The sequence below is a fragment of the Calidris pugnax genome, unplaced genomic scaffold, assembly GCF_001431845.1.
Source record: "Calidris pugnax isolate Ruff unplaced genomic scaffold, ASM143184v1 scaffold273, whole genome shotgun sequence".
In the NCBI taxonomy this organism is placed as follows: domain Eukaryota; kingdom Metazoa; phylum Chordata; class Aves; order Charadriiformes; family Scolopacidae; genus Calidris; species Calidris pugnax.
Window position 1 is genome coordinate 2,828,418 of NW_015094508.1, and position 130,078 is coordinate 2,958,495.

At 39.4% G+C, this 130,078-nt stretch overlaps 3 protein-coding genes across 3 annotated transcripts; 1 reads left to right on the top strand and 2 right to left on the bottom strand.

Moving 5' to 3' along the window:
* Positions 1-6,028: 6,028 nt before the first annotated feature.
* KCNV2 (potassium channel, voltage gated modifier subfamily V, member 2) lies at positions 6,029-12,097 on the top strand. The gene is made up of 2 exons (XM_014964838.1): positions 6,029-7,468; positions 11,822-12,097. The coding sequence occupies exons 1-2, from the start codon at positions 6,029-6,031 to the stop codon at positions 12,095-12,097; spliced, it is 1,716 nt and encodes a 571-aa protein (XP_014820324.1).
* Positions 12,098-25,893: 13,796 nt separating this feature from the next.
* PUM3 (pumilio RNA binding family member 3) lies at positions 25,894-51,968 on the bottom strand. The gene is made up of 18 exons (XM_014965131.1): positions 51,907-51,968; positions 51,463-51,563; positions 49,454-49,636; positions 47,761-47,896; positions 46,945-47,020; positions 46,051-46,144; positions 45,767-45,833; positions 45,057-45,231; positions 43,192-43,295; positions 42,598-42,676; positions 40,763-40,861; positions 39,597-39,650; positions 36,428-36,508; positions 34,808-34,950; positions 33,794-34,016; positions 32,612-32,699; positions 30,594-30,684; positions 25,894-26,143 (listed from the first exon to the last, which is right to left on the bottom strand). Exons 2-18 carry the CDS (start codon positions 51,551-51,553, stop codon positions 26,014-26,016), a joined length of 1,914 nt encoding a protein of 637 aa, XP_014820617.1. The 5' UTR covers positions 51,554-51,563; positions 51,907-51,968; the 3' UTR covers positions 25,894-26,013.
* A 5,905-nt stretch (positions 51,969-57,873) lies between these two features.
* On the bottom strand, positions 57,874-113,468 carry LOC106901825 (histone-arginine methyltransferase CARM1-like). The gene is made up of 13 exons (XM_014964839.1): positions 113,459-113,468; positions 109,051-109,176; positions 93,814-93,920; positions 93,514-93,618; positions 84,480-84,590; positions 75,717-75,894; positions 73,183-73,273; positions 69,968-70,049; positions 68,157-68,242; positions 66,673-66,762; positions 64,939-65,076; positions 63,102-63,191; positions 57,874-60,722 (listed from the first exon to the last, which is right to left on the bottom strand). Exons 1-13 carry the CDS (start codon positions 113,466-113,468, stop codon positions 60,713-60,715), a joined length of 1,224 nt encoding a protein of 407 aa, XP_014820325.1. The 3' UTR covers positions 57,874-60,712.
* Between the last annotated feature and the right edge of the window lie 16,610 nt (positions 113,469-130,078).

Below are 130,078 nucleotides of genomic sequence, written 5' to 3' on the forward strand. Positions count from 1 at the left end.
GGGTTTAATATTTTTCCTAGAACTTTTTTTTTTTTTTTTTTTTTTTTTTTTTTTTTTTCGGCAAGAAAGTTGGAAAAAAAAAAAAAAAAAAAAAAAAACAGAAATAGAGAAAACAGCAACAGGGAAGCATTTGTTCAGCAGCAGCATGGCACTCTGAGGACTGAGAAAGTCTGCCAGCGAGGTAGGGTGCAAAGGCGCCTGATATCACAGAGCAGGAAGGATCCTCTTGCTCACTGCTGCTTGCATTTGAGTCTAACTAACTGAGCTGGGTGGAGACAAAGGATAGCATGATGGTTGCTTCAGCTCCGAGCAAATCTAGTATTTTGGCAAAGCTGTAGCTCAGGATTTGGGTTTGTTTTTTTTTTCTGTTTGGGGTTGTTGGTTTTTTTTGACAAGCACTCTTTATAAAGAACTGGTGTGTGGAGAGGCAGACAGAACAGAATCCTAATTCTCCTACTCCCTGAGTCACCCCTCAGAGTTTTAGCAGACAACTGCAGCCAGTCAGTCTGCCTTCAGCCTTATTATGCTTTTTGAGCAACCTAATATGATAAACAGGACATTAATAATTATTACCTTATTAATAATCACCATTAGCAGTACTTCCACATTGTCAACATAGCTTGAGAGGTCACTGGAGGTTAACGAAAGAGCATGGCTGGACCCTTTGAAATAAAGCCTCAGGTAATTTTTCAGTGCAATTCCCTATGGGTAGCTGAGCATGTTATTTCAAGTCTCCAAGATGTTGAAGTAGTTTGAGCCACAGTTGAGCACAATGGCAGAATTACTGAGCAAAGTTCCAGGTTCATTGTTCAAGTAGGTCAGAACAGATGATCTTAGAGGCCTTGCCTGACCTTAAAAAACTACTAATCTATGAACAGTTCCTCTGGTGAGGTAGACACTAATCCACTGAGGACTAACAGAGCCATATAAATTATTTAAGTAATTTTAAATAAAAAGTTCTCTTTTTTTTTAACCAAGACAAAGCATGCATACTTAACTGAGACTGATTTTCTCAGTGAAAAAGCATTGCAGTTATACAGTCCCCTATCCTGGGAAATAACAGCACTTCTTAAGATAAAAACTTGCAAAGACTCATCTTCTCATGATCCTCTTCCATTTTAATTCTAGTTTTCTCCTGTGAAAATACTGTTCTCAGGTAGTTGGTTACCCAGAGCACTGTCTAATTGGTTGGACAGCATTCTTCACTGTTACTCACTGCCAGGTTTTCACGTTTCTTCTTCTACCCTTAAAATCATAGAATATCTCAAGTTGGAACAGACCAGTAAGGATCATCAAGTCCAACTCCCTGCTCCTCGCAGGACTGCCTAAAACTAAACCATGTAGCCAAGCATTGTTCTTGAGCAGATGCTCAAGGACAGATGCTCCTTGAACTCTGACAGGCTTGGTGCCATGACCACTTCCCTGGGAAGCCTATTCCAGTGACCAACCACCTTCTCAGTGAAGAACTTTTCATAATGTCCAATCTGAACTTTCCCTGACATAACTTCATTCTATTTCCTCGTGTCCTATTGCTGGTCACCAGAGAGAGGAGATCAGCACCTCCTCCTCCACTGCACAATTTGAGGAAGTTGTAGGCTGCGATGAAGTCACCACTCAGCCTTCTCTTCTCCAGGCTGGGGAAACCAAGTGACTTCAGCTGCTCCTCCTCATTCTTGCCCTCGAGACCTTTCACCACCTTGGTTGCCCTCCTCTGGACACACTCTAATAGTTTTATGTCCTTCTTATACTGAGACACCCAAACTGCACAGAGTACTTGAGGTGGGGCCACACCAGTGCAGTGTAGAGTAGGATAATCACTTCTCTTTACTTGCCAGCTATGCTATGCTTGATGCACCCCAGGCCATGGTTGGCTCTTTTGGCTGCCAGGGCACACTTTTGACTCATATTCAACTTGCCATCAACATGAACCCCTAGATGTCTTTCCATGGAGCTATTTTCTAGCCTCTCATCCTCCAGTTTGTACATATAACCAGGATTACCTTGTGCCAGGTGGAGAATCCTGCATTTGCTCTTGTTAAATTTCATATGGTTGGTGATTGCAGATTTCTCTGTAAGGCCTCTCTGCCCTTGATGGAGTCCACAGCTCTTCCTAGCTCTTCCTCTTTCCACTGGCAACCATACTTACTGTACATTTGATTCCCACATCCAGATTATTTATAAAAACATTGAAGAGCACTGGTCTTAAAATTGAGCCCTGAAGAGCCCCCCTGGGACTGGCTGCCTGATATAACTCTGTTTAGTATAACTCTTTGAGTCTCACCCATCAGCCAATCGCCAACCCAATGTATTATGGATGTACCTAGCTAAGTGCTGGATATTTTGTCCAGAAGGATACTGTGACAGAGAGTATCAAAAGCTTTGCTAAAATAATAAAAAAAAAATAAAATAAAAAAATAGTAACAATAATAAAAAACCTGTAACTACTGTCTTCCCTTGGCCAACTAGATGAGTGACCTTGTCATAAAAGGAAATCAAATTGGTTAAGCAAGACTTTCTCCTCACGAGCCCATGCTGGCTATCACCAATGACTGCATTGTCTCTCAAGGGTTTTTCAATAACTTCCAGAATAACCTTCTCCATAATTTTACCAGGCACTGAAGTGACAGGCCTGTAATTACCAAGGTCTTCCTTCTTATTCTTCTTGAAAATTGCGACAACATTTCCCAGCTTCCAGTCAGCTGGGACCTCTCCAGAATCCCAAGACCGTTGAAAAATAATGGAAAGAGGTCCTGTGGAAACATCAGGCAACTCTTTCAGCACCCCTGGATGAATCCCACTAGGCCCCATAGATTTATCTGCATCCAGCTGGAGCATCAAGTCTTGAACAAGTTCAGGGTTGGTTGGGAGTCTGTCATTCCCCCAGTCACAGTTTCCCAACCCAGGATTCCTGGGGGTCCCAGGCTCATCATTGGTGTTGAAGACAGAGGCGACGAAGGCATTAATCTTCTCTGCTTTGTCTACACCCCTATTTGTGAGGTAACAGACCAATGTAATCTCTGATCCTCCTTTTGCTGTTAACATATTTTTAAAAGCCTTTTTTGTTGTCCTTCACAGTGCTGGCCAGCTGGAACTCTAATTGCGCCACAAAAATATTCTCCCTAGAGTGGTGAACATCATGTCTGTTGTTCTCCTGTGTTGCCTGTCCTTGCTTCCAATGTCCATACATTTTTCTTTTCCACCTAAGTTCTAGAAGAAGATCCCTGCTCAGCCAAGTCAGCCTTCTGCCCCACTTGCTTGACTTCTAATACTTTGGATTTGCCTGCTGCTGCACTAAGAGATGGCTCTTAAAAAGTGACCAGCATTCATGGACCCTAGTACCTTCAAAACCAGGTTCCTAGGGCACCTTACTAACTAGCTCCTTCAGAAGCCCGAATTCTTTTCCTCTTCATACAGGAAGATGTTATGCAATTCTTATTAATGGCAATTATGAAGATAACCAGCACACTGAATAAGGTAGCTAAGAAAAAAAAAGGGGGGGGGGGCAGGAAAAGACTTTTCTGCTCACTTCATTTTCCTATCTATCTAGGCTGAGGGTTTAGCAGCTCAGAACCAAGTTTCATTCCAAAGTAAAGAACATAAAAATAGCAACTTCACCTATTCTGTCAGTTAGAGGGAAGTTTGAGCAGAGCATACTAGGTGCCTGAGAGCTACATTCCCAAGAATATCTAGGTCAAAGGGGTTAGTCTGAGCAGAAGCAAAGCCAGCAATCTTCCCTGCTTTGCTTAGTAGTGATGTCCAGAATCTTAGTCAAGGTGCATGCAGTGCTGGCATCTGACAGTCATCAAGTTCACCTTGTAGAAGCTCCTGCTACTGCAGCATGGTGTAGTACTCAATGATCTCTGGAGTAGTGAGCAGTAAGCCTTACCAGATACTTCTCTGAAGTGAGACCAGGGAGCATGACAAAAAGAAACATGAAATGCTATGGTGGAGGCTTGCAAGAGGAGTATGATTATAGTCCAGCCTGAATCTTGATTAAGAAACATCCAAGACTTTATGCTAGCAAAACGATGGCACTGCAGACTATTATTTTTCCTATTTCTGAATTGGTTTGCCCAGGAGAAAGAAACAGCCTTGAATTTGGACATTAATTTCCATTAACATTGCTAACAAAGGACTCACCATGGCATGGTTTAATGTTCAAAGCAAACTGCAAAGCAGATTGATATCAGTAATAAGGCACTGACAATCCGTGTTAATAGGGGCTTTGCCTTTTTTGTATCATGAAAGAAAATGGGTAGCAGAATGAAGCAAAACACTTTCAAGTGCAGCTAAATACGAATTGCCAGGCCTTCAACAGTGTGACCTGGGGAAACCTTGTACTATTCAGGGTGATGCACCCAGTGTGATGGAGCCTGAGAACAAAAGTATTGCAAAATGCTGAGCTATGTCTTCCTGTTTGTCAAGAGTTAGCAAATGTAAATATAAAAGCTACAATTTGGGGTAGGAAAAAGGGAAAAAAGATGGGCTGATTCTCATGGCAACAGCAATTGCTTCAGATAGGGCATCACTAAACCAACAGTATTAAGGTTTTCAGGTGAGAGACCATACGATTAATGACACAAGAACAGGAGCCTGAGGACAACAAAGGAAAAATGCTGCTGCAGGGGGTCTGGGATACTCTGTCCCAGCAGCTTGTGTGAAAAAAGGGTAGGGAGCTGCAAGTGGAAGGCAGGCTGCAGGATTACAGATGGAAGGTTTTCTAGACCAGCGAGGGTGTTGCTAAAGCTACCAGCTTTCTAGTGCCTTGTCCTTTCCTGTACCAGCCTGGATACAGGTGGAATAAAGAGCTGGTGTTAAGAAGCTGTAATTCGGGCTAAGAGCATGGCAAAGCAACCATCCCTTTATCGTGTGTAACTTCTACTTTCCAGTAGTTCTAGCTCAGCTGAAGTGCTCCCAGGGACAAAGGGAAGTAACCTGACAATGAGCAAAGGATGCTCATAGTCACTGGAGATGCTTGCACCAGCTCAACCAGAGCTGAGGATGAAACCTCCATCAAAACAAAGAGAAAGCATCTCCTGTCCTGCTTGGTACCTAGTGTGGCTTTATGCTATTAAACATGCCCTGAAAGAGGCTTTATTCTGTTTCTCAGCAGCTCATGAAGAGTTTGAAGTGAGGAAGCATGCTGGAAACCCCTTACGCTATTAAACATGCCCTGAAAGAGGCTTTATTCTGTTTCTCAGCAGCTCATGAAGAGTTTGAAGTGAGGAAGCATGCTGGAAATCCCTTCACACCCCTGCTCTCCACTTCCACTTCCCCAAAGGACCTGCACTCCCATAGCACAGCCAAAGCTTCCTAGACAGACTGCACCTTTTCTCAGCTCTTAACCAGATGGAGGTATTCTAACTGGGAATAAAAAGGGACAACTTCTATTTGCTCACCTTTGGAAAACATTGTAAGAGCAACTGTAGTGAATTCCTACCCATTATCTGCATATATCAATGATTAATTCTTTTCATTAAGGAAAATCAAGACATGCTATACTCAGGTGGATGAAATAAATCTGTAATGTTCTCTCTCTATTTTCCCCTTTCTCTCCCCCCTCTGCCCCTCATAAATTTTCATTTTGAGATTATCCTTTATCCATACATGCTTGAATTAAGAAAATGTATGGATTTTATTAGCAATAAAATTTTAGGGCTTTTTTTTTCCTACTGATTTTTCATAGATTTATGGATCCATAATCATCCACGTCACAGCCTGAGGGACGTGAGGCTGGAACGGGATAATAGCCCTTAAATCCCCTTCTCTAAGCACTCAGATCTTCCCTGTCAGCAAGATTAAAACGGTCAACAGCAGTCTTCATGTGTCTGTATCCCACACGGAGCTTTCGCAACAACTGGAGTGGTGGCTGGCAGGGAGAAAAATGCAGAACTGCTGCTGTGTGTGATGCTACCAAGATAAAGAGAGAAGAAAACTGGATTGTCAGCCTTTGTAGTGTTGGAAAGGACTGGCATTAATTCCTTCATCAGGTGAATGCAAAGGAGGGAGAAGAGTAAGGAAAAATAGTATGTTCCAGTTTAACATGCGGCGACAGTTTCCTTTCCTAAAACATAAAGGCAGAGAGAGGGAAGCACCAAATGTTGTCCCGCAGCCTGACAAGGGGAAGGATAATGAAGGCAGGCATGTAGACAAGCAGAGTGGCTTTTCTGCTACTGCTCGATTGAACTCCCAGCCCCTGCTGCTCCTGGGACCTGAGGGGAATTACAACTATTATGTGGATGATGAAGATGAGGAAGAAGAAGAGAAAGAACAAGGAAAATGGCCAAGCGGAGACACATTTGAGGGTGAAAACAAACCCTTCTCATCTATTCCTTGCTCTCCTGCCCTTTCTTCTGGATCACCGGCCACAGCTTCCACTTCATCTGTGCTGAACATCAACGTGGGTGGCCAAAGCTACCGTCTCACCTACCAGGCAGTGGCCATCTATCCCAAGACCCGCCTGGGCCGCCTGGCTACCTCCACTGACCGCCGCTGCCAGCTGGGCCTGTGTGATGACTACGCTGCCCAGGTAGATGAGTATTTCTTCGACCGGGACCCTGCCGTCTTCCAGCTGGTGTACAACTTCTATGCCTCGGGGGTGCTGCGGGTGCGGGATGAGCTGTGCCCCCGTAGCTTCCTGGAGGAGCTGAGCTACTGGGGCGTGCGGCTCAAATACACACCTCGCTGTTGCCGCATCTGCTTCGAGGAGCGCCGTGACGAGCTGAGCGAGCAGCTGAAGGTCCAGCGGGAGCTGCGCTCCCAGGCAGAGGCTCAGGAGAACGAACAGCTCTTCCACCACATGCGTTACTATGGTCCCCAGCGCTGGCGCCTCTGGAACCTCATGGAGAAGCCCTTCTCTTCTGTCACTGCCAAGGTGATGGCAGTGGCCTCCAGCTTCTTCGTGCTCATCTCCGTGGTGGCCCTGGCACTCAACACTGTGGAGGAAATGCAGCAGGTAGACCGGAAGAGTGGGGAGAGTCGACCTGTCTTGGAGCATATTGAGACCCTGTGCATTGCATTCTTCACACTGGAGTACCTGCTGCGCCTGGTCTCTACCCCAGACCTGCGCCGCTTTGCCAGCAGCGCCCTCAATGCAGTAGACCTCATTGCCATCCTGCCCCTCTACCTGCAGCTGCTGCTGGAATGTTTTGCTGACGACGACCAGCCCCGAGGTCGGGGCTCTCAACACGAGCACGATATCGAGAAGGTGGGACGGGTGGGCAAGGTGGGACAAGTGCTTCGCATCATGCGCCTCATGCGCATCTTCCGCATCCTCAAGCTGGCCCGCCACTCCACAGGGCTGCGTGCCTTCGGCTTTACCTTGCGCCAGTGCTACCAGCAGGTGGGCTGTCTTTTGCTCTTCATTGCCATGGGCATCTTCGCCTTCTCTGCCATGGTCTACACAGTGGAGCACGATGTCTCCAGTACCAACTTCACCAGCATCCCCCATGCTTGGTGGTGGGCTGCCGTAAGTAAACACATCTCACCTTGCTGGGTAGCCAGAGACCTTCCCTCCCTCCTCCTCCCCTTCCTCGCTAGAGTCACTGATAGTCTTGAAAACAGCAGGCTCAGATCAGTGAACATCTGCTCTGAATTCTGAGCTTACAGGACATATGCACTCACTCACGCACACACACACACAAACTCATTCATCTCTGTTGTAAGCTTAAATCAAGGCTTAATCAGGCAGACAGTGTTGAAATTCCCATCTGACCAAATGCAGACAGCACTTGTACTTTTAAAGAAGTGGGCAAAGAGACAGGAGAGAAAACATTTCCCCATTTAATCCTGTTGACAGTGTTAAAAAAAAAAAAAAAAAAAAAAAAAAAAGCTTCCATCAGCCTAGCTGATTGCAGGTGGACACAGGATTTTTTATTCTTGTTCTTTTTGCAGATCTACTGTGATCCATCATACAACTGCAAGATGGGAAGATATAGTTTACTAACTATAGGCTGGTCACTCAAACTTGGCCATTAGCAATGCATTAGGACCAACACAAGTTGTTGTACACAAGAGATTGTGTTCTGTTCTTTAGGTGGCATGTCTAAAGTGCATGTCTGTGCACACACAAAACATTGGCAGTTATTTATACCATGCCAGACTTGCACGAGGAATAAATACAAAAAGAAGCAGAATAGCTCAAGGGGCTGATAATGGGATAAACTGCCTTCTACATCTAGGTCACCGGTTTGAATCCCACATCAGTCAGTACTGAGAGCTGGTTAACGTCACCTTGAATCTTTTTTTGCAACCTCTGCTAGAAAGAGTGTGATCCCAAACACCTGGAGTGAGGGTAACTGGCTGAGTTTCAGCTGAAAAGCCTCAGAAATGAAGAGAGAATGACCTTATTTCTAGAGACTGCCACTGGGTTAGTGTTCTAAGGCATTTGGGCATGTCTCCTTGAGAGGTCTGAACTGTCACTGACCTGTACTATACTGTTATGCGGAGGGGTGTTTTTGAGGCAGTATCTTCCAGGCTGTTGGGTTCACATCTTTCAGGGGTATGACGCTTTCGCCAGGAACACAGAGCTGTGAGAGTTTAAAGTCCTCCACCTTGCTTATATGCTTCCTGGGTCTGGCAATTTCCTGGCAGAACTGTTCCAGCACCCCAAACTTGTAATTCAACCCTAAAAGGTTTGGGAAACAGTTCGGTTCCAGACTTGGATTGCATTAACACCCAAGGATGGACATAAATTCTCTTATAGAAGGCTAACCAATGCTTCTCAAACTATTGCGAGATCAAAATGATAGTTATATCCTTCAAGGTGAGCTGTGAATACAAAGAAACACTTCTGGGGTTGTCACAACAAGCAGGCAATGGATCTGTAGGCTGTAAGCAAATGCTTAACAGACGTTCTTCACGCACAAGTATGGCAGCTTCACAATTATCATTTTTACAATGTTTTGGTAGGGAAGGGGATAGTTTTATCAAGGGCATTGAGGAGAGGGGGAAGTTGATCTCTGCCTTGCTGCTGCCTGCAGCCTTTCACAGCTAGAAAAGAACAGCTCTGTTATGCTGCTGAAGATGTGCCTATCAAATGAGTCTGGATCAAATCAGAGGGTAGCTGGACGTTGCAGGTGCTGAGAGAAAGCAAAGGGCCCATATCTTGGCTGTCCATATCTCTAAGGCTTGTTCCAGTCTGTCATATCGTTCTGCAGCAGGTAATGGTGTCCTCCATAACCCATGTTTATGGCAAGGGCCCAGAAGCACTTTTTGACCCCCTGGGGCTGGCTGCGTCCCAGCTGCTTCCCTGAGGAAGGAAGCCCATGCAAATTGCCTGGAAAGGGGAGGGAAGATCTTCTCATGTTGGTTGATCATCATAGGCATTGGATGCACCCAGCTGCGTATGGGGCCCACAGGACAGCGACCCAAACCCACCTAATGTCACTTCTCCTGGCCAAGGGCCCTGGAAGCCCATGGCCTGCATGTCTGGTTCACCAACGGCTGATGAGATGTGGTGGTTTCCCATAAATGTATTTATAGTGATTTGGTGCATGGCAGAAAATGTGGTCCTGCAGACAGACATAGGCATTTATATATGTACATGCATACACACGTGTCCTGAATATCCTTTAAGCTGGGGCATGGGAAGGAGAGAAAAATCAGTGAATAAAGGAAAGGGTTGTGTAACGTGACCTTGATAGGTCATATTTAAGTGATATACACAGGTTTTGAAAAAAATTGTGCTTCATACATTACTAGAATAAGGACATTAGCCTTATATTTTGTTTTGTGAACATGCAAGATATATGCAAAATCTTTAGGGCTCATTTCTGCAAGCTGGTGACACTGTGATCACTTAGATACTCCTAAGAAACCTAGATTACCATTATTACATGAGAAAGGCCTGTTTAGCTGAGCAAGTATCTCCAAAAGAGGAACTATAGCGTGCACATTGCAATTCCAAGGCATAAAACACTTTTTAGAACTCATTAATTCTTTAAGAGTGAAAATTAAGATCACTTAAATTTCATTAAAATCCAACAGCATTCATGGTCTCACACACACAGGAGGAGAAGTATCCCTCCCAAATGGTCACAGGCGAGGTAGAAGACTATGCCAGTGGAACAGAACCTTATCACAGGATAATGGTTTTGTCCTGGCTGGTAGAGATAAACATCTTGCCTTCATCTCAGTATTTATTTTTGGAGATATTTATCCTGTATTATCATTCAAATCCAGTGACTTAATTTCCATTAAACCAAGTGACTAATCCTTTTTATTCCACAGGAAGCACCAGGTGCATCCTACAAATGTGCTTACCCAGTGCTGTCTCATGTACCCTAATGCTTTCTTCATTTGAAATAACATTTTATTTAGCATGTTAGAGGATGACAGACTGCACACCATGACCTTCCAACGACTTATTTCAGTGCTAGAGCCACAAGGGCATTAGAGTGAAAGTCTTACTCCCTGTGGTTTATTTCTGCCAAAGTTTTAGATTACAGATACACGGTGTGTTGAGATACTGTGAAAAAAAAAAAATAAAATTCATTGGCTGAAAAAGATCCCTTGTACAGACCAGGACGTGACAGATGGCAAAAGTATGCAAGTTTTGCATGCCAGAGAAAAATTAATTATATTTACTAAATGTAAAAATTAATAACAACCAAGACGTGTAAAGTGGAAGCACATACATTAGGAGTTACTTTGTGCTGAATGTTTGGGAGTACATCACTCACATGTAGCATCCCCATAAGCAAACATCCCTGAAACCAAATTTTACAAAGAAAATATTGCAGTACTTGGTATAGTTCTGGGTCTGCATAAAACACAGTGTCTTCATATATCTATAGCCTAAAAAGAAAAAGTGCTGATGGTGGGATAGAAAAAGTCTGTGAAACAATGTAGACAATGTGATGGCAAAATGCACAGATTCATATAAAATGATAAGCTAAACACCATTACTCTCACAAAAAAAACATCTTAATCAACCCCCAAACCCTGCTTCAAAGGGGAATTCAGTCAAAATTTCCCATCTGTGTACCTGTCAGGTAAAACAAGCTGGAATGTTCCTTACTGAAGGCACACATACACCTCATTTTTGTAATCTCTGACATATTTGCTGAGCAGGAAGATTAAATAATTTAGCTCTATAAATATATACATTGCAAGAATACACTGTAAGCAGAAACTTCCAGGCAACGGAGAAAGACTTTTGTTTTTTCCATAGCTCCTTGTAGGTATGTAACCATTAAAGGAGATTTTCTCTAAAAACTTCAAAGTCCTGGGCCACTTCTTCCTATAGCGCAAACATTATAAAAATATATTTCACAATTAGCTGAAGCTCTTCATGTGTTTTTCATTTGTTGATAAAATATGTATGGCAAACGAAAGTAACACTCAAAATACAACGGTCAGAATAAGTCCCCAAATACCGGGTTTTATAAGCACACTGGATTTAGACACAGGGCATCTGCTTCAAGCGACCCGATGAGGGACCAGGGCTGCAGTTACCACTGGATTTGCCGGCCGGTCAGGGAGCCATCTCTATCCGCTCACCACAGCCAAGCAAACACACCTTCTAGACAGGCTGGTGCAGAAATTGTTTGGAAATTCCCTCTGAAGGACAAAGCTCTTAAAAATCCTCCTGAGTTCTGTCTGACTGCGCTGTTGTCTTTCTGTACTGCATGAGAGCAATTTTATTTAATTAGGGATTTTTGCATAAGATGGACAGTAGAGAAAAAAAGGCAGCAGAGCGTATTTCAGATTTATGATGCAAAGTGCAAAGACCCTAACTTCAAAATTGTCCCTGATCCCCGAACATATCTGTTTGCGTGTTTCTTCTCAGCTAATAAGCTGAATGTTGGTTTGCCTGTAGGTCAGCATCTCTACAGTGGGATATGGAGACATGTGTCCAGAAACTCACCTTGGCCGCCTGTTTGCGTTCCTCTGCATTGCATTTGGAATAATCCTGAACGGCATGCCCATCTCCATTCTCTACAACAAATTCTCAGACTATTACAGCAAGCTGAAGGCCTACGAGTACACGGCTCTCAAGAAAGAAAGAGGGAAGGTGGACTTCACACGGAGAGCCATGAAGAAAATATCTGAATGCTGTGCAGAAAGTGCAGCCCACCCTTTACCACAGCACTGATAGAGTTTGTGCTTTGGATACTGGGAGGGAACAGAGAAGCCGAAGGAGAAAGAAGAAAAACAGCCAAGCTAACTGAAGATAAACTGAAAAAGGCCAAAAGTAACAAAAATAGACGGTGAAATCTGTTCTGAAGGGTGTTGTTTCCGAAAGAAAAAAGGTTCAGATTACAACAATTATTTTTTTTTTTTTGGCTTTGCTAGGCTCTGAGCAGTACTTAAGTGCTCATCAACTATCTGAAATGACATTCTTCAGATTAATGATGCAGAAACTCTGAATTAGACCCACATGAAGATGTAACCTTCTGCTACTGATTAGACCCACAATAAAGACCCACCATAATCTAACCAAAGCAAAACAAATTGCTGCCATTAAGAATCAGCCACCTCACTGCTGTCAAGGCAGCCTCAAAAGTTAAACAAGTAGAATACCCAATATACTGACTGCATAGCTGAAATTGGTTTTCAAAACCAGCAAAACAGCCTAGAGCATTTACCTGAATAGCAGCAGCATCTATACTCCTTAAGCTTTCAGCTTCTGTTTCTACTGTCAAGATAGCTATGCTTCACTGTTTCGATTTAATTTTCAAATGCAGCCCTGCAAATGATTCCTGTTTTCATACCTAGGCAAGCAACAAACTGCTTTTAGTATTTCCCACACCACCACCTCCATAATCATCTTTCATTATGCCAAGAATAGTGAAGAAATCTGGAGTCTGAGTTGATAAATGTCTTTGATCAATTTTGAAAAATTTCCAACCCAAAACCTTCTTTAGGTATAGGATTAAGTGGAAAACTACATTTATTTTACAGCATTTAATGTATCTACTTATTGAGTTGTTAGAATAATAATATGCCTGTCACGGAATGCAAGTGTTTAAGCAGCATTTAAAAAAAATCAGATGAAACACGTAATGGATAATTTCCCATAAAGACTTTCATACAAAGGATCTTATCAGTACTTATCTGTAAACAATTTTAAATATAATTTGAAGTCAAAATACTTTGTCTAGTACATACAGTCATTAAGGACACAATTCTTACCTTCTACTTTAGCTCACCCCCAGTAGAACCTTATTCCTAAGATTCCTGAGCCTTCTTGCACAGCTGGATGCATTTTCTCATGCATCAGAAACTCAGCTCACAATGTACACAACAAATAACAAAACAATTAGATGGAATTAGAGTTCCATGTACTAGTTTGCAGCACATCAGGCATGTTCTTTTTATGTAAGAGTAGTCATACCAATTTAGGAATAGTAACCTGAATAACAGATCTCAAAGAATATGGTTTTTATTTATACTCAGATCCAAATAGTGTAAAAAAAAAAAAAAAGCATAACAAAAGGAAGCAATGTTAACAGTCACTGATATGGCCCCTGGCTGTTACTCAGCAGCACTCTCTCTGCAAAACAGCCTGATGACAGAGATGCATTTTAAAATTCTTGAACTCTCATGTTGTGTCTGTGCTGCCCTGCTGAATGCAAATGACTGCATTCAAATCTCAGAACCACACTGAAGACAATGGTGTTAAGCTCACTCTTGGGACAGCTGAGGGTGAAAAAGTTCATTAATTTTGCCACATTCATGCAAATTGTGTCAAGCATAGGGACATTTCTCCTTTCAATAGTGAGAAGGTAATTAGTAACCAAGTTGCTCTTCTCATTCTCTACCTCCAGACAAACGTATCATAAGCCCATCTGTCATTTTGTTCTTTAGGAATGACAGTCAGCACATTGTGTGCTGATCAGTGCTGTTAAAAGCTAAACCATGTCTTTAAGGCACAGCTGAGCCCTGGGAGTTGAATGTGATAGATGTTTGCTGTTCTGGACTGCACACAATGCAGCAGGCACAATCCTGGGACTCACTGAGAAGAATAGCTGCTTTACTTTGGCTCTAGGGATGATATGAATTTGCATGGTCCTTCTGCACAGCAACAACGGGACAAGGAGATTCCTGAAACCGCAGGAAGCCTCCCTCGTTGACCCCCACTTCACTTCAGTGAGATGGCACGTTACAAGCATGCGAAAACACAACTGTGCTTTATTTTCATCTTGCAGCTTGCGTTAGAACCATTAAAAGGACTTAACCGCTGGTGATTACCTAACTTTCCAAGATACAGGACACCCTAAATTAATTTCCTTGTCTGAAGCAGTCAGTATTTGCATATATCATGCAGATGCCCAACCTTGCATGGCAAGCTCAGCAGCTTCTTGTCACCCAGAGGAACCCCGAGCCTGAGAAATTACTCTGCTGAGGTTGGACTTACCCATAGCCTCAGACTTGACACAAATCACCAGCCTCGTTTTCCATCCCCCTTGCCTCACATGCAGGACCCATTCAAGTAGATGTTCTTCAAGACGTGTAAGGGAATAGGCTTGCTTTCCACGCAAAACATGAGCAGTGAGTGAGAATTGAATGTCCTCAGTGACTGCTTTCTTGTCCACGAAGATTTTAAGGCACAGGTTCCATAGTGCTGCCCTAACTGTTCAAATACAGCTTGGAGTGGTTCTTTCCAACCCCTCTAACTGAAGCTGTTCCACTTTACACCGAGTAATAATGACCTATGGGGTGACAGTAAAAGGAAGTCTGTACAGCTCAGTGTTTGCAGCACTCAGCTGGGTGGAAAGGTGTGGGTCACAGGCCCTGCTGCAATAAAGAGCCATGAAAGTACCTTGATCAAGCAGCAAAATGCTCACAAACGCTCACTCCCCTCTGGCCCAAGCAATTTTTGGTTGAAGGATATAGTCGAGAAGGACTCCGGAGTCAGTCCCCTCCCACTGCAGCCACACAAAGGCAAAACTCGTACTTAAAGCACCCTACAGGCTCATGGCCATTGGCCAAAGCACTTCCCAACACACAGGAGACCAATTTCTGTCCCCCCAGGAGAAGAAGGCATTGTAACCAGTATCACCACATACCATCTGGGTGCTCTGAACAATGAAGTCATGACACCTCGGGCGGGCAGCTGGGCTTTCCTAGCAGCTGCCTTGCTCTTCTTTCTCAATGCCCTTCGCCCCCTCATCCCTTCACCACCCAGTCCCACCATCCCACTTCTGCCAGCTTTAGTACCTTTTTGACTCCTCTGTGTGCTGACTCAACACACAAATGTGACAGTTTGGGAGCGCGGGGTAAGATTCTTGATTGATTTGTGACCTCTCTCAATTTATAGAGCTCTGCCAGAAGGTACATGGTAGAACTGTGCAGTCCAGAGGACTGCAATTGCCACATGAAATATTAAGCAGAAGACTACACAAAGTCGTTGGCTTTCTGTTTTCTCTCACCTGCCCTGCTGCATTCAGCAGGTGAGTGGGTCCTTAGCGGAGAGAAGCATTTTTGAGCAAAGTAGAAGTTAGTGTTTGAGGCTGGGGGGCGGAGGGGAGGTGTTCATTTTCTTCTCTGGATTATCTTATGCAGCTTTCTGCTTTGTGGCTTAATAAATCTTATTTTAGGGGTGGCAAGCATAAGCTTATGCATCTCAATAGGAAAGAGTATGCCTAAATTTTAGGTATACCAGCCAGATGTTGCCCTGAGTGCCCAAAGCTCTGTAAGTACCAGCATTTTCTGTGGATGGCTACTAGCAAGGTCCTCCTACAAGGCCCTCTCTCCCTTTGAGAGCCTGTCTGAGGCTCATACCATACAAAGAGGACCTCCAGCTAGCTCAGAGGAAGGAGTGAGTTCATATTCCCACAGAACAAACTTCAGACAACCTGGAGAAGGCTATGCAAACCTGTATTAGCTGGTTTTGAAATAGGATGCGGTGGTTTTGCCATTTTTCTTGTTGAAACAATGGTTCCTTCTGAGAAGGATTCTCAGCTAATTTATTCTGCCATATCCACTAAGACTTTCAGTGGCATCATCACTGTCCCTAGATTACTCAAATGAAACAGGCAAATGATACACGTGATGACATCTGAAAATAAGGCAGGAGAGCTGTGATTGTCTTGCTTACTTGAATGCCACAGGGCTTTGACAATCAAGACTTCAAAATAACCATATCAAGGGAGAATATGCATATATACAGCAAAGATGGGCAATACTATTAAAGCTAAAGTAGATAGAGCTTGGTTTATGGGATGGTAATTTGGCATAGCTAAGGTTTTGGGGAAACGGAGTGGAGGATTCTCAAACCACTGAGAAATTAGAAACCTCTCTGAATGTGGCGATGCTGAAGTCTTCTATTTTAACTAATTGCAGATATTAATGAGCCCCAGAGGGAGAAGTAAAGTATGTTCTATCTAGCGAACAAGTTGTCTCTCGTAGACAAAGAAACATTCAGTTTTTTCTGCATGGCCCGGCTTCATTTTGGGACGACTAAAGGTTGTTTCTTCCACTCATTTTAGGCCTGGGGATTATCAAAAAAAGAAGGAAAAAAAAGAAAAAATAAAAATAAACAAACAGGGGTGGGGCCAGTAGAAATCTAAAGAGCCTGTCCCTACTTGAGACAGTGGAAAGAATTCAAATTAGAATATGCTGTTGCACAAATCCTTGTCTAAGAAGAACATCACTTTTTCAATGCAATTCAGCAGCTGTTTGCTTTTCTCATTCAGAAAGATAGCACTCAAAGGGGTAGCTACAGTAAATCACAGATTAATAGGCATCTGGTGCTATTCCCAGGCTTCTAAGGCAAATAGTAATATTCAGTTTTTAAATATGTATAATTTTAAAGATTATAAACTAAGTACACTTCAAAGTTTTTGGAGAAAAATAATGACTGAAATAAGGCTAGGAAGGATAATTGTCTCCTTGCTTAAAAATAGCTTCAACTGTTTAGAACATTCTGGTTTTGTTATGTAAAAATATTTGATTCATGCTTATCTGCTATTTACAAAGCCTTTATTGACTTCTTTATTCAGTAGTAGAGAAATTACATGGCATTTGACTGTAATCCAGCTCTTTATCTCGGATTGAAAAAGGCAAAGGTCAGAGGTACTAGCTTTTTTAGGTACTTAGGTAATTTAATGGAAATATGCTGAGAAAAATTAAAGCATTCTACAGGTAGCTCCTGAGATAGACATTATCAAGGTTTTTAAATAAAACTTGTCAGAATCTAATTCTACCCTATAAAATGACTCTGTACTGTCATTCTAACTTCTGAAGCAGACTCACACTATTTATAAGTAAAAGCATTTCCCCCCCTACTAATAACAAGTTAAATAACTATCATTCTTAAAAGCCGGTCTTTTGCTACCACTAATAAATGTTCTTCAGGCTACCACATCCTCATGCAACACTATTTCCTTCACTTGTTCTGGCAGAGGAAAGTGCCTGAAAAGCACTTCTTCTACCAGCTGGCAAAGAGAAGGCAGAACCTGCTTTGGCTCCAGAGCTAACGTAGCTTTACATGGGTAAGACCAGCTAGCACTGTCACTGAAAGTGTCTGTCTGCAGAGGAACTTTTCAGCACTCACATAAGAACAGCCTTGTTCAGGACACTTACTTTTTTTTTTTCCTTACCAAAACCTACATATGGAGGTGAAGATGTGGACTAAGGAAATGAGCACAAACTTGAATGTAAGAAGTTCCACCTAAACATGAGGAGAACTTCTTCACATTGAGGGTGGCAAAGCCCTGGAAAAGGCTGCCCAGGGAGGCGGTGGACTCTCCTTCCCTGGAGACATTCAAAACTCACCTGGACACATTCCTATGCAACCAGCTCTAGGTGGACCTGCTTTGGCAGGGGGGTTGGACTAGATGATCTCCAGAGGTGCCTTCTAACCCCATGTGATTCTGTGACTACAGGTGAATGCAACAGCCCACCCATACAGAAAGGCTGGCCTCTGAGGTGACATCTTTGTGACCAAGCCCTGGCGTAAGCCGGATCCACACAGACATCAGAGGGAGCTGGGATTGCTCAGCCTGGAGAAGAGAAGGCTCCAGGGAGACCTTATAGTGGCCTTTCAATACCTGAAGGGCGCCTATCGAAGAGCTGGAGAAGGACTCTTTGCCAGGAAGGGTAATGATAGGACAAGGGGAAATGGTTTTAAATTGGAAGAAAAAAGATTCAGATTAGATCTCAGGAAAAAGTTCTTTACTGTGAGGGTGGTGAGGCACTGGAACAGGTTGCCCAGAGAAGCTGTGGATGCCCCATCCCTGGAGGTGTTCAAGGCCAGGCTGGATGGGGCTTGGAGCAACCTGGTCTGGTGGGAGGTGTCCCTGCCCATGGCAGGGGGGTTGGAACTCGATGATCTTTGAGGTCCCTTCCAACCCAAACCATTCTATGATTCTATGTTCCTCAAGCCTGCTCCAGCCAAGTCTTGAGATCAGGCTGCTCTGACTTCCAAATATCTTAATATCCAAACATTTCATTTGGATAAACAAAAGGGGAGAGAGGAAAAAAAAAAAAAAAAAAAAAAAAAAAAGCAAAGGGAAAAAAGGAAAAAAAAAAAAAAACAACCACTCCAAACCCAAAAAAACCCCTACCAAACAACAAATTGCAGAAATTGGGGAAATCGCAGGCCGGTTGTGACAGCACCCCCCGCTGTGACGGGGCCCAACGCCCCGCCAGGGAGGGGGAGGAGGCGGGAGGAGGCGGGGTCTCGGTGTGGAGAGCGCACGGAAAATTGCTCACTGCTGCCGCCCAGAGGTTACAGGCTGCCAGAGTCCCATTCTCCTTAAGAATAGCCAGTGCCTGCTACCCGCCACATTAGCGACCTCTGCTAGGCCTGCCTCAGGTACAGTGTACCAAAAACCGCGAGTTCTGCCAGCAAGAGCATGTGCAGCAGCATGAAATTTAATCTGTACTGCAAAATCTGCATTATCATCCCTCTGGAGTAAATCAATCTTCACTCTAATGCTGTGTTAATTACACTCAAGATTAATTTCCCCATTCCTTTCGTTCCAACGCCTAAAATGATCCCCAAAAGCCACTACAAAAAAAAAAAAAAAAAAAAAAAAGATTTTAATTACAATCGAAAGATTTGCAAAGAAGGCAGATCTGGATGATGTCAGGATATGTTTAATATTCAGCCTGCGTATTTCTAGAAAAGAGTAGAAGGATTCAACCAGGTTGAATGGACTGTTTTAGATGAACAGGGAGCATTGTCCAGGCTTTCACTGACAGGATTTAACATAAGCCATCGTGACACAGGTCTCAACCAATTGTCATTCCACTTTGAGGCAAGGCAGGCTTAAAATAATGCTGATTTTTGAGGAGTATTTTTCCAGTGTAGTACAAAGGACGTTCCTCTAAATCTCCATGCGCTGAAGGGAGAACAGTGCCATTTTATACAGAAGTTTGAAATAGAAGTTTGATCACGCAGCTCAACCAACCTAAAAGATCAATTTGACCCCCTGCAAAGGGAAGGTGTGCTGCTGGCTAACGCCAGACTCCTCACTGCCTCACCGTGCAGTGTTCCTGCTTAGCTTGTGCTCTGGTGTTCAAGTGGGTTCCCCTTTGTTCAGTGAATCCTATCAGCTCACTAATAGAAATTAGTTCAACACCTCCACACACAAATCTCTAACTGGTTCATGAACTGAATCAGCTTAATGAATAGCCTGACAAATGCCAGAGCCGCCGTGAGGAGAGGGATGCAGCTTCTTCTGCTCGGAGGCAGAAGGAAGAACACTAATGACTCATCTTGCAGCAGGCAAGCTGCTGAATTCAGAATCACACTTGTAGATCAACTGCCAGGCTGGAGGAGAAGAGAGGAAGACACACAAGGTTTAAAGCACACTCTTCCTGCTTTAGCTCTTTCCGCAGGCCTCCACTTCTCTTCCAGAGCTCTAACACCGCTATTACACTTCTATCGTCCCTGTGCAATTTTCTTTGGCGTTGCTTTTCAAAGGCACATTTCCTTCTGCAACAAGTTCTTTTCCCCCCATCCTTGTACCTTCAGAAATCTGCAAATACCTGCTTGAGTCCAGCTGCAGTTTATTAGTGTGGCATGGGAGACCACTTCCTTACACGCCTGCCTTCTCCCCATGTTTCTCTCTGCACAGGCTGCCACCTCCGCTCTTTATTGAAATCCTACCACAAAATTCACCTTCCGAACAAGTTAAGATCCACTTTCTGTCATATCGCTCAATGATATTGCCAATCAATATTGCCAATGCTGGATTCACTGTTAGTGCGTTACCCTAAAGCACCTTGCACACCTCTTTGAAAACAAATTTTCATGTAAAAGTACAGTTTCTGTTCATGTTCATGGTCAATTATGCAGAATCCTGAGTAAAACAGCGGTCAGTCCAGTTCTAACACAATCCTTTCCCCTTGCAAAGATGGGCTTTAGTCTCTATTATTATATTTCTATTATTATTTTAAAAATAATCTAAAAATAAGTTTGCTTCAATGAAACTTACGTTGCTTATCTCGTTTCATTTTCATGAAAAAAATCCTTTACACTTGAAAACAGTTAATAACAGCAGCAATAAAAAAAAAATCGTGCTGGGCCTTGTGACCTGGTGTAAGTTACTTGTTAGAAAGCAAGGTCCACACGTTGCAGCAGCTGCCGTCTGAGCAGCGTCACACTGCCTGACAACGCGTGCACAAATTTTCCACCTTAGTGCACCATACCAAGATTAAAGGAAAAGCACAACCAGCGGCAGACACTCAAAGTGCACCCGAAGCAGAAGAAAACAGGTGATTTGAGATGCAGTGTTAGGGTGCTTATTCCATTTGCTCTGCCAGTAACTCTCTTCATCTCAAGGGCTGGTTCCAAGGCGCTCTTCCTAACACCCAAGCAGCAAACTAATGGGGCAAATGCTCAGAGAGTGCAAAGCTGGACCATCATCTGTGAAAGCACAAGTCCTCCAACTTAGGCATCATGCTGTGCAAAATCAGGAATACAGCATTATGTTTGGTGTCTGTCACTGATGAGGACATTTTAAAGGGAGACCACCAGAGCTGCACGGAGACTGGTGAGCAGCACCAATTCTGGAAGGCAGACCCCACAGCTCCCTCATGATCAGGCCTTGGCTAATAAAATACCTTGAAATTTGACGTGTAAAATTTCAAGTTCAACCATTTTTGATTCTTTTGAAGAGAAATCATTCAGACATTTCTCAAATGTGTCTGTAAATTGGTACTGCCTGTTCTTCTCGCTGACCACTATCAAAAGACTTGGAATTTGAAACAGACTCTAAATATTTTACCTCTTCAGATAAACAGAGAAAAATACAGGAAAAATATTCAAGTGGAAAAACCAGTGGCACCAATTTGTAAAGCAGTGTCCCAAAGCATTTCAACCATAAGAATGATTTTGACTGCCATGAAAACTGGTGCTATCCCCATGCTGTGAAGATGACTCAATAGCTGGTGTTGTGGCACCCAATCTTCTTCATCTAACCACTCACTGGGAGCAGAAACTACTATTTCAATGGATCAATTTGGTTTTGTTTTTCTTAAGTCTTCCGAAAGGTACAGACTTTTATGTTCTAATAAACCAGAAGGATTTGGGTTTGGTTTTTTTTTGGTGTCTTCCTTGTAAGGGGGGAGGATGAATTTACTTCTGCATGGTATCAAATAAATGGCCTATTGATTTCTGCTGCACCCTATTTTGATCTAGAAAAATGAAGCCAATATTTTATTTTCTCATTTTAAGCAAAATAAAAAAAAAAACAAAACCCCAAACTTTCTGGGTAAAGTGCACTGTGGTGGTGTTTAATACCATGCTGATGGACTGATCCAAAGTAAGGAGCAAATTAATTAGATATGCAACTGTAGGAGTTACTCGTTTTCTGTTGCTTAGCCTGATAGGACATAGCTCCATTTTTAATAGCAGTTAGCCATTATTTCTCCTAAGATACAGCTTCCTCTACATAAAGTACTGTGCAACTAATTGGAAGTTGCCAGTGTTAGGTTTCCCTATTTTACATACTTCAAATCAATTTCCTAAACTACTGACTTTATTGTCAGAGGTCATGATGATCCACAACTACTACTAGAGTCCATCGGGAACTGCAGTGCTCAGCACACATGAAAATCAGATTACCCAGTTTGAGACTCAGACTTGCTTGCTTAGCATGAGGTAAAATACTCTGGGTCTAGGGAGCACCTCTGTGCATACGGTTCGGGAATCGTTGAGTACATTTTCTAGATGCATATAGAATCACAGAATTGCCTAGGCTGGCTGGAAGGACCAGGCTGGAAGGACCTTTCAGACCATCTAGTCCAATCACCAACCTGACACTGACAAAAACTATCACTCAACCACATCTCTCAGCACTGTATCTACACGTTTTTTAAATACCACCAGGGATGGTGCCTCAACCCCTTCCCTGGGCAGCCTGTTTCAATGCTTAATAACCCTTTCAGTGTAAAAATTCTTCCTAATATTCAATCTAAACCTCCCCTGGCACAACCTGAGGCCTTTTCCTCTTGTCCTATTGCCTGAGACTTGGGAGAAGAGACCGCCCCCCGCCTCTCCAGACCCTCCTTTCAGGTAGTTGTAGAGAGCAATAAGGTCTCCCCTTGAGCCTGCTTTTCTCCAGGCTGAACAATCCCAGTTCCCTCAGCCGCTCTTTGTAAGACTTGTAAATTTTTAAGTTAACACAAGTCACGAGACTTCTACATTTAAGTACAAATAGTTTATTCAAAGTAATGAATAAATTGTTTCATCTTAATAAATAATCTCTTGCTTTTCAGTGGTCCTGTCAAGGGGGAACATTTCTTAGTATTAAAAAAGAGAAAAGATAGCTGAATAGACAAATTTTAAAAACTAATTATCAACCCAATTGTAATTCATATTTTCCTTAGGTTAATTTAACCAGTAGGTGAATGTTATAGTTAAAGTGTTTCTAACACTATCTGTTGATTTACTGATACTTTGCTGACTGTGCTTCCCTCTAATTCCACCTAGGCTTGTGAGGAATAGTAAATACTTAAAGGTTAATCCCAATTAGACCTGATTGGCACTGGCATTAAGTGTTCATGCTTGTAAACACATCCTCTCAGTTACTGAAGGTTGCAGCTCATTAGTTTCTGTAACAGGATTTTCTTTTGTGACAATAAAACAGATCATTTTAATTAGCAACCGATAATGAATTTAAACTGTAGTGAACTGTTTCTAAAGAAGTTTCAGTTACTGCCAAAAACCCCAGACTGAATAAAATATGCAAGAGATTTGTGACTGAATAATTAGTGGTAGAGTAAAACAGTGGAAGGAAAAAAGTATCTGATACAGCCCTTCTCAGTTTTCAGGTTATTGAGGGGAATAAGCTAATGCTTAGAATCTGGCAAAGACATATTTCCAATCAAGAAAATTAAAGGAGGCAGTGAAAGTAAGTCATAGCTAAAAATAGATATTAATAAACTAAATAGCAAAAAGCTGTGTAAGAATGTCTGCTTACATGAATCTCATTTGATGCTTTGACTGAGTGCTTTAATTCTGGTTGCTTTAACTGAATGTCTACCAGTCAGTTTATTTGCATTGTTGAGACTGTCTATATTATTTCTTTTAAATTATGTGTAGTAATTTGGAGCGACTGACTACTAATTTTCCTTACCACAATTTTAGAAACGCTACAGTTAAAGTTGTGCTAAGAGGTCACCGTTTTTCTACCAGGGATAGAACTTAATACCTCTTGGTTTGAGGCACAAAAGGACCAGCTTTCCCCTCTACTGCTGGCAGCAAGAGCTACCAAGAACAAGCACTGTTTCACTTTCCCACTGACTCTACCAACTTAGCTTGTGTTCAAAAGCAGAAAATGTACACAGTGACTTGAATTTGTTTCTTAGCGCAGAACTGAGAACAAAGAAGGGTCAGCAGAAAATGCAAAATGATTGAAGTAGCTGGAAAGAAGGGAGAATGTGCAGGCAGACTGTGATAATAAGTAACAGTGATATATTCAAATAATCGAGATAATAAATGAGACATAAGCGACATAGTAAATAAATAGTGAGATTTTCTTTCTTACTCCTGTCCATCTTGTCTAGATGACTTGTCAGAATGGACACAAGGCTGTATCCAGGTATGCACACCACTTGGCATTTAAGGGTTTCTAGGTAAGTGTTCTCACTGTTCCTGTGGTATGTCTAAAAAAATTAAAAAGGGTACTAAACAAATATTAAAAGCGGTGTGTGTGTGTGTGTGTGCTATTTCTTACATCTTCAAAGCAGATTCATTTAAGTGCTCATTGCATTAATCAAGACACATTTCCTTCTGACTTCTTGGAAAAAAATCTGTAGTGTCCATTTGAAAGTTCACATTATCAAGTTCAAATTGTTGTCAAAACCAATCCCTTTTGCCTCACTAGTGTGCTCAGCATTCCTCAGCTGCTTTATGAAAATGCAAAAGTTCATTTACTCTAACCATAATGTGGAGTACTTTCAGCACTTTTCTCCTGTTTTCTGTTTGGGGTTTAAAGCTCTTGGATCAAGTCACTTCCTTACATGCTCCATTCTGTAAGTGGGACTTACTTTCACTGGCAATAATTTTTTGGTTTTGTTTAGAGCCCCTTATTTTGTTTTCTCTGTCTTGCTTTGAGACCCTGGACTTTTTCAAGGCGTGTAAATGGTAGATGCTATTGTATTAACCACCTAGTAAAGAGGAACAGGCACTATGGGGAAGGATCACTATTTAAGACATCTAAATCCATCGTACTCTGTGCTCCACCTTTTCTCCAGTCTGTGTAGCTGCAAATTTCAGCAGTGCAAGCTTTACTTGATGTGATTTTTTATCTTAAGTGTATGCAGAGGCCCTAACCCAATTTGCTGTAGTATCCGAAGTAACAAGTAGAGTATCATTTGGGAGCTGTACTAGGAGGAGTGACTGAGGGAAAGGAAAGCCACTGATGGCTGAAAAACTGGAAAATATGCCAGGTGAATTCAGGCTTGGTTATCAGCAGTAATTCCTTACATATGCTCAATTTAACATTATATACCATTGTGATTTTCTCTTGCAACAGTCATGTATTTAAAGTTTTGTTGAGGGCCATACTAGTTGAAGTGGGTCTAGTCATCTTGGCATCTGCTGTCATAGAATATAGTTCCAATTGTTGGATTTTTATGCTCTTTCATTAAGAAGGTGTCTTGCAAGTGTACTTATGCATTACAAAATATAAAAATCTTACAGATTCTCTAATTTGCCCGGTCCTCCCTGCAGCTGCTTCTGCCTGTCATTTCTGTAGTTTGTTAGTCTGTGCTAACTAGAGTGCGTCTACATGGATTACGTCTTTTATTAGGATAGTGGGACAGTCACAAAAATCACATTGGAGGGTGCTGGCAGGAGCTCTGGGTATACAGGTGTATATTAACAGGTGCTAGAAGTATTCATCTAAGAGGTCATCAAGAAGTTTTTCTCTGTTTGTAAAACAGGTGCAAACAAGATACTTGGGGGGCAAAAAAAAATACTGGGACTTCTCATTTTAAAAATGTATTGATTTATAGGCATTCCTGATAAAACATGTTTTGTGGGAAAAGGTAGTAAGGGAATATGAGAACTGGCTCAGTATGTTGCACTGGCCTTCTTTGAAAAAAGTTAGACACTATTTTCAGTCTATTCTTGTTAGTTCCTGAAAGATGAGAGCCCTCAACACTCCTTCACAGGGTAAGAATGGGACTTGAGTTGTTTTTCCGCTTTGTTTTTTTGAGGAAAGGAAGAGGGAAGGGGATTAAGAACAAATGTATTTACCCAGTACATAAGAATATCTCCAGAACAGATGCTTCTGTTTCTATGGTAACTATGACAACATACACACAAATTTTAACAAGACTCAAATCATTTTTGTGCAAGTTATCAGGAAAGATTTAACTTCTTGATTACACGTTCAGAAGCTTCTACTATCTCTTAAATCTTCTTGATATTTCAGTCTCTAAGAACAACCATGTACTGCACACAACAGAAGGAGTACAACAGAAGAGTTGTTTTAGAAATTATTTAATTTACAAACTATATGCTGCTGCTTAAAACAACCACGGTATAAAATCTTACCAACTCTCTTGGTTGCATTGATGTAAATTGTCTTTTTAGCTTCATTTACACTAGGAAGTCAATTTCTCCAGTAATGCTTCTATTCCTTTTACATTTTTATTCAGCTTTAACTTTGGGACAAGCTTTTTCAGTCCTTTTTTGACTGTATTTGCCACTTTTTGATCGGTGCTCCGGAGAAGGCTACAAGAAACAGGAAAAAAAAAACAAGGACTTAAGAGGTCAGCAAGTAGGTCATAGGAAAAGCAGCTGTCCATGTAAGGAAAGAATAACTATTTAGGAAGAATATATGCTGTCCTTTTCACCTCCCATTAGAAACAGACATAAAACTTTCCAGACAGCATGAAACACCAAGCAAGAACACCACCAACAGATGATAAATCAGACCTGAAGGAACTGCAGATCCCTATTCAAAGCAGGTTCAAACACCGGGTCAGACCAGACTGCTCAGGGCTTCTTCACCCAGTCCAGGCTTGAAATCCCAGAATGCAGGAGACAGACCAACCTCCCTAGGCCCTGTCCCTACTGCTGGGCTGTCCTCATGGGCCAAAGGCTTCTCCTTACCTCCAGACTGAACCTCTCATGTTTCAGCTGGTGCTGCTGCCTCTCGGCCTCCCACTGCACAGGCACTGCTGTGAGCAGCTCAGTGCTCCTCCATCCTCTCTGGTGCCAGCAGTGATGTTGAGTGCCTCTAAAGCCACCCCCTCTCCCAGCTGAACCAGCCCCAGTCCCACAGCACGGGATCCAGCCCATGGCTATGCAGGTGACCCTCCATTGAACTCGCTCCAGTTGTCAATACCTTTCTTGTAATGGGGGTCCTAAAACTGGATGCAGTTAAGTACCTCTAATGCACGTGAAGTACTTTCACTACTGTGCTTCTATGCTTCGTTTACCATGGATTACAGAGACTTACTAGCTCTGTTATTTTTTAGATATTACTTTTGGAAAACCGAACAGCTTTCCCAGATAACTTTTCTTCCCCAGAAACAAGGCAATTAATTCATCATAAGCTGTAAAATACTACCAGGAAGAAAAAGCTTCTGCACTGTCCAGATCAACCTAGGCAGTGATTGTTCTCCTCCCCATCCTTTGGGTAATAGTGAAATGTTCTTGCATTATAACACAAAAGCACTAGGCGTAATGGCACACCTAATTTGCTACTCCAAACGGATGAGTGAAGACTGCCTAAAAAACTTCATGTCTTCTACAAGCCAATCTATGCAATTCAGAAGAGAATTACAAGCGGCACTGGCATAAGAAACTAAGACTAGAAACAAATTTTAACACCCATGTACTGGTACCAAGCAGGCTGCATGATGCTGTATGTCATCTATAAGTCTTGAGTTGTTCCAAACGGCTTCCAAATTTGCAGCTTCCTAAAAGGTTGTTTCTTGTTTACTTTTAAAACAACAATTAGACATAGCAAGCTGAACTGAGTAAGACAGAAGAAGGAATTAATGTAGCTTATGGTGAGATTTAAATTTGTCTCCTTAGGACTCCAAATCCCATGCAAGATGGCAAATGGATGCATTAAAACATGGGATGCCCATCTGTCTGACAACACCACTATTTTCACCTACTTTCTTCTGAGATTTCTATGATTATGACCAACATACTTCTAGCAGCAATTTCTGTTACACTTTCAGCTAAGACATCGCTGTTTAATCAAGAAGCCTTCTTTAAAACAGAATTAACAAAGGTGAGGGATGACACTTTTTCAGCTTTTCTGTGAGTCGTGTACCCCTGAAAACAGCAAAAAAGTCAAGAGTACTAACAAAGGATGTGCTGAACACATTGGTATTTAACATGGAGAGATTCACATGGTTCACCACCAGGGACAAGAAGCCCCTCTGGGCTGCATTTTATTTATTTCTAAAAGCGAATTTCATCTGCCAACTGCTATGCATGTAAAACTGCTTTCAAATTCTCAGTATTCACAGGTACTTTGAGACCCTATGTTCTTACTACAGAGTATCTACATGTCTGATAATACAGCCAAAAGACCAACATAGGTTTGAACTGTGGTAGTTTTTTTAAATTATTACTTTGAAAGTTCTTCTAAGATCTGGTAAGCAGTCACCTATGTATTTTGTTGATATAAAATAAAACTTTACAGGTTACAGAAATGACATATGGCAGTCATAAGTCATTTGGTGAAGTATGTTTTTATCCATTTTCTACCCTGATGTAACACATCTTTGACAGTTTAAAAAAAAATAAAAAATACCATGGATGAGTCAGATGCAGAAACATAAATAGAACAGCATCGATGACATTCAAGTACTTAAAACGCTTTATTTACACTAAGCTGGCTTCTAATGTCTGCAAAGAGCCCTGTCATTACCTTAGGACTCTTCACAATTGTACTAGGTCATAGCAAGGCCGCAGTCTTTTTATAAAAATCAAATTAAAAGCAAGTAGGGTAATGAAAGCAGAGGGTGCAGAGGATACCAGATAACTAAAAAATCCAGCATTAAACTAAAAAACTGCTCATAACTGGCAAACAAGGTTAAATTACTAGAAAGCAAAAAAATCTTCAAATGGACTGACTGGGTAATTCTGAGTTTCAGATCTGCCATGTAAGTGACGCATGGCTTCCAAAAGCCAACAATAATATAAAATCAATCATAAATTCAGTGAGAACTGGTAGCATCTGAAAAATACCTCTGTCTGAGGGATCTGAGCTCCTTTAAGACAAAAGAAGTATATGAATATTTTTTTCAAGTTATTTTATGTAAAAAATATTGCAATTATTATCTATACCAGACTAAATTAAATTTATCATTACTGTATGATTTAGGTAACCTTTCGACTTCAATGCACGCAGTTAAACAAAGATGAGATTAATTACTATGTGCTACTGAGGTAAGCAGGTGTCACATGAAATGGAACAAAAGCAGCTGGTTATATTCTGTGTGTTCTCAGCTGCCTAAACAAAAGGGCGTCATGACTAAAGAGTCATCAAGAGAAGTTCAAACTACTAAGGATTCAGATTTAATTAAACTTTAAAAAAACCCTAAAAACAAAATTACGGCAAACAAACACATACTCCTCTCCATACTTTTATCTCTCTTTCCTGTTGATGAGTTTCAGTATTGATGAAAAACATTCAACTGAATCTGGGAGACAAGACTGACATTCCTCAAAGAGTGCTCCAGTGCTTGTTTTTACTAACAAGCAATTACTAGTTTCCTGTTTTTCCTGTAAGTCTTCAAAACCTACTACGGAGCTGCTGTCACAGTGATAGCCAAACCATTATGAAAGTCTTTTACATGGAAAAAAGTCCACGCTGATTTATTTTGCAACTTAATCTGGACACTCCAAATAGCATAGTACATAAACCAGCAACACCACATGTTAAATGAATCTCAGGCTTGAGTTATGGAAAAAAGTCCAAGCATTAATATACTGTCAATGAACAAGCCTTTGTAACAAATCTCTACTGAACATCTGTGCACAGGATCAGATAACTTAAAGGCACTAGAAGCATTTATTGAATTCTGAAGGCTTGTTATGAGAAGCAAAGAAAGTGCTATCATTTTAGCAGCAGAACAATCTTAACAGCCAGTTCCATATGACTATTATGATGTTGCACAAACAGTTTTTTGTAATGGATTGCAATTTTTCTTCTACTACCCATTCTTCTCACTAGTGCTCTGAATGACAATGACTAAACAAAGTTAGAATTAAACTCAGATTAGAACTCTTATTAGCAAAAACAGCTTTTGATTCACTTTGCAAAAGAGCAAGAATGTCACTCTAAATGTCATAAAAAGCAGAGATGGAATGCAAACAGCAAGGAGTAACCTTAGAAGATGGAGAAGCAGGGCGGAAAGAAGGGAGAAGAGGCTTTTACTTTTCAGAATCATGTTGTTTAAATTATTTGCTTATTTTGGCTCCATGCAAGTCTTTATGAGGAGCCAGGAGTGCAATGCTGACGCAGCAATTCCAGAACACAGACCACACACTGCGGGCTGAATATAAAAACTTGGGTTCCTGTCACCTGACACTGACAGGTAGTTACAAAGTAGTCTGATTCCTGTGGGGTCTTTTTGTTCTCACTAGTTGCACAGTTCACGGCTTCAAAGTTGCGAGCCAGTTGGCTCATCATAAGCCTTTGCATGGTCTCTTATTTAGTATGGTCTATTGCAAATACTTTTCTATTTTAGTATGAGACATCCTTAAGCTCCATAATTAAGGCAGCAACAAAAAGCAGTAAGCTACAAAAAAACCCCAATATCTGGGTTCTTGTGTGCCGCCACCAGTCACAGGTATTTCAGAGTTAATTATTTTAATGTAGTTATTTGTGGAGATCTCTTTTGAGAATTTTGTGCTTGTAAAACAAGACATGGTCGACACAATGTCAAATATAAATTTGATTTTTAATCTTAAGATTTTCCAGCATTGAGCTACTTTCTAGCACTGCAAAAGCCTAAGCTCGAGAAACAACCTATGAAAACACTGGTTTGAATTTTTCCAGTACCCTCTTCCATCGCAGACTTACCAGTGGCATGAAAGACAGTACATACTAAGCAGAAAATGGCATTTTGCTGATAGAAATTTCGACTGATGTTTTCTTAGCTGTTCAATAAATTACTGAACCTAATGAGAAATAGCCATGTGCCTTACATACCAACAAAGAATAATGGCACCTCGATTTACTTCTGCCCAGGTCTTCAGATTCTCAATACCAACTCGTTCCACCAATGTTCTTCCAAAGCAAACTGTAAAATGCAGGAAAGGGGTAGGGAGAAGAAAAACATTCAACAGTATCTTTATACAAAAAAGCCTGTTAAAAGTTTTCTGCAGTTGAGATTTAATCAAATAGTTGTTAGCCACCAAATATTCACAAAGTTTTGCTCTCACAAAATAATTGACTATTCTATGCAATGAATACCTTTACAGATGTCTGACTGCTTCCACATATTGCTTAAAATTAGTTAGGCAACAGCAGCACTGTGTGACCGTTTACTAGTATAAAGCAGGCAAACTTGCTGCTCCTTTTTTAAAAGGGCGTCAAAATCTGTTCATGTCTTAAAGAAGGCATCCATTTCAAAGAAAGAACTTGGTAAGAACCAACACAAGATAATTACATGAATGTACTAAAACATACACACTTCTGCTGAAAAGTGTTTTAAACATCTGACTACAACTGAAGAAACAGAATTTGCACGGACGAAGTTACTTACAACTTCAGAGCTAATCCCTTAATTGGTGCATGAAAACCACGAGGAGTCTTTCAGCTGTACTGATGCTACAGGGCTCTAGTTCTTCATTACCTTTGAAAGCTTAAGGTGACTTGCAGAGTGATTACACCATGGCATATGCAAAAGAAAGAACCTAGGCTAAATTTGTCCCAGCTAAATTTGAAGAACTGAACTTCAGGAAAACTGCTCTTACAACTTCCACGTTCAGCAAATTTACCAGTAAGCAACCCAGAATCTAATCCCAAAAACCCTAATCCAAACAAACTCCAACCTCCGAACTCCAAAGCTATTTTTCACTGTCAGTTTAGATCAGAATTCCATCTGAATAACAGGTCAGTTTTTACTCAACTTGTTCCCTATGTGATAATAATGTAGTTGTTTTTTAATGTAAATTCCATTAACTCAGAGCAACAATTCTGAATGGTGCACTCTTCAGAGGAAAACAAAGAAACCAAAGAGAACAGCTTGTGTTCATAATGTGATTTGCACAACATCAGCAGAAATTAATCCAGATAACTATCACCATCTCAGGCTAGCGTCTCAAAGACACTCATATAAAACTTCCCCATTGCACATTTTTAATCATTCCCTTGAGAAATGGCAAAACAGCCTCCTTTCAGAAACATTTAATAAAGCCAAACTAACTCTTATTTGTCAAGGAAACAGTGGATATCCGAATGTATTAAGAAGAAAATAAATTAAAAAAAAAACAACTGCAACTTCAACAAGGTCTGGTATTTCTACAAAGAAAAAGGCCTCCTACAGACAGATAAATTCCCTCCAGATTATACTATGCCACCCCCAGCTCCTTTCATTTTTTGAGGTTTTTGTATGAGAAAAAGTAATCTCTATTAGGATATGGTGATTCACACAACAAGATTTTACAGTTATGTAATAAAATAAGTTGAAAAGCTAAATTAAGATGAGAACATCTGTGCCCAATCTCTGCCTTCTGGGATATAAAATAGCAAAATGTCCTATTTTTGTGCATGAATTATTGTAATAACAGTTATAAAGCATTAACCCAGCAGCACTAATGAACACAGTAAAGATCAGAGTTTGGCTTACAAGCACTAATGAAACAAGTCTTTCTGTTAGAAAGACTTTACCTTTTCATTTATTATCCTTTAAATTGCTATGTAATTCAGCAAAGCTATCAAGACATTTTAAGCACAGAAATGAACCCCGTCCCACATATACAGTAAACCCCTGAGAAACAAAACAGATCAGCTCTTGTTTTGCAGAAAAAGCGTATCTTTGGCATTCTGTTCATACAACAACTCACAGCAACAAAAAAGATAGAAACAATAATCTAAGATGATATGTTAAATTTTCTGTATATCAGTATATTCAAAGAAACAAATGCAGCAATCTTATTTTAGGTCGGAGAACCAATTACTCTGAAGTCATAATTTGATCAAATAAAGCTGAATTTCCAACATACCTTCTTTTCCACTCTCTCTCATTTTTTCATCTTGCTCTATTAACCATTTCAAAACTAGATGGCCTGCTGGATGCTCTGCAATGTGAAGCTTTAAGGGGAAAAAACAAAACAAAACAAAATTATTTAATGATGACGTTTCAAAATGCAGTTACGTTTCTGCCCATAAATATTCCTTCTTGAGTTATCCTTTCTGCCCTTGGACACCACATCACACTGATCCATTTAGTCACCACCTATGCAAATATCAACAAGTTTAGATAAGTATTTAGATACCTGCATCAAACCGACCAGTTTATTTTTTGCCACCTTCGCACCATCTGACTTTCAGTAATATAAACCATACCAATCAATATTTCATCCATCCGTCCCCAAGGCCTTCATGCTTACTAAGCAGAATATCTTGGTCTGGCTGCCTCTACAAGAACTTCCAGACTTCCTACATTTTTCACAGACTTGAAAATTCACTACAGTATGGTTCACAGAAAACTTGAGTACTTCTCATAAAATTCTATAAAATACCCATCCTAAAGAAAGGGAAAGGCAGACCAAATTCAGCACAACCACAGAAATCTGGAAGGCATCTATCTTAAATATAGTGTACACAACATTTTGCATTTTCTAGTCTACAGGCACATCTGACTGAGCTTAACTCAAAAAACAGGGGAGGGGCACACTTTGAAGAGAAGGTCATAATGTAAAGACAAACAGCTATTACTGTAAAAACAAACAGCTGTTATCTAAGAGCTTTTTCCCTGCATGGAGATATGCATACCTGAAAGCTAAAAGACCCTATTATTCTCAGTATAAACAGTAACATGAACTATAAAAATTTACTAACTGCTTGAGTGCATAGCGATAACATTCTAAGAGAGTCTGCAACATGACTGTCAACTACCCCCCAGCAAAGTCTTCAAAGCAGTTCTGAAGATTCGAGATCAAGAAGTACCTTCCCATACAACTCAAACAAAATGCTGAATCAAGCCTTCATTACTCCAAATGCAACAATAATAAACAATGAAAGGAAAATGTCAGGACACACGAGAACAGGTCTAATGTATGAGTGCTATCGAGGCAGTACGTTAATGTCTGACGTAAAGGGAAAACTGAGCAGACTTCAATTTAGTAATACAAAATAAGTAAATGCTTTGCAAGGTCTCAGCACCTTGTCCTCTGCTACATTACCTGCCCATCACGGCCGCCTGGAACCAGCTCTTCTGCTGCTAAATTAGCAATTGCATCTAGCGCAGGCTGGATGTCACCAAGAGCTGTTCTTAAGATGTCAGCAACCAAGACAAAGGTAGCTTTGTCTACAACTACTTCTTGGGTGTGTTCTTGCAAATATTCTAGCAAAGGTGAGGAAATGGCTTCCAGGAGTTCACGGCGGCGAAGCTCGGTATTCTTCTTACTGATGAAAGAGACAGCACGTTACTGTAGAAGACTTGCTCTATATGCACATCAACAAGAAATTCAGAACAGACAACTGTAACTTACTGATGCAGCTATAACTTATTGGAAGATCAAAATAATGCATTATTCTTCGTTCTGTTTCACATACAATTAAACTCACGTTGCACACACATTTTAAGAACACACCGAGTGAGGAAGTGTATAGTGCTTAAAGCTGACTGCCAGCAAACATCAGTTTCTTAACAATGATTTAGCCTCTGTTTATTTTGTATTCATTCTGTTATCTCAATTACTGAGATGTGTTTCTTAAACAGTTCGCTAATCATCTAAAACTGCTCCTTCTTCAAAAGCTTGTAAGCATCAATGTCAGTACCAGAGACTGAATTCAAACTAACAATTTCCATTTTTATTGCTAGATTCTGAGACATACTTTTATGCAATTCAAAACACCAGTAATGCAATTTAAAAATTTTCTGCTACGCCAAATTTGATATACGAGTTTAAACAAAGAACACATCACAATTCTTGCCACTTACAAAGGGGATTAACTGTTGATCACCAATCATAACACATGACCATTAATTGCTGGTCACCAATCCTTACACACGACCATTAACCCAAAGATGCAATAATAAGGACTACAGATGAACATATGTAATAATACTTATATATGATTTATATATATTTACATTACTTTGATTTAATTTCAGCTTTTCTTCATAATATATTATCTATCATGACAGAAAGTTGCATGAACTCAGGGGAAAACAACCTTCCTATCTGAGTTACCTATAGGCATTTCCATCTCCCTGTTGCAGAAGTGTGATGATTTCTGGAACAAAATGTGCAGGGTCTCTTGGACTTAGCAAGTACAACAAGACCTTCTTTCCATATTTGTTGTTTATTATATTGGGCAAAGAAGCATTTATTTCCTGTAAAAGAAACAAACAACAACAAAACATTAATGAAATAATAGTTTTAAGCCATCAGTAATTACTGATTACCTTTCAAATGCAAATTTTAGGAAAGGAAAACTACATACTATGAATAAAATTTATATCTGCTGGTGAAATTAAATAAAAAAAAACCCTGTAATCAGAATAAAAGTTGGGAGAAGTAAAAGAAATTAAAAAAAGAGTTTAAAATGCTTTCATCAGATGTGTCAGTGACACTGATTAGAAAATACTACAAGAGGACAGGATTTTTTCTCACTGATACATTCAAGTACAAAGGACAACACATATCCTTGCATTTGTACGGCGTGTGACATACTATCTCAGTAGAAGTCATAACCTTAGCAGAGCAGACATACAAAGGATGACCTACCACATCACCTAAGAGTAATCAATGACACCATGCTAACTTTCAGGGGAGTGCATGTAAATTCCTGAACAGCAACGACAGTCCATGAGAAGTCTCTTTTATCAGTGTGAAAACATAAAATTCCTGGTAATTTACATATTAAAACATCTTAGAAGTGACAAAATTCACATGTAAAAATAACCTTAAGTATAACCACTTCATGAAACCCCATTAAATAATTTTTGGAAGCAAAGTGGGGAAATGGGACATTCCACGTAGACTAGATCATAGTATCCTTACTGTTCATTCTGCAATTTCATGCAGGTGAAGCAAAACAGCTAGAGTCCTCCCATGCTTCAGACTTTTATCTTCATCCATTTTGGAAGCAATATAAAGGTATTACATGAATTTTATCCAGAATATTAGCTGTCATTTAACTACCAACATAGTAAATGTCAAGTTTTGAGAATTAATGCAAATTAATGGTTTCAGCATCCAAACAAAAGTCTCCAAGTATTTCTTCCTGTTTGAAGTCACAGTATACTATAGTCAGGCGTGTTGCTACGTTCCTGAAAGTTTACTTTAGTTAATCTTGAAGTATCACTTTCCAAGATGCTACTTCTGCAAAAGAAAATAGCTGAATGTGCTAAAGAACCTTTTTTACAATAATAAATTTGCACAATAAAGACATTGTTGAAGTTTGCTTGTGAAACAGATAAGGTGACATCCTCATTCTGAAGTTTTTCACCAATTTAATCGCTTGAAATACCAGCAGAGCTCAAACATCTTTGACAAAGAACTTGACGTTAAAGAGATTCCAGTCATCCACTAGCCAGAATGAACATGTACAAAAAGGGCAATTTGCAGCAAGCACTGAATCTAGCTTAAAAATTAATTCAAATAAATATCTAAAGAGAACATAGAAAAGTGCAGAGGTCTTCTATGAAAAAAAAAAACAATCATGATACACAAATATAATGAAACAGAAAAGGTGGAAAGGAATTAAATGGTCTGAAAAAAGGGGATGGATTCCTACTCTCATCATCCTCTACACTGACAAACACACTACCAGCAGTACACTATTATAGGAAAAATTCGATTACTTACAGATATAATTAACTGTTTCACAAGTTTAGTGTCATCAATGCAATCAAATGCTGCAAGCAAGACCAGATGAGAAAATTCACCCTGCAAAGACGAGACATCAGACACCACATGCAGTCAATATACTGACTTAGAATCAACATTTCTGAGTTTGTCTCAAACATGACACAGTATGAACCACAGCAAATTCTGTCTACTGTCATAGAATGAGATAAGCCAAACATTTAGGCTCCTTCTGAAAGCAGATTGTTAAGAGAAGCATGTTGTTAAGAACAAAGGTAGATTAAGTTGATCTGCCATTGTAAATTGATACACTGCTTTATCACATCCAAGCTATTAAGCTAATCCTATTGTTCAATTATTATGTGAAACCATAGGATTTGCTTTGCAGGAACATTACATGCAGACTTTATTTCTACGGTTGATTTGCTTAAAACTGAGATAAATCACATACTATTATTTTTGGAGATCATGTCTCCGCCATGAGCCATACAGTCTCTACTGCATTGTTGGAAAGCAAGTCTCTAGCATACTCAAAAGCGCACAATCCAATTCACTTGTATGTCCATAAGACTCTACATCAAACTGAATCCAGACCTTCAGTGCTCCAGTGTTGTTTTAGCTATTATGTACCCACTGTCTCATATTTCTATATAACATATATATTAAACTATTTTTTAAATATTTTTAACAACTCTTTTATTGTGGTACTAGAAAATTATGGCAAAAAACACTTCTTAGACCAGTGACACTGAAAGTGGGATGCACAAGACTATCCACTGTGGTGCAGGAAGAAACTATTTTTTGTACCATTGGCAGACGTTATCGCTGGGCCACTCTCTATCATCTTTGAGAAGTTGTGGAGAACAGGAGAGGTGCCTGAGGACTGGAGGAAGGCCAACATCACTCCAGTCTTCAAAAAGGGCAAGGAGGAGGACCCTGGGAACTACAGACCAGTTAGTCTCACTTCTGTCCCTGGGAAGGTAATGGAGAGACTCATTCTAGATGTCATCTCCAAACAAGTTGAAGAGTGGGGGGTTATTGGAAGTGGGCAACACGGGTTTACCAAGGGTAAATCATGTATGACCAATCTGATAGCCTTCTATGATGCCATAACCGGTTGGTTGGATGAGGGGAGGGCAGCAGATGTCATCTACCTTGACTTCAGCAAGGCTTTTGACACTGTCTCCCATAACATCCTCATTGGGAAACTGAGGTAGTATGGGCTGGATGAGGGGACAGTGAGGTGGATTGAGAACTGGCTGTGCGACAGGACTCAAAGGGTAATGATTAATGGAGCAGGTTCAAGTTGGAAGCCTGTAACCAGTGGAGTCCCCCAGGGGTCAATACTTGGACCCGTGCTGTTTAATATATTCATCAGTGACCTGGACGAGGGGACAGAGTGTATCCTCAGCAAGTTTGCTGATGATACCAAACTGGGAGGAGTGGCTGACACCCCGGAGGGCTGTGCTGCCATCCAGCGAGACTTGGACAGGCTGGAGGGCTGGGCAAAGAAGAACCTCATGAGGTTCAACAGGGAAAAGTGTAGGGTCCTGCACCTGGGGAAGAAGAATGTCAGGCACCAATACAGGTTAGGGGTGGACCCGCTAGAGGCAACTACTGAAGAGAAAGATCTAGGGGTCCTGGTGGACAGTAAAATGGCAATGAGTAAACAGTGTGCTCTTGCGGCCAGGAAGGCCAATGGTATCTTGGGTTGTATAGGGAAGAGTGTAGCCAGCAGGTCAAGGGAAGTCATTCTCCCCCTCTACTCTGCACTGGTGAGGCCACAACTGGAATACTGCGTCCAGTTCTGGGCTCCCCAGTTCAAGAGGGACAGGGAACTACTAGAAAGAGTCCAGTGAAGGGCAACAAAGATGATTCAAGGATTGGAGCATCTCCCTTATGAGGAGAGACTGAGAGAGCTGGGACTCTTTAGTCTGGAGAAGAGAAGGCTGAGGGGAGACCTTATCAACGCCTACAAGTATCTCAAGGGAGGGTTGAAGGAGGAGGGAGCCAGACTCTTTTCAGTGGTTCCCAGTGAGAGGACGAGGGGCAACAGGCACAAGTTGGAGCATAAGAGGTTCCACTCAAATATGAGGAGAAACTTTTTCACGGTGAGGGTGACAGAGCCCTGGAACAGGCTGCCCAGGGAGGGTGTGGAGTCCCCTTCCTTGGAGATTTTCAAAACCCGCCTGGATGCAGTCCTGAGTAACATGCTCTAGCTCTAGGCAATCCTGCTTCAGCAGGGGAGTTGGACTAGATGATCTCTATGGTCCCTTCCAACTCTAGAAAATTCAGTGAAATTCAGTGAAATAAATGTACATTAAAGATGTACATAAATTTATCTCATCCCTTTAAAAATTCTATTTCTGTGTGGTTTATAATGTATACAACAGTAGATGCACATAATTTATACATAAATAGACATATAATGGGGATGCATGCTCACGATCACGCGATGAAAAAAGTTCAGAGACCACTGATTGAGACCATATCAACTACTAGTAAACAGAACAATACAGTAACCAGGAAAGGAAGAAGTTTAAAAGGCTTTTCTCCACAGTTGCAGTTTTGCCCAGCACTACACTATCCTGGTGCAACTGCTACTCTGCTGGTGCTGCAGTCTCCAAACATACAAGTTACTCAGAAAAAAATTAAGTACAGGTTTTTCCCACGGTATGCCATTTCAGCATTAACTCATTTTGAAGCTTCCTGACTTAAAAAGTTCTTGAGCATCTTATAAGAAATATGCACATTCAAATGGCCTTTTCAGTGACATCCCCAACACATCTTAATTTTTGTGCCTCTTCTGTATACGTGTTATTTTACTCCCAACCAAGGAGAATTGACCAACAAGCCGAGCCATATGAAGATGCAATATAAAGTTGGGCTCAAAAAAAGAAAAGACATAGAAAAAAAAGTAGGACTTTTAATTAACTCAGCTATTTTAAAGGATAGTACTAGATGTAGTGCCCATAATGAAGCTTCTCAACATAACTCTAAATATTCCACAAAGTTCAATATATCTCATGTTATCTAGTAATCACCACAATCTTAAACCTAGTTTTATTAAGATCTCATAGTTGTTTCCAGTACCAAAGCACACTCAGATTAGCTTCTATCAAATCACTTGATTCAGAGACTATGAAATAAATGGTAAATGAACACTCACCGTTGCTATTTTTTCAATATATGTCTTCATAGTTTTCACGATGACTTTTCTGTCCTATCCAAAAGGAAACAAGAAACCCGAATGAGCCAATAATGCCAGTGATTCTGAATAACTAAATTGTTATTTACACCTTTAAAAGATAACCTCAATTTGCTTAGTAAAGTTTTACATGTGTACTATTAGTCAACACCCGGAAGCAGTGTGAAAACTTAAACCTGAACTGTGAAAGACTTGATCCCAAGGAGGTTTGTGATATATTTTCAAGTCCAGCACATGAACCAGAGATGCCAAAATAAACTTGAAAAAAAAAAAACCCCAAAACCACCAAAAAACAGATCACTACGTATGTTCACCTGTATCTTATTACTTACAAAAAACGAATGCACTTGAACTGGTCATTTGGAAAGAAATATTCAACAGGACCTGAAACTTTAAAGACGCAAGGACTCTAGCCTGTTGCAAAACGCCTCTACTAGCAAGATTTTTTTGGCGGAAAGTTTCAACAGTGTTTGTACTTTTGGCTCTTGAAATCATTGCTCAGTCTTCTTTAGATGCATTACTAGCCCTAGGTCCCAGCAAATTAATATTTTTTTCTAGGGTCTTTAACAAGCAGACTATTTTCTTAAGTTTTCTGGGTTTGTTTGTGGTTTTTTTTATAATAGGAGGCGTTACAGTATTTCCAAGCGATGGTGGTGTACATTACACCTAAAGTATTTTAGGATACTGTATCAGCAGAAGAAACTAAGCCACAGTTCCTATAACATTTTCTAAGTCTTGGCATTTCAAAGTCAACCATCACTCCACATTATGACTTCTTTACTGTCCTCTCCCTGCTGATAATTTCACCTGCACTAAGAAATCTACAGGATGAATGAATGGCCAATAATCTTAAAATTGATAATCTTCACAAGTCATTTCCAAGAACTCTGCTAAAAATAAAAGCAGGCGCTCCCACTATAAAAGTTCTAATGAAAGCATTTGATTCACAAAAAATTACTCCTTATATTTGCAAATTGGTGACGTGGGGTCACTTTTTAACCTTGTTCTCAAATACTTAACTGCATCAAAATGCATGCTGGCAGGAGGACCCATGTAAGAACTCATATTCACAGCCTGAGACTAGACTACTATTAAAGAGGACTGGGTGCACAGAAACCAAACGATACCTTGGGAGTACCATGCCATAAGCAGTGCATCGCTACTCGGGCTCCATCGTGAGTGTGTGCCAGGTAGATGACAGCCTCTCTGATAGCTTCTATCATTTCCTGGGGAACAAAACATGACAAAATAAGAAGGCGAAAGAAAAGGCCTGAGGAATCTCAAGGTGGGTGGGCAAAGGCATAAAAGGATTTTTTTTTGTACACCCACAACTCCACAGACAGCATCACTGGCTCTACAGAACCACTCTTATTGCCCTGACGTACGAAAAACGGCCTCAAAAAGACTTCAAAGGACCGTATATGACATAAGCTTTCTCCCTTCAAAACTATTCATACGTTCATCATATTCATCCTATGAAATTCGACCTGTTTTGAAGCTTGTCAGTTGTCCTATTACAGACAATTGAAAGAAGGGTGCTCCGAACTGAGACCACAATTAGCAGAGACAACCATTCATTTAGGAAGAAAATCTTTGAAGGTGATGCAATTTTTTACACATACAGGGTATAACCCAGAAAGCAAGAAGAAGAAAAAGATCATTTAAGCACTAGGTGATGTAATAAATCAGGCGTAAGATTCAGTCAGAAGTTGGCTTCAGAACCTCATTCCTTTCATATGAAGACTATCTGACAAATAACACCATCAGTCAAAAAAGAAAAACCAAACCAAACAAACCCCTCCCAGATTTCTAGATACTGTTTCTGTTATTATCAGATAAATTTCTTTGACATGAAGGTCCAACCTATCTCCCTTTCTATCCCTACCACCTTCTTGCTCCCTCGTCAAAGGTTCCAAGCATTTTACCATTTATTTAGAAACTGCTCTGTCACAATACGACTGGTGTCACTAGCTGTATGCACAGGCAGAAATGGATTTACAGAAGGGGTTTCCAAACCCCAAAGAGAATATCCATATGCTACTATGTCTGCACAAAAAGCCAAGCAAGGAGGAAGAGATATGCTTTTAGTCCCCCAATTCACACAACACTGTGAATCCAGATGCATTCTCTGACAAAGCACAGAACCATGCACAGGAACCTTTAATTAGGTAAGACCTGGACCCAGAACAGGGAACGAATAGTCCACCTTACTACCCTTAGCTTTGGGTTTGTTAATAGTACTGAAGAAGAGCTCAGGAGTCCAGTCCAGCAGAAGGTAAAAGACAGCAAGTCTGGAAGGCTCCACGTGGCCTGGAGTGAGGTGGTGCTGAACTGCAGATCCAGAGTGATGCTGATGGACAGAGCTTGAAGACAGGTGAAGCCAAGCAGGATACCATCTTATACAATATCACATCATGTAGATGGATTTAGGCCCAGTTTTTGCAAGAATGGCTGGGGTAATACTAAAACTGGAATTTAATACAGACATAGTGATACAAGCCAATGCTTGCTTCGGGAGAAGGCAGAAAAGTTTTGGCTGCTGTCAGACAGACCCAATCTGACTGTATTTTGGTCAAGATTTTTTTTGGACACAAAGGCTGGAAGTGCATAGGAAACTAAACTAAGCTAAAACTAGTGGAAGCAGCGTCCCTGGCTTTAATTACTCTCCAGCTATCGGGGCCATTCAGCATGGAGAGAGAAAACATCAAAATCGTTCCATTAGGTTGTCGATTGTTTGTTGTTTTTTTTTTTTTAATTCAAAAAACACAAACACTACTGCTTTAATGTGAAAGTTCACTGTGACTGTAAATGTCCATTCAACACTATTCCTCAACAATCTACCTAGAATTGCCAGATGTGTAAAACTATATACGTAAGATGTGTATTTTTGTCTAGTTACCTTACAACACTTTCAAGACAAGATTAAAAACATTCCACTGAAAAAAACCAAAAACATACTTACGGATCTTTGTTTTGGAAGAGCGTGAGTGAAAAAGTCCAAAAATACTTTATGTACAAGTGAGTGCTTTATCACGGCCTCTCTGTATTTGGGAAGAGGAAAATAAGCAAAATTGTCCCACAAGCAATGGTTTTAACATAAGCTAGCAATATTTCAATTCTAGTTTTAAAAAAAAAAAAATTTAGACAGTGTGGCAGAAAAAACATAGTCGTTCTGGATTAGATGTTTAGCGTTTACAGTATGTGGAAAATTTTACCAAAACTTACAAATTCTAAAACCTAGCAAAATATTTTTTCCTATATACCACTCGAGAAGCTTATTCAATAATGTGTTATGGAGATACACCAGACTGTGGTATTTCTACCAATTATTTGACTGGGACCACTTTAGTTTATAGCAGGGGACACTTCAGTTTATAGAAGTGGAGTTCAAAACTAAGATAAGATATTCACTAAGACACTTCAGACAAAACCGTAGTTACTACACAACACATCAAAGTTATAGCTTAAAAGAGTATCAGTATCACTGTCTGTTTGTATGACAGAAAAAAGGTTCATGATAGATTGTCACACCTTAAAAATCAATGTTTGTCCTTACTTTTGTGCCATTGGTGTAAGAATCTGTTTCATTTCATCCAAGATGGCCTCTCGCTTTTCAGGTTGAGCTTCTAACACTTTATCCAGCGTTGGGACAACTGGTGTCTGAAACAAATGCACAGAGGTTTCGTCATTCCAGTAAGTATTCAGAATTAATAGAAAATTATACTCTTTAATCCCTTTTCAATCAAAATTCATGAACAATATCACAAACAAAATGAATTTTCTGCAAAACTAACAGTTTTTACAAGTTTTAAAATAAAAAACTTGTCTACTTTGAGTATGTCAGAAACTGTATACATAAGTTTCTACAAACTGAATATTCATTACTAGTAAACAAAAGCTACTTTTGTGGTTTGAACTGCTTTTTGTCAAGTACGGTCAGCTCTTCATGAGACTGTCAGATATGAGGTAAAATACACAAAATTGGCATCGTATTAAGGGATTCCTGAGCTAAGAAGAAAACCTGCACTACAGTATGCATGTCAGGGGGAAACACAGCAACAAGTCAATGAACTGAGAAGTTAATCAAGGCCCAGGAAATTTCAGTTGAAGAACAGCAGAGAGGAGGAATATATACCATATACCTAAGATAAAGAAATACTTGCTGGTATCTCGTCTAAACAATTACACTGGTAGCTCTTGTAAAAGAATCTGTTATTAGAAGAGCAGTCTGACTAGATAGAAAATTAGAATAAATGTATTTCTAACCATCCTTGCTGGGTGGGGAAGTGGGTGGAGAGTTGGAGGCAGGAGGGAGAAAAGTGAACCACCAGACATTTCAAAACTCCAAGAAACTCCATGTCTTGTAAAGGATTACAACATAATGTCTTCTAAGCCCACATACTGTTGAGTCTCAGGTTGGCATCACAGTGTAAGACTACTTGAAGGATTCATGCCAAGAACGCCAGAACGATGGAAGCTAGCACTGCACTTGATTTCACGCGATGTTTTACACCCAGTACAAATTACAGCCCACAAACACAGCAAACATGCCTTTCTATTACAGTGCTGCAAAATGCTATACTAAAACTTATAATAACCCATAAAGAAAAAACAGCAATACAGTTCAGAAGTGAGCTGTTAATTTCTTATACAATTTTAACAGAAATCTTGGGTAAAGAAAGATGTGCTATATTTTACACCAGGGTGCAAAAGACACTCTAGTGTAGTTAATAATTGCGTAGAACAGTTTTGTACTTTGTAGAAAAACAAAACTTAAAACTATTTGTGCCTCAAATGGAAACCAACTTTCCAAATCACCAAGAAAGAAGGAGAAACAGAAGCCAAAAGAAGGGAGGTTGTACTTTTTAAAAAGGTTCCCACTGCCTGATGAGAATCTACATCTAAATGGTTTCAAGAGAGTTTGGACTCAGGTCCTATAGTGTCCATGGGAAAAGAAAACAAAGCCAAAAACTAAGCCTAAATGGCATACTGTAAACAGAAACAGGCACATCGTGCCCACACTCAGGTCTCATAAGGCCTAAGGTAGTTTTGACCCAAAAGCCACCTAGAGCATTAATGTGGAACAAAGCCTGTATCTTATCTCAGCTAGGATGACCACTTCATTCTAGACACTATGGTAACTGCAACCATATGATAGTAGACTGTTTGTGGTAAGCAGAGCAAGCTCATACATGAATATAATATATTTTACATAGTTCAAACTGAAAAATCAGAACAATTTAATCTAGCACAGAAACGTGCAAGTAATTGTAACATTTAAACATGCTAAACTAGACTAAGTTTGGACAGCTGACAGAAAGGAATTTAATCAAAAGAAATAGTAGGTAACATAGGCAAGGTATTATTAACACAATACCTTGGATGCTGAAACACCTTAGATAGAAAGTATTGAAACATCACCTTGTAAACCTGGAAAGTGTTCCCATATAGTTCTTCTGTCAGCATGTTCCTCTGCTCCAGAATGGCTTTGTCATTATATGCATATTCCACTACAGCAGATGCTTCAGCATGACGGAGCATTTTTTTCACATGGCCTTTGAAGCTTTTTATTATTTCTGCAACTTGTGGCTTTGTCCTGTTTCACAGGGGAAGACGGGTAGCAAGAGTTAAAACTTTAGGGATAAGATGACCTACCAATAGTTTTATTTTCGGAAGCACATTTAGGAGGTAAGTTTTAGCACAGAAACCAGGAAATCTGGATCAGCCTTACAGCATTTACATGGAAATACGGAAAGAAAGCAGGAACCTGGAGAAATCAATAGTGCCTTTTGAGGGAAAGAAAAGAATCCAGTGGATACATTCTACAGAATAAAGGATACTCTCCCAAAGCACTACACCGAGAAAATGTTAAAAAGCAATTTTTTTGGAGCATATATTTGAGGGGTTTTTTAGCATTTGTTTTCCTTGATGTGTACAGCTTTAGCTTCACTTTTTACAAAAGGAAAACTGCTGTTAGCAATACCAGACACTCTCCTATCTCGTCAGTATTACAAATATGTTTCCAGGGACATATTTTTTTACTCACGATTGATGCACTATAGATTAAGAGCTGTATTCATACTGGCAATGAAACAATGCAACACAGCTAAGTAAATGCACTTCATACTCACCCATACATAAGAAACTTCTTCACAATATTTCTGGAATATTTTGACTTGCTCAATTCTACTAGGCTATCTAGAAGAAGGGAAAAAATATTCAGCTGGTTTGATTTTTCACATCAAATCTACCAAAAAGTCATTATTTAAATAAAGTCTTAAGAGCTCACTAAGAAAGATGCATCATTTCAACAGAAAGTTAAAAATACTCAAGAGGAAAATAATATGGCTTGGTTTAATGTATCCTAATAACAATACAGAAGCATATAGGTAAAATGTAAATGGTAAGGAAGTACCTTTCAATTCTTCAAATGTCTCTTGCCTTTGCTTCTCACTACCATACTGAATAAAGCATTGGATCACTCGAGTTGAATCATGTGCAAATGCCAGCTACAGGACAAAGACATTTCATTATCCTAGGCTGTTCAAATAGCATTATGCATCAAATATATTTTAATGTACTTGCTCTCTGGTACAGTTTTTATATCACATGTAGCACGTAATGCCAACTATGAAAGTAGTTACCTGTTTTAACAAATTAAGCTTTAAGGTTTTTTACTGCTTTATAAGTACTCTATTGAACAAAATTATAGACAATGCTTGCAATTGTTGACAATTCAGGACATGCATCACAGTTTTAATACTGGAAGAGAACCAGGAAATGCTATCTTGTTTTCTCTTATGTTCTTTGTAATTTCAGAGTGAGTGTGACAACACAGTTCCACTTCGGCATGGAATACCATCACTTTAAAATCCAACACGTATTTCACTGCGATTTTATACATTTCAAGAACTAAGCATCAAGACTGTTCAGCATAGTTAAGTATCAGGACATTAACTTCTCTAAAACAAAGCTGTAAAGCAACAATTGTAATTAATAAAAACTCTGGGAATGGCTGTTTTTGAACTTCAGTTAACGCAGAATTTCACTGGACTGAAGCTGCTTAGCAAAACAGACAGCCTCATAATAGCCAACTGATAGACAAAGCATTCCAGGACTACTGTCCTGGAATTCAGGTGCCAAATGCAGTCTCTCAAGCGCATTTTAGTTCTTTTTTACTTACAGCTTAAATTCCCTGTAGGTTTTAGAAGAACAGGTTAGGACTATATTATTAAAAGTTCATTTATATTGCATCATTTTTTAAAGAAGCTTTTGTGAAATTGTGTGCTATGGCATTAGTTTTTCTTACACTTTTAATTTTTCCATGAAGAAGCTTCTGTAGTTCATTCATTAGCTTTTCTCGTGTCTCCTTAGTGCATTTCTTCCTACAAACAAAAAAAAGTAAAACAATCTGAACTGAGGAAGAAATTTTTTGTAGTATGTTTCACTTATATCTACAAATGAAGCAGCAAGACAGTACAAAATAAAATTAAGTTAGCTCCTGCTAATCCAAATTTACATTGTCATTCATTAAACCTCTATGTAGATGCAATTAAGCAGTTTCAGTTCCTAGAAACGAAACCGTATTTCCACACTTCAGATTTATTTTCTGAGTAACAGTACTATTAAAAGAAGCAAACTCAAATCTGCAGCGAGTTGTTTACAGATGTAAAGATCTGTAAGCATCTAACAGCCAAAGCACAGACACTTAGACCAAGTAAAATTAACTTCTCCTTCTGATGTGGGGCCCCAGTTCTAGAATCATACGTTTCTAGAAAGAGTATACAAACCTCCACAAAAAAACTCATGCAGTGATCCCACTGCAAGATCAGGCTGAATTAGTACATGCTCTGTGCTTCAGGATTCTAAAGGTAAGACAACTCCCTAAGCATTTACTCACAAATTTCAGCCTAAAACACAACTGAGCTCAATTCAGACATTTCTACCACCATGGATCACCACACGCTGCTTGAACCATCTAAAGAATTGCATGTAATGTTATTCACCCATGGAGTTTCACTGTGGAAATAGTTTTATCAAGTTAAAAGAGGAAAAACAGAGTCTTCTTGCAAGTTATGACTAAAAGCCAACTGAATGAAAGAAAAAAAAAAATCATCATTATTACCTTCTCACAGTTTCCCATATTTGCTTTGATTTTACAATTATGTCGTAATTACTTTTATCATTGTGTTGTCTAGTTTGCTTTAACTCCTTTCTTTTCTTTTTGAAGTCATCCCACTTCGGCTTCTTAGAATCTGATCCTGAAGACAAAAACAAATACATTTTATATATTTCTATATTTAAAGCAGCTTAACATGAATATTCTGTTGCTATGAAGTTTCCAGACACCTAGTGTATATTCCATGCGAAGCCATTCTACAAACATGCAGCAAGAGCAACAATAAAATACTCAACACCTCCTACTGTCCTTCCAACAACTAACATTTTTTTGCAGAACTTCAGATTCCCATATGTAAGATTCCACTTCCCATTCTACAGCGCTGTTTAATTGTCACAGCAGAGCTTTGCTCATAGCATAGGAAGGAACATGATGCTCTCATGTACCAGAAATGAAGTTAAAAAAGAAATCCATTTAAACAGTGATAAAACCATGGCTGAGGGGTAGGAACTAGACAATCCTTCCATTTGGAAGTCCCTTTCAACTCTAAACATTCATTCTATGATAAGGCATAAAATGTAAAAAGCAGTGCTAACACAGATGATGACTTGTTAGGACTTTTTTTTTTGTTTGGGTGGTTTTTGTTGTTGTTGGGTTTGGGGGTTTTTTTGGGCTTTTTTTTTTTCAAAAAGAAAAGGTAGTTAGGGCCACAGACAAAAATTATATAAAGGATAATCAACTTTGTTTCATTAATTTATGTGTTCCAAATGTTAAAGCTAGTACTTTTAGAACAAAGAATTAAACTTCCAAAACTGTCTAGGAGAAACTGTATTTTCCAAATTTGTCTGAAAACAGCCAGTTTCAAACTAGCCACTTAATCCTGTCATTAAAATACTCATAGCTTTATGATAGCAGATCAATTATTTAAATTTCCTACTGCATCTTCACTTTTGACTTCCAAGAAAATTTGTAACTGTTGATTCTCATAAATTTGGACTTGGGTGAAATAAATTTTTCCACACAAAGATTAAACATGAAGCAAACTTGGAGTCATTCAGCCAATCTGGAAAGGCGATAACAAGTTAGAGGGAAAGACGAAGACCTAGATGAACAATGTTCCCAAATCCTAGTTCCCATTGATATGCAGGTTTAAAAAGCTGCTCACCTCCCTCTTCACCATCCTGAAGCTTCCTCTTCTTCGCAAACTTTTCTGGTTGCTCAAAAAGAAAAGGTAGTTAGGGCCACAGACAAAAATTATATAAAGGATAATCAACTTTGTTTCATTAATTTATGTGTTCCAAATGTTAAAGCTAGTACTTTTAGAACAAAGAATTAAACTTCCAAAACTGTCTAGGAGAAACTGTATTTTCCAAATTTGTCTGAAAACAGCCAGTTTCAAACTAGCCACTTAATCCTGTCATTAAAATACTCATAGCTTTATGATAGCAGATCAATTATTTAAATTTCCTACTGCATCTTCACTTTTGACTTCCAAGAAAATTTGTAACTGTTGATTCTCATAAATTTGGACTTGGGTGAAATAAATTTTTCCACACAAAGATTAAACATGAAGCAAACTTGGAGTCATTCAGCCAATCTGGAAAGGCGATAACAAGTTAGAGGGAAAGACGAAGACCTAGATGAACAATGTTCCCAAATCCTAGTTCCCATTGATATGCAGGTTTAAAAAGCTGCTCACCTCCCTCTTCACCATCCTGAAGCTTCCTCTTCTTCGCAAACTTTTCTGGTTGCTGTTTATTCTTGAATTGTTTGACACTCCCTTTTCCAGGTCTTAACTGTCCTTTCACAAATTTCTTGGAAATGGATTTAGGCTTTCCCTCCTCATCTCCTTTGTTAAGAAGTTTCTTCGGTGGACCCGAATCTATTAACCAACAAAACAGAAATTAAAATGTTACCCTAGAGCTAATGTTGTTTCAAATAACAAATTATTACTGTAACAATAATTAAACTACTTTGTAATAACAACTATATATATAACAATAACTCTTACACACTTCTCAAAGCCAGTGTTTTTATTGCAGTTCCAGGGTGTCCCAGTTTTCCCTATGGAGCCTTAATTTTCTGGGCAATAGTGTAATGGCCCAGCTGTAAAAATGGTTACTCTAAATTAAGAATTTTACTACCAGTGACATCAAAGTCACTAGTCTCCAAATTATCTCTTCACAGTATGGTCTGAGCTGTTTTGACATCATAAGAAGACAGCAAACACTAACAGGTATTTTCTTAATCCTAACCCACAGCTCTTCACAGACTCGAGTTTCAACTCTCAAATAAACTTCTTAATGTGGGAAATAAAAGTCTAGAATCAAAAAGTTATCAACTTCAAATTTTTAATTAAAAGAGTATTTTAGGTCAATCAAATAGAGCTGAAGGGCTTGCTATGCAATCGATTTAACCTGGAAAAAGTGAAGCTGAAATGCTTTATTTGATCATACAGTTACTACAGTTTTGAATGCAAGATAGAATTACAGAATGATCGAGGTTCGAAGGGACATCTGGATGTCATCTGGTCCTCTGTTCCTGCTCACGCAGGAAGACCCAAAGCTGGTTGCCCAGGAACATGTTCGGGTGGCTTCTGACTATCTCCAAGGTTGGAGAGCCCAACATCTCCCTGGACAACCTGGGCCCCTGCTCAGTCACCCTCACAATAAAGAAGGCTTTCCTGATACTTACAGGGAACCTCCTGTGTTTCATTTTGTGCCCACCGCCTCTGTTCCTGGCACTGGCACCACTGAAAAGAGCCTGCCTCTGTCATGCATTTGTATATATTGACAAGATCCCCCCTGAGCCTTCTCTTCATCATGCTGAACTGTCCTAGCTCTCTCAGCCTTTTCTCATGGAGGAGATACTCCAGACCCTTTATCACACTCATGGCCCTTTTCTGGGACCTCTGTAGTACATCCGTGTCTCGCTTGTACTGAGGAGCCCAGACCTGGACAGAGCACCCTAGGTAGGGCCTCATCAGTGCTGAGAAAAGGGAAAGGATGACCTCCCTCAGCCTGTTGAGAGCATTCCTGCTAACACAGGTCAGCATTCAAACAGCCACCTTTGCCACAAGGGTACATTGCTGGCTTATGTTTCTCAGCTGTTTCTGACCTTTTCTGCAAAGCTGCTCTCCCCCAGCATGTACTAGTGCATGGAGTTGTTCTCTCCATCAGCTGCAGCACTTTGCACTTGTTGTTGAACTTCACGAGGTCCCTTGTCAGCCCATTTCTGCAGCCTGTCAAGGTCCCTCTGAAGGGCTGCACAGCCTCTGGTGTATCAACCACTCCTCCCAATTGTGTCAGCAAACTTGCCAAGGGCATGCTCTGCCACAACATGCAGATCATCAGTGAAACTGCTGAACACGACTACAGCCAGTATTGACTCCTGGGACACGCTACTTGTTACCAGCCTCCAAGTTTTTGCCACTGATCACCACTCTCTGGGCCCAGCCATTCAGCCAGTTTTCAGTCTATCTCACCATCTGCTCAGCCAGCCCGTTATTCATCAGCACCCTTCAAGGATCACATAGGAGACACTGTCCAAAGCCTGACTGTAGTCCATGTAGACAACATCCACTGGTCTTCACCTGTCTACAAAGCTTGCAATTTCACGGCATAAACTTACCAAGATAAAAAATGAACTCTTATGCACAACCATAATCTCTCAGCCAGAATTCCTATTAAGGAGCCTTTGCTCTATTACCTTTTTTAAATTTCCTTTTCCCATGTTGCACTTTCCCACGAGGTGCTTTTCCACTCTTCCCAGCAAACTTCTTCTTACCCTTGGCTTCCATTGCGGCAACACTGCAAAGGGAGGAAGACACAGCATTACCGGAACACCGTGAGGAAAAGAGAGCCTGTACTTCCCTGAACATAGGTTAACGGGCTTGGCGGAGTCAAACCCTTCTCAGCGGCGGTCGCCCATCCCCAGGTGGACCACAACAGATCGTCCACAGGCCGGCCGGCACGGAGGCTCAGCTAGGCAAGCCTGCGGATCAGCGGGCCTGGGAGGCCGCGGCCCCGGCCCCGCTCCCCAGGGATCCCCACACCCGGCAAAGCGACAGCGCCCGAGAGGCCGCATGCGGGCGCGAAGGGCCGGGAGGTGGGGGTGCTCCGTGAAAACCCCCCCGCCACCGCCACTACTCACCGCCGGCCCTGCCACTCGCCTCACACGTGCCGCCCTCGCCCGCGCTTTGCGGCCCCTTCCGGCGGGCGCGGCTTCCCATTGGTCGGCCGCGCCACTCCTGCGCGACAGTGCCGAAGCAGCCTGCCGTAAAGCGCCACACGGAAGGGGACGCGCTTTCCTTCAGCATCCCCGTTCCGGTGGCCGCCGTCCGAGTCGCCTCCGTGCACCCCTCGGGATCCTCCGCAGCAGCTCCCGTTTGTGTAGGCGTACGCCGGGCGGGCCGCTATGAAGAAAACCGCCGTTTTGTTCCCCCTGCTCCTGTCTTTGCCATCCCCCCGCCCCTGCCTGGGCCGGCCGCAGAGCTAGGCCAGCGGGCCTGCCGCCATCTTCTGGAGCGCGGCCTGCCCCGCGCCCGGCCTAAACAGGAGCCTGGTTAAAAAACAAGGTAGCGCACAGGTTAAGTGGCGAGGGTTCTGGGGAACGCTAGGCGGAGCCGTTAGTTCAAAACCATCTGATGAGTTCACGAATTTTTTTTTTATTTTGTTTGGGTGTTTAAGTAAAGTCATCACTTCTGAATGGAAAGGGGATCCATATTCGTAAACGTGGTAATTATTACACTTGTGTGATGACAGTAGCTATAATAGGAAGTCAGAGCATAGTAAGTACTTCTGTGGTACCACCCATAGTATATTTGACTAAAGAAGTGATGTAGAGGGAAATTATTTGGTGGAGGAGGGCTTTTTCTTTGATGTGGCTGGTAATAGTCCTTTTTTGTTATTTGTCTCCAGGAAAGCACTTGGCAGTGACTTGCAAAACAGGCATAGGCAGAATCATGATGTTTAGTTTTCCTACTGCTTGAAATGTTAACATCATGCCTGTCAAAATTATGTGAAAATTGCATGTTTTAAAGGGGACAGGGGAAAGTGTGTATTTTGAGTCTTGGCTTAAGTCAAGGGGCATAAATCACAAGTCTGTGTGCTCCCACAGCCCAAATGCTTTGTTTCAGTGTTTGGAGGAACCTCTGTAGATATTTGACGTAAGTCTAGTCTCTACAGTAATTACATTTCCATTTTTTGGTGGTTTCTTTTCAAGAATTTTCAAAAATTAATACCATGGTCAATTAAAACATTAGAATAGATATAGCTATTTTCAGCTTGGTTTCTATTATGCAAACATCTCCCAGAGAATAAACCAATGAAACTTTTGAATGTCAGCCAGAGATTTCAAGTCAGTCAGCTTACAGGTTCAAGCATCTACATTTCATAAATAATTAAAAGTTCCTTAAAGATCTTCAGGTACCTTAAACAGGCTGTAAAAGTAGAAGATAGTTCTTGACCTAGTCATATTTCCAGGATATTCTCAAGTGTGTTCAGAGTAATGTATCAGCACAGATGTTTTAATGTGTTTTTTTAATGTCTGTTTTATCTGCCTTCTGGACACTGTTTTGATTCCATGGAGGTAAAAATTATTAAAGAAACCAGAAGATAAAAATTCAGAAAAGTTAATTTGTAATTTGTGAATAAGACATGTAATGTTGACATTCAGTGTTACCAGTGTGGCTCTCAAGTGAAAGCCTCATGTCACGATTCAGATTCTTCTAAAGATGTGTCATACTCCTACAGCATACGGTTTCCAACTTGGTATCTCAAGCATGTTTTTGAATACCCTTGAAAATGTGGTTCTACAACGGGCTTTTTAAACAAAAAGAAGGATTATGGTCTTTGGACTGCAAAAACAAGCACTAAGAATGTGAAGAGCAAGAAGCATGTTTCACTGAATAGTCACAGGCTGGATATGGTCATTATGAAGGGTCTACAGCCTTTTATTTTTTCACACAGTGCAGTCACCTCCACTCTGACGTGTCCGTGGAATATATTTGCTATAGTAGTACCAGAAGCAGTGTCAGCATACTTCCGCTTGTGGCCTGTCCCCGATGTGGCACTTTTATGGCATTGGCTTTCCAGCTCAAGGAGAGCTGTGGTGAATTCAGTAGTGCTGAATGCCACTTTGTTTCTTAACAGACTTTGAAGGAATAAGAGCTGTGGAAGTTTAAAAGTGGCTTGTCTCACATTTTACATAAAAATTTACAAAAGTGTGACAATATGTATGCTTACCTGTCCCAGCCAAACAAAGGGCTGGTTTTTATTCATACGTTTGTTAATAGCACATTTATCTAGCCATTTTCACATAAAAAAATAATTCGACTCTGTGACACAATAGATCTGGGCTTAGTATTAAGGCAATTGTAGTGAAGACTGCAACACTGTGGAGTGCTGTCTGCTGCATTGGTCAGGACTGCTCTGCTCACTTTAGTGCATCTCCTTCAACAAGACATCTGAAGGTGCAAAGCTGTAAGAAAAATGGAGTGTAACTACAGCCATAGCCTGACTATTCCTGTTACCAAGGCAGCAGGAGCAGAATAACTACCACAGAAGTCAGGTAAAACTCCGTAATTTCATTTTCATTTGTGAATGCTGCTGGAGGTACTTTCTGAGTTGCTGAAAACAGCTACATGCACCTTGTCCAAGATTATTATTTTGTAGCTTATTTCACAGAATAATATCATGGAATTACTGAGGTTGAAAGGGACCTTTTCAGATCATCTAGTCCAACCACCAACCTAACACTGACAAAACCCATCACTAAACCACATCTCTTAAGCACAGCGTCTGCCCATAATTTAAATACTGCCAGGGATGGTGCCTCAACCACTTCCCTGGGCAGCCTCTTCCAATGCTTAATAACCCTTTCAGTGTAAAAATTTTTCCTAATACCCAATCAAAATCTCCCCTGACGCAGCTTGAGGCATTTCCTCTTGTCCTATTGCCTGTTACTTGGGAGAAGAGACCAAGCCTCATCTCTCTATAGACTCCCTTCAGGTAGTTGTAGAGAGTGATAAGGTCTTCCTTCAGCCTCCTTTTCTCCAGGCCAAACAACCCCAGTTCCCATTCCTGTTTGTGGAGAAGCAGACAGTTCTGCTGACCTTGTAAATGAGTTGATCACCACGCCTGTCAGCTGGTGATCCTCTGGAGAGAGCACTACTCTTGCACAGCATTTCAATTCATTTTCTCCCTCTACACTTCCTACAGAATAGAATACTAAATTATTTAATCTTTCTTGTCATCACAATGCAGATGTCCATTCTACAAACACAACCAAAGCCATTTGTGGCTGCTGCAGTGTGTAAAAGACCCACTTCTCTGTATCGCTTTTTACGCACTGCAGGAAAGGTGGTCATTAAGTTAGTCAACAATGCTATCCATACTTTTCTCTGTCTAAGTATTGCCAACCCTTTCATAATGCAAAGAGAATTTTGTTCTGGGTTTGTTTTTGGGTTTTGTTTTTTTTTGCCAACAGCTGATGTTTAGGCAGAACTGAATTTTGCTGCCCAAAAGGATCCCCAGAGATCCAGATCTATAGACAGCCTGGAACTGGTCTCTCCTGAGTGATGAGCAATGGATAGGCCAGTTGCTGCTGCTGCCATGCTGGAGCTGGAAAGGGTGGTGACAGCACATAAAGTTTTTATGAGTGACCATCCATTTCCTGGGCTACACCGTAGCCAAGGAGGCTGCAGAGCCACAGATATTTCACTGCCCCCCACTGCTTGCTCCCTGTTTTGCTTTTGCCTATAGCTGCCTGCAAGCTTCTTACATTATAATTTTTAACTTTCTGAGTGATACAGAATTCAGTGCAGTATTTGTTAGAAGTCAGCTGAGTTGGAAAAGATGGTGAGATGCAACTGTAAAGAAATGGTGAATTCTTAATAGCAATTACAGCATGTTACTCCAAGATATCTCCTTACTTGAGAACCACAAACTAGTTTGCAGTTATGTTGTTTCATTTCCCCACTTGGACTGTGTGAGAGAGTACTCAACTTCTAGTCATTTTCCAAAGTATAGAGAACCAGTAGAAGTGCCAGAGTAAAATTAATTTAGCCACCTATTCAGAAAAATAGGGGGCAGGCTTCCTGCGCATCTTGATATTGCTCATTTGCTGTTGTTTCTAATTAAGTATACCTGCTAAGAGCTTCATCTGCATGACAACTGAGGTGAATTAAATTTCCCTTTCTCCAAAATTAGCTCAAAACACTCAGCTGCAGAGTCATTTGCTCTTATTTCTCAGCTCATTATTTCAGGGGCAGATGGAGTGTGACAAAGAACTCTTTGCGTTTTATGCGTGTCCCAGGAAAATTTCTGAGATCCTATGAAATCCAGCATTATAGTTAAATGTTGTGAGTGAGCACTGGCCTTTTTCTCTTGTACTGTTTTCCATCTAAGATCATGGGTGTTCTTTGATACACAGGTTTGGCAGACCAAGCCCTGTATTCTTAACAGATCTTGGGAAGGCACTATTCACTTCATATTCTTTGGAAATTCCAACTGAATTCTAGCAAAACTGGATCCATGTTCCTACTTTCAGTATGCATTTACCCGTTGCGATTTTGGGTAGTGATGATTTGTTTTAAAGAAAGTACCATGTTATCATGTTCAGTTAAGTGCTATTTCCTTAATTGTGCTATTTTCTGACTCAAGTGTGTTTCATATCCTGTGGTACCATCCCCTTTTATTACTGCTTACATGAGTGTACACGTACAGTGGATTAATGTACATTTGGGGACCTCTGTCATGTTAGCTGTGTAGCACGTTCCCTGCATAGGAAACCACCCCTAAAAGTAAAAACAAGTTTCTGCTTCCCCTTCCACCACCAAAGAAGTGTTAGTTACCGAAGTGTTAGATTAAAAATCGCTTGGGATTTCTTCACAGATACTCAAAAATGTTCATTGTAGACCAAATTCAAATGAAAGGTGTTTTGAAGTGAAAACTGAACACTGGCTGTTGTTCACAGGCCATTAAATATAAGATTTATTATCATAAGTTCCACTGCTATTGAGCAATGCTTTGTTCACAGTAGTTTTGACTCATGGTCCACTGGATATCTGACTACTGATAGTTAGCTAAGGGACATCTGAAGCCTCTGGTAAATTAGGCTGAAGTCCCAGAAAAATCATGCTGAAGTCTCAGTTCAATGTTGCAAGATGACATGCCTCGCAACTGGCCAACCTTGGGAGGGGCAGCCACTTTGAGAAAGACATTTTTATACTTCCCACTCATTTTTCTTTTGTTTTCTTCACTTTAGATTAGTTTCTTCTGTAAATATGTGCATCTGAATATCATTAAAATCAGCGTGGGTGAAACCTGGTGAGCTGAACCTGAACAGTTCTTGACAGGTAATTGATACCCTCTTGCTTCCAGCAAGAAATTGTTTTTTTCTGCAGTTTCCGGTTGAATTGTTGTCCTCTATTCTACTGACTTTTCAGCTCCATCTTGACAGCGTAGCTTTTCCCAGTTTTAGCTCTGAACTTGGATCAGTGCAGAGTTGTAAATACATGTCTTATCTAATCATGAAGAGTGAAAACCTGTATACCACAAGCTAAGGAAGAAGAAAATGCATATTGTCTGAAGGTTTCTCTTCCAACTTCTAAATGCCTTTCTCCCTGTCCCCTCCTTTTTTTCTTTGTTGCATCTTGAGAAAAAAGCAGAAACTACAGAAACTTAGCTAAGCAAATTAACACCAATTCCATTGTGTTTCACTGCACTTAGATCCAGATGCATCAAGAGTGCTTTTGGATGTCATAGTTGTCGTAAGTATTATAAAGAGTGCTATCACAAAGATTCTGTGGGTCTAGTGCACACAATATGCAGTAAATCACTACTTCTCTTAGCAACCAGCAGAATAATAGTAACCACATTGAATTCCTATACTATTCCTAAGGACAGACTATTCTAATTGTCAGTTCAGATGGGAGAACTCACATAGCTAGACATTCAAAATGAAAGTCATTACTACTGAAAATGCAATTTATCATGAATCACTATTTTATATGACTGCTTACAGAACTTTAAATGCATCTCTCTGGGGTGAAGGTAAAAGAAAATAACCATATGCAGTTGTTGAAAAATAAGCTGCTAAGAGCATTTCTAACTGCTATAATTTCTTGGAGATAAACCTTCTAAATGACCATGGATCCAACAAAGCATGAAAATTTATAGCTCCTTAATACGATATTTAGCGTCTTTCCCATTGTGTTTTTTGAGTCTGTGGGATGCAAGTCAATGTGTCATTTTTCAACAGGATTAATATAGCCTCTTTAACTATAAATGAGGAAATGCTACATTTCCTAATGTGGTCAAATCTGTTCAAGAGTCTTACACTGTAAAACTACATCATCATTGTTTGCTCCAGCAACCCCACAGTTCTGCTTTAGTTTCCCTACATTCTGGAGCATTCATTAATGTTGCCTTGTTGCCTTTACAAAAAATAGAAACAAAACACCAGCATTTTTATCAATAAACTGTTTTCATTCGCATGTTGTTTCAAAAATACTTTACAAATATATTCTCTCATTTATACACAGAAAGTCATGTAAGGTGAAAACAGTACTTTGTAGTTCTTGAAGGCAGGCTCCTGTATACTTCAAAATTACCAATGCTTCAAAGCAGGAAAATGTTAAATGATAAGGAAGTGAGACTGTCCCAGGACTATTTCAGACTGCAAATGGTACAGTAGCCGATGTCAATCTTCTCTTCAGTTTTAGCATTCAATCTGGAGTAAAGTGAATTCCCGAAGTAGAGAGAAAATACAAATACCAGTCCCGGATCATCCAAATCACTTCAGAGTAGCAATTACTGTGAATTATTCTTTGTACTTGTTAGCATGTAAGGCAACAATCTTGTCTATACATACTGAAGATGCAATTATTAGATACATATACCTTCTGTTCTGGAATTAAATAAAGATACACAACCCGACACTGCTCTCTGCTGCTGCTGTTTTTCCTCCCCTTTATTTACTTTCCTCTTTAAAAATAATTGAAGTTGCCATGTCAAATTCAAAATGTAAGATTTTTTGTTATAGAAAGTGGAAGTATTTGTTATACAGATACTTTTTAGAAGAGGTTTGAGACTGAAATTACCATCATAGAATTGTCTAAGTTGGAAGGGACCTTTCAGATCATCTAGTTCAACCATCAACCTAACAAAAACTATCATTAAACTCTATCTCTAAGCACTGTGTGAAATCCAGGCAGACATGCAGGTCAGTAGGAAACATTACAAATCTATATGCTGAATTCAGATCCAAATTTTGTATACTCCTTTCATATTTGCTGAGGAAAACCTGTGAAACTCTAGAAAACTCTGAACTACAGCTGCCTGCTATTTGGATTTGAACATTTCTGGATTTCTTTGCTTCTCTCATATAATCGGAAAAGCACCAACCACTGTGCAGACTAAATTTAAGATGGGTGGGTACCCATCCATCAGATTTTGCATCAGAAATCTCATTACACTGCTTTTACAGGTTTACAATGGTATTTCCTGTTATCATTCTGAGGCAGCAGCCCACATTAAATATTTTAAAATTTGTGTTAAAAAAAAAAAAGTCTTTTATTGTGCAAACTACATTTTCATACTAGAAGTCTCTCATCTGCTGTATTAAAAGCTACTGGACAGAACAAGGCAATCATTGTCTGACACTAAGTTCAATGGTTTCATTGCCTCAGCCATGAAGTTCATGCCACCAGTTTTGCAGTTTTAGGTACTACTGTCCAGTATCTCATAAACTATCTTTAAATACCTGCACATGGTTGTTGACTTGGAGACAAACCACTGAAAGTACAACTTAATTACTCGCAGCAGGGGTCCTTAGCGGGTCTTTTGATCAAATGCTGCACATAACTTCCTGAGAGAAGGGTCAGTTTTGCTGGGGCTTTTCATTCAAACCAGCCTTCCAACAGTGTGTGGAAGGCTAGCAGGTGATTGTATCTTGCTAGAGGTATCACTGGAGTTATGTTTTTGGTAGGAAAATGATGTCTACATTTCTGATTTGACTCCAGCTCATTAATTCAGCCTAAGGCATCTACCTTGAACTACAGAAACACATTGTATAGGAGTCAGTATATGCCATTAATGGATAACATTGTCTGGAGAGAGATCTCAGGAAAATCTGTACTATAACTCTATAGTCCTCCTCGTTTGCTAGGTACACAAGCCAAAAATACATGTTTATATAGCTTTGGCTATCAATACTTCTCATGGAGCTACTGAAAAAGTGAAAGTCACACCTATCTTACCATACAGTTTTGTATCACACTATGCTGGGAGTAGTTTACAAATGTTAATGTTACAAATGTCCTGTTATGTTTCTATAGGCACAGAGAAATCTAAGAGCATTTACAAAATATATGCAAGATGACATTAGGTTCATGTCTCAAAATGAACCACATTAATGAGTCCATTGAGAAAATTGAAGTATTTAACACACTGCCCTGGTGAGCTAGAAGATTTAACACCAAACATTGAAGTAAGTGCTGAATGTTTAAAGCCTGCACACTACATATTACTCAAAGACCTTTTGATATGTTATATATAGAAACATGAGGTAGGTTTTGTTCAAGAACCTAGAATATTGATAAGAATATTAAAAACAAGATCAGTGAACCAATGTGAGCTTATTGTAAAGCAGAAATAAAAACAAACACAGAGAAACAGTTCTTGTTCTATACCAAATGAACTTTCTGGAATAAAATTGAATCCGCTGCAATCCATTTCTTTAAATGTGAGTGCAGGGTAAATTTCAATTAAAAAAAGAAAAAAAGATGGAACTACAGTATCCCCTTCTCATGTGACTCACACACAATTACAGATATATACAGTTACAAATTGATTTTACACAAGCACCAGTAGGCATACTAGAACTGAAGTCTCACTGGTTACTCAGCTTGGTGAGAATCTGACTTCTGTTTTCAGATGCCATATTACAATACATTCTAGGCATACCTAAAAATGGATGAAAGAAAAAATAGTTAAAATATACAATTCTTTGAGAGCTTACAGCACTAGCTGAACTGAGCAAATTTAATAGATTCTAATATAGCTTTTCTTTTACTCTGGAGTAAAAACTTTTTCAAGATTTTTGATATTTAATAAGAACTTTTATGAAATTGAAAGTTTTTTAAGCACAACACTTAGCCAATATATGACAGATAAGTCTCACTGGAATAAAGCTAGAAAATAGTCCCCTATGCTGTTACTGATTTATTACATGCAGAGTGATTTCAAATTTAAATTTTAAGTGGTTTTATCTAGATTTGCAGCTGTGCAAGCAAGTGTAAAATGCTACCTAGTCCACTGTAGGTTATTTTACAAAGGCAGAGGCTTTCTTTTGGTTTTATGTACAGCAGCTCAGGCCGTTGCCTTCACAGAAATTAAAAGCTTCCCAGTCCAGTCTTTATTTTTACCTTATGCTATAGAATTATTATGGAGTTGTTTTAAATGAGCAAAAAATGTCCAGAATTGCCTCTTCCCTACTATCTATCCCTGTGGTATGGAGAAGAGTATTTGTCTCAGGGACACTATGAAGCAGTGAGGAGAAGACAGCTAGTCTGGATGGGTTGGTATCAGGTCCCACCATGCACAGTAATTTGCATGTCCCAGTTTAAAACCTGGATTATATGTTCTTATTCTTTTTAAAAACCTTATGAAGACTTTGAAAGTTTCCTCATGTTTCTAAATAAGCATTTTTTCTTTTGGGAAGTCTTCCTTGCCTTTGTTTTTTTAACTCTTTCAAAGCTCTGGTAATTGCTACGGGAGGGCAGGGACAGAATGGAGAAGGATCAATAAACAAAAAAAACCACTAATGGAGGCTCACAGAGGAAGCTTGTTAAATTAGGTTAGTGTGTTGTGGCAGGATTCCACAACCAAGCACTATAAGAATAAATGTATGAAAGAAGAGCAATCTAAATTATTGAACTCGGTATGGTTAATTAGCTAGCAACCATGAAATCACACGGTAACATTTTTACATTCAATTTTCAAACTAGAATACCGTTCCATATAACTTAACGTCCTTCTATACGTAACACAGAACTTGACCATTTTCCCCCGTTTTCTTTGGTATGAGTGATAGTATCCTGAAAGCGATTTCTACATTTTATGTAAGTTAAAACCTCTTAACAAAAGCTTCTTTTACTTCTAAACAAATAGATTCTATCATCTTTGAAAAGTCACTCACACACAGTGGGTGCTAAGTATGGAGATATTAGAAGACCAGTAAACTTATTCGTAATAATCCTCACAAAAATCTTTTAGATTTGAAACCAGTATTAGCCAAACCAAAAACATGCGCAAGGTAGACACTGCCCATGTCACAGTCAAGTCTGAGAAAATTAATCTTTTCCAGTGCGTGATTTTATTTATAGTCATTGCAAGTCTTCCACAAATAGCCTTTACGAAAATGACATTTTTACAAATTTAATCAAAAGGGTCCCACTCTGAATGCAGAATGTGCTACACATTTGATGTACAGATAAAAATTAACTTTACAGATTAAAATTAATTTTCATCAGACACAATGAATATTTTGTTTTACAGGTTTACTGTGGAATTGTCATATAGGTCTGAGTCAAAAAATAAAAAATGGAAAACACATAATGAAGGAGGGAAGCATTTTCCATGTGTGCTTCTGGAAAAAATCAATTCCACCAGCTGTATTTGCTGATTTTTATGCCAAATACAGCACAAGAATGAGAACAGAACACAGCCAGACTGTTTTTCTCAAAAATCTTTTTTCCTTTGGAAGACTTCAGGCTCCTTCCTCCCGCTTGTTTTGGTCTGTAAATTACAGCTTTTCCCAAAATAAGGTGCCATAGCAACACATAACAAAAGTCCTTGCTCGGATGGGAAGGATTGGAGCAGGTAGATTTTTTTTCCTCCCCTCGTGTATAATACAGAGAGGACAGGTCCTTCATGTCAAATAGTATTATCAATTTATGTACTTAGCTGAGTGCGTCTTGGCATATTCCTGATTCCTCAAGTCACAATGATACACATCACTCCCCAGGAAACAGCGAAAGATTTTAAGTATACATTCACTCAAATCAGTAAATGCCTACTATTTTGTCATAGCACTAAATCATTGCAGACCTTAAATAAAGCTTTTTTCTTTTCCTTTGTCACACAGCCTAGGTAGAATATGCAAGTATTCTTACACAAATGACTACCCTTAAAACAAAACAGTGGTGCCCCTGTACTTGTAGAACTAAAATAAACTGTAAGAGGTCAGAAACTTGTTCTTCCCCAATAGGTGTGCTTTGCTTCCTGTCATACAAGATGGTACCACTCTACAATGGTGATATTTTAGTCAAAAGTATTTCTTACCTAAAAAATGGATTCTTTAAATCAAGAATGTTACCAGATTTCAATCCTGTCTGGTCCACCATAGCCACAATCTGAATATCATAACTTTGCCTGCATCAGAAAGAGAAGTATAAAAAAGAGGTAATGGAACTAAAACACCTATAACGGCTTGAGCGAAAAAAATACCCCTTAGTATAACACAATGGAAACTTATTTGCTGTGGTATCAGTGGAAAGACGTGATTACTTAATCATCTCTAAAGAAGTAAAGTTTAAAAGGCACTGAAGTGATTTTAACATCTGAATAACATAATTTTGCACTGGTAGTATTCAATAGTGAAAGGTCTTTCCCCCCCCCTGTCAGAAATACTATAAATTTCAGCATTAGCAAGTACAATCAGAGGATTTTTTCATGATCAAAAATATCTATCTTGCCAAACAGCATTATGTTCACTCTTCTCATAATCCTGGATTTCACCAGGGAGGATTTTTTTCGCAGGACTTTTTGCAAGAAACTGAGCTTGCCCAGAAAAGTAAGGAGGACCAGCCACGGGCACACCAAAACGCCGAAGCTGACCAAAGCTGCTCCTCCTGCACGGAACAGCAACTGCAGGGTTACACAGAAGTGCCACATGTGTCCTGAAACCAGGTCAGCTTTGTGGCAGGACTTGTTAGCCCGGTGCTAACACATGGTTAAAGTCCTTCTCATTCTCAGTCTGGCGAAGTCAGCTGTCCGGGCATCTCTGAGCCACACTCCATTGTAGATATGCCATAGGTATTGACATATTTACAGCAGTGGCTGTGTGAACACTTCGTGGCCTACAGTGTTTCCTTTTTATATTAAAATACGAATACATTTTGCTTTTGAAAGAGACATATCAAGATTTGTTACTACTTATTTTCTCCATGAGGAGTTTCTAAGCAGAAATTTGACAAGTTCCACATCAAGTATTTATTGCTGATGTAATTAAAGAGCTCTGGAAGTATTACTGACAGCTTTGATGTCACTGGATCACCTTATTTGTCAGCAAAGAAACAAACAAACAATAAAAAGATTCACCTTCCTGCATCAAGGAGGCTTTGTTTTCTGTTAAAACTACACATAGGTGTAAGCAAACCAGGCTGCACCTCATGTGACCCCATCACTGGAGGATTGTTTTCAAAGCCAAGCATTGCAGTGGAGTTACCAAACATCAGACTGACAACAGGAACAGCAGAGAAGTCTGGTGAGGAAATAGGCCCTTCCAAAAGCACCATCATCACTAGCCTCAGTGAAAGGACAAATAACACATGAAGAGCACTGTTCTTAAACAGGGAAGTATGTCCATGTGGATTTTTTATCCAGAATTAAAAACATAATGGATTTGGGATCAACCCCACTTCTCCTTGTCTCTGCACAGGACTTGGTGAGAGACAAGAGATATTGAGTCTTCAGGCAAACAACTAGGCTGCTGACAAAGACATGGCCAGAGGTCACACTACCAGAACAAGGTGTGGAAAATTAACTGGCCGTGACCTGAGAAAACTGCTGTGTGTGAAAGATAGCAGAGTTGGAAACTGACAAAACCTGCAAGTAGCGCTAGGTTGAGGGAAGGCAGGATGTGACAGGTGGTTAAGGAGAAGGTGAGAAGGAACATCACAGGTAACTGGAGTGAAACATGGAGACCTTTTGGTGAGCAGAGTCTCACCATGTTGACCTTGTGAGACTACATAACTGTATCGGTGATACCGTATACATTGGTAATGGTACCAGAAATAACAAATGTGTGCACAAGCATACCCAAAATTAACTGGTGTCTTCTGGGTACCTTTAACAAGAACCAAACTACAAAATCTACTTGGGAAGCTTTTACACTTACCGCTTATTGGCAACAAGTAAGACTTTCCCTGAGAGAGTTTCCCCCTCTTTAGCAAAGAGGGGTGTCTGGAGAAGGCAGCGTACTTGATACCAGTGAGTGAGGGGCTCTGTCGGTGCAGTGGACAACCAAACAGTTACCCTAAAACAAACAAGAAAAACTATCTAGACCTTCTCGCCTGTTTTCTCCTTTTGGAAACAATTTTAAGTAGTTAGACCTTTATGTATGTGAGGTGTCAACTGCTTATAATAATCTTTAAACTGCCTTCAAGTAAACCAGCAGAGTGATATTACCCTATATGGGGACATCAGGAAGTTATACCTCATTTTCTTCCTTCGTCTATACTGTGCCTGTCACCACCAGATCTCTGTGCTTAAGCCAATTATGGAGATTGAAAAAAGAGACTCTTGAGACTCCTCTTTTCTCTTCTTTCCACACTGCCAGGATACAGAATACAAATTTCCCTCTTCTCTTACTACCGAGACAATTTCAATAAATTACAAGAAATGAAGTTTTGTCCTGAATGTGGCAATGTGATTCTTCACAATGGTAGTTTCATCCTTAAACAACACTCCCCAAGATGGTTCTATACCTAGTTTTCACTTGCAAGAGATATTTCAGTAATATATTGAAAGGGGCTGTGGGTGCAAAGGGATGACACAAGTAATAACACAAATCCAATCCACTGAGGTTTCAAGTTTTAAGGCAAAGAACTTCCAGAGTTGTAGAAACATGAAAGAGCTGCTGATTAAGCAGTTGCCTACTCCAAAATAGAGGCCTTCCCAGCAGAGGATTTCAGTCAGTTCCTGCAAGTCTGAAATTTTCTGTACCGTTTTAACTGATATGGAATATGTGCTTCCTTTTTTAAATTCCTTTTCCTATCAGCTATTAAATAGAAATGCACATAGGTCCTTTTTCTTTTAATGGGTATACTATTCAGAATTCTTGACAATCCTCATTTCAAAATCTAATAAAAGGCATTTATCAACACAAATAAATAGAAGTGCATTTTACAATTTATTGAAAAAAAAAATCACCTAATCTAAACCTAATCTAACTGATCTAAAACTAGATCAGTTTAACTGAGAAATCAACAAATCTTATCTAAGAGCTAAATACAGATAGCTTAAATCTATGTTTTGACTACCTGAGCAAGTTCATCTAATTTTCATCTATTTACTATTTACCAGATGACTGTCCCCATTTTGAAATAAATGCCTGGTGCCGCAGTGAAAAATTTCCCCAAGCTTGGTGAAATTTTTTTCCATTTCTATTTTGTCAGCTGGAACTTGTTGCCTGCTTTCTTTTTTTTTGCCCACAAACAAGACCAGCCCAAGTGGGAAAATCCAGCTTATGTTCAAATGCTGCTGCTTTACTTAAAATGTAAAACAGAAAGGCCTCTAATAATGAAAAAAAAAAAAAAAAAAAAAAAAAAAAAGCAGCATTGTGTGGAACAGTGCATTTTGATCCTCAGGAATTCCTGGAAGTGGTCGACTGTAGATAATGTGCACCCCAGTCAATGGGAAGCAAGATCACCACCATCTAGTCATAGTGCTAGCGCTAGGTTATCATACTTCTTGTTACCTCTGGAAGAGCATTATTTCTTTAACACAAAAGAATCACATTACAAACTAGGTCAGCACCAGATAAAGGTCTAGTACTGGCACATTTTGTACGAAAGATGTGATTTTTCCCCCTGTAGTTAGCATTTCACAGGAAGAAGGAAAAAGTACTTACAGTGATCCTACAAATGCCACATCAAACCAGAAAGCCAGGCCATGGATTAGCCCTGACTGCATCATTTGGAAAACAAAGGGGATTTCCACTCTGCAGGAGAAAAAATAATATGCTGCCAAAAATAACTTCCAAAAAGTACTGGAAATTCCACCAGAAGCCTACCTTATACTAATTTATGATTTTCCATTCTTATTCATCAGTTTATGTCACAATTTGCCATATATTTAAAAGGATATGCTCTTTTTTTCTGTGTCAATAGAATTAACGAATGGCATGGGTCTAGGTGTTAGTTTTTTGTATTTTTTTGTTAGATAGTGGAACCAAATATGCCACTACACAAGTGTTACAGCATCATTTGTGGCAATATTGCAGACTGCTATAAGTACAGGGGTTCAGTCTTTTGAGTGGAAAATTTCCTGTTGCTATTGAAGGACTTGGGTTTAGTATAAATACTATTTTTAGCAGGAAAATGTTCCACTACAAATTTGACAAATAGAACTACTTCTGGAACAAGAAGGAAAAATTGACCTGCTTGACCATGAGCTTGAATATGTTCCCTTCCAAAAGAACTACTACTGGCTGTGTAGCTGAATCCAAATCTCACCCACTCTTGCAGAAATATATCATGAAACTAGCATTGCGATATGAACATATTAGTTCTGAGAACCACTACAGGAAGCCAGCCGTAGCCACCTGAAACTGGAAAGCAATTCTACAGCTGCTTCCCCCCTCTAACAGCAATTCTTCTCTCCCACTAGACCATGTCATTTATGCAATTAGTTGAGTCACGTCGAAACAACAAGGGTTCAGAGCTTCAAAGACAGTCTGTGATATTTTCCCCTTGTGACAGTGTCTTGCAAGGACTTGAGGTACTCCCTCAAGTTCTCACATATGGTACATTTTATTTCACAGATGTGCTGAGCACGAGGCTTCTCTACTGTCATTCTAAGACATGAAGGATGCAGGTTGTTTTATATATAAGACTTTCCATCTAAAGATTTGAAGGAGTTCTGGAGGGAAGTAAAGAGGTACAAATGATTCCTGTTAGACTAGAAAATGTTTAAAAAAAAGAGGTACACAAGAGTTCAGCAAGGCAGCTTGTGATGGCATCATTTGACAAGGTTTTTTAGGATGTCTGAACAGAAAAACAAAAATTGCCTTGTAACTGAATTAAATTATGTGTCTCAAGATATAATGCTAAGAAGTAAACACTGTCCTCTAGGCCCTGTTTTATCCCTTTCAGTATGAAAATTTTGTGAACTGATCTCTGGTGTTTCACGGACACACAAATGGGCTTCTCTGCTGATGCTAGGCAAATCATCATGCAGATGGACATTCCGGTCCATTAGGAGTGGTGGACTAATCGTTTTGCCCCGACCCCTTCCCTCCTCCACAGCCACCACCAAAGCTCCCTCTGAGCACCATTGATCAATAGCCAGTGACAAAAATGAAAGATGAAGAGTAGGTTGCTGGTGTCTGCTGACCTATGCAAATCTTCCTCAACAGCTTCCACGAAGTTGACAGTGTACTTCACTGCCTGTGCCATCAGAATTCTCACATCAAAAGTATCCTATGGGGGTGAAAAAAAAATAAAAAAGAGTTGCAATTGTTACCACTCTGTCTTGTCAATGTATAAACTTGTTTTCTGTTAAAAAGAATGGGGAATAAGACAAAAATCAACCTTCACCCCTATAAATTTGTTTTCAATGTTTCATTTTCTTAGTATCCCTTAGAACATTGTTAGATTTTGCAATATTATCAGGATTTAATATATTTGACTGCTTACATGCCTATCAAAGATATCTATATTCAACCTAGAAAGAAGAAAATTTGTCTAGAAATTGATCACTTGTAAATTGATCACTTGGGGTTGGTTTGGTTTTTTTTAAACCACACACATTTTAATGTGCTCTTCTGCATTGCACAGTTAGGTAAGCTGAATTAAGACAGTATGGAAATACTTGAAAATTAAATTATGAAGTATAGAAAGCAAAATTACTTAATACAGATTTATGTCTAGAATAAAGTTACAAGTAGTCAGTCAGCAAATGAAAACTTTTCCCTTCATTTTTCTTTTTTTTTAATCACAGGTACTAATCTTAATCTATCCCTGCTCACAAGCTCTTCCAGAAGTAAAGCAAATTCTTAACATAAAGGCTTGTATCACAACCCCCCACTGAACCCATCTAAGAACTAAAATCTGTCTACAGAGTAAGGGGAACACACAGAGATACGTGATTTTTAAAAAGAAATAACAATTTAATGTGGCTTTTATTGGGCAATGCATTTCTGATCTCCAAGGGAGGAAGAATCTCAGCCAAGAAATCAAAGCAAAACATGTACATCAGACAGGATGCAAGTAAATACCACAGTTCTACAGATTTCTCCCTTCTCTAACTGAAAGCCAAAGAGTCAGTGCTGAGAATGACCCTGCTACAGACAAAGACACAGCTGAAATTTATGAAGACAAATGAGAGTTTTCTCATCTCCATTTCAAGTACTAACAGCAGTGGAGTGCAGAAGGTTCTATCAGTAATCTGATGGTCCTTCCAGATTTCTGGATAGGTTTTAGAGTTTTTAGAGTCTCCATGTGACAGCAGCTATGCTGCTATCGCTACTTAAAGCAGTTAGCCAAAAGTTAGTCAACGTTTGTTGAAGTCAAATTTCTGAGAGTGAAGCTTTTCATTGCACCTACACAGCAGCATTATACTGGGGCAGGAGGTGACAGGTGGGGATTGTTTAGGTTCTTTCCCAGAGAGGTGAGAAGGATTTTTCCTGCATTCTTTCCAAATCGGTAACGCCTAGACTTTAGTAAAAAGAAAGAAGAATGGCAGGTGCTAGATCCAAGTTACCAATAAAATAAGGATATTTACATATTAAAAAAAGGTTGTTTCATAATACAGAAATCTGTTCGCCTGGCTGCTTTGTCTTTTCCTTTAATTTGTAAATCAGAGATAGAAAGGGAAAAATCAAGGTCAAGTCATTTTTTTACGAGACTGGAAAGACTGAGGGAAGTTAGTTGCATATTAGGAAGAGATTTTTTCACGTGCTGTGGCTTCCTAATGTGTGCATATCTCTAGACATCTGTTATTCATAGCAAATATTACATATTACATATGGTAGTTAACCTTTGACAGCAGCTCTGTTCACACTTGCAGTTATTTTCTGGCTCTCTACTCAACAGCCACAGAGCTCCAGTAAACAAGGAGACTACTGTACCTCTAGGATTTTGTGGAAGGGATGAGATAGGGAGGGGGAAAACCACAAAAAATAACCCCCAGACATACAAACCTACCACAATAGGTTGTCGGAAATACTCATCCACAGCTGCACTGCGCAGACTGGACAGGTCAACCCCATAAAAGCATTCTTGGTACCTAGAAACAGTAACACATAACATGTTCAGGAGAAAAATGCTTTTTTTTTCTGAGTTCCAACCAGACCAAGGCACAGTAACTGTAAATAGCAGGTGAAATATGGGTCCTCTTTCCCTTTCTCCTGTCTGCCAAGAGGCCAAATTTCAGCCCTCCTTAGCTTAGTTTACCTTTCCTCACAGCTCTGGGGTGACACGATCCCCTCAAATAGACATACAGAGACATTTCATACTATGCTTCTGAAAGAATACACACAGCAAGCAGAGAATAGGGAGAAGGGCTGAGACACTCTTAAGCTATGTTTGTAATCTTGAGTTATTCCAGAATTAGGGGTGGACCTTGTATAAATCAAAATAGTGACGAGGACACCTGTATTACAGGTCTGTTCCTTTTTCTTGACATTAAAGAGGAAAATAAAGGTCATCCTATATCAACTGAACAGGGAAAAAAATTTAGCACTTTTATCTTACCAATTTATGCAAATTTGCATTTAATGTATATTCAGACTATTTCCAGTATGAAATTTGAAATGAAAACATACATGCTTGCAGTAATCTTCCTCTTGCATATAACCCTCTTATCAAGTCACTGAAAAGTTGAACAGGTATCTTTACTTCCAGATACTACAAACAAAAAGGGGGTAGAAAGGGGAAACAGCAAGGAAGGTCAGCTCCTTGTGAAGTGTCATCTAGATACAAAACCATGGTCAAGCCTTCCATGTCTTCAGAAGCACTTAAAAAGGGAATCTTTAAATGTTTGTCCTTATTGTTACAGCATCATACAACTCATTAATTCTCCATTACTAGTTCTGTGCTAATTGCATAAAGGGAAGATGCCCAGATGACTGTATGCCTTAAAGATATCTGAGAAGATATATGAGAAGATATCTTTAAGGAAAGAACTCAAATAAACACAACAGAGGAAATCAGCAGACATCTTAACTGCAAGTGATCTTTTACCCTTTTCCATATGTTTGCTGTACTGTATAACTGAGTTCCTTATTTATCACTGATGAGAAACACAGAAAAAATGCACACTATTTTTAACTGCTTGCTGTATATTTATGCTTTGTATCTTTCTATCTTTGCAAGGTTTTCACCAACAAAGAGAGCAGTCTACTCTTCTGTGATAGACTGTACATTGGCACACTTTTAGCAACGATTACTAGTAAATGCAAATTAATATGCAACTCTGGAGCAAAACAGTAAGCCAATCTACAGGCCTGAAGAGAAACAAAACATACTTACACAGTATCATAATTATTATAACTGAAAAGACCCAAGACAATGATTTTAAGCATGTGTGAAACATGCAGCCTTTCTGTTGTACAGTAAACAGGCTATGCTAACTGCTGCATCTGATGTTAGAACACACAGCATGATTTTTTGCACAGGATTTCGGAGGGTTTTTAAAGTCCCTTTGCCTTTACCAGATGAAATAGCAAATCGAGATATTTATTTCAGTCTTTTGCTCAAGTACTATCTGGATACTAACTGGATACAAAACCATATCCAATCTCTAAGACCTAGGATATAGATTTAGCTAAATAGGAAAAGATCTATTACACACAAAACACATCTTCTGTTCCGAGTAGCAAAGCTGGACGATGAATGAAAGCTGTTTCTTGAGGCCTGGAATTTGAAGCTTAGCAAATCACAGGCTGTCACCAATGAGTTCCTGATGGCTTACTTCAAACATCCAAGAAAGCCCTGAGAAAGCGCTTTGTCTGAAAAAGGACTTTTATAGCTCTGGATCTATCAGGATATGCAGACTTTTTAATAATAAGAACATGCATGTCCTAGAGTGGTGCAGAAGCAGAACTACTGCACTCTCACTCAGAACATTTTGATCCCACATTTGGCTGAAGACATTAGAAGCATTAATTTTTTGGTTTTTAGAGCACTCAGTAACCACAAGGGTATTTAATCCTCTTACACAATCAATGTCCTGGGCATACATCCATACAAAACTACAACTATGTGGACGGGTAGGAGGACTGATACTATAGCCTTCTGCTCAGGGGATGTCTCAAGACAGCAATAAATTGTATTGTAAGCACACAAACTATTTTGTCTAGGAATGTATCAAATAGAACCTGATATACAAGGAGTATAATCAAGGTAAATGTGTGACATTTCTGTGCTTAGTTTGGTTGAAACATTCTCCTAAAAAAAAATTCATGAGAATGTAGATAATTAGGTAATAAAAAGATCTTTCAAAAATGGGGTATGTCCTTTTGCAAAGATGGGTGGAGGAAAGACTGCAGTATGCTGCAACTTAGATACCAACCCGACCACTATCATAATTACAAAGTATTACTGCAGTCTGTGATAATAATGTCAATGACAAAAACACTCTTGACACAAATAGAAATTAGTTACTAAAGCAGACTTGAAAAATCTGATTTTTCCCTTTATGCAGTTCTCTGAAAGCCTTGCAGTGGTTGACAGGTAGTTCAGCTGATTAAATGTATGCATGTAGAATCACTGGAATCAAATCATGCCAGCTAGAAGAGATGAAGTTCTCTTATCTTTTTTTGGAATCATCTCAATTTCTCCTCATTAGAATATTGCTGTAAATATTTCCTTCTATATAGAGCACAGCAACGGCTCAACAGTGGATAGTAGCAGTGGGACACTCCAAGGCAAAAGCAGTACAACCTCTAGTTAAAGCTGCACAAAAAATCCAGGTGGACAGAAAGTAATTGCCAAATTGGAGATTGTTCAGGTCATGGGAACTAATACTTACTGTTTGTGAAGACTGCCCAGGAATACGCTCAGGTACCTGGAGCTTCACGCGATACAATGATCACCATCTGCAGCATACTACACTTTGGTGTAGCAATGCAAACACTTATACCTGATTCCCAGTCAACTATTTTTCTCACAATGGATGCTCTGTGGAGTCAACTTCTCTTTCAAAAAGAGACCTAGTCAGCTCTAGCACTTCCTGAGAGATCCTTCAGACTTGCACAATAAACAGTATGACTGTAGGCCAGAGCAGAAGTGATCATGGAGAACATAAAAGTATTCTCCTTCAATGTTGACAGATAGTTTATGCTGAATCAAAGAACTGATTTAATTTTTTACCTCTACTGAATCTTTGGTAAAAATAAAATGACATAAACAATCATTACCAAAAATTGGCTCTGGAGTAGTGTTCCATGTACAGCTGCTCATCAGAAAAAGGAGCCAAATGAATGTCACTGTATGTTGGAAACATCATTCCTAGTAAATAAAAGACAATATAAAGTAGAAAGGGAATTGTTCAAGAAGTATTTGGATAATGCTCTTAAATACATGGTATAAATACATGCCGTGTATGGTGTATGGAGTCGATGATTCACCTGAGTCCCTTTCAACTTAGGATATTCTGATTCTTTTGTCCCACAGATGTCTCTAGAGGATTATCTTCACTAGCAAGAAACCAATAGCTCAGAAGCAGCAACTGTCACATACTTTCGATACCTTAACATTTAGTTTCATTAACATATGGATAACTGAAACGTGAATAAGCTAAAGCAGTTAGTAAAAAACCCAACCCAGAACAACTTATAGAACAGACCAGAATATTTCATAAAGTCCTAATAATTTTATGGTCCTACATCAAATATTTGAATTATTTGGCTTCCTTAAATGAAGCTAAATGCTAGCTATTAAATACCTTCTCAAAACTCTCCAGTGGAATTATAGCACCTTCTTTTCTTATAGCTAATCTAATAAATATAACATCTGTGTGAAGGATTTGCATTAAAGCTCAGGCTTGATCTTGAATTAAACTTCTGGGTATGGTTTGGTCAAATTTAAATTTGGAAGAATTGCTGTTAATGAATCAAGTAGTTACATGCACTTCACTCTTAACACTTTTATCCAGGAAACTCATAGCGATTCAGAGTAAATACTGAGAATTTTACAAACACAAAAATGTATATTATACCTTTTTAATTTTTTTTACAGATGCTGAAGTTGAGAAACAGAATTTTATTTGCGTGAAGCAGCAAATCAGTCACAGATCAGGTAATGAAATCCTGATCTACTAGTTTGCAAGAATGCATTTTCATTAGGATCTTGCACTCTGATGGCTCTGGAAAACGGAGGAATTACCTCATATTATCTTCTGTGGATGGTGCTTAGCAGATTAAATGAAAGTCCTTTTATTCTATTGTGCATGTGTCAATGGAAGCAGGAAATAAATCTTGGTCATTTTGAACTACACTTGAGCATACTTCTTTACCCTTTTTTAATCTGGTATAAAACACAACACAAAATTGAAGGGGAGGACAGGTAGGGGAGGGGAGGGAAAAGGAAACAGCTGTCCTTTTGTAAGTATATCATGTAGGCAGAGTCTACAGGAATTTAAATAAAGAACACCCACTCACAAAATAGATACGATTTTTTAAACTGGCTGTGGGGAGAATATTAACAAGTTTGCAGAGAATTTCAGACAGAAAATTTTCCAAACCTAACTGGTACTAAATAGTAGCAACTTACTGATGATGGAGGCCCCATCCCTGGAGACATTCAAGGTCAGGCTTGATGAGGCTCTGAGCAAACTGATCTAGTTGAAGATGTCCCTGCTTACTCCAGGGGGCCTGGATTAGATGACCTTTAAAGGTCCCATCCAACCCAACACATTCTATGACTCTGTGATTCTAATTTCAGCTAACTCCTCAGACAATCATTAAGTTTAATAATGACTACTATAAGGTGATTCATGCCCACTGTACAAGTGAGAACTCAGAAAGTTAGGCACATATCTTTAAAAGCTTTCACTTATTTAAAACTTAAAATGACCTGCCTACTGATTAGTTTTCAGAAGCCCTCCTCTGAAACTGCTCCCTAAGAATCTAAACGGGAGAGTTAAAATCAGTGGCTGAGCTGAAAAATTGTACCCAAAAGGGCTTTGCAAGTTTGAAACAACTCAACAGCAAAGTCACTAGCTCTCTGTATCAAGGTACAGACTCAACCCATGCTTCAAAAACTTCCCTGCTGCAGAAATTCTACCTGAGAAAGGTCTCTTCTAAAGAAATCTTATAAAGAGAGACTTCATTTTCAGCAGTTCATGTAGAAAGATGTTTCATTCAGCAACTGGATGCTCAGATTTGTCTCTCAAAGAAGATTTTGATGAAGTCTTGGAACCTACAGATTGATTCTCTTCAAAACTCCTCTAAACGCAGGAGGGATGAAAAAGAGCACTGAATGCTATGGATCTCTTACATGTCATTCAAAAGGCAACATCCAAGTATTAAAACAAGGTATTTCGGAGAAACCCAATGGACCATTCTGCTCTCATCTACATTCCACTGTCTGGCAGCTGAGGTTAGTGTGCCATCATCTATTGTGATACGTTGCAACAGAGATGCCATCATAGTGCATATAGCAGCAGGTTGAGATTAAAACACAAGCAAAATCCAGCAATGCAACAGCAGCATACTCAAAAGCTATTTTCACTGTGAAACAGCAAGAAGTTAGAGCATAGTACAATAGCAATGGAGGCTACCTCATTACATTAATTCCCCTGGGCCTCCTGGATCTGGGTGGTAGGGATAGAACAAGGGTATAAAACTAGACAGTCCTGTACTACCAATTAAAGATTATTTTTTTCCTTCTTTCAGAAGTTTTTTGTCTTCCTTTCTCTATGCAGGGGAGGTAGCTGTGGGGACACACTCACCATTTGACTTCAACCATTTTTTGGAATGGAGGTAACTTTCCAACATCCTTTCGTTGAACAGCATATAACCAATAGGTTCAGAAATTACCACATCAACGCTCTCAGGCAGGGAGATCTCCTCAACTTTTCCAGACAGAACTGTGATCTTGTCAGAAAGGTTGTTGCTTTTCACCAACAGCTGGAGGAAAAACAAAAGCACAGATAAAGTGTTGACTCCTTTGAGTAGCAGAATTTCTATCTGAGATCTTAAATTAGTACTAATCCCCCTCCCCCTCTAATGTAAATCAACTACCTCGGTCTGTTGATGAGAATAAAATATAAAGGTAACATACTTGTCCTTGTTATGTCAAAATTTCTAATGTTTGGAGCTCACTGGAGTGAACTCACAAAAATGCATTGTGTGGAATCAGCAAGTGACAGCACAAGTACTGTCGTCCTGTAAGCTATAACTGTAATCAATATCTACAAGAAAAATAAAATCGATGAGGAAATGGTGGATATTTTAGTTGAATACAGAAGAGTACAAAGAAAGAATCTTCATAATTCTCCAAATTTAAAAAAATAATTTTCTTGAGTGAACTACATAGTCAACAAATGATGAATAAACTCAAAAGCTGAGAAGTTTGTGCTGAGTAATTTCTAAGCATAAATGAAGTATAGCAGTATATTCACATAAACAGTTTCAAATTAGAGCCAGGATACTGCAGATTTACACATTTCTATGTGCATAATGAACCTAGGAGAAAAGTGGTTAATGAACAGAAGAAATGGACATAAATTTTATGTTCAAATTCAGTAAGTTATTAAGGACAAGACAACCTTTTCAAAACCTCTATATATCTACACATAGATGCACATCTTATTTAGCTGTACTGCACTCCATCATACGGGGAACTACCTAAACCTCTTATGCTTAAATAATAAGTAGAAATTGGGGTCTTCTGGCACAAACTTACAAAGAAGCAATTATTTCACACTAATCTGAGGTGTCTGCTGGGAGATCCTGTAAAGTGAAGCCTCTTTTGCAACAGCACAGTAGGTGATGTCCAGAGATACCAGAAACAGTACACAAAATCCAGCAAGTAATAGAAAACACTCCCTCACAGATCCACTTGCAGTAGTATAATTGTAACATCAATAGACGTGCCTAATTACTTCAGCAAACCTTTTTCAAAACAGATTGGGCATTAGGTAACAGTAATGAAACATGATTCATTCTAACCAGAGAAAGACAAACTAATGTTATTAGCTAATTCACTGAAATGTGAATAAGCTAAAGCAGATGGTAAAAAACCCAATGCAGAACAACTTATAGAACAGAATTAGAATTAGACAATCTTGGAATTAGACTTCATAAAGTCCTAATAATTTTATGGTCCTACATCAAATATTTGAATTATTTGGCTTCCTTAAGTGAAGTGAAATGCTAGCCATTAAATACCTTCTCAACACTCTCCAGTGGAATTATAGCACCTTCTTTTCTTATAGCTAACCTAATAAATATAACATCTGTGTGAAGAATTAGCATTAAAGCTTGAATGAGTGATGCAATTAATGATTTTCAGCCATAACCTGCCAGTATAAACTGCCTGCTAATATGATAATAAAACTACTAAACAAAAAAAAATCATCGTACACTAGCATGCTATCAATTTAGGCAAATAACATTGCTGCTTCTCTTACTGACAAGTGCTTGTATTGATTTCTAAGAACAGGTTGCCTAATTTTGTTTTAAAAGTTCTTTAGACCACAGACTATGTGAGCAGATGCATGCTGTGATTTCACTTTGGAAATGAAATTACCATTTTGCTCACAGGTGAATTCTGAATCTAAAAATAACTGTCAAATAACAGCTCAGCAGCAGCATGGATGTACAAAAACAAGAATCCTAAGTCATTTCAGACCATCACAAGTTGTGACAGATAACTCATATAGTTAGCTAGAGGGCAGCAGAATATTACAATACCTCTATCACATGCAGTGGAGATGCTTATATTATGAAAATTTTTACTTTTACTGGAAATGGAGACACATAGAAAAGTTTTTTTCCTTGCTATTCTGCATTATTATTATTATTACAGAACTCTAAAAAAATCATCAAGGTTTATTTGCTTTCTTACCCTTAGATACAGCAAAACCAACCAAAATTATAAGAAAAACTGTCAGTATTAATCCTCTCCTTCACAGTGTAGCTATGGCTTGGGAAAGCTAAAGTTCCATGTGCTTTTGGCCTTCTGAAACTGCCTTTTAAAAAGGAAGTTAACTTAGGTTTTGGCTGCAGTCTCAGGGAACAGAAAACTCTGCTTATTCACACAAAATTCTTCTCAATGTTCCACCAATACATTCTGACAGTGGTCTTAAGAATCAAGGCAATTCTGCATCTGCCAAAATCTCAGACTGTGAGACTGTCAAGAAGTCAATGAATGCCAGTTTAATCAAATATTTTTACATTAATATCTGAGACATTAAGACACTAATTTATTTCAGGAAGAAGATAACTTGTCTTATGGAAGGTTTTTTTGGTGATTTTTACAGCTGTTTAATTAGAGTTAATTAATAGTTCATATCTATCTGGATTGGTGGCAAAGAAAAGCAAGTTGGGAAAGTTTTCAACATCTAACTTTTAAAATTATTTTTAAACACAAGGGTGATTTTTTTGAAACTGAAATTTACCATGCATTGATGAACACTGATTGGTGGCACATTATTACATGAACAGAAGCAAAAATCAACTGACATTAAATACGGAGGGCTACAGTCTCCCACAAATGCCATGCATCTCTTTTGTACAAGACTAACATTCTACATAAATAACAGAAATAATTTACAACAGATACAGATCACAAGCATATTCTATCAAATGCACATAAGACACTGTTAACTTCTAGTCCTAGCAATATTAGTCCAAAACTGAGATTTAAAAATAAACAAATAAATAGATCACTTTGAAGAGGCTATAAGCTAACAGTTATAAACTAACTCGGTCCCAACTATCTCCACCTTGTTTGAACTGAACTTATTTTTGACAGGATTATTAAGTTAGTTCACCCTCTGCAGCACCTTCATGACTTGAGTATTCTTAACATAGAAATTTATTTCTGCCATTACCAATAAGACTTTACTGCTAAGGCAGGAATATTGGCCATGCCATTTAGAAAATATACCTTAAACAAACTATTTTTTCATCTTTTATACTGATAACCCCAACCTGTATCTTAATCTTGACAGCTTGCTGTTTTTACTAATCTAAATTGGAGCTTCTTTTTTAAATATTAGCAAATTTTGTTCCTTTAAAAAAGTATCTTATTGGCATCTGAAGAACAGGCAGCTAAGGGTGATGGCGATAGAGCTTTTTGACTCAGTGTCTTTGGGAATAGCAAATCCCTGGCAAAAGCAGAAGAGGTGTGTCTGAGTGGCTGTGTTTTCATATCCCACACAGTATTTCATAAAATCCTGCAATCACCAAGTTATGGCCAACAAAATGTGTTTGAACAAAAGGACTGAAGTCATTCAGTATTTCATAGCTTTAGTGAAGGAAAAACAAAAATCCAGGGAAAAAAACAACTCCACTCAGTATCTTAGCATTTTGTCAGTGACTGAAAGGAGTGAGTTGTTTTCAACAGCTGCTCTCACTCATGATTCTCTGGGATTTCAGAAGACCTTGAAAGCAGGGCAAGATTACCATGAGGGAGGATAAAATTGATACCTTAAGACAAGACACAAATAGTTACATTTATATCTGGTGTAGGCACTTGCTTCAAATGAGTTGCATCAGTCTGCCACCAAATGTGCCTATGTTGGCATTCTGGCTAATTTTTCCTTACCTTTTCTCATGCAGCATTCATGAAAATTAAACGCTCAGAAGTTTTTTATAAAATAGTAAGGGTTTGTTTGACAAAAAAACAGATTAAACCTAATCTCTGTAATATATACAGATAAGCAGAAACTTCTCATATATATCTCTCCTCATGAAAGGTGCAGTTTTATATGCAGACACAGGAGATGTCTCACCCAATGAAACAGTGATACAAGAAGAGTCACAAAACTGTTCCATAACCCTGATAATCAATGTCATGGGTCATACAAAGCTACAAAGCCTTCTTATTCTAACTACCAGAGGCATTGTGCTCTCAGGCTCTCATCCTGCTGAGGAACATCACCCACCCTGACATCTGCTGGAAAAGTAGCATGACGAGTTCTAGGCAACCCCAGAGACTCCTGGAATGCATTGAGGATAACTTCTTCAGCCAGGTAACAGAAGCCTTAGCAGAGGGGATGTGATACTAGGCCTGATGGTCACCAGCACAAGTGAGCTAATCAGTGACATCAGGATTGCAGGCAGCCTGAGTTGCAGTGATCATGCACTGATGGAGTTCACAGTCCTGAGGGTCAGGTAAAGAGTAAAATCGTGAATCTGAATTTTCAGGATGCAAACTTCCAACTCTTCACAGAGTTAGTCAATGGAAACTGCCCTCAGGGACAAGGGAACAGAATGGAGTTGCCAGAGCACATCTTTCAGGATGCTTTCAATAGAGCACAAGAGCTCTTGATCCCCAGGAGTAAGAAACTGGAAAAGGAAGGCAAGAGACTGGCATGGATGAGTGGGGACCTGCTGGTCAAAGTAAAAGGGGAGAAAGAGATGCACAGGCATTGGAAGCAGGGACAGGTATCCTGGGAAGAGTATAGGGACACTGCCTGGTTGTGCAGGGATGGGGTCATGAAGGCCAAGGTGCAGCTGGAGCTGAACTTGGCAAGGGATGCAAAGAATAATAAGAAGGGCTTCTACAGGTATGTCAGGCAGAAAAGGAAAGTCAAAGAGAGAATACCCCTCTCATGAACACAACTGGCAAACTGGTAACAATGGACAAAGAGGCAGCTGAGGTACTTAACAAATTTTTTACGTCACTGGCAACCTGTCTTCCTACACCTCTCAAGTGGATGGACTGCAAGGCAGGGACTGAGGGAGCAAAGTCGCTCCCACTGTAAAAGAAGATCAGGTTGGTGACCACCTGAGGAACCCGAACAAACATAAGTCTATAGGACCTAACAAGGTGCATCTCAGAGTCCTGAGGGGATTGGCTGATGTAGTTGCCAAGCCACTCACCATGATATTTGAAAACACATGGCAGTCGGGTAAAGTCCCTGGTGACTGGAAAAAGGGAAACATTTCCCCCATATTTAAAGAGGGTAGAAAGGAGGACCCTGGGAACTACCAACTCTTCAGCCTCACCTCTGTGCCTGGGAAGATCATGGAACAGATTCTTCTCTAAGCTATGCTAAGGCATATGGAGGACAGGGAGGGGATTTGAAACAGCCAGCATGGCTTCACCAAGGAAAGTCTTGCCTACCCAACCTAGTGGCCTTCTATGATGGAGTGACTACACCAGTGGACAAGGGAAGAGCTATGGATGTCATCTATCTGGACTTCTGAAAGCCCTTGACACAGTCTCCCACAATATCCTTCTCTCTAAACTGGAGACATATGGATTTGATGGGTGGACTGTTCAATGGATGAGGAATTGGCTGGATGATCACATCCAGAGGGTAGTGGTCAATGGCTCAATGTCTAGATGGAGATATTGGTGACAAGCGGTGTCCCTCATGGGTCTGTATTAGGACCAGTAGTATTTAATATCTTCATCAGTGACATAGACGGTGGGATTGACTGCACCCTCTGCAAGTTTGGGTGAGGGTGAGCAGTGCAGTTGGCATGCCTGGTGGACAGGATGCCATTGAGCAACTATTGTCTGTGTTAGTAAAAAAAAATAATCCAATAGGTAGATCAGACTGACATGGCAATAAGCAAAAGGTGACAATAATGTTAATTCAGAATTCCTTTGAATGCTACTCTTTTCAGTGTAATGAAACGACAAAATACTGGAGGAGGGAACCAATAGTACAGTCCTCGGACTGTAATGATGAGTTGCATTTTAAAATTATATATATTTGGAATTGATCTTCTGTTGTAATTTGTAGCTTAAATGCAAATAAAACTTATTTAATGTAATCTTGTATGAGCTTCACTGGAATTACATCAAACATACAGACAACCACAACAAAGAAGCTCGAATCTGTCTAGCTTTTCTGAATGCTTAATGAGGCCAGCCATGGAATAAAACAAAAATGCAAGTATATTGCAAGCCATTGAAAAAGCTACCCAATGACTACACAGAACGCTGACACAGACATTACATATTCTCTAGCGAATACCTAGAATAAATAAGTGATCAAGCAACATGTTTGTATGTTGCAGTATGTTTCCTAATGCAGCAGCTGCTATGAATTTTCCCTCCAACACTATTTTTGGATAGTATATCACTGCACACCTACAGACAGTAGTTTTCAAGACCGTCAAATAGACATTTGATTGGTGGTAACTGTATTGCAGTGCTAAATTTTTAATATCAGTCTTTCACAGTAAACCTCTAACCACAAAGAGGAATTTACTGTAAACCCAACAAATTTCTCAGTAAAAAGTATTACAGCATTAATTTGCATTGTTAAAATATAATTTTCCTCCAGTCAGCAGTTCATTGTATTTGTTTCAAGTGTTCTGTATTAAAATAGAAAAAAAATTTAAAAAAGGAACAAGACTCATTAATCTTACATTCAACATTATTACATAGACCTGAATCAGACGAAAAATGTAATAACTCCATATAGAAATGAAAGAAGAAACAGATGGAAAGTGTTGCTCTTCTCATAATGCAGATACTTAATAAACCATACTAATGAAATCCCACTGTGGAATATTAAAAGGTGGCAAATAGTGTACTTAAGGCTAAGCATCTTTATACTCATTAAACTTAAATTCTTAAGATATATTATTTGTTAATAGATTAGACAATCTGCAATACAGTTCATGAGTAATTTCACAAGAACTTTCGACTGTAAAAGTCCATTTCATTTCTTAGGAAAACTGAGTCCCATTTGGGGAAGTAGAAAGAGAGGGAAATGACCAAAAATCTATGAATTATCAAACTAAGACTCTGACATCTTAGCCAGTACTCCCCAGTAGCTACAGCTGTTAAGGTTTTTTACTTCTCTTTATCAATCAAAGGTTCTTTACTTCTCTTCATTAATCACAGTTTTCAGGAGTTTAGCATTTCATCCACCCAAGGAGAAACGCAATTCAATTTCTAAAACCAATGAATTAATGCTATTTCTCTACCAATGAGTTGCCAGATATGTTACTCACATTTACATTGCATAAAAAAAAAACTAGTATTTAACACAACATGAATGCAGCATGTGCCATTTCACTAGTGATTTTACTTATTTCTGACCGGAGTGAAGTCCAAACCTGTCACCAAAAACTTAAAAAACACTTCACATCATACTCACTACTATACATTATACTACTACTAGGAAAAGCAAGTTCTCTTTTGTTCTTTTTATTATGCTCTCATAAATAAAACTTCTGTCTATTACTAAACAAAGATATTGTACAAAATCTTAACTGTTTACAAAATCCCATGTGAAATAAGAACAACCCTCTACCCTTCCCTCTGAGAGATAACTTCCATATATTAACATCTTTAATGCTTTTGACAGGTCTGACAAAATGACAGACATAAAAAAAAATCCCTTTAATTACAAGGAATCTTTCTATTTATTCAAATTATAATAAGAAAATTGAAATGCTCTTTCAGTACATATATCCTAAGTTAGGCTAGTAATAATCCTTGCCAATTCCAAAAGTAACACACACATAGTAAGAAAACATTTGTCAATAGCAGCATGAATAAGGCAGAATTAGAAAATAATTGTATGACACAACACTTTTCCTCAATACATAAGTTAATGAAATATATATATGGGAGATTATTGAATGCTCTATTTTAGCTGGAATGAAAAATATAGCGAATGTACATGTTAATAGCTTCTTCTATCTGGAGAGAAATAAAAATATCTAACATCCACATTTTTCTTCCTTAAGACCTAAATAGATTGTCTCCATTTCCAATAGTAATGCTTTTTCTTCACAGTGTTAGAATTGACAATTGGTGTTAGTTGGCCTTCACCAAGAGCAAGGCTGGATTGCTGGATCAAGACATACAGGAGGAACTTCACTAAAACACTGATTGCTCACTGTGTGGACTTAGAGGAACTATGGACTCCTAATGGTGCTGATGAACATATGTATTCTAGATCAGTAAAGCAAAAAGAAAAATTAACAACTAGATACTGCAAACTTTCTCTAGGTATGGGATGAAAACTCCTCCACTTTACCACTCTTCACCTTCTTCCACATTAAAACTCAGCTAGAGGTGACCAAGACTGACAAAATTTATAATGATAAGGCCTACACTTCTCCCCACAAATTCTGATGTTCACCTAAATAAGTAGAGACTGTGAGAAAAAAACAGAGATTTTTGCTGCTGCTGCTATTTAGTATTAGCAATTTTAAGGAAGTGAACTTCTCCTATGGCATTATCAATACCACTTTGAGTGCTTAGGTTTTTGCACAGAACCCATGAAAACCACAACTGGTTTAATTTTTTTTTCCTTCTGAAAGTAAAAACTTTAATCACAGTTATGACTATTCACCATTTTTCACAGAAACAACAATCATACGTTTAATTGACTTGACACATTAGAATACCTTCAAAAATTACCTTCCAAAAAGTGTTGCCCATTAGAGATACAGCTTCTTAGAAAAATCACACCGAAGCCTTCAGCCTTTTCAAGGCACAGTTCTAGATCTCTTAACATTTTCACTCTACACCTTTCTAACACTTGCTTCAGGTGAAAAACACTTACCTCTGCATATTTTGCCATTGAACTGGCTTCAACTGCATAGACTTTTCTAGCTCCAGCCTGCACTGCAAAAAATGAAAGGATTCCTGATCCGCAGCCAACATCTAGGACCACCTTGAAAACAAAACGCAGACCAAAAGGAACAAAATAATCAAAAAGTCATTTCCTAACACCTCTTTTAAGTAGCTACATTTTCATAGCTGTACCCTGCATTTAGTAAGCCTGACATTATGCAAAAATATCACTAATTTCACTTGAAAAAGTGGAAAGGCCTGTTAATGAAAAGTTTTAATGCCCTTAATCTTTATTTTAGCAGCAGCAGTTTATTTTTAAAAGACTATGAATTATAGTCATGTGTAAATACATGGTTATGGTTTGGAGGTAATAGGATTTTATAACAAAGTTTCTTTAGGAGAAAAATCTGAAAAACAAGTGTAGTCTGAATACTCTGGGGAGGGAGGGAAAAGATTACAGTAATAATTCTTTGAAGAACTACAGAATTGTGTCTTTCTTTATGAAAAATCACTCCATCATGTGGAAGTATCTTTGGATAAAAACAAACTATGTATCTTTGTTCAAATCTTGGCTCTGCCTGCTGGCGTTAGTATTAGACCTTTAATTGTACTGCTTTATGTGGTGTCTCTCAAAGGCCCTCAGCTAAACATAAATCCAGCCTCATCTTCTCCATCAGTCAGGTAGCTCACCTGTTGGAAGCCAAAATACTGACTGAAATGTTTCAAAGGGTCAAAGTTTTTGTTTCAGTGTACACTGCAATGCAAAGCCAGCGAGGGCTGGAATGGTCCAGACAAGCCTCTTGTTCCCAGCTTTGTTCTGTTGTACATCAGTACACAGAAAGGGAGCCTAACTGTTGGAGAAATGGCTAAGAGGATGTCACTGATGTGATCTTCAATGCAAAGCCCACTTTTATACTGCCCAACAGAAGTCTGCTAGTACCAGTACCTTGCTTCCCCAAAATTTTAACATCAGCTTGGAGAAAAATGTCACATAACCACTCACTATTCAGGTTCCTCCTATGGGTTTGTGCTTGACTGAAAATAAGAAGCAACAGTTTTCCTGTCCCTGTGGCTGAAATTTTAATTAAATTTTGATCAAAGATATGGAACTCACCAGCCCGTTAGGTGATTTAAGCCACCTTGAACTGAAACTTCCTCAGATTTCAAAGCACTTCAACCATGAAACCAAGCTACAGCTCTGATTCAATCTCAAGAGTCAAGAGCAGAGAAGCTTAAATACCATACAGATACAGAGCGACACTGCACCTTAGTATATCACCAGCTACCCCTGTTCTTTATTGCCTCTCTGCCCCAACTTCCCATATAATGCACATTGCTTATCAGCCTTTAAGAACACAAAGAGAAAACGTGTATTAACATAGAATAGTTCCGACAGAAAAATAATCTCTTAGAGTGAAGGGCATATTCCACTCTCTAAAAGTTACTCTACTTGACATATAGGTTATACATTAAAGAATGCAGTCGTAACACACATGGCTGTGTTGTAGATAATATTAATCTGTGTTACAGAAGTACTCCACTGCAAAACTAACATTGCTTCTGCTATTGCACATAGTCTCAACTTTGGCACAAAAGCCAGAACCTTGCCTTTAATAATTTCCTTTACTAGTGAAAGATTTTATTAAGCTCATTTTTTATGTCAGGGATAACAGGCTGTTACAGATCCAGTTTTGTTTCTACGCTTGGCAGGCGTTAGAATATGCCCCTATGCCCAGAAGAACCAGCTCTTCAGAACACCCAGTGACAGTAAGTATCAGTTACATAAGTAAAGAGGGAGACAATGACAAGTCAAGGACAAATTCATTGAACTATAGGTCTGACAGAAGGTTTGGTAGGCTATTTCTCAATACCCAATGGCAACCACAAATACAATAATGTTTTCTCTCTGCACATGTCTAAAATATAAGAAAGAATCAACTGCTCAAGTTCAACATCAAATATCCAATGGAGAAATACAGCTAGACCCAATTCTGATGCCATTTCTTACACTATACCTATGTCTACATCAGCAGGTAGTATTGCTGTATTGGAACATTATTCTTCTGGATGATTTACTAAGACTAATCCTTATCTGATTTTCTTCTATCTTAGTCCAGTTCAGTTTCTTCCAAAATTAATCCAGCTTGCCTACTCTAAGACCACTCCACAATGTGAACTGAAGCACCATCAGTGTCCGTGATATAAATTCACTGCAGAAGCTGACTCCAGAACCACATTAAGACTCTAACGAAGATACAAACGAGCACAGCAAACTGAAGCAGCTGACACTGAGGTAGTATTTGCCCAGTAATTAGTGAAGCAAGAGGAAAAGGGGATCAGAAACCATACGTGACACATGTAGGAATTGCTGGAGGCTGCACGACAAGGCATTGGCATGCCCTGTAAGACTTGCTAGATTAAAAGCCCTTGGCACACCAGAGACCTTGATCCAGGATAGAACTTATAAGGGAGGATGTTGCTGTGTGGGTGCTGGGCTGCATGGAATGGATGATGGCCCTCCCTGAGGCTGGGATTGATGGTGACCTGTGGGGAGGTGAGCTCTGGCTGCGAAGAGCCGTCAGGTATGAAGGGTGGAGAGGAGCTGACTGTTAATCACTGGGGAGGCTGAACAAGAGATAATCAGGATCTTCATAAACGCTTGTTAGTGGAAAAATCCCTGAGCACCAACAAGTGGCTGAGCAGCTGGTACCACAGACAGAAATTCAGCTTTTATGAGCACAGTACCTTCTCGAGGAATGCAGACTACTGGGGAGAGACAGGACCATCTAAAAAAGCAGGGCGAGAGTATCTTTGCCATCAGTTTTCCAACCTAACAAGTCCTGAAAAACTAGGTATATGCTGTTGGAGGTCATCCTTGTTGGAAGAAAAGTGAATGCATGAGGAGAAGAGTTCAGGAGACAGCACAACGGAGGGCCCCCATGTAACCCTTGTAAAAGCAGCCTGACAGGGGAGCCATCTGACAGGCATGTACACAAGCACACATAGCATGGGAAACAAACATGAGGAATCTGAAGTCCATGCACAGAGGGACAGTTTTCCTCTCATAGGGATTACAGAGACATGGTGAGATAGCTTGCACAGCTAATGCTGTGATGGATGGCTACAGGCTGTCAGAAAGGACAGGCTGGGAAGGTCAGGAGGAGGGGTGAAACTCTATGCAAAGAATAACTCAAGTGCGTGGAGCTCTGGGAACAGGCAATGAGCTAACTGAGAGCTTACAGGTAGGAATGAGAAGACAAAGGGTAGGGATACAGCTATTATTGAGACAGGCATCTGTTACAGACCACTTGATAAATGGGGGAAACAATGCCTTCTGGAGGAAGCCTCATGATCATAGGTCCTATTACTTATCAGGAAACTCAACCACCCCAATTCTTTCTGGAAGGGTGGGGGACAACCAATCCAGGGGATCTTTAGAGTGTCTTGATAATTTCCTGATAGTGGTGATCAATAAGCTGAGCAGAGGAGCTGTTCTACTCAATCTGCTGCTAATGAACATTCCCAGCTTCTAGCGAGAGGATAACTGCTAGAAAGCAGCTTTGTAAAAAAGAGACCTAAAGGTCCTCCTGCTGTACAACAAACTCAATACCAGTCAGCCCTTCCAGCCAAGGACAACTGCATGCTGGGCTGTATTAGCAAGACTGCTACCAGCAGAGGTCAGGGAAAGGCCATTTTTAAAATAACATTTGGGAAACTGTCCAGTTTTGATCTTCCCACCACAAGACAGACACTGACATATTGCAGCAAGTCCCCCAAGGTCCACCTTGGGTGGTCCACCAAGATAATTTAGGTGGCTGAAGGACGTGACATATGAGGAGAGGCTTGAGAGAAATCAGTTTGTCTAGTTTTAACAAGAGGAGACAGAATAACGGAAGAGCTTACTGCTGTCTTTATCTGCCTACTGGGAGTGCAGAGGGAACTGAGGCAGACTCTTCTTGAAGGAGACACACAGTAATAGCACAACAGGCAATGGACCCAAATCATTACAGAAGAAATTCCGCCAGATATAGTAAAACTTTTTCACCACGAGTGCTGTCAGACACTGGAACAGACTGCCTACAGAATCTCTTGCACGTCCATCCTTGGAACCATTCCAAATCTAACTGGAGAGACTTTAAGCAACCTGGTCTAGTTAGCTCTGCTTTCAGTAGCTGTTTGGACTAGAGATGTCCAGAGGGCCATTCTGATGTAAATTTCTTTAATCCAATGAGCCTGCAATAGCACACCTTGGTCCCCAAGTGGCATTGCTGTTATCACTGGCATCTCCCACAGAAAGCTTTGCTCCCTCTAGGTAGGTAGACCATCCTCACAGAGCTGCAAGAGCAGTCAATAAGACAAAGTACTGTGAAATAACAATACATGGTACTTTCTGAAAAGCAGAATTTAAAAATAAATAATAGACACTTCGGTGATGATGATGTCACACATATGCAGAGGAAAGGCAGCAGACTGTGCTTCAACATTTATTTTGAAATGTGAATGCAGCTACTTCAGCAATTATCAGAAATCAGAGTCAGGAATAACCTATACCCTACTCTTCTGACCACAGTTCAGTACTGATTCTGCTTTCACCTACACAGATGAATAGCTTTCCTAATGTGAATTTAATGGGAATTACTCACATGTGCAAATATTCTGGTATGCTTGAGTATTTGCACAGAGTCCTGAAAAGTACTTTTGAATAAAAGGGGTGGGAGGTAGAGGTTAAACAAGGAAGAGCAACAACAGGGTGAACACATAAAACTAAAAGCAAAAATGTCATATATCTACAATGACATTTATAATTCCTAACTACTATATATCAGCAAGATTATATATAAAAAAAAACTTTTTTTTTTTTTTAGCATGTGCTTTTGACTGCTCAATGTGAATGGTTAACTTGTGTGGTCCTTCATCCAGGATCATTGGAGATACTCTAATTCTAGTTGCTTTCCTTTAAGTAAACTATTCATAAATAGACTACAAATGAAAAAATTCAAAAGGCTCAGAAACTAAGACTTATTTTCAAAAGAAGTAGAAATGTGCCAGCCTTTACTCAGTTTGAAACAGCATTATACTCTACTACTGTAAAATTTAGTTACGAGCCTTTATTTTCATATAACCAACTAAAACACTTAAGACTCCCCCTTCTGGTTCCGTAACAATTCAAAATCTGAGACAAAGTTTTACTAAAAAATTAGTGGAAGCTTTGAGGTGACTCCTTCTAAGAGTAAGTATAACGGAGTATATGCAGGTAAGAATTAACTTACTAATGTGAAGAATTCAGCCTCAGATTCATTAGATTCTGAATGAGTTCTTCTTATTCTTTTAGGATGTGTAGACACAAATGGTCAATCCAAGCACTACCTCCAGCTTGTCCTAAAGTAGCTTACCTCTGACAATGTTAAATTTATCACCAAGAACCCTCTCAAAAGGTCCAGAATTAATTTTGTCCAGCACAACTCGGATAACCAGTTGCAGTTTCTCATACAGATATTTTATCAAAAGCAAAGAAGGCTTAGAATAAAAAAAAAATACATATTATCACCAGATATCCGTTCACTATAGGCAAAAATGCTTTTATAATAAATCACTACAGAATTTAGGGAAAGAGGCAGCAAAGATAAAGAAATATATTGGGGGAATGCAGAGTAGGTAGGAAACAATAAAACAGCAATTGAATTTAAAAAATTCCAATAATGGAAGTATTAAAATAATTATTTCCTTTTTGCCTTTTCTATCTCTTCACTGCCATCATTAAATGTTTCTGCCTGTCTTACAGTTTCTGAATGTAGGATAAATATACTTGCTGTATTTCCAACAGATCAAGTCTCAGCACAATGGGTTTCACAGGTTCTCATGGGAAAGCATTCTGCTGCAATGTAGGTAGTTTAATTTTTTCAGCTACATTTATTCTGAAAATTGCCATTTCTCAACAGAATCAGGAAAAAGAGACATCATTTTCTAGGTGGGTGGCCACCAACACCCAGTCTTCAACAGTGTTACTACTAGGTATGCTGAAGAGAAGCCAAGGCACCTCCAACTGCTGGAAAAATAAATAAACCAAGAGCAAACACAAGCAAGCTGTACTACTGCACAGCAAGATTTCCTACAGAGGCAAGGAGTATGCAAAACCTGAATTCCTTACTGCAGGCACAAAAATGGAAATGTATGTGTTACCTACAGAGATAAATCTGCCTTTTGCATGATAACATGGGAGCATCCTATTTGGCAAGAAGCCAACGGCAAATAAAATCCTCTCACTGCTGTTTAATAAAATAGAGAGGAGGATTGTCTCAGGCCTGAGAGAAACTACAGCAATTGAAAACTATTTGCTTCTTTTCTATGAAAGTAAATAGTTAAGCATAGTTTTTAAAGAAGCACAGTTTACCTAAGTTGCACAGCAAAGAAAAGCTCTCAGCTGCACTTGAATTTAGTACTAAATTTAATTAACAGTTAAAACATAACAATCTTAAAACAATTCTGACAAATCCCACACTTACAGCTCTCCTCATTTTGGCCATAAATATGCTACACATTTAAAGGGTAATGTTTTGTTGAGTATTTGCTTATATGTTATTAAAGACTCTACTCTTTTCTGTGATGTAGTGATTTGTGCTGTTGTGAGCTGAAGTGAGAGGCTCCTTTTAAAAGATACTGCCCACAGAAAGATGAGAGAGAGAAGACAAAAGGTACAAAAAAATAATAATTGCAGTTTCATTTTCTCCATTGTTTTTGTTTGCAGTCTGCTGCCCAAACATCATAAACAGAGCTTACAAGGTCTCAGCTGACATTTCTGAGACGTAGAAAACATTCCTGCTAGGCTGCTGCTCACAAACGGCCTATTTGCTTACAGAAAGTCACATGCAGTCTAATATAATTTTTTTGCTGGACAGGGAACTATTAGAAAGAGTCCAGCGTAGGGCTACAAAGATGATTCAAGGATTGGAGCATCTCCCTTATGAGGAGAGACTGAGAGAGCTGGGACTCTTTAGTCTGGAGAAGAGAAGGCTGAGGGGAGACCTTATCAACGCCTACAAGTATCTCAAGGGAGGGTTGAAGGAGGAGGGAACCAGACTCTTTTCAGTGGTTCCCACCGAGAGGACGAGGGGCAACGGGCACAAGTTGGAACATAAGAGGTTCCACTCAAATATGAGGAGAAACTTCTTCACGGTGAGGGTGACAGCCCTGGAACAGGCTGCCCAGGGAGGTTGTGGAGTCCCCTTCTTTGGAGATTTTCAAAACCCGCCTGGATGCAGTCCTGAGTAACATGCTCTAGCTCTAGGCAATCCTGCTTCAGCAGGGGAGTTGGACTAGATGATCTCTATGGTCCCTTCCAACTCTAGAAATTCAGTGAAATTCAGTGAAATTCAGTGAAATTAACAGAGGTGAGCAGTGAGATAGCAAGATCACACAACGTCCAGTGATTAAAGAGCAGAGAGAGCTACCAAAGGTAGGTCTGGACAATGCACAGATAAATTAAACTCAGTGCTGATTAATATAAACTTTGTGGTAAATATGAACTGTACATGCATGATCCAAGTTCTAAACGAATCGTCATCAACAGCAAGAAACACAAATGTATTGTTTGATGAAAATCAACACTCAATGGACAGATGCAGTCCCAAAAGAAAAAAGTGAAGATTTAAGAGAAGTACAGTAAAGAGTAACTAGGAAGTCAGAATTCTGCAATATAAATGGATTGTATGGCTTTGTCGACACTACCATGCGTAACTCCTGTCAATCCTTCTCAAGACAGGTGCTGCAGAGCTCCTGGTGACACTGAGAAAGAGGGCAAGCGTGACAACAGGGCATGTGCAATTTCTTCACACAGAAAAAGACATAGAGGACTGAGAACACTGACCCCAGAAGCAAGACTACATAAGAGACAACAAAAATTGAAACAGCGGAGGAACAACATAAAGAAAATTAGAACTTCAATCCTCCTTTGCCTCACAATGTAAGAGCAAATGACAGAATTAGAAAGCTGATAAATTAAAAATCTTACTAAAGGAGATACTGTTAGATACTGTTCTGCATAATGTGTGATTATTATTATGGAATTTGTTGCTGTATTAAGGGTGGAATCAGGGCAGATGGTGCATGGAGACTGGTCCTGGAGAGGACCAGAAAATCCCTCGTTAGTGTGACTAATTGCAAAATAACCAAAAAAGAAAAAAAAAATTCACTGTAAAATATACCAATCCTGTGCTTTGCATTTCAAGGACCCTAAATGAATGAAATTGGAAAACAACTTTAATCTGTGTCTGGGAGGCAGACCATCCTAGATCTCCCCAGAGTAAATCTTCTTTTGTCTTTTGCTGGACTATCAGGTTTGGATAATGGGAGAAGCAGAGAACTAGATAAAGAAGTAATAATCTTAATTACATTCATTACAGTAGTCTTCGAGATCTATGTACATACTTCAGAGATGAGTTTGGCATCTGAAGTTGTAAGTTCCTGTATTGTTTCCAAATCTTTACCTTGTACAAATGGAGTCACAGCAGCCACTTATGCCCTTGCTCAGTTTGTAATGATAGTCGGGTGCAAAAACATTCAGTGTAGACCTACACTAAAGACACATAAACTAGAATACCTTTGCAGGTATTTGCAACAGACTATATGGCACAATGGCAAACACACAGACAACAGTGAAGACAAGGAAATTAATATTGTACATGAGCTCCAAGATGCCAAATGGTAATAACAGCCCAAAATGTCAAGAAACATTTACGTCTAGGCTTCCAGATTGTCCACAGAAAACAGCAGAGGAATTTGTAGCTCATGTTTGGATCCATGTTCAGAGCCATTCATCCTAACAACATATCATCACCATCATGTATTGTCATCCACGTGCTTGACAATAACATTGATAACATAAAGCACATATGAATTAATATATTCATGCATGAAGTCCCAGGTCGGAAAAGACTTTGCTCTGACCAGTGTTGCGTTACAGGGCAAATTGAAGTTGAGAGCCTAAGTAGCATACTGGAACATTTAAAACAATTAATGGAGCTTACCTTGTCTGTAAAATCTATGTAGTTCTGTAGGATAGCTCTATGATAAGTGGCTGTCCTCACAAAATCCTGCATCATGTTCTGTTGTTGAGACAGACAGCTATAAAACTAAAAAGAAGGAAAACAAAAAAAGATAAAGCCCATCTTCGACCAAACTTACCTTAAATGACTTGGCACTTAAATTACAAAGGTCCTGACCACTCTCCAAATAAACCTAAGCTATCTTTCTAACTGACCTGGTGACTAAAGTCAAGTAAACAACAGTAACTTCAATTGCACAAATTGGCACTGAAGTTTCATTACCTGAAAATACTGAGCAGCAGATGCTTCATCTGTTCGCTGACTGAACACAGAGTTCTCCTTCTTTTGTCTAAGGCATCTCTTCAATGCATTTGAAAATGTATTGTATTCTGGAAAAAAAAAACAAAAACAAAAACAGAAAAGACACAAACGTAGCAAAACCCACAAGGATAGTACAACAATGACAAGATAGAACACATTCAGTCACACTTGAGAGGAATTCTTCATTTGGCTTATAATGTTCATAAATACACAGTAAACATTTCAATTTCATTAAACAGACATGAGCTGCTGCGAAGATCTAGCCAGCATTAAAATATTTTAAGAAGCACTTGGATGCATGCAACATGTTGTCAAGGATTCTCCATTCACGTTAGCTCCTGCAAATATCTGTGATGGTGAACTCTAACAGAGGAGTGACTGAACAGAAGCCTCAACCTATTTCAGGTTAATCTACACTATTCAAAGCTCCACACAGAGAACAACTAAGGACTATTGTGAAACACATGGACTTGAGTGAGAAGGTAAAGAAAAGAAAAGAAAAGAAAAGAAAAGAAAAGAAAAGAAAAGAAAAGAAAAGAAAAGAAAAGAAAAGAAAAGAAAAGAAAAGAAAAGAAAAGAAAAGAAAAGAAAAGAAAAGAAAAGAAAAGAAAAGAAAAGAAAAGAAAAGAAAAGAAAAGAAAAGAAAAGAAAAGAAAAGAAAAGAAAAGAAAAGAAAAGAAAAGAAAAGAAAAGAAAAGAAAAGAAAAGAAAAGAAAAGAAAAGAAAAGAAAAGAAAAGAAAAGAAAAGAAAAGAAAAGAAAAGAAAAGAAAAGAAAAGAAAAGAAAAGAAAAGAAAAGAAAAGAAAAGAATAGAATGTTAATTGTTAATGATAATATTAGTGGTTGCTTGGATCCCAGCAGATCTTCAAGCTCAGTTCTAGATGGCTGGACATAGGGGCTCCTTCTGGCTTTCCCAAGTACACCCCTATTGAGTGCCACGGGAGTTATCACTTCAAAGCCGTTGGACAAATGATATCAAACTAGCAGGCATTCAGAAAACAGAAGAGGAAAAACTTTAATGAACTTTTCTCATGCTCAAATTTAATTGGCCTAAAAAGCCAGGCTGAGGACCATGCATCTTCCTTTAGAAGCAGTTCCGCTAAAAAGCTCAGTTATAGCCCTTTGGCTTCTGACGACGAGATCACTTCTGACATTAGGTAAGTAACAGGAAAAATCATGTGGATAAAAAAATAAATAAATAACCAGTTCAAACAAGGGCTTCTGTCTCCATCTTTTAAGATCAAACGAACCCCCCAAGCATAAAGCAATTCCTTGATGTCCAAAAGAAAGGCACATGCCAGTAAGTGGAGAAAGTATCTAGAAAAAGCACTGTAAGGAAAAATTGTCAGGGAGGAAGCATAGATGACAACAATAAAATCAGGGATGCAAGTCTTGTATCTTCTGTTCATACAAAGATAAGAGAAGACAAAGAAATCAGACCACACCACATTCACAATTTGCTAAACCAGAAAGACAAGAAACGCCTACAACCATTCACAGATTTTCAAATAAAAATAGCAATTGCCTGAAACATGTAAGTGCGCACTCAGAAGTATATGCTAAGTGCCCTAATCATTTGGAGATAATTCAGTGCTTTGAATGGCCTTTGAAACAAAGGGTCTGAAGATAACAGAAACAAATAATTAATAAACTTCTCAGCACAGTAACCAAGAAGAATTTCCCTCATAATTTTAGGAAATTTTAAAATCCTCAAAACAGACATTTGGTTGCGCTGATTCTTTTCCACTGCAGAGAACTGGCATATCCAAAAGGGAAGCGATGTAAATGATAGCAAGTGACTTTCTCTTTGGCTTTGGCAATGAAGACAAGCTCAATTTCAGGCTGTTTCAAAATGAAAACAAATATCCATGTTTACACAACCCAACATAAGCATGGTTGCTGCAAAGTTATCTTTAATGGGCCAAAAAGGTATTTTTGAGTAGGGTCTTGAGAGAGTTCCTCTATAGAAAATTTTAAATTATTGGAGAAAGTGTATAATAAAGACAGCATGAAATTCAGCAAAAGCTATTGTTGTCCAAGCTTTCCGTCTTCATACAGCTAGAAATCACTAAAACTGGAAAACTGGATGGAAAAAGCTCCATCTTTGGGGCAGTCATATAATGTTTTACTTTAATTGTGACACACAGCTACACTTCTACAGAGAAGTCCAAATCAATTAAGGGCACAGCCCCTTGAACCTCTGGGCTACCCCACATAACAAAATCCACACTTACAGTGTCCAGAGTTCAACCCATTTCTCTCAGTTGAAATTATGAGCAGTCTAATGCCTGCAAAGAAAGTCTGGAACAATAGCTCTAAGAAGCATCACAGCATTAATTTGCTGTGAATGAGAAGGTTCATTTAACCTTACTCTAGTAGAAGACTGGAAGGGTAGCAGAAGTTGTAAAACACAACTCACCGGCCTATTCAAATGCACTTCACCTGCTGACGACGTCTGACAGAGAGCTCATCTGCTGACACTCTGCAGAATACTCCCATGTAATTTCCAGGTGGGAGAAAGTCCCACTTTGTGACTGCTGGCCTGTTAGCTCCAGTGGGAAGAAGATGCCAGTTTCAACTTTCATCTGAATTTGGGGTGATATGGGGGTCTCAAAAGAATTTAATTTTTCCAGAAGTAATCGTAAATTACAACAAAAATCTACAAATGCCATCAACATGCCCATTTCACTCCCACACAGGGATGACGGTGAGAATGAAACAGTAAGTGACTGAATCATGACAATGAAGAGTGACCCAAATTACAGACAATGGCAATTTTCTGCTGGAAGAGGAAGAAGTTGGCTTAAAACAATTCAGTCCCTCTATTCTTTCTCTACATGAAGAGACACCACCAGAAGAAAGTCAGGCATTGGACCGCAGAGATTTTCTTCCAGGCAATCATCCATTGTCTTAAACTTCTCCCTCTTGTTTTTTTTTTCCTATCTGAAGGTACGAGATGATGCTACAGATTTGGTAGCATGCGTGACTTTCTTTTCTAGTCACTCTTCACACATTATTTTCATACCTCTGCAGAGACTTTTTGGTAGCTCAGAAGAATATCTTTGGTGTCTTTGATGTTCAGGAAGGAGAATGGATTTCAAAACTACAACACTGTAAGAAAAACTGGAAAAGCTTGTCTAGAGAGGTTATACTGTAGAAGTTTTTGTCCTTGAAAGTTTTCAAAATGTAACTACAAAGCCCTGAGCAACCTGGGGCTGAACCTGCTTTGCAAAGGAGCTTGACCAGATGATCATATGAGTTCTCTTCCAAATCAATCTTTCTTTGATTTTATGAAAAAATAATTATATCCTTGTGATACAGTAGTTCTTCATACACAAACAAGACATTTGTTGCCAGAGCTCTCCAGAGTGCTGTTAAATTACAGAACAAGTATTCACTGAGTTGAAGGGTAAATCAAATAGAAAGAAAGAACAAGAGGTTGATGTAGTTCCTCCACAATCTTTCATAATGGACCTCAAATGCCCTTTAAGTTTTCCTATCAGAGTACCTGCAAGATCATAGGACGCTCTGGCAGTCTACAGAGGAGAAAAGTGTCTCATTTCATTCATCAACTTCAAGAAAAATATAGAATTAAAATCTTCCCTATTAAATGGCAGTAAAGATTCAGCAATAAAAAGAAGAACAGCATTAGATCTAATTCATCTCAATGTTTGCACAAACTTTAAATCCCAAATCCACATTCCACACTTTCATCAGTGACTAGTACTGTGAGAAAAAACATCTGAGCATAAAAATAGAAATACACATTTAGTTGCTGTTGTTGGATGGATGAGAAGTGAAAAATAAACTCTAGTGACAAAAAGCATTAGCAACAAAGGGCACTGGTTTATAACTTAATCTTGAAAAATTAATGATTCCACTTTCAAGAAATTCTCATAGGCTTCTCTATAGGATCTCATACAGATCCTGTACTGACTGAATAAATACACTGTGAAAGGTCCCCTTACAGCATGAATTTGGTCCCCTTTTTCTCATCTATTCAGTGGATGTTAGTTTATCCTCAACATTTATAAATAAAATATTCACCAAAAGTCTTTTAGTTGCTTCAACTTACTATTTGAAGGAAATTGTAGCTAAATAGCTACAAACTACAGACCAGGTTGTAAGAAAGAAATTACTGTTGCAGACGTGAATTTGGGATTTGGGTTTACTTTTGAATGCAGTCAGTCAAAGGATTCTAAAGGGAAATATCTTAGGGAATGCAAATCATGTAGGAATTATTCATGATACTTGCTATCAGTTTCAAATGTTGTCTGAAAGTTCAGATACACATTCATTTATGTGACAGGACAAAGTGCCAAGTAACAAATCTCTACCATCTAATATAGAAAAATGGAATTATCATGAACGAACTGCACATGACAAAGACACAAGCAATAAATTCAAAAGTAAGACATTTTGAAACTTTAAGAAATTCTCCCAAAAAAGGAACCCCTACTATAGAGAAGAGAAATGGTTTGTCTTTCTTTAGCATGGACATGTTTCTTCCTTTTGTAGACTGTCCCAGAAGAAAGAGAAGAACTTATCTCAAGTCCATTGCTATATCCAGCAAGTCTATTTTCTATATCCAACAACAATTTACAATAGCCTGTCTTCTCTCCATTTGCTTCTGCATGCAAATACACAAAGCTGTTTCCTTCCCGTATTTTCTGTAAAGTAATTTCTTATAAGTCAATACCTCATCCTGCTTGTGATATGAAAAATGGCTTTATCTGTATATTGATCAAGTTCCTTAAAATTACATTTAATTTTGATCTTCCTAAGAGTCTGGAACTTAATTTGTCATATGTAGAAATATATCCAGAACTGACATGGGCTTTTATGGAGGCAGGATTTTCTTCTTTATTTAAGAAAAGGCAATCAGAAAGTATCTACACCAAAACCAGTTTGGCTCACTGACAGGCCAGAATACTGGTGGGTCACATACTTTGGAACTCTTTATTTTGCAGCTAGGAGTCAACCATACAGAAGTGAAAATCAGTAAAATATTTTTCAAGAACAGCCAAAGAATATTTTTTGTTTATTCTCAGCCCTATATTCTTCATCTAGCACTCCATATATTTTTTCCTTTGCTGCTGTAAGGAATTTATTTTCTCATCTCAGTGAGCAGTGAGGTAGGCTCTTCAGATCTTCTATCATTTCTATCTTTTCAAAAGCAAACTCAAGTCTAATGTTTATTCACTGAAGGGTGTGGCCTAGTAATCTGAGTGTAATGTTTCAAATGTCACCCCATCAACAGCATTCTATCCACTCCTGAGAGATTCCTGCTATTACTTTGAACAAATTATGCAGGGTTTTTGCCTCTTTGTTCACCTATAATGAAAAAGGTGCTTCTTGCTTACAAAATGTTCTGGGTTATCAGGGGTTATACTTAAGCAAAAATTAGTTTATCCTGTAAAATCCAAAATTAATGCCCTTGAGGGGAAGGGAGCGCACAAGTGTTTCTTGATGAAGTGCTTCTTTGTGCTATGCACAGCCATTTTCTTTCACCCTCAAAACTCTTTCTTTTGCTTTATTCTCTGTAAAAACTGCAAATTGGTAAGATGGCCGTGACTCTTCTTGAATAGTTTTGACTTTCTTCAGAGAAATAACTTAAAATTTTTACTGACTGAAAAACAAACCCTTGTGCCCTCCCTCTCCCCCCAATCACTTACATCAATATAAAGTGTTCCACTAGTAGGTTGAAAAAACCCTCAAAGCATTACAAGTGTTATCACCATGTTCCAAGAGTGTTAAATAATGAATCAAGGCTTTAAAATGTAACTCTTAGGGTGAATTTTTTCTTTCCCATGCATTTTAAGACCTCCAATAACTAATCCAACAGGAATGACCTGATGTTCTTGAAGACAGAGGTAAGCAGACATTTATTGCCTTATGATCTATACCTTTTCAGTATCTCAAACCACCACCCAATTTAAAACACCCCCAAAACCCACAGATGTTTCTCTTTCAAGGAGCCTCATCTGGATTTGTTCTAAAAATACTGGAAAGTATTTTAATGAAAATCACTATGAGTGATTTAGTTTAGTGAAGTTAACAGTCTAATTTAGTTTCTGTTAGCTAATCCAGACAGTAGTGTACTTCCAGCACAGTGGAACAGGCTGCAAAACTTGCCCCAGTGCTGGGTGCATCTAAAAGACCTGCAGTCACTGCAAGTGCAACACAGCACTTAAATCTGTACATTTTACCTGCTGAAGTAAACTGTTTTTAATACACCCGTATTTTTAACTGTATCAGAAGCTCGCCTTAAACTCTTGGTTGTGAATTGAAGCTTGTATTGTATGTGTGTTCATAATGCAAAAATATTGAAAACTAGTCAAATCGTCTCTTTTTTAAAAGCCAAAAAGAGACTTGGAAAATTATTAAATTCATTAGGCACTCTTCAGTAACTGCCTGTGTCAAACCTCTTACTTCACTAGTAAATCTCCTTCCAGTAAGGGGTACATTTCCTCCCATTTATTATACATCATGTGATAAAAACATTCATGTAGGCAGCTACAAGGAAACGGCAATAAAGAAGCTTAATTCATATTCTAGTGTACTGCACAATGAAGGCTTATTTGGAGCAAAAATCAACTTGCAGAATCCATCATTTGCTTTCAGAAGAAAAGTGTCAGTTTCTCCTTTTTTCTTAGCCATTGTGAAGGCATGGAAAACTCCCACTCTTGTCTGCTGAAGATCCTTTCACAAGGATCTTGTTGAGGAAATTTAAAAAAAAAAAAAAGATTCCCCTGCAAATAATTTCAAAGAACATGAAAAATATAACTCTCAGACATTTTATTTGAGAGCCAGGCTTGTTAGGATTCTTATTTATGTCTCATTTACACCCCCCCCCCCCCCTTTTTTTTTTATCATAAAACTTGTTTAAGAATTAATCAGACAATTACAATTCAATGTCTGGTTTGAAAACAGAAAAACACATGACCTGTAACTACAGCAATGACAATGTTGATATAAGAAATTCCAATTTCCAAGTATTTAAAAGCCAGACACAGAAATCTAATTAGGACCTTTGACAAAAACTGGGTGAACAAATAAATTCTAGGCTAAAGAAAATACTGGGAAAGAATAAACATTTTCCCCAAATCACCTCAAACCTCTCATTAAAAGGAAAAATAAAGACAGGATATTTGAAATAAAGATCACTTCATCACTTTAGGAAAAATTTAGACATAAGGAGCGAAACAATAATCAATTAAAATCTGAATGCAGAAATTAATTTTAATAAGCTTTTACCTTCACAGAAAGCTGTATCTTACTGAAATACTAGGGTATTTAGCTATAAAGTTTTGACTAGCTCTGCACCTCAGCTAACTAACATTTGCTGTAGGACGTGAAACCCATGTTAATCAATTACACAGTTTGATAACTTGTCAGAGATACTACTGTGCTGACAGCCAAAAAACTGAACTGTGTAGAAACTGAATGAAGGCCAGCTAAAACTGATTCATATGAACAAAGATAACAGGAACTTCCCTTGAAAGAGTCCTGCTTCTAGTGCCTCTTTCGCACTACTCCCTTCCCAAAATGGAGAGCAGAAGCCCCAGGCCCCTCTAGCTCTTCCTGCAGGCACATTCACGCTCCATTCCTGGTAAATTATCACTCAAGTGGTTGCCTTCTGCATAAGCAGAACTACTGTACTCATTTCTTGTTACAAAACACTTATCCTCAAAGCAGAAGGCACAGACACGCAAACATAAGCTATTAGCATCGTGCACCTCACCCATCTGCTCAAAACAGATGGAGTCTCTCGCTACTCTAAAGGGGAAGAAGGTGGAAAAGGACAAAACAAAAAAAAAAAGGCTCCAGTAATAAGCCTGGTTGCTTGTTGGGGTAGAAAGGGGGAAAAAAGGCAAATCAATATCCACAGAATATGGGAAAGAAAACTAGAAAACTCAATGGGGACTTAAAATCCAAAAACTCCACACAGCAGAAATCCAAAATAATGCTACTTGCAATAAACCTTTAAATAAATATATTTTACCAACAGCTGTTAGATTTTCTAATCTAAGCAGACTAGCATAACAGCCATAGAGAAGCTCTACTCCCACATTATTTTGCATTATCTGCTGCAGGTTGCTGCTAAAATGCAGTACCTACGTAAAGCAGTACATTTGATCTGTAACTGAGGAGAGGTGCACAGCCATAACGTTGACCTTGTTTGAAAACATGAATGGAAGTAAGTCTATACTTATCACAAGACTGTATCAAATGGACAGATCAGGCTGTCTGCTATTGGGGACGCAGTGGGACACAAGTCTTCCATTTGGAACAAGAGAATTGCAAAATACGCAAATAATAAAATGCCTGCTTTGCAAAAAAGTGAAACATGCAGTAAAAATATAGTAAGCTTATCAAGGCCTACTACTAAAGATGTCTGAGGTTAGAGTTTTATTTCGAAATGAGGAAGTAAATATTTTTGCTTGTATTCAGTTGCAGGTATTAGACTTCAGAAATTCATAGTGACACCTATTACAAGTATCCTTGTAAAATTACAACAGCATTCACCACACAGAGTCAAAAGAGAAAGTTCCCAGAAATCCATGGGTTTACACCAGTTTGACATTATTTATCCAAAATATCTTTCTCTCTCTGTTATACCTTTCAACCAATTATACAGCTTTTCATTGCCATAAACACAATAGATTAGTCTCATAGGATTCTGTCCATCTTAACAACTCTTCTACTAATATTTCAACCAGGACTAGATCATTTTGTTGCAAACATTACTGAATGTTAAATCACAATTTGCAGACTAGGTCACTTACCACAATGCTACTTCGTAGGTGAATTTCTGTAGCCATCCTTCAAATTTTTTTATGAGTCTGGATTTGTGCAATGGGGATGATTTTGTCCCAGACACACTAGTGGGTGAATCGTTTCAAGTGTCAGCACAGGAGGACTAGATGCTTAGAAATTTAGTCAGTAAGCACTTCATCAGCATACACGGGATTCAATCAGTTGCATGATTTTACATGCAATATAAATATGCAAAATAAAATATGACTGATGGCCTTGCGTCATTCCACATTAGGAACTGGAGGCCATATGTTCCAAATTTCATTATTAAGTTTCCTAAGTCATACTTTTTCCAAAGCAAAAACCTTTTCTATTTTTAGATATGCTTTCTTTGGTAAGCAGAAAGAAAAATACTGTATCACCTCCAAGGTAAACATCCTAACTAAAACTGATTTTCTTCTAAGAGAGCGTTCTACCCCTTAGTAAGTGATTCACATTGATATAAAACAAAAATTGAGCTAAACTGACAAAACAGTTGGTTATTATTGAGAAGAATATTAAAGGAGTACCTTTAATTTCAAGCTGCAACCATATTCCAAAGCTATGGGAACTAGCAGATGTGAAAGCTTCCCCCACTGTGTCAATCTCACACTAAAAATGTTACCAAAAGAATAGTCATGATTTGTAAAATGGCATTATAAAGTATCTAAATATAAATTATTCGCTTTCTTTAGAACAGTCATTACATTTGTATTAGACAACAGAGAGAGAAATGGCTTTTTAGGTTGTAGTCAAATTTACATAAAATTGGTACAAAGTATTGTGATATTGCAAAACTTTTGAAGTTAAACTATACTTTGGGAACTATTAAATTAAGAACCAATAAGAACCAGACTTTTTCTTTTATTCTTCCTCAAAAGTATGGATGAATTTTATGTAAACAAGCTTCCTCAGAATACAAATTACACTGTAATGAAGGAAGATTGTTTGTCTCAGTACAGTATAATTGGATGAAATGGAAGTATTGAGATGGATAGGATTGATGCAGGTTGTTCACCTGTGCCTTCCAGGTTTAAATAGCCAGAATGCTGAAAGCCTTGAGACATAAAAAGTTGGGGAGAGCCTGTTCTGAACTGGTGGCCACAGATGTGCCTCATGTGAAAACGCTATCTGTTAGCACACTGAATTAGTGGCTACTAATCTTCAAAATACTGTCAACATTTTGTAAGACACTAGAACTTACCTTGCCTCACTGGAATGAAGTACTGTCCATTTGAAACAATTATCCACCACCCACATCCAATCTCTTCCACTTTTACCAGAACACAAGATGTCAGAACGAAAGGGATTATTAAACACTCTGAATGATTGGGCAAAATCCCAATACAAGTATGTTGCCACCTTCAACATAAAATTGACACTGCAATATTGTAATTTACAGGCAGGCAGATCTAGCAGTACTCAGATCTAGCAGACAGAATTTAAAAAGCTAGAAATTTAAAATCCTTCAAACTTTTTTTTTTTTTTTCCTAAAATTGTTGAGAAATTACACTAAATTACTTGCCTATAGAAGAAAAGGGAAAAAAAAAGATAATCAAATCATATCTGGAAAGCCAAACACTAATATTAACTAGTAAGAAAACAGTCTAGAATAATTCTAATACCAGAAATGGTATTGGAATCCATTCTGGAAAGTACCAGAATGTTATGAATTGCTGAAAAACTGGGAAGAAGTTATTGACCTGTTTCCAATCCCCTCTATTTTGCCCTTCCAGGAACTAGACTTAATCAAATTTTAAAATGCTAATGCTAAAATCATTCCCACAGAAATGTTCAAGGAAAGCCTGGAGAAACAAAAGGTACGGAAAACAGTGCTGTGAGTGATTAGGTCTTGAGCTTCCCTTTAGATCCTACCACCTTGCACACACTCACTGAGTCAGCTCAAAACGCCATGAAACTCATGAAAGGCTGCCTCTAACTGCCTCAAGAAGAGCAATGGCGTAGAGAACCACGGGGTAAGACACTGGCAAACCCAGAAGTTTGAACCCTGACACTAGTGGATACAGACACAGCAGAAGGCATGGTCAGTGGCAGCCTTCTCTGTTAAGATCTGCAAATAGGCCAGCAGTCTCCAAAATCACATCACGTGTATTTGTTCTTGCACATCACAGTCCCCAGCTCCAAATACAACCTGGAAAATTGTTATCTTCTTATACACACTTCATTCCATTGAAGCCAAATAGGTCAAACTGATTGCTGTGTACTCCCAAAGCCCATGGGGTGTTTGGGACTGCCACATTAATTAATTAACTCAGGGAAAGCACCTGCAAAGCTTTGAGCCACTTCGTGACAGTGGAGTAAACTGTAGTATGACACAAAACCAAAGTTTCTGCCCCAAGAGGTGAGAAGTTGGGATTACAATTGTTCATGTAGTATGCCTTAAAAGTCAAAACCTCTTTTTTTTAAAGTGATTCAAATAGTAGAACTTCCTCCTGTTCTTCTAAGACTAGCAAATGATCATTGTGAATTGCACAGGTGCAATTACAGTCCATGTATTTAATAAGTTCTCCTCTCAACAATTTGCACCTCATTGCTTATGCAGTAAAACTGCAAGAGTTTCAAGCTGCAAGATTAAATACATTTGTGAATTTAATTTCTTTCTAAATTAAGTCAAATAAAACAATATTCAGGTAACCAAAGTCATCTTTTTTTTTGCTTTTCTGAAAAAAACTATCACTACTTTGAACAGAAACTAGCAAGCAACCACAGAGTCATTTGGTCCTTTACTTCATTGAATTTATTATTTGACACAAATTCTTAGATTTAAACTGCTGAACAGCTTCCTTGCAACCTGTGGGTCTTGAGGCATATTGATTAATTGTCCCGACTTGCAGCGCTTTGGTTTGCATGTCTAAGTGGTCTCAGTACGCACTAACTGGAATCCTTCTGGATGAAATTAAACCAAAACATGCACTCCAGGAATAAACTTCGACAGCCAATGGTCCTTTAGTCTCTCTGACCAGACTAGATCTAGTTCAAAGTAAACACACCCTCCATTCTTGCCTCCTTCCCAAATGAGTGTAGTTTGCATACCAGGGCCCCAGCACCAATTGTTCTGTTCTACAAACTTGCTCCTTCTGGACTGTGTGACTTGCTAATTAGATCCATATGCCATTACGTAAAATAATAATTTTGAGAAAAAAAAAAATCACCATAAGACATACTGTGTTCCTTTACTTGAATATACTGGAGTAACAGTCAGTACACTGGGTTCCCAGGGAGGTTGTGGACCCCCCTTCCCTGGAGATCTTCAAGTCCCTCCTGGATGCAGTCCTGAGTGATGTGCTCTGGGCAATCCTGCTTTAGCAGGGCAGTTGGACCAGATGATCTCTAGAGGTCCCTTCCAACTCTGACAATTCCATAATTCTGTGATTCCGTGAACAGCATGTACATTTACACATATAAAATTTAATGTCTTTAATATATCTCACATATATACCTCTCTCTCTCTACAGACACACACGCTTATGTCTCTAGCGCAGTTCTGTATGTGGAGATCCACAAGTACTATATGCTACAAATAACTGAAAACTGTAAATAACACGGTTTCTTCCACCTGCTTCTATGTAAGTGGCACAGCTATTAGAGCTAGCAGACAACTTTCAAGGTAAGTTGTGCTAGTAAAACAACATCTACAGACAGCAACTATTGGCATGTTCAATGCCTGGATGCACTGTGAAAGTGGATGGAGACCAGGGTTATGAGTTTTCAAAGAGAAGAAAGAAACCTGCATTCTTTCACAGCCCCGAAAGAACAATTCATCCTATGCTCATGAACTAATTCTGTGGTAAATTAAGCAGGCCATTTCCACCAAGGAGTAGAGCTGCATACCAAGTCTGCCACAGATGAGTTACAGACTGGTTGGTTGGTCTGTTACAGATAAATGATCTTTGTTTTTGAAAGAAAAGCCTGTAGGCTACTAACTTTTATTTTTATTGCCTGCTTGATCCTACTCAGATGTTTAACATATGTTCAGCAGGAAATGAAAGATACAGTCTATGATTTATGGCTGTCTATGCTGGATCCAGAACAGCAATTCTCTGCGTGGGCACAAGCAGGGCATGATTTTGCCTCTCCCCTTACACCTCACTCCACATCTTGTCCTACCTTCCAGCAAGACAGAGGACTTAAAAAAATGAAGTCTTTTATGAGTGAAAAGTCATAGTCTTTTTATGAGAGTCAGAGTCTTTTTATGAGAGAAAAAATATATTTTCATAACTAACACTTCTAATAGATGAAAAACGAGTTTTCAGTCAATTTTTAATAACAGTACTATTTTTATTAATTATACACACATACACGTTTGCAAATACATAACACTAACACCTACGCTTGTACACAGCAAACAGCAAAAGGTTAGCTTCTGCTCTACAGCTTTGACTTCTTTCTAAAAGCTTATAACTTTCTCAAGACTAGTTGCTATTCAATATACTCAACGTGTAGAAGAAGTCACCAGCAAGCTATTCCTACGGCATAGGGAAATAATATCCTGTAAGTAACTTGCAACTTAATGCAGCACCCAACACATTCCATTTTATAGCAACAGGTTAGTCATTTAATCTGAACAGACTTGACTTTAACCAATATATTATATTCCTGTCATTTTATCAATGAGTTGTTGCATGAACTAATAGGCCATTTCAGTTTATGTTCTCCTGACATTTAAGGATAGAAAAAATGTAGAAAACACTCAATTTTGTCAAGTTAATAAATCGTAAGTAATAAATTCAGAGGCTTATCTACAGGGTTCTTATCTATTTCAAAATATGTAGCTATACAAATAAACTAAACACAAGTCACCAAGGAATATAGCCAAAAAGAGGACTGAATTCACCATTTAATCTTCAAGGCACTCCTCTCAGAAAAAATACCAAACTGTACAGAAATTAGCTGGATTTTTTTCAAATATTTGTTTGTAAAGGCAGGGAAGAGCACTATGAGAAAGCTCTTTTGCCTTGGGATCCCAAACTATTGGTTTTTGGAATCAGAACCTTCATAGGTAGGTGAGACATGGTAGAGATTGCAGACCAAAAAGTACTGAAAAACTTCCCTGATTCCTTAATTATTAGTTGTTATCTCAGCAGCGAGCTAATAAATTGCTAAACAACCTAATCTTAATTATTGCTCAGTTATGAGATGGGTCTCTGTAAGGGACAATACTGTATTGCAGTCTCAAGATAAATCACTTAATGGAAATACATAACTGAATTGCAACACTCAGATACATAGATAAAAAACCAACAGATGCTCACTGTGATTCTTAGCTTACATTCATTTTTTTTAGTACGGTAAAAAGTTGAAAATGAGAATAACTATCCTTACTTTATAGGGCACCAAGATCCAACTGAAAAAATCAGGTTAGTCTAAAAAATTTATTTTCTAGTAGAGTGGGACTCAGGAGCTCACGTATTGTGTCTACATGACACAGGAGTAGCAATTCATTGCACAAACCAACCCATCTACATCCAAATTCTCAGCCCTTGATGCTTTGAAACACATATGTGTGTTTAATAAGCTGCCAAAAATCCAATCTAGTTGTTTTGTCCCTCAGTTTCCACAATGTAAAATGGAAATAACTATAATAACCTCCTGGAAGTCATCAGGTCTACTGATGTAGGCTGCTATATATGAAGTCCTGGATATTGCTAAAGAGGCAGCTGTTTGGTACCTATAGTAACACAATTTCAAAATGAGTTGTGGCCATGCTGCATACTGCTCAGAATAAAGAGGCAGCCTTCTGAATTTCCTTGCATAAGAACTAAGAATGGTTTTCCAAAAGCCAGTATGAGGACATGAGGATAGCACATACAAAAAAGTCTCAGCAGTTGGATTCACAAAAAACACAAGCCAGGTGGAAGTATAAAAATACAGATCTCAACATTCTACTAAAACACAGTCATGTTTCTACAACAGAGTGGGTTTCTTTTTCAGCACTAGTACTCACAAAATATCTATCCTAAAAACTGCAGGTTTATGTTAAGCTACCTCAATTAACTATCCAGACAAACAGGTCTGCCAGACAATTTCTGAATGGGGAGCAATAAGTGGCAGATTGCCCACACCAAGCATCGGATTTGCCAGTTTTTAGAGTTTATGAAGTCAAGTCATATGATGTGTTATCTGCATTTGCTTTCTTCAGAAAATTTACCTGCAGTTGTTCTGCAAACAAGTTATATCCACTATATGAATGGTCCATACTGCACAAAAGGCAGCTGGAGTGGGCTAGAGGCAAATGAAGTTGTAAAAGTCATCATAACAAAATGTAACATTTAAATAGCCAATATGAGAGGTAGAAGACAGCATATATTGAAATGAACTTTACCAATACAGTAGCATGGCAGGAAGGAGAGAACAGTCAGAAATGCAAGATGCACTTACCAGCTTGTGACTTGAACTGGAGCAAGACACTGTTGTATCCCAGCGTAATTAACACAGACTGTTTTCCCACGTGACAGTATTCAGTGTCTCTGTTAACCAAGCATTTAAACACACAGACTCCATCAGCTGAAGGGAAAAAAATACTTTAGAAAACTTTTAGCAGTCAAAAATAAAACCAGATAAAGAACTACATGTCTCTTTTGATTACCAATATACGTAGGTATGTATCTGAAGTACACAACTTGGTGAAAATACGCTTTCCCCAACACATTATTTCTTAAGCAATTTTCCAGTGACCTACAGTTTCTATCCTACTTGTCATCCATAGTTTCTTGAAGGTGCCTTGTCCTCAGAAGAAAGAAAAAGAGCTGACTCATTTTTACCTGGTTCCTAACAAGGTCTTAAATTAACATCTATTATGCTTCTTTTGCTTCAATAGTCCTATGTGCTGATGTCCTCATAACCTCCAGAGATGTTGCTGTGGCAAATGAAATAGCAGGGTGAAGAGTCAGGGATCAATTACGTTCACTAAACAAGAAGAAGTAAACTATTTTTAGTTTACTCACCATGTCTGGCAATTACCAAGAAACCTACCACATGAGAAAAAATAATGCAATTTTTCAGACAATGAAAAGCACTTCAGAGCTAGAAACAGGAGCAGCGGAGGACAAGCCTGCTGTGCTCCTTGGGGAGGAGGATCCAATATCAAAGGCTTAAGTGGCGCAGCGCATCAGTACACGCTGTCTCACTATCAGCCTCACAGCTGTCAGGAGGCAACTGTGTGAGTACATCAAGCAAGATGCACATTATTACTTTCAGAAATCTGAAAGAGTCTGAAAGGGGACTTGAAGCAAACGGCAACTATGGAGTTGGGCTACAATAGGTAAAGCTTTTAAATTAGCAGGGGGTTGCGTTAGGTGTATCTTCATCACTCAAGCAGTGAAGCTCCAGGACTTAGCCATTCTTTTATGCATTTTAGTCCAATTTGCTGACAAGTGTTTATTATACTTCTCCCATGCACATTTTACCCTTCTGAAGACATATGAAAAAACAAAACAAAAAACCCACCAAAACTAGAATAAGTAAAAGGTTTAAGGCAAAACAGAAACTGAAAGAGAACCAAAAGCAAAAGTTCACAAATAAGCAGTAACACAGAAAAGCAATACACTGCTATATACTAGAAAGTGTGGAAGAGAAAAAAAAGAAGGAAAGCCAGAATGAAGGCGAAGAAAATACACATCTTGAAAAGCAAGAGACGTAATGAATAAATTATTATTAAATGCTCAGTAGAAAGCTAATCATACACTGCTGCACTACATTATTCTGCTAGCAACATTTGAAGAATCAGAGAAGGCACACATAAACAGACACTATACAGGCATCCAGTGCATTTTTTTTTTAAGCCTTACACTTTACAGCATCTGCTGTGATAAGAAGTGAACAGAACAGAAAGATGTTCCACATGTCAAGCAACAATTAATTGGGCAAAAAATGTTGTCCAGAAAGGGGATGGTCTTGCCTCAGCTGGACCACTTTTACATCTGCACATTCAGTGGTATTTGTAGCCTCTTCCATAATTCAGGCTTCTGAATAAACTGAAAGCAGACAACTGGGCTTGCAACTATCTGTCAACATTGTCTCTTTAACGGAGGGCACACTCAGCCTTATATTTCCTTAGCTGAACAGAGCCAGCTCCTCTGGTGTACTCCTTTTGTACACCATGTGTTGGAATTCTGGAGTTCCCTATCTATCTGGTCTTACTACAGCTTGCCAATGCATTTCATACATTTCAAAGTGGTGAGCAACATGCACTTCTGATGTTCCAGAAGTCCTGGCTGAAGCACGTCTGTTCACTTTTGCTAACATGCAAGCTTTTCTTCCACCCATCCATGCCATCTTCCACACGAACTTTTAAAAACATATATATACTGAGTCAGTTATTTACAACAACCAGTACCACAAAAACACTCAAGCTAGTTGTAAAAGCAAAGTATTCTCAATATACAGTGATACAGGCGTGAATCAACCCATTTCTAGTTCACGCTGCTTCTCAGCACACACATGAAATTGTCTTTTTACCTGTGTCTCACTTCATTCATACTGATCTGCATCTGTACAGGGCAATCCCAAACATGGATAGAGGGGATGGAGAGCAGCCCTGAGGAGAAGGACTTGGCGTATTGGTGGATGAAAATTTGAATATGAGCCAACAATGTGTGCTTACTGCCCAGAAAGCCAACCACACGCTGGGCTGCATCAAAAGAAGTGTGGCCAGCAGGTTGACGGAGGTGATTCTACCCCCTTTACTCTGTTCTGGTGAAACCCCACCTGGAGTTCTGCAGCTAGCTCTGGGATCCCCAACATAAGAAAGACAAGGACCTCCTCCAACACGTTCACAGGAGGACTATGAAGATGATCAGGGGGCGGGAGCACCTCTCCTATAAGGAGAGAGTTGGGGTTGTTCAGCCTGGAGAAGAGAAGGCTCCGAGGAGACCTTATAGCAGCCTTCCAGTACCTAAAGGGGACCTACAGGAGAGATGGGGAGGGACTCTTCATGAGGGAGTGTAGTGATAGGATGGGAAGTAATGGTTTTAAACTGAAAGAGGGTAGATTTACAGTGTATGTTATGAAGAAATTCTTTACTGTGAGGACAGTGAGGCACTAGAACAGGTTGCCCAGGGAAGCTGTGGATGCCCCATCTCTGGAAATGTTCAAGACCAGGCTGGATGTGGCCTTGAGCAACCTGCTCAAGTCAGAGGTGTCCCTGGCCACAGCAGGGGGTTGGAACTCGATGATCTTTATTGTCTCTAGGTCTGTCCCAGCTGTTTTGTTTTTTTTTTTCTTTTTTTTACTGGGGGCCCAAAATGGATTGTTTACTCAGCCTGGAGATGGCTTTGGGGGACCTAACATCTATGGGGAGGTCTTTGAGACAATGGAGACAGGCTCTTTACTGATGTGGCCAGTTGGAGAATGTGAGACAGTGATGTAGGTGAAGCAGAGGGCCTATTACCCTATGTATTAAAGCAAAACAGATACGGACTTGTTTTGAACTCAAACCTAAGCACATTGATATAGCATAGCTGCATAAGCCTCTTTGAGCTGTGTAAGCCTTTTTGTATGCAATGGTTGTGTAGCAAACAGTATTGCCATTGGTAGGAGCAGGCCACCATCCTAACGCAGTCGGTGCAAGGGTTTTTTTATCATATATCTAGAGAGAGACACACATGGGAATTTTTTTAAAATATTTGACATCTTGCCTGAAGAATGAGGATAAATGCTTGCCTCGTTTCATATGTGAGGTCTAAACAGAGAGATTGTTATTCAGAAAACTGCACAGAAAATAGCATTGGAATGAGTCCCGCCTGATAACATTCCACATTGATATAATAAAATCTTCAAACAAAAATATTTGTGTGTTCATCCTCAGAATATATTTTACATTCAGAATATGTAGCATGGAAGAAGTTTGTACAGAACAGGATGAAAATACGTCATCCTTTTCTTTTTCTTTTTTCCTATTCAGGTCTTAATTTAGAGTGATGGATGTTTTCACCCATAGCAGTGGAGCAGCTTCAAACAATCACAGAAAGGGTTGGGACAGAGAAGAGGCGGAAGCTCTCAAGTGGCAGTGGGAAAGGATGAGGAAAACACTGGGATAGATGTGAACAAAATAAATCAGTAGAAGGAAAACCAGGTTTCATTGGCTCTACCTTCATGAAAGAATTTGTTTATATTTAGAGATGCTGTCAAGAGAGCCACTCAACAGGCTTCATAATAACGTGTGAACTAAGTCTTAGGGTGCTCGTCTGCATTCATTGTATCAGGTGATGTTGTGCCATGAGGAAAGCCTGAAACCCTCCTGGCTCCCCACAGAAATCCTGCAACAGGAGAGTGTAAACCCAGTGCCTGCTAATCCTGTACTTCAACCACAAGAAGATCTATGAATAAAATCCAACTTCATATCACAACTAATAAATCGTAACTTAATTGGAAGAGAAAGGTATTTACACTGTATCTACTTTAGTTTAACCTCACTTGCTTTACTATTCTGAATCTATATGTTCAGGACCCTAAACCTTCTCAAAGAATGGCAAAAGACCATTTCTGCAGGAGCTGCAGAAAACCCCAAAGCCATTTGCCTAAACCTATGCAGCACGAGTCCTGCACACAGTGAGAGCTCCCTTCTCACCCACAAAACACTTTTGGAAAATCAATCCACTTACTGTAAGTTGCCTAAAACCATATGGCTAAGAAATAAACTTATTACCCCCTCACTTCCACCCTCCCCCCCCCAAAAAGTGCTAGTTTCCTCAGAATCTAATATTGGAAACACCACAGGTGCAGTAGTTGTCCATATTGCATAACCTATTAGGCATTAGGAAAACATATTTTGAATCATACAACCTACCCTCACTCATCGTGTCTTCTGCCACGTATCAGTTGCCAATTACAACTAATATATCATGGCTAAGCACTAAGTATAGTGAAATCAATTGCCTGCTGACTTGGAATATTCTACATGTTCACTGGAGCTCCTGTGGACATTCCCCACATATTTTCTGACCTGTGGGAAACAGAGGGCAAACACCTAGGTGCTGGGTTCTTTCCTCCTGCTAGCAAGCTGTACAACAGCATCAGTAAAAATGTATTTGCCATGTACTCATCTGTACAGCTCTTTCTACACCTTGACTGACAGGCACCATAATGCTGTGTTATTTCAGAACGACAACAAAAGATAGAAAAGCACCAGACTCTCTATTTTGGTCTCAATACTCAAGGCAATAAAAATGGCAGCCAATGTCATAACCTGCAGAAGTATTTGAAAGGCATGGGAAATACTTTTTTTTTTCCCCTCAGTTAAAATGGAAAAAGAAAATAACACACTTTAAACAGTACACAGAATCAATACCATTTCAGTTTGTTGCTTTTGCATCACACTGAATATGACAGCTCACTTCATGGCTGCAACAGTCAACAACTACAGAAGGTTTAAATTAGACTGGTAGGTTTTTACTGCACTGAGGTGGACAAGGCCATTGCTGATAGCACTGCTTTTCTACTTGCAGATGCCAGAGATTCTCTGTGATAACCTCAATTTCCTCAGCCTGACTTTTAAAATAATTTCATATCCATTTTGTGTTGAACATGTCCCCAGGGTCTATGCACCACTTCAAAAAATAGGCCTACTTCCCCCTTGGGCCCTATGTTCGCCTTCTCAATTAGAACACATTTAACTATATTAAAAAAACAGTTTGTAAAAGCGTTTATTTTATTGTAACAGAAGAAAACAAACTGTTGGAGAAACCCCTTCCCTTCCCAGCTACTGGGAACATCTACAGAATAGCCTGGTAACTTTAAGTTAAGCTGCAAGGGAAATTGAGCATTTCAGAACAGCACATCTCTTCTAACGTTGTTCAAAGGCAACATAAACAGGACTCCATCAAAGCGTAAACTGTGCTCCAAGGAACTAGAAGGAATCACCAGGACAGAGCCTATCACTCCCACCCATCCTTAAGAGAGTTGACTTCTCATTGCTTTTCCCTCTCACTTTATATACACAGTCTTTTTAATTTCTGTACCTTTTTAGTTTTAAGCCGTTCAATGCCATCATATGCTACTGTGTGGCTTAGCACCGGGTGGGATGCTGCCCTCCACTGAACTGGCCCATCACGGACGCAGAGGGGAAGCCCAGTCAAGGAGGCTGTGTGACCACTGCCTTGGAGGTTGGCTAGTTGCAAGAGCCCAGGGGCCAGTACGAGATGTTTACACTCAGAGTCTTCCCACCTCATTTACAGAAAGATAAAAGAGTCTAGCAGGGAAAAAGGTGTTAAGAACTTTTTATTAGGTCAGATTCTGATTACAAGAAGTTTTTCCATTCCATCCTCCCCTTCCCAGGCATCTCTCATCAGCTTAGACTTTACAGTAGAAAACAAATACAAGACTCCCAGACCAGTTTTCCAAGCAAGCTCAACACGGATATAGTAAATCAGAGACAAACAGCATTACTATGTCATCTCTTGTCACAAGTTTACAATGCTCCTTCTCTCCTCTACATGGAAAAAAACTCCTTTCTATGTGTGATTTATGGTATTTACTGTATAAGTTTTGAAATATTATATTTAAAATTAAAAGCTTAGAAAGTTATTGGGTTCACATAAAAAGACCCCCCACACTATGGAAATTCTTTCTCTTAGACTACTATTATTTCAATGTCAAAAATCCTTCAAGATTCAAACATATGCTTGTTTAAATCAAATTACAACAGCTGAAAGAATGGTCCCTGCAACTTATAAATAATTTCTTAAATTCATGAAACATAGTGGGTAAATGCAGTAAAGGCTCAGGAATAAGGTAACATTAAATTGGGAAGAAAGACAAAGATCCATAGGATAATCTTATATACTCACTTGAAACTAATTCTTCCTTTTATAACTTTTCCTAATCATGTTAGATGATTGTACACAGCGGCTGCAGTGCAATAACATGGTACTGTGGCGCAATGTGGCTAGTCAGCAGGCAGTTTAAAATACAAGTATTGCACTATACCTGTTCTTCTAATACAAAGACAGAAAAAATGTTCTACCTTGTTTATCTATATCAAGAACAACTGTACTCAAAATGCCTAAAACATCTGCTCTTTCACACAAAGCAATTAAGGAAAAAAAAAAAGATCTTCTGAGATTTAAGCCTTGTAGTCTTGCCCAGTTAGCCATTGTATTACCTTAACACTTCACTTGTTTAGAGCTTTAACATTACTGTCACTATAGACAAAATGTCCTTAAGATACTGTTTTGATGACAACAGCATAAACATGTTGCCAGTTTTATGCGTATGAACTGGCTGCAACCTCAATGAGGAGTGCTAGCCTGAATGCTGTGCAATTTAAGCACAAGTGCCTTACTACATGGAGGCCTAGGTTCTTTCAAGCTCAAAATAAACAGCTACCCTGTTAGGTACAAATTAGTTTCTTGCAAAACAAGAGAAAAAAACCCACCAGAACCACAATCACTTAAAAAAAAAAAAAAGAAAAAGAATTAATAAACATGAATTTCAAGAGGAACTATATATTTCATAACATTATCTCCTACCTATTTCACAAACAATAAAGCTGAATCATTAGTGTAGTAAGCTGATCTGATTAAATCTATTACTCTGAAATCAATACTTGCTAAATGATTTCTAGACAGAAAAATAACAACTGATTAATTTATTTTAAACCTTTCCCTTATTCAGCATATTAATATTATTAATAATAATAATAATAGTTAGCAGTAATCTTTTTAGAAGTACCAAAGTCTTCCTCCTTTGCTCCTCTTCAGAAGAGATCTTGACAAGGTTTTCCTTGCCAGAAAACCAGGGCATTGAGAGTCTGAAAAGAAATACGACAAAGCCTGGAAATGGGGCGGGGGGGTTGGATGAACCTAGGTAAAAAGAAAACAAAGGAACAAACTCTGCAAAATTTCACTTTCACAGCTCAGTGCTCAGTGAAAACTAAAATGAAAACCCTTTACCCTCTTGCTGGACATATGTCTAAGCAGTGGCTGTTTACTTGGAAAATAAATCTACCTTGCAGATACCCATAGATGCCTTCTACAGAATTGAGCACTAAATATTGACTTCTGTACTGCTCTCTCCAATTAAGATGTTAGGTGAGCTATTGAGAAATATTTCAAAAAAATAAAAATGTTTTTTAAATACTTCCCAGGTACACATTTGTGGAAATGAACTGTTATTTAGCTAAAATATTTAGCCACCAGAAAAGCCATTCACCTCACTTTTCCTAAGTATAGGAATTATTTTAGGGAAAGTAAGATATAACAGTTGCTGGTGCTCCCCTGCCAGTTCTGCTTGTCCTGTCCCCCATGATAAAGTATTTTTCCTTTAAGATTTTCCTGGCCTTTGTGGTTAAGAGGAAGAAGATGTTTAAATTAATTTAGTAATTCCTGATAATCAGCTTTAGAACAATGATAAACTGACAGTTATGTGCTCCTATATGCCTTCCAGTTGTGTTTTGTTTTTGTTTTTGTTTTTTTTTTGTTCCCTACACCTGTATCCCATTCTGAAAACAGATCAGCACCTACTGCATGGAGAAGGCTAGTGCCAAAAACAAATTTCCAAGCAGTTCCCCTCCTTCAGCATCATCTTGTCTTTTGCCATGGATGAAAATACAAAATGAAAGAAATGGAGCCCCACCAATTGTGGGCTTCAAACACGCCTGCTTACTAATTACCTATATCACACCGTCTGTTCCTTCAGCTGATTCATGGCACCCTTTGAAATACCAACCACCACAAGGAACATTTACCCCACGCAAGGAAGTGCAACGTAAACATCCCTCGGCAAGAGTTAACCGAAGCTGGTGTTCTGACATAGCAAAGGACTTCTTTCAAAGACACTGCCTCAAGTCTGGACGTTATGGACAGGCAACAAGAGTCTTGAGTTCGCACGTAACCTGACCTTTGAAGGCATAGCTGGTTTTCACCGTGCACCTGTCGGGGTGCCGGTCTGTCAGCCTCGAAACAGAGCTCTGCCTTTATCTGCAGTCGTGCAGCTTAACAAATAAAACATGTAATCACAAGCAGATCAGGAGTCACCGACTGCAAGCAGTGTAACAGGATTCTGTGGTACAGAACAATTAGTGCCAATTTTAAGAGTATTCCTGTTTATTTGGTCAGCTTGCAGAGGACTAAGTGTCATGTTGCATTAACAACAGGCTACCTCTTGCGTAAGCTATTTCTTCTAATTACTGATGTAACTGACACATCCAAGTTTCAAAAGCGTAACTCAGTTTATTAAAAAAAAAAAAAACAACCACCAGCTTGAGACAAGTTGGTACTTAGAATCATGGGCTCTAATATTTTTCTGATACGCAAGCCACCCCATCCAAACACCCACCTCTAAGTATTAACTGCACCATTTAAAGCCTCATACGTGACTAAAACTGGCACCCAGAAGGTGTAAATAATCCCTGTGACATGGATTCACAATGGTGACAATTTAGGACAACTGCCGTCTTGGTATCCTGGCTGTCTTGGATGTAGTTTGTAAGGCAGTCAGAACTCAAGCAAATATTCTGAAATAACCATCATGGGAGTGTCATTTGAGCCACAGAATAGGAAATCTACTTTAATCATACTATAGCAATCTTCAGAGAAATCAGATACTTTACAAAAAAAGGAATATTCATTTAGATGCATACTAAATTAAAGTCTTTCGATTCTGAGAAATTTATTTCTCAATTACACACTAGTATCTCTAAAAGCATTAAAGAGTTTCTTTTCTACTATAAACAGGCACAGTTTCATTAACTTCAAAGCAGCAAGTATTAATCTCAGACTACTGTGGTAAATCACTGCATCTTAGAGACACTGCAGCAAGACAGCACTGGGCTGTCAAGTAATACAGGATACAAAGAATACAGTGGCGTGTAGAAGCTACTTCCCTGTACTTTTAAAGGACTTAGAGTAAGAAAATCAAGAATAGCATTTCATAACAGCTCATGTTGCTAGTCGTAAATTGATTTCACGCTGCTGGTGTCTACTGAGCTTGACATTTAATGAGTCAGTGCATCTCCTTCTCTATACAAAAACATCTTGGAGGGGAAAGGCCTGGTGTAAAGTTACCAGATTTGCAGAAAGAGACGGCCACACTTGTATTCTCACTTGGCAACTCCTTTTATTTTCCAATTACAATATACATCTAGTTTTACCCAATTTTTGCTGATTTTATGTCCACACGTTTTTTGAGAGCATCGTTACATTTCAACTGTAGTTTTACATAAATAAGAAGTAAAAAGAATAAGTTACCATAAAAGTTTCAAGGAAAAGTTGCAGTGATACATGACTTCTGACCATCTGTATTTAAATCATAACAAAAAAAAAACCACCCAGACCGAAAAGCACAATATCCTCTGGATTGAAAAGCCCAATATACTGAGCAGCAGTATTTTTTAAAGAACTGGTGGGTGCAGAACAGCAAAAAATGCCAATATCAAAATGTGCCAGCATCAAAAAATGCCATGTATCATTTTAAGATTCTTAAAAGTCTTCTTAAGTTTATTTCATCTTGCATTAAGGACTAAACTAAGATTTTATATCTAATGTCTAAATATTAACAGCTAATGCAAAGCATCATCTAATGTAAATTTTAAAATAAAGTCTGTTTCCTGAAAACTTCATCTTTTACTAATGAGAAAGAAAACAAGGGGAGCAGTAAATTAAGAATCTCTTATTCATGGATATCTCAAGAAACTAGCCTTCTTTTTAGAGTGAGAATTTTAGAACAGGGAAATTAACAAATTGTAGTCACTGACCAATACATATGTAAGATTTGTAACACTTTAATTAACAAGTCAAATGTATTTTATCTTTTTGACCAGCGGTGGGAGAAGGGGAGAGAGGAAAAGAGGCAGGGAGGGACGGAGGGAGGCAAAAAAGAAACAAAACATGCAGACAAATCTTCAGTCATCACTAATCTTTACTGCCTTACCTCAGTACCCCATAGTTAGGCACGTAGCCTGTCATTTTCAGCCATCTCCTCCTGCTGCTTCCAGAGCAGCAGAAATATTTTATTATTTTATTATATTTTAATTACACTTGATATATTTGAAGTAGTTTTCCCACTTCAGGAATGCTTTTTTTGCTTCACAAAAATATTTAACTTATTATTTGCCAAACATTTAACCAGACAACAAAGTCTTCTTTCTACTCAGAAATGCAAAGGCACTGTGCATGGTAGGGTGCCAAAGTATTAAAACCAGAACATAGTAACTAATAAAGACTGAAGAATTCCAGACTTGGACAAAAAAAAAAATAAAAATTGGAACATCTTTCCATTAAAAATTCCCTGCAGATGTTTGAACCTGTTGTCACTCTGTCTGCACCAACACATTTTATATCATGCTACTTTGGAAATCAAATAAGCAGACCCACCTTTAGGAAACTAAGTTGTTAATACAGCATTTCTGCTACAGTTTTGGAAGCCACTGTAGGGTCCAAGGCATATTTGGAACATTCCGTACGTGTGACAGTGTGAAATGAATGGAAAGCCTCTCTCTAGTGCGTACTCTTTAGCTGCCAGAAGAACCTGGCATACAAGCAGCTGGCACTGAAATGATCAGGCCAGCATGACCTCAGTGCAGATGGTTTGCTTTCCAGATGTCTATTATTAAACAGTTGCGATTTGCTTTCTGGATAAAAAGCACCTCATTCTACGGACACATGCAGACGTAATGCCACCCATGTTACTTCCAGAAACACTGCCAACTGAAGTCAACGGCAATAAATCACAGAGGCAAAATTACTAGTTTTTTTTGCAGGATAACGATTTGTGCCTGACTCACTTAAAATTATATGGCTAAACATAAGTGGATGCAAGATTTTCAAGTTACACTTTCAGATGCAGAGACCATAATTTATACAAACCATGTAAGATTATTCAAAGGAGAAAATAATTTACGTTTAGAGTTATTTACCTCACGATCCAAATACACTTACACTCAGCTTCAGTGTTCCCTGCAGATTAAATAAATTAAAATTCACCACAGAAAATTAAGTGGAACAGGAAAAGACCATAAAATCAATAGAGCTAGCACTAGGACTATGCTAACACAAACATGTGCAAGTGTCCTGTGAGAGTAGGATTATGACACTACTGCTATATAGAAATCCTTCCATGGATTAAAAAACTAATTCAGTCATCTGTAGTACACAAAACAAAACAGTAGTGGCTTTTGGGGTACGAGAGACAAAACTGCAAGTCCATGGCACTAAATGCACTGCTGAGTCCACCTTCTGCCAGCTACAAAAATGTCTCGGTGATCTCAGTTTTCAGTTGCCATTTTCTTGCCTTTGCAATACAGTGATCCCTTTAATTTGCTTTGGTTGGGGAAAAGGGACAGGTGGAGCTGATCCAGGCTTCCTTGACGTGAATAAGAACCTTTTTACTAATATCAGTGGCCTTTAAATAAAGCTCTCTTGTTAGCTATCCACTCATTTTCTCTCTACATGCATTTTAGGTAAATCTACCACCTCTCTTGGCAGCCTGTCCCAGGGTTTCACCACCATCACTGCAAAAAAAATTAAAAGAATTAAACATTGGTCCATTACAGACAGTTACCACTCATCACTGGTCTCCATCCAGACATTGAGCTGTTGACCACTACCCTCTGGATGTGATCATCCAGCCAATTCCTCATCCATTGAACAGTCCACCCATCAAATCCATACCTTTCCAGTTTAGAGAACAGGATGTTGTGGGGCACCATGTCAAAGGCCTCACAGAAGGCCAAATATATGATATCCATAGCACCATAAAATGGTCATAGTTGGAAGGGACCTTAAAGATCATCCATAGCTCTTCCCTTGTCCACTGGTGTAGTCACTCCATCATAGAAGGCCACTAGGTTAGTCAGGCAGGACTTGCCCTTGGTGAAGCCATGCTGACTGTTTCAAATCCCTTCCCTGTCCTCCATATGCCTTAGCATAACTTATAGAAGAATCTGTTCCATGATCTTCCCAGGCACAGAGGTGAGGCTGACAGGTTGGTAGTTCCCAGGGTCCTCCTTTCTACCCTCTTTAAATATGGGGGAAATGTTTCCCTTTTTCCAGTCACCAGGGACTTTACCCGACTGCCATGTGTTTTCAAATATCATGGTGAGTGGCTTGGCAACTACATCAGCCAATCCCCTCAGGACTCTGAGATGCACCTTGTTAGGTCCTATAGACTTATGTTTGTTCGGGTTCCTCAGGTGGTCACCAACCTGATCTTCTTTTACAGTGGGAGCGACTTTGCTCCCTCAGTCCCTGCCTTGCAGTCCATCCACTTGAGAGGTGTAGGAAGACGGGTTGCCAGTGACGTAAAAAATTTGTTAAGTACCTCAGCTGCCTCTTTGTCCATTGTTACCAGTTTGCCAGTTGTGTTCATGAGAGGGGTATTCTCTCTTTGACTTTTGATTTGATGGGTGGACTGTTCAGTGGATAAGGAACTGGCTAGATGGTCGCATCCAGAGGGTAGTACTCAATGGCTCAAAGTCCAGATGGAGACCAGTCACAAGTGGTGTTCCTCAAGGGTCCGTGCTGGGACCGGTGCTGTTTAACATTTTTATCAATGATATAGACAGGGAGATTAAAGGCACCATCAGCAAGTTTGCGGATGATACCAAGCTGTGTGGTGTTGTCGATACACCAGAGGGACGGGATGTCATCCAAAGGGACCTGGACAGGCTGGAGAGGTGGGCCCAGGTGAACCTCATGAGGTTCAACAAGAGCAAGTGCAAGGTTCTGCACCTGGGCCGGAACAATCCTCGCCACCAATACAAACTAGGGGGTGAGGTGTTGGAAAGCAGCCCTGAGGAAAGGGACTTGGGGGTTCTGGTGGACGAGAAGCTGGACATGAGCAGGCAGTGTGCAGCTGCAGCCCAGAAGGCCAATCGCATCCTGGGCTGCATCAAAAGAAGCGTTGCCAGCAGGTCCAGAGAGGTGATTCTGCCACTTTACTCTGCTCTGGTGAGACCTCACCTGGAGTATTGTGTGCAGGTCTGGAGCCCTCAATACAAGAAGGACATGGACCTGATGGAGAGGGTCCAGAGGAGGGCCACGAGGATGATCAAGGGGATGGAGCACCTCTGCTACAAGGACAGGCTGAAGGAACTGGGGTTGTTCAGCCTGGAGAAGAGGAGGCTCCGGGGAGACCTAATAGCAGCCTTCCAGTACCTGAAGGGAGCCTACAGGAAGGCTGGGGAGAACCTGTTTAGAAAGGCCTGTAGTGACAGGACGAGGGGAAATGGCTTTAAGCTGGAGGGGAACAGATTTAGATTGGAGATTAGGAGAGGGTTCTTTACTGTGAGGGTGGTGGAGCACTGGAACAGGTTGCCCAGGGAGGTGGTTGAGGCCCCATCCCTGGAGATATTCAAGGAGAGGCTCGATGAGGCCCTGGGCAACCTGGTCTAGTTGGGGGTGTCCCTGCTGACTGCGGGGAGGTCGGACTAGATGACCCTTGGAGGTCCCTTCCGGCCTGGGAAATTCTATGATTCTATGATTCTATGACTTTCCTTTTCTGCCTGACATACCTGTAGAAGCCCTTCTTATTATTCTTTGCATCCTTTGCCAAGTTCAGCTCCAGCTGCACCTTGGCCTTCATGACCCCATCCCTGCACAACCAGGCAGTGTCCCTGTACTCCTCCCAGGATACCTGTCCCTTCTTCCACTGCCTGTGCATCTCTTTCTTCCCCTTTACTTTGACCAGCAGGTCCCCACTCATCCATGCCAGTCTCTTGCCTTCCTTTTCCAGTTTCTTACTCCTGGGGATCAAGAGCTCTTGTGCTCTATGCAACCAGGCAGTGTCCCTGTACTCCTCCCAGGATACCTGTCCCTTCTTCCACTGCCTGTGCATCTCTTTCTTCCCCTTTACTTTGACCAGCAGGTCCCCACTCATCCATGCCAGTCTCTTGCCTTCCTTTTCCAGTTTCTTACTCCTGGGGATCAAGAGCTCTTGTGCTCTATGGAAAGCATCCTGAAAGATGTGCTCTGCCAACTCTATTCTGTTCCCTTGTCCCTGAGGGCAGTTTCCATTGACTAACTCTGTGAAAAGCTGGAAGTTTGCTTCCTTAAAATCCAGGCTCCTGAGTTTACTTTGTCTGACCCATATCCCTCAGGACTGTGAACTCCACCAGTGTACGATCACTGCCAGCTCAGGCTGCCTCCAGTTGGCAGATGGCCTTGTCACAGCTTCCAACCACTTCACAAGTTTAAAACACTTAGCTTTACCTTATGACTGGTGGGTCAAGAAGTGGTATCACTGCATTTTGCAGAAGGACTAGCTGTATTATTGACGCAGATGCTTTATGGGAGAACACAGAACTGAATCCAGGTCCCTCCAATCCCATAGTTGCATCCATAGTCAAAGCAACACATTTGTTATGCAGTACATGCAATGTGATAGTACAATATACCATCTACATATATCTAACCCAAGGAGAGTTAGATAGGAAACAAGAAAGCAAAATCAAAACCAACCAACATCCTAAACCAGCACCACACCCAAACTAAGCTATTCAGTATACACTGTAGTCTTTCAGGCTAGTTATTGAACTTCCTGATTAAATTTTTAATTTACTAACTCTCTCTATATTAATCTACCTACTTATATAAAACATATGTGTCTATATGTATTTATATATCAGTATTGATACAAATATAAGAAATGAATACCAACTACCGAACAATAAAGATGTGCCATGATCCTACTACAAAACCTGCACTTCCTGCTTTACTTGCTTGCTCTTCAAGGGTAAAAAAAAAAAAGGGCCATGGTTGATTACTATTTAATACTGCTGAATTTCTGCATTGAAGAAAAAAACTAGCACTTGAGATATAATTGAAAAAGTCCCTTCTGAAATGTAAGTTTAAGAATTTAACTACTCAACTAACCACTGAAATACTTAGTACTACGATACGAAACAGTTAACAGAAAATTTCAAGATTATTTATCGTATCTACATTACTGTCCTTCACACAAACAATTCTGCTTCAAGAATTGTCTGACCTGTAATTTCCCCTCAGAATAAAATAAAAAAAAAGAAAAAGAAATTTTAAGTGCTTTGTTTATTCCCCTGGCATCCTTTTCGATGCCCTAAAGATATAGAACAACATGGGAAAGGACAACTAAAAGCCTCTATATGACCTGCTGGTCAGAGGTTAGATGAATTATGTGTATAAAATACCAACTAAGTTGTCTGCTCAAACTTTCTCTAGCGACTGATTTTTCTCCACTAGGAAAATGATTTTCGTAGTGGAAAAGGAAATGGCCAATGACATCAGTTCTGCTGTTTAGAACTATTGGCAGTGATTGCCCTCTACCAGCACACCGAGGCTGCTGATGCTAGTATCATATCTGTGCAACACATGTGAATAAATAGTATTAGAACATATGCATTCATACTATTAATACACTTTACACCTTATACAAACCTGATACTTTTGAATTTCAGCTAGTAAGTGATTTATTTTACTTTTTTAATCTCCTAATGTCTTAGGATTTAAAACTGGTCTCAGTATGGGATAGGAAAAAAATTGCACAATATATCCGATTGCAAGGTGCTGCATGGGGAGAGCTAAAGAAGGGCCAACTAAAAGAATGTGGAGTTTATCTCTTGTGGTTAATGGTTTGTATCCAGTCCAGCTCAACAGTGTCTGAAGCTCAGTACCATGAATGTTTTGTTACCACTGAGTTGGTGGAACCGAACTAGCAGTGATGAATTTTCCAAGCTGTAAAGCTTTAATTAACACTCTTGCTCTGGAGCACAAATAGAACACATTCTTCTTGATTCCAATAATGCTGCATACTTTCCCTTTTACGTAGTTTTTAAAAAGCTAAATATATGGCCTATAATACCAGTTATTAAGACAAAAGGCAGCAGGTCTTCTCTAGAGCTATCATATCCTGTGAGAGTCAGTACTCCCTACTGCCCATCCGGCTTGTCTGAGGTCTGTCTTCTGCCATAGCTGAGACATTATCAGCATATCTGAAGTCAATACAAATTCTCCAGCTGCTTCTGGGGGTACAGAACTACCTCCTGAAAAGTAGGTGACATCTTTAAACAATAAATATTAATAACTCAGTCAAAAATTGGGTATCATTTATCATGGAGTTCAAAAGTTGGAACTCGGAGTCAACTCCTACGGAAGATGTGGAGGATCTGAAACAAATATAAGTAATGATGTAAAAATGAGGTAAAATACAACAGACTTTCTTTGTGGCTTTCACTTATTGTACTAATTCTTTCAAAATTCATGGCCATCCATAGAAGCTCATACTTTCAGATCAGCAATAATTAAATAGTATTAAAAAATAATAAGCATAAGTGAAGACATTGTAATATCAATCTAAAAGGATAGCATTTACCCAGTAGTCTTTCCTGTATATGTAATGCCCAAGTTTTTCTTTTTCTTTTTTACTTCACCTAACTTATATAAAGAATAAAACACAGATTTATTACAGACTTCCTAATCTTCTTTCAGCTGTAAACAGATAGAAAATAATCTGCCAGCCTCACAATTTCTATGTCTCTCATTTACATTTAACAAGCTTATTGCAGATACCAGAACATGGAAGGTAAAGGGGGTGGGGAAAACAATCACAATTTCTAGCTCCTATTTAGGTTCTCTGAATAAAAAGACAATTTGCAAAGCAGCCTAATTAGGCATCGCTGAGTTTATTCTGCATACAACTAGAAAGCACAACTACATATTTCCTAGGCTGCTGTTGAATTTTACCAAAATATCTGTTCAACAAGAAAAAAACAAACTCCTCTCTCTCTTCCTCCCTCACTCCAAACTATGAGGCACAGCCAATAACCCTTTCCTAAAAAGATATTGGGAATTTTATTTTTCCTAGTAAGCTCAAGCAAAACAAACGAGGGGACAGAGTATATCCTCAGCAAGTTTGCTGATGATACCAAACTGGGAGGGCTGGCCAACACTCCAGAGGGCTGTGCTGCCATCCAGTGTGACCTGTACAGGCTGGAGAGCTGGGCAGAGAATCTAATGAAGTTCAACAAGGACAAATATAAGGTCCTGCACCTGGGGAGGAAGAATCCCAGGCACAAATATACAGATGGATCTTCTGGGAAGTACTACTGAGGAAAAGGATCTGGGAGTCCTGGTGGATGTCAGGATCTCCATGAGCCAGCAATGTGTCCTTGTCGACGAGAGGGCCAGTGGAATCCTGGGCTGCATAGGGAGAAGTGTGGCCAGAAGGTTGAGGGAGGTCATTCTCCCTCTCTACTCTGCACTGGTGAGGCCACAACTGGAATACTTCATCCAGTTCTGGGCTCCCCAGTTCAAGAGAGACAGGGAACTACTGGAGAGAGTCCAACATAGGGCAACCAAGATGATTAAGGGATTGGAGCATCTCCCTTAGGAGGAAAGGCTCAAAGAGTTGGAGCTCTTTAGCCTGGAGAAGACTGAGGGGAGACTTCATCTATGCTTACAAGTTTCTAAAGGGTGGGTTGAAGGATGTTGGAGCCAGACTCTTTTCAGTGGTTTCCAGAGATAGGACAAGGGGCAAAGGGCTCAAGCTGGAACATAGAAAGTTCCACTCAGATATGAGGAAAAACTTCTTTAGGGTGAGGGTGACAGAGCACTGGAACAGGCTGCCCAGAGAGGTCGTGGAGTCCCCTTCTCTGGAGATTTTCAAGCCCTGAGTGATGCAGCCCTGAGTGATTTGCTCTAGGCAATCCTGCTTTAGCAGGGGGGTCGGACCAGATGATCTCCAGAGGTCCCTTCCAACTCTGTCAAATCCATGAAATCTGTGAAATGAGTGAGTGAGCAGCTGGTATAATACACGCTGCTACAGAACTTGCACTTCAGTGCAGAAATACATGGATGCTGCAGCTGCTAGTTGCCAGGTTCCTGTTCTCAGCTTCAACAGCTCTAAACCTTGTCTCATATTAAAAGTGCCATGACCAAGCCCAATGTTAGCTACTTCTGCTGAGTAACAGTGGGGTGTGTTTTGTTCATTGGAAGCTGAAATCCCATCTGTATTTGCATCTTTGACACTTGTAAGGGACAAAGAAGTGTAGTAATACATCAACAGAAGGAACCAAAATTAACACAATATTCCAAAGATTTTACGGTATGTTTTTAAAAGTATTCAAGGAAGCTCTTTCGATTGCCTGAAGAGCTATCAGATTAAGTGGGGAAAAAACACTCCAGAGAAACAGTAGCTAATGGTCTTTCAGAGCAACTAAACAATAATATGACAGAATTAAAGTACAGCTGCTGCTGTGGCTAGGAGAAAACTCCAGACATTGCCAAATTTTGACACCTTCAATTAGAACTTCACTGGCCTCAGTTTAAGATCACCACCTCTTTACATTCCAATTTTGACAGGAAAGGGAATCCAAAAGGTCTCCCAGCCCTGGAGAAGCCCCAAGACTGCTACATTTGCATCTTATGACACCCAGACATCTGCTCTTAAGCTTCCTTTGATCCAGTTTTCAGTCCTGGATTTTCTCTTGGAAACACTTCCTGGACACCAATTTTCTACTCTCTTCCCAGAAGTTCTCACTATTTATACCAGAGCTTTTGCAATTCTGTTATGATCCTTCCATAAAACAACTATAAATTACATTTTTAATATCCCATCCTCCCAAAGCAATGCACTATGTCAGTCAACATGATTTCTTCTTCTGCTCAGCACCCTCAAAAATATTTTGACCCAAGGACAGAGTTCTCTCAGCAGCAGTGGGCTACCTTTCAGGAGTAGTTTTACAGACTATATTTTTATTTCCGAATCATCAGTGAAGAAGTGTCCCAGAAAATCACTAGGACCAGGTGATTATCCATCTTATTCACAACACCTTTGCTCCACAAGAGGCATCAGTCTCCAGCTCTCCTTGGGTTCACAGCTCACCAGAAACCACTGCCTCCCTGGCGGCCACTTCTCTCAAATAGTTGTAGCTCCAGCTCAGCACCAGCCCCACTGCACAGCAGTCACAGGTGTACTCACCTGCTGACTGTGACACCTCTACTCTAGAAAGTCCACTGTTTCTTCCCACTCTCTATATACTACATTGTGGAGGTTCTTGCCTTCTTCTGTCCCACAGCTGAAACAGATCCATTGCCTGATAAAGCACGTTCTTTATTCTTCCTTGTTTTAACATCCTCTATGTCAGCTTCTGCATCTCTCAGGATCATAACCAGTTGTTCCACTTGTAGAGAAATTCAACTGCTTCAGGCTCCTTCCTGGGGACCAGAGTGGTTGTATTGATTTTCTTTGACTTTAGACCCTGTGTTGCCCTAGTGTTCACCCACAAGAGAGGGAAGTGGTAAGGCTTGAGCTGGTGGAATTCTTACTAACGCTGCCAGTAAAGAGCGTGAACTTCAGCAGCCGACCAGCCACAGTGGAACCTGCACATACCTTTGCCTTTAAAATCACTCCAGCAATATCCTATAGTACCAGCAATACACTACGAACTGCTATACAGTGTAGTCTACATTCCTACTTCCTACTCTGCTTCCAGAAGGTCTTTCATTCACATGCATGCAAGAATGAGCGTGTGTGAAATGAAAGACCAAAAGAACAGTAACTACAGACTGGTCTTCAAAGTAATACAATGCAAGCCAGAAGTACGTCTCGGCTGTGAGCAACGGTCAGGTTTTGTCATTCATGCTTTCTTAAATGACATGTTAAATGACTGGCAGCACAAGCAAATATCCAGTATCAAGTGGCATAAGAAATGATTTATTTATGCTGCTGACTGAAAACCAAACACGACTGTCATCCATTTATTACAGCAATCCTTTCAGAAGTTACTGAGATCAGATTTGAAAAATCAAAGTCGCAAGAGGTATTGTGTGTATAGAACTGCTCGGGGTGGGTCTCGTATTGTGAATCCCTCACTGACAGCATTTCTAATTACTTCCTATACATACAGCAATTTCAGTTTTTTCCTAGTGTTCCCATCACCCAGGTTCAAGAAGTTTATTTTAAAATGTCAGCTCTGCTGCTACCCTGAAAAGACACACATCCTAAAGAATGACTGCTCCGGGGAAAGTCGGTAAAAGCGTGTGGACGCGGAAATCACCTGCGCATCTTAAAGCAGCCTACCCTCAAGCAGCAGAGCCAGCGCGAATTCCTTGGGGGCCAAGCGCTGCGCTCCGGGAGGGGTTTGGATGTTCCCGCAGCACCGCGCATCCCGCGGCAGCGCTGGGCTCCCCGGCCGGGTCCTGTCCGTACACCTACACGGCAGCTTCCTTACCACCTCCCCGTTCCCGTCCCGTTACTCTGCCTCTTCCATTTGGCTCCGGAGGAAGAAATCAAGACCTTGTCCTTCAGATGAGGGGCAAAGAGCTCTTCTGACCATCCCTGGCTAAAGTTACACGCTTAGCAACGCTCCAGAACGGAGAGGAGAGACGACCCCGGCGCGCCAGCTTCTGCCTTTCCCCCATAAAGCAACTTCTTGTTGCCAAGAAAGAGGCAGTTTTTGCCGCTGGCCGGCTTGCAACGACGCGGGGGGGGGGGGGCG

Coding starts and splice junctions, on each gene's coding strand:
- PUM3 (XM_014965131.1), bottom strand. CDS start 51,553: ATGGAAGCCAAGGGTAAGAAGAAGTTTGCTGGGAAGAGTGGAAAAGCA. Junction 42,677..43,191: donor CTTACACCAATGGCACAAAA/GTAAGGACAAAC, acceptor TCCCAAATACAG/AGAGGCCGTGATAAAGCACT. Junction 34,017..34,807: donor GGAGATGGAAATGCCTATAG/GTAACTCAGATA, acceptor CTCTTTCATCAG/TAAGAAGAATACCGAGCTTC.
- KCNV2 (XM_014964838.1), top strand. CDS start 6,029: ATGTTCCAGTTTAACATGCGGCGACAGTTTCCTTTCCTAAAACATAAA. Junction 7,469..11,821: donor ATGCTTGGTGGTGGGCTGCC/GTAAGTAAACAC, acceptor GTTTGCCTGTAG/GTCAGCATCTCTACAGTGGG.
- LOC106901825 (XM_014964839.1), bottom strand. Junction 93,619..93,813: donor CTGCTGCTCAGTATTTTCAG/GTAATGAAACTT, acceptor CCTTCTTTTTAG/TTTTATAGCTGTCTGTCTCA. Junction 84,591..93,513: donor ACATAGATTTTACAGACAAG/GTAAGCTCCATT, acceptor TTTGTTTTCAAG/GTGGTCCTAGATGTTGGCTG.